The sequence below is a fragment of the Carcharodon carcharias genome, chromosome 17 (assembly GCF_017639515.1).
Source record: "Carcharodon carcharias isolate sCarCar2 chromosome 17, sCarCar2.pri, whole genome shotgun sequence".
NCBI classification, from domain to species: domain Eukaryota; kingdom Metazoa; phylum Chordata; class Chondrichthyes; order Lamniformes; family Lamnidae; genus Carcharodon; species Carcharodon carcharias.
In genome coordinates this window covers 30,485,785-30,609,854 of record NC_054483.1, presented here as the reverse complement: position 1 = coordinate 30,609,854, position 124,070 = coordinate 30,485,785, and the positions used below count along the sequence as shown (strand labels likewise).

General features: G+C 45.3%; 1 protein-coding gene across 1 annotated transcript; it reads left to right on the top strand.

Moving 5' to 3' along the window:
• The first annotated feature begins 3,139 nt into the window (after positions 1–3,139).
• On the top strand, positions 3,140–112,403 carry LOC121289624 (calcium-activated potassium channel subunit alpha-1-like). Its single transcript, XM_041209255.1, has 25 exons — positions 3,140–3,288; positions 3,857–3,947; positions 4,817–4,928; positions 17,289–17,364; positions 18,878–18,953; positions 19,829–19,999; positions 22,840–22,931; positions 24,747–24,857; positions 25,804–25,909; positions 27,174–27,256; positions 37,825–37,894; positions 38,763–38,918; positions 40,789–40,898; positions 44,926–44,994; positions 51,147–51,233; positions 53,224–53,300; positions 56,817–56,901; positions 71,033–71,126; positions 84,890–85,114; positions 86,604–86,805; positions 101,943–102,038; positions 103,082–103,212; positions 104,224–104,418; positions 108,042–108,148; positions 111,344–112,403. The coding sequence occupies exons 1-25, from the start codon at positions 3,140–3,142 to the stop codon at positions 112,401–112,403; spliced, it is 3,831 nt and encodes a 1,276-aa protein (XP_041065189.1).
• Positions 112,404–124,070: the final 11,667 nt, after the last annotated feature.

Here is a 124,070-nt window from a genome sequence, read left to right as displayed (position 1 = left end):
ACTTATCACACACATGCACTTACACACACACTCACTCACACACACACTCACACACACACACATACACACTCATACACACACACTCACACACACTCATACACACACACTCATACACACACACTCACACACACTCATACACACACACACTCACATACACTAACACACACGCACCCACTAACACACACTTATCACACACACTTATCACACACTAACACACACTCACACACACACTCACTCAGACACACACTCACTCAGACACACACACTCATACCCACGCACTCACACACACTAATACACACACACTCACACACGCTCATACACACACACACTAACATACACACAAACATACACTCACACACACTAAGAAACACATGCACAATTATCACACACATACTTACACACACTTATCACACACTAACACACACACACACACTCACTCACACACACACTCATACACACACACACTCACACACAATCATACAACATACACTCACACACACTAACACACACACAAACACACACTCACACATACTAACACACACTTATCACGCACACACTTACACACACACACACACACACAAACACACACACACACACACAAACACACACACTCATACACAGACACACTTACACACATACACACACTCAATCACACACACAAACATACACTCATACAGATGCTCTCACACACATTCTCACACACACACACTATCACACTCACACACGCACCACACACACACACACACAAACACACACTCACGCACACAGTCACACACAAACACTCACACACACACTATCACACTACACACACAGTCACACAGTCACACACACACACTCACACACACAAACATACACTCATACAGATGCTCTCACACACACTCTCACACACACACACACTATCACACTCACACTTGCACCACACACACACACACACAAACACACACTCACGCACACAGTCACACACAAACACTCACACACACACTATCACACTACACACACAGTCACACAGTCACACACACACACTCACACACTAACACACACAGAAACACACACTCACACACACTCACACATACCTATCACACACACTAACTCACACAAACACTTACACACTTACACACACACTCTCATACACACACACGCACAAACACATACTCACATACACTTACACACACACACACAAACACACACTCATACACACACATTTACTCACACATACACACACACTCAATCACACACACAAACACAGTCACACAGACACTCTCACACACACACACTCTCACACTCACACACGCACCACACACACAAAAATACACTCACACACACTTACACACATACTCACTCACACACACTCTCACACATACACTCTCACTCACAAACGCATCACACACACAAACACACACACACACAAACACTCACACACACTATCACACACACACACACCACACACACACAGTCTCACACACACACACATTCACACACACATACACACACTCTCACACACACACTCTCACACTCACAAACACACCACACAAACTCACACACACACAAACACACACTCACTAACTCACACACACACTCACAAACACATACTGACACACACTTACACACACACAAACACACACACTCATACACACACACACTTACTCATACACATACACACACACTCAATCACGCACACAAACATACTCACACAGACACTCTCACACACACAGACACACGCACACTGTCTCACACACACACTCACACATACTCTCACACTCAAACACACACCACACACACACAAACACACACTTACACACACTCACACTCACGCTCACACACACACAAACACACACTCGCACACAGGCACACACAGTCACTCACACACACACTCTCACACACACACACACTCACACACACTAACACACACACAAACACACACTCACATACACTAACACACACTCATCACACACACATACACTCTTTTTAACACACACAAAAACACACACACACACACTTATCACACACACACTTACTCACACACACACTTACTCACACACACACACACACTCACTCACACACTCATACACACACACACACTCACACACAAACACACACACACTCATACACACACACTCTCATACACACACACACAAACACATACTCACACACACACAAACACACACACACACAAACACACAGTCACACACACACTTATCACACACACACTTACACACACACACTTACATACACACACACACACACACACTCATATACACACTCTCATATACACACACAAACACATACTCACACACACACACGCAAACACACACACACACACAAACACATACTCACACACACAGTCACACACACACACTCACTCACACACACAAACACACTCACTCACACACACACTCTCACAGACACACACACACACACACACACAGAAACACACACACAAACACACTTTCTCACACACACACTCACACACACACGCTCTCACACACACACACCACACACAACAGTCACATGCACAGTCACACAGTCACACACACTAAAACACACAAAAACACCCTCACACACACTAACACACACTTATCACACACATGCACTCTTACTCACACACACACACACACACTAACACACACACTCTTAATCACACACAGAAACATACACACACAAACACACACAAACAAACACACACACACATTCACACACACTTACACAGAAACACACAAACACTCATACACACACAGACACACACACAAACACACACAAACACACACACACTCACTCACACACACAAACACACACACACTCTCACACACACAGTCGCACACATACACACACAAACTCTCACACACACACACAAACACACACTCCCATACGCTTACACACACTCTCACATACACACACTCACAGTCACACACAGTCACTCATATACACACTCACTCTCACACACTCACACTCACACACACACACACACTTACTCACATACATACACACTCTCACACACACACTCACACACACTCTCAGACACACACACACTAACACACAGTTGGATTGGATATTCCCTCAAACAGCACTGACGTTCCTACCATGTGAAGGCTGCAGTGTCAGGACAAGGTGCCAAACATTTGTCCAACTCCTGCCATAATAGATGGCTGCAGTACAAGCTTTCCAATTCATTGCATTCAAACGAAAGGTTCCCATCTCACCACCCATTTCAGAGCACTGCTCGAAGGACAAAATGAATGTGCTCAGTTACCAGCCGGAGGGACACCTGCTGGACTCAGGTAGCCAGCTCCTGTTGGAAATGGATGTCTCTATTTTAATGAGGCCCCGTTGACAGCTTTAGGAGCCCAATATCATTTTGGAATCAGTTGGCTGCAAAGCAGTGCAGGTGGACCAAACAGGAAGTGGCCAGTTTGGCATCAGTTAGTGAAGGCCAGAAGTGGCTCTCTTGCCTGATTCCTTGGGGAATTTTAAACTTTCCTCAACTTAAAGCCCTTGTTCTTGGGTGCACAGCTTAAACATTCCAAGGCCAAAATATGATGCTTTGTTGGCCCACCCATCCTGATCTTCACTGCTGCCTTTAAGATGACACCATATGAACCAACTTCCTAAATGGGCTTTGCCCTGGCAGTTAGGAACAGGAAATACTCTCAAATTCTCCTCCCCCTTTTTAAGAAACTAACAAATCCTCACTCCCGTGGCAAGGAAGCTGAGATCAAGAGCTTGCGATGTAGCTGTACGCTTCGTGTAACTCTCCTTGGTGCAGGGAAAAGGGGGATTCCCCTCCTTAGGGGAGAAGGGAGTGGGTTTCTGAGGGAGATCCATGATCTGATGAATTGAATTTACTGTTCCCTTTCTACAGGAGTAATGAAAACATCCAAGTGGCTTTGAACAGTCTACAAACAGTTGATCTGTGCTTTAACGTGTTCTTTTTATTTTACTTCGGACTGCGTGTAAGTAATTTTCTTTTGTTGAATTTCTAGTGTAAATTGGTCTCATTTCACTGCACTTCTGCCTCTGAAAGGAAAGACTCACATTTCTACACAGTAGTGCCTTTCTCCATCTCAGGATGCTCCAAAGCACCTGAGAGCAATAAAGTCTCTTCTGAAGTGTAGTCAATGTTGTAATGTAGGAAACATGGCAGCCAATTTCTACACAGGAAGATCCCACAATAAGCAATCCGACAATCTGCTTCATTGACGTTGGTGGAGGGATAATAGTATTGGCCAGTGCAACAGGGGGAACTCATTTTTTTTTCAAATAATGCCATGGACCTTTTGTGCCCGGGTAAGAGAGCAGACAGAACTGCAGTTTAATGCCTCATTTAAAGGCAGTACCTCTGACAACACAGCACTCCCTCAGTACTGCACTGAGAGAGTCAATTTTGATTTTTATGCTCTAGTCTGCAGTGGGACTTGACCCCACAACATTTGAACCCAGAGGTGAGAGGGCTGGCCATTGAGTCATGGCTGACGCACACACTTCTAAATCCCACTCAGGGAGTATAAAGTCCAGGTTGACCTTCCCAGTGTACCAGTGGCTCAATTGTAAAATTCTCACCCTTGATTTCAATTTCCTTCATAACCTCACCCCTTCCCTACCTCCTCCAGCCCTCCAACTTTCTGAAATACCTTGGCTCTGCCACTGTGTCCCCGGTTTTCATCACTCAGGCATTGTCAGCCGCCTCTGGACCCTAAGCAAAGGTGTAGGCGGGGGTGGGCATGGGCATTAATGTACATTCCTTCCCCTAATTACTGGAGAAGTGTGAGTTGTGAGGAGACCAGGGCCTGAAGCTGACCTGCATCTTCTATCTACTCAACAGTTCGTCGCAGCTGAAGACAAGCTTCGGTTCTGGTATGAGCTCAGCTCCATTGTAGACTTCTTCACCATCCCTCCAGTTATCGTCTCACTCTATTTCCACAAGGACTGTATTGGTGAGTGTGCAAATGGCATTATTGCTTCCCTTTTGCTAACTCTCTTCTTGGGCAGTCAACATCATATTTAAAATATCTGAGTTGTCTTCTCTGCAGCAAAACATCTCCCAGCGACTTCCTGACACCGAGGATTGTTGCTACAAACTTAGATAAACTTTGGTGGGATATTCTGCAATCTCTAGCATCTTGCTGTGGACATGCTGGGAATTCTGCAAAGCAGGCCTGGAGTGGTGAAGCGGATTGCTGCCATCTTCTCCTTATTTTGTGACATTCCTGGAGGCTCGATGGTCTGCTCAGTATTTGGATTGTCATAGCAACATCACGCTCCCCTCTTCTGATTGGAGCCATTGGCGGCACAGGTATTATGCCATGTGGTAAGACCTCCTAGCATACCGACCACTGGAGGTGCTGACCCTACCAGGCAGCTGTCATAGCAACCGGGGTGGCAAGGCCGCAGGTCTCAAGCTGACATCTCCCACCACAGCAAATTCTGAAAGGAAGTTCAATAAATCTGGTCAGTTGTGCGTTTAGCATCACAAACTGTTAGATGGTTTCTGCGGGAGTTGGGGGGCGGGGGGGGGGAGGTTGCTGTAGTCACTGGACCAGTAATCCACAGGCCAAGGCTAATGCTCTGGGGACACGAGGTCACAGCCTGCCACAGCAGCTGAGGGGCTCATAGCTCTGGGATAAGAAGCAAGTCTTGGCAATAGTGACATGAAACCATTTTCAGTTGTCGTTGTGACCCATCTAGTTCACTAATGCCCTTTAGGGAAGGAAATCTGCTATCCTTAACTGGTCTGGCCTACGTGTGACTCCAGATCCACAGCAATGTAGTTGACTCTTAACTGCCCTCTGAAATTGCCCAGCAAGCCAACCAGCTGTATCACACCACTATGAAGTCTAAAGGGAACGAAACTGAACGGACCACCCCGCATTGATCTAGGCACCGGAAACAACGGCAATCTCAGCCCTGTCGATCCTGTAAAGTCCTCCTTACTAGCTCGTGCCAAAATTGGGAGAGCTGTTCCACAGACTAGACAAAGAACAGCCTTACATAGTCACACTCACAGAATCATATCCCAGACACCACCATCATCATCCCTGGCTATGTCCTGTCCCACCAGCAGGACAAACCCACAGAAGTGGCGGCACAGTGGTATACAGTTGCAAGGGAGTTGCCCTGGGAATTGTTTAAAGTTCATTCCTGAGATGTGGGTGTCACTGGCTGGGCCAGCATTTATTGCCCATACATAATTGCCCTTGAGAAGGTGGTGGTGAGGCTGGCTTCTTGAACCACTGCAGTCCACGGTGCTGTTAGGGAGGGAGTTCCAGGATTTTGACCCAGCGACAGTGAAGGAACGGCGATATATTTCCAAGCTGGGATGGTGTGTGACTTGGAGGGGAACTTCCAGGTGGTGGTGTCCCCATCTATCTGCTGCCCTGGTCCTTCTAGGTGGTAGTGATCGTGGGTTTGGAAGGTGGTGTCGAAGGAGCCTTGGTGAATTCCAGCACTGCCTCTTGTAGATGGTACACACTGCTGGCACTGTGCGTCGGTGGTGGAGGGAGTGAATGTTTGTGGATGGGCTGCCAGTCAAGTGGGCTGCTTTGTCCAGAATCGTTGTTGTTTCCGGTGCCTAGACCAATGCAGGGTGATCCGCCTGGTTTTGTTCCTTTAGACTTCGTAGAGGTGTGATACAGCTGGTTGGCTTGCTAGGCAATTTCAGAGGGCAGTTAAGAGTCAACTACATTGCTGTGGATCTGGGGTCACACGTAGGCCAGACCAGGTAAGGACGGCAGATTTCCTTCCCTAAAGGGCATTTGTGAACCAGATGGGTCGCTACGATAACCGAAAATGGTTTCATGTCACTATTACCGAGATTGGGGCAAAACCTTTACCTCGGCAGGTGGGCGGGTACCCAATCCGCTCGAGCTTAAAATGACACGTGTTGACGTTGGGCGAGGGTCCCAACATCAACATGCAATATTTCAGTCGGTGGGCGCATGTGCGTCTGCCAATGATTAATAGGCCTGTTAAGGCCATTAAATAATCAATGAACTTACCTTTTTCGTTGCCTGTCCAACCTTATGGTTGACGGGCAGGTGAAAAGGCCAAGTGGCTTTTGCACTTCTTAGGAAAGCTCATCCACGCTGGGTGAGCCTTAATTGGCCCGCCAGCGTGAAATCACCTTCCGGCCTGGTTGGTGGGGGTCAGTCAGCTATCCAACCACCCCCACCAAGCCCACCCGACAAGGGCTAAATTCTGCCCTTGCTTTTTATCCCAGAGTTATGAATTGAACTTAAAGCCCCCCAGCTGCCATGGCAGGATGTGAACTCGTGTCCCCAGAGCATTAGCCTTGGCCTGTGGATTACTGGTCCAGTAACTACACCACCCTCCCCCCCCCACTCCCCCAACTCCCGCAGAAACCATCCAACAGTTTCTGTTGCTTCTTGAGTGTTGTGGGAGCTGCACTCATCCAGGCAAGTGGGGAGTATTCCATCACACTCCTGACTTGTGCCTTGTAGATGGTGGACAGGCTGTGGGGAGTCAGGAGGTGAGTTAGTCATCGCAGGTTTCCCAGCCTCTGTCCTGCTCTTGCAACCACAGTATTTATATGGCTAGTCCAGTTCAGTTTCTGGTCAACGGTAACCCCCAGGATGTTGACAGTGGGGGATTCAGCAATGGTAATGTCATTGAACATCAAGAGGCAAGGGTTAGATTTTCTCTTGTTCGAGTTGGTCATTCCTTGGCATTTGTGTGGTGCGAATGTTACTTGCCATTTGTCATCCCAAGCCTGGATATTGTCCAGGGTCTTGCTGCATTTGGACGTGGGCTGCTTCAGTATCTGAGGAGTCGCGAATGATGCTGAACATTGTGCAATCATCAGCGAACATCCCCACTTCTCACCTTACGATGGAAGGAAGGTCATTGATGAAGCAGCTGAAGATGGTTGGGCCCCAGGACACTACCCTGAGGAACTCCTGCAGTGATTTCCTGGAGCTGAGATGATTGACTTCTAACAACCACAATCATCTTCCTTTGTGCTAGGTATGACTCCAACCAGTGGAGACGTTTCCCCCTGATTCCCATTGACTCCAGTTTTTCTAGGGCTCCTTGATACCACACTCGGTCAAATGCTGCCTTGATGTCAAGGGCAGTCACTCTCACCTCACCTCGGGAGTTCAGCTCTTCTGTCCATGTTTGTAATGAGGTCAGGAGCTGAGTGGCCCTGGCGGCACCCAAACTGAGCAAGTGCCGCTTGATAGCACTATTGCTGACCCCTTCATGACCTTACTGATGTTTGAGAGTAGACTGATGGGGCGATAGTTGGCTGGGTTGAATTTGTCCTGCTTTTTGAGTACAGGACACCCGTGGGAAATTTTCCACATAGCCGGGTGAGTGCCAGTGTTGGAGCTGTACTGGAACAGCTTGGCTAAGGTGCAGCAATTTCTGGAGTCCTCAACATTGAATCTGGACCCCATGAATCACATGGCATCAGGTCAAACATGGGCAAGGAAACCTCCTGCTGATTATCACGTACCACCCTCCCTCAGCTGATGAATCAGTGCTCCTCCATGTTGAACATCACTTGGAGGAAGCACTGAGGGTGGCAAGGGCGCAGAGAGCACTCTGGGGGACTTCAATGTCCATCACCAAGAGTGGCTCAGTAACACCACTACTGACCGAGCTGGCCGAGTCCTAAATGACATAGCTGCTAGACTGGGTCTGCGGCAGGTGGTGAGGGAACCAATAAGAGGGAAAAACATACTTGACCTCATCCTCACCAATCTGCCTGCTGCAGATGCATCTGTCCATGACAGTATCGGTAGGAGTGACCACTACACAGTCCTTGCGAAGACGAAGTCCCACCTTCACATTTAGGATAAACTCCATCATGTTGCATGGCACTACCACCGTGCTAAGTGGGATAGATTTTGAACAGATAGAGCAACTTAAAACAGGACAAAAATGAGGCATTGTGGGCCATCAACATCAGCAGTATTGTGTATAACCATCATCTGTAAACTCACGGCCCCACATATCCTCCACCCTACCATTGCCACCAAGCTGGGGAGATCAACCCTGGTTCAATGAAGAGTGCAGGAGGGCATGCCAGGAGTAGCACCAGGTGTACCTAAAAATGAAGTGTCAATCTGCTGAAGCTACAACACAGGAATAATTATATTCCAAACAGCGGAAGCAGCATGCAATAGACAGAGTTAAGCAATCCCACAACCTACGGATCAGATCTAAGCAGTCCTGCCACATCCAGTTGTAAATGGTGGTGGACAATTAAACAACTCATTGGAGGAGGAGGCTCCACAAATATCCCCATCCTCAATGATGGGGAGCCCAGCACATCAGTGTAAAAGACAAGGCTGAAGCATTTCAAGAATCTTCAGCCAGAAGTGCTGAGTTGATGATCCATCTCAGCCTCTTCCTGAGATTCCCAACATCACAGATTCCAACAATATTCTTGGAGACTTGTGCTCCAGAACTAGCTGCGCTGTTTGAACAAGCTTGCCTAGCCAAGCTGTTCCAGTACAACTACAATACTGGTATTTACCCGGTATGCCCTGTCCACAACAAGCTGGACAAATCCAACCCGGCCAATTACTGCCCCATCAGTCTACTCCCCATCATCAGCAAAGTGTGAATGGTTGGAATCATACCTAGCACAAAGAAAAATAGTTGTGGTTGTTGGAGGTCAATCATCTCAGTCCCAGAATATCACTGAAGGAGTTAGTCAGGGTAGTGTCCTTGGCCCAACCATCTTCAGCTGCTTCGTCAATGACTTCCCTCCATCATCAGGCCAGAAGTGAGGAGGTTCGCTGATGATTGCACAATGTTCAGCACCATTCACGACTCCTCAGAAACTGAAGCAGTCCGTGTCCATAGGAATAAAGACCTGGACAACATTCAGGCTTGGGCTGACAAGTGGCAAGCAACATTCATGTCACCCAGTTGCCTAAGTGCCAGGCAATGACTATCTCCAATAAGAGAGCATCTAGCCATCTTCCCAACAGCATCACCATTGCTGAATCTCCCATTATCATTATGATCCCAACTGATATTAATACTGGGCAAGTCAAATCCCAGAGTGAAACTTGGCTTGATAAATCCTAACTTTTCGTTTAGAAATCGTGAAGGTAAGTCACCTTCCCCGATAATCTTATGCCCCGTTGTTAATCAAGATTCTATTTAGCTCTGCCTTAGAAATATTCAAAGACCCTGTTTCCACTGCCTTTTGAGGAAGAGAATTCCAAAGATTCCTGACCATCTGAGAGAAAACATTTCACCTCATATCTGTCTTAAAAAAGCAACCCCTTATTTTTAATGACTGACCCCTAGTTCTAGATTCTCCCACAAGAGGAAACATCCTCTCCACATCCACCCTGTCAAGACCCCTCAGGATCTTAAAGGTTTCAATCATGTCGCCTCTTACTCTTCTAAACTCCAGTGGATTCTGGACAGCCTAGTCTGTCCAACCTTTCCTCATAAAACAACCTGCCTATTCCAGGTATTAGTCTGGTAAACCTTCTTTGAACTGCTTCCAATGTATTTATATCTTTCCTTAAATAAGGAGACCAGTACTGAACGCAATACTCCAGATGTGGTCTCACCAGTGTCTGTGCAACTGAAGCATAACCTCCCTACTTTCTATTCAATTCCCCTTACAATAAACAAAAATATTCTTTTAGCTTTTCTAATTACTTACTGTGCCTGCATACCAGCCTTTTGTGATTCATGCACGAGGACACCCAGATCCCTCTGCATCTCCGAGTTCTCACATTTAAATAATATGCTTTTTTTTTATTCTTCCTGCCAAAATGGACAATTTTACATTTGCCCACGTTATACTCCATTTGCCAAGATCTTTACCCACTCACTTATCCTATCTATATTTCTTTGTAGCCTCCTTACATCCTCTTCACAGCTTATTTTCCTAACTATCTTTGTGTCATCAGCAAATTTCGCAACCAAACCTTCGGTCCCTTCATCCAAGTCATTTATATAAATTGTAAAAAGTTGAGACCCCAGCCCTGATCCCTGTGGCAACCATTCGTCATATCCTGCCAACCAGAAAAAGATCCATTTATGCCAACTCTCTGTTTCCTGTTAGCTAGCCAATTTTCAATGCATGCCAATATGTTACCCCCTACACCATGAACTTTTATTTCCCACAATAACATTTGATGCGGCACCTTATCAAACACCTTCTGGGAATCTAAGTACAGAACATCCACTGGTTCCCTTTAATCCACTGCAAATGTGACTCATTCAAAGAAATCCAATAAATTGGTTAAACATGATTTCCCTTTCACAAAATCATGTTGACTCTGCCTGATTACCTTGAACTTATCCAAGTGCCCTGCTTGTTAACTTCTTTAATAATAGCTTCTAACATTTCCCCTATTACAGATGTTAAGCTAACTGACTCATAGTTTCCCACTCTCTGTCTCCCTCTTTTTTTGAATAAAGGAGTTACATTCACTATTTTCCAATATAATGGGACCTTCCCCAAATCTAGAGAATTTTGGAAAATCTAAACCAACACATCAACTATTAGCCACATCTTTTAAGACCCTCCTAGGAGAAGTCCATCTTGAGGATTTGCCAGCCCACAGCTCCAATAATTTGCTAATTACCATTTCCCTGGTGATTGTAATTTTCCCGAGTTCCTCCCTCCATTCCAATTTCTCTATACTGAAGACTGATTCAAAATACCTGTTCAATTCATCTGCCATCTCCTTATTTTCCATTATTAACTCCCCAGGCTCACTCTCTATAGGACAAATGCTCACTTTGTTCAATCTTTTCTTATTTAAATATCTGTAAAAACTCTTACTATTCATCTTTATGTTTCATGCTAGCTCTCTCTCGAACTTTATTTTTTCCTGTCCTTATTAATCTTTTTGTCACTCCTTGCTGTTCTTTATCTTCCGTCCAATCTTCTGACCTGCCATCATTCTGCGCAATTATATGCTTTTTCTTTAAGTTTGATACTGGCTTTAACTTTTTAGATAACTATGGATGGTGGGTGCTCCCCTTGCAATTTTTTTTCTCATTCAAATGTATCTTATCTATGTATTCTGAAATATCCCTTTAAATGTTTGCCACTGCATCTCTGTTGATCTATCCCTTAACCTCATTTGCAAGTTCACTTTAGTTAGCTCTGCTTTTATACCCTCATAATTGTCCTTATTTAAGTTTAAAACACTGGTCTTGGACCCATTCTTCTCGCCCTCAAACTGAATGTAAAATTCAATCATATTATTATTGCTGCTACCTAGAAGCACCTTAACTATGAGGTCATTGATTAATCCTACATTGTTGCACAATACCAACTCTAGCATAGCTTGCTGTCTGGTTGGCTCCAGAATGTGCTCTTCTAAGAAACTATCCTGAAAACATTCTTTAAACTCCTCTTCTAGGCTATCTTTGCCCCTCTGATTTTTCCAATCTATATGTATATTTAAAATCCTCCATGATTATTGCTGTATCTTTCCGACAAACCTCCCTTATCTCTTCCTATATACTCTGTCCTACCTTGTAATTATAATTAAGGGGCCTGTACACCGCTCCCACAAGTGACGTCTTGCCTTTATCATTTCTCATCTCTACCCAAACCGTTTCTACAACATGGTTTCCTGATCATAGGTCATCCTTCTCTAATGTGTTAATACTATTATTAATTAACAGAGCCATATTTCCCTCCACATTTTCTGAGCTTCCTGTCCTTCCTAAATGTCATGTACCCTTCAATATTCAGGTCCCAATCTATCAGGGCTCAGTAATGGCTATCAGATTGAACTTATTTATTTCTATTTGCGCTATCAGTTCATCTGTTTTTCTTCGAATGCCACATGCATTCAGATACAGAAGCATTAGTTTTGTCATTTCCAAATTTGTTTATTTATTTTAACTCCCTCTCCACTTCCCCTGTTATGTGGCTTGCGAGGACATTGGCCCCAGCATGGTTCAATTAATTTCTGTAATCTTATTTGTCCTCTGTCAATTTGCATGTGGCTCAGGTAATAATACAGAAATTGTTACCTTTGAGGTTCTGCTTCTTAATTTGGTGCTTAGCTTCCCATACTGATAATGCATAACCGCTTTCCTTAATTTGGTGCTTAGCTTCCCATACTGATAATGCATACCCGCTTTCCTTGTTCTGCCAATGTTGTTGGTACCCACATGGACCACGACAACTAGATGCTCCATCTCCCACTGTAAATTCCTCTCCAGCCCTGATCAAATGTCCCAAATCCTGGCACCGGGCAGACAACACAGCCTTCTGGACTCTTGCTCTATGCTGCAGAGAACAGTGTCAATCCCCCTCACTATACTGTCCCCGATGACCACAACATTCCTTTTTGCTCTCCCCACTTGAATGGCTTCCTGTACCACATTGCCATAGTTAGTCAGCTCATCCACTCTGCAGCCCTCACTCCCATCCAAACAAGTGAGAGAACCTCAAACCTGTTGGACAATAGCACAGGCTCAAACTCCTGGCCTCTGGGTCCCCTTATGTGTCTCATTCACAGTCACTGCCTCCTTTCCCTGGCCACCTTCCAAATCAGAACACCCGATCCTAAGGGGTGTGACCACCACCTGGTACAAAGTGTCCTGGTAACTCTCCCCCTCTCTGATGTGATACAGTGTCTGCAGCTTAGCCTCCAGCTCAATGACTGAGCCGAAGCTCCTTAAGGTGCAGACACGTTTGCCCTGGATCACACTGACATACTGGAGCTCCCACAGGCTGCAGCCATTGGCACATCACCTGTCCTGCCATATTTATGCATTTGAATTAACTACTTAATTATTATATTCAATTACTTATTTTCTTATATGTATTTTATTAATCTTGCCACAAATGCCTGTAGTATTTGAAACCTTAGGAATAGAAAGATGTTAACCACTTACCAGATACTCACCAAACAGCTAGCTTCTTCCCCTGTAGTAGAGCAAGAAGCAATTCCTGCAGGTTAAAAATGTTAGAAAAAGCAAAGGAGCACCTCCATCGCCTCCTCACCAATTTCCCTCAACTCACCAAACTCGTAGAACTTCACTGAGGTTGCACTCTGTTCAGGTCAAACTCTCAATACAAACACAAGAAGATGCTTCAAATTCAGTGTTCCCTTACCCCAGAAATATCTTTACAGACACATGAACCAATGAAGAGTTACCACGAGCTTGACACTAAGACTTGCAAATGGTTTTTTTCCAGTGAATTCCTGAGCATTCACTCGATGCTTTTCATCCAACTTGTATCTTTCCCCAAGACACCCAAAAATCTCTCTCTAAACTCATTATTTCTTTACTGCAGAGAGAACACAGTCTCCAGGAGCACCTCTACTGAACTGATCACTTTACTGAGTTCTATAACTGACTATTCAGTTATTTGCTATCCCAATAGCCTTGTAGTTTTACTGATGTATGTAAATGCATTGGAAGCAATTCAGAGAAGGTTAAAGTGGCTAATACCTGGAATAAGTAGGTTGTCTTATGAGGACAGATTGGACAGGTTCGGCTTGTATCCGCTGGAGTTTAGAAGAGTAAGAGGTGACTTAATTGAAACCTTTAAGATCCTGAGGGGTCTTCACAGGGTGGATGTGGAGAGGATTTTTCCCCTTGTGGGAGAATCTAGGACTAGGAGTCACAGTTTAAAAATAAGGGGTCACTCATTTAAGGCATAGATGAGGAGAATTTATTTCTCTCAAAGGCTTGCGAGTCTTTGGAACTCTCTTCCTCAAAAAGGCAATGGAAGCAGAGGCTTTGAATATTTTTAAGGCAGAGGTAGATAGCTTCTTGATAAGCAAGGGGGTGAAAGGTTATCGGAATAGGCAGGAATGTGAAATTGAGGTTACAATCAGATCAGCTACGATTTTATTGAATGGAGGTGCAGGCTCGAGGGGCTGAGTGGCCACCTCCTGCTCTTAGTACATATGTTTATGTTTACTTCCCAAAGAAATCAAAATCCTTGTCTTCTTCTTCTTCTGACACATACTGAACACTCTATGATTGATGCAACCAAAGCAGATTCCATGGATTTCTGAACAACCCACCCAGACATTTGTCACATTGTAAGCCAACAATCTCACTGAAATTTGGTCTTTCTCACGAGGGTTTCCAATCTCCACATTTGAAGACTTGCCTTGGAATTCCCACTTGGGCAGCTTCAACAATGGCTTACCTCACAGGGTTTCAATCTTCCGAGATTCCTTTCTCCTGGATTTTCAAGCATCATCTTCCAAGCACAATTTCAGGTCTTTGGTCGTGCCAAGCAGAACACCACTGCTCCAAAGGGGTACCTTTGTCACAACAACTGGCAGCACAGAATCACCGACCTTTGGCTGCCTTCTCAAATCTTCAGGGCTCCTCTCAATCCCACGCCATGTCCAAGTATGCTCCTTGCAGCTCTCTCTTTAACTCAGAGCCTATTTCTCTGCTCCATTGTTTTACTTCACTCAATGGGACCTATTTATGTCCCCTGTCTTTATCTTTTAACTGGGACTTGTTGGGACTTCTCCCTGTCCCCTTCCTGTGTCCTGCTCCCTGGGACACCAACAAGGTAATGTCACTCGGTATCAGGTCAGCCGGCCTGCCTCTTTGCACTGTTTTCTCTTTTCCATTCTGCGCAAGGGTGTAGGGCCGGTCCCCGAGATGAAGACCGAAGAAAAACTCGATTTGCTCATGTCGGCCATTTCCCAGCTGGCTCATGCACAGGAGGCCCGAGGTTTGTCGGGAACTGGAGTGAACTAAAGAAGGTGAGTTTAGATTTCATCATATTATCAACATTCTGGGGGTTACCATTGACCAGAAACTGAACTGGACTAGCCATTTAAATAGCGTGGCTGCAAGAGCAGGTCAGAGGCTAGGAATCTTGCGGCAATTAACTCATCTCCTGACTCCCCAAAGCCTGTCCACCATCTACAAGTCACAAGTCAGGAGTGTGATGGAATACTCCCCACTTGCCTGGATGAGTGCAGCTCTCACAACACTCAAGAAGCTCGACACCATCCAGGACAAAGCAGCCCTGCTTGATTGGCACCACATCCACAAACTTTCACTTCCTCCACCATTGATGCACAGTGGCAGCAGTGTGTACCATCTACAAGATGCATTGCAGGAACTCACCAAGGCTCCTTAGACAGCACGACCACTACCACCTGGAAGGACAAGGGCAGCAGATAGATGGGAACACCACCACCTGGAAGTTCCCCTCCAAGCCACACACCTTCCTGACTTTGAAATATATTGCTTTTCCCTCACTGTCACTGGGTTTCAATCCTGGAATTCCATTTCTAACAGCACTGTGGGTGTACCTACAGCACATGGACTGCAGCAGTTCAAGAAGGCAGCTCACCACCACCTTCTCAAATAAATACTGGCCCAGTCAGCGAAGTCCACATCCCATGAACATATTAAAAAAATGTTTCTACCGAGGTTCTGAACCATCTAATTTTGCGCAGGATCCCACCCAACCAGATCAACCCAGGATCCCATCCAACCAGATCACCCCAGGATCCCACCTAACCAGTTCGCCATAGGATCCCACCCAACCAGATTTGGCCTTCATAGTGAGGGGATTCGAGCACAGGAGCAGGGATGTCTTGTTGCAATTATACAGGGCCTTGGTGAGACCACACTTGGAATATTGTGTGCAATTTTGGTCTCCTTATCTGAGGAAGGATGTTCTTGCTATAGGGGAAGTGCAGAAAAGGTTTATCAGACTGATTCCTGGGATGGCGGGACTGACATATGGATTATATTCGCTGGAGTTCAGAAGAACGAGGGGGGATCTCATAGAAACCTATAAAATTCTAAGAGGACTAGACAGGGTAGATGCAGGAAGGATGTTCCCAATGGTGGGGGAGTCCAGAACCAGGGGTCACAGTCTGAGGATATGGGTAGACCATTTATGACTGAGATGAGGAGAAATGTCTTCACCCAGAGAGTGGTGAGCCTGTGGAATTCGTTACCACAGAAAGTAGTTGAGGCCAAAACATTGTATGTTTTCAAGAAGGTGTTCGAAAGAGCTCTTGGGGCAAAAGGATCAAAGGATATGGAGAGAAAGCGGGAGCAGGCTATTGAGTTGGATGATCAGCCATGATCATATTGAATGGCGGAGCAGGCTCGAGGGGCCGAATGGCATACTCCTGCTCCTAGTTTCTGTGTTTCTACAAACCAGTATCCCACTCAACCAGATCACCCAGGATCCTACCCCACCAGATTAGCCCAGGCTGCCATCCAATGAGCTTTACCCTGACTGGCACCTCAACCTTCGAAACACAAGGGAAACCTGGCAGGCATATATGAGCATATTGAGGTGATTTTTTTTTTGTTTTTGTTTCCAGGCTTGAGGTTCATGAGGTCTCTCCGCCTGTTGCAATTGCCTGAAATACTGCAATATTTAAGGATCCTGAAGAGAAAGTAAGTTATGCTGTGACTGGTCAAGTTGATGCAATCAGCTTTGTAAAGTGATGCCATCCACAGAGTGGTTTGCCAGAGGATGTCGAGTGCTGATCACAGGTACATCATGAAGAGTTCTTACTTTGTCTTTACAGCCACTTTTCATGGTGGCCCAAGAGGGCTGACTGACTGCTCGCTCGAGATCTCCACATGCCAAATCTTTTCTTAAAGGGGCTGGAATACAAAGGGAAGGAAATAATACCCTGAGCAGACCACATATCTGGGCACTACCCCTCAGGCAGGATATATAATTGGAGGGGGTGTAGCGCAGATTCACCAGAATGAATCTGGGGCTTGGGAGTGTAACGGAATGCGGACCGGTTGCAATGCCCAGACTTGTTTTCCCTGCAGTAAAGGAAATACAGAGGTATCTGCTTGTGGTGTTTTAACACATTGAAAGGATTCAGTAGAATAGCTAGAGTGGATTGATTTCTTCCAGTGATGGAGTCAAGAACGTGGGGGCACAATTTTAAAATAAGAGCTAGGCCATTCTGGAGGAAAATCAGGAAGCGCTTCTTCACAAAGCTGGGAGAGGAACTCTGGAACTCTCTTCCTCCATAAGGCTGTAAGTCAACTGGAGCTTGCAAGTCTGAGATTGATGGATGTTTACTGGGTGACGGTGTTAAGCAAGGTGGATAAATGAAGCTCAGGTACCGGTCAGACATGAATGCGTGAACAAAATTCCAATTTGACATCTAAAAGATGGCACAGCATTCTCTCAGCCAAGATTATATTGTTGGAATGGGGTTTAAACTTCTGACCTTCCAACCCAGAGGCAAGAGTGATATCCAATGAGCCAAACTGTGTGCAGCTCTGGAACCCGCTTTTTGGAAGGATATGATTGCACTAGAGAGAATGCAGAGGAGATTTACCAGGATGTTGCCTGGGCTGGAGAGTTTTAGTTATGAGGAGAGATTGGATAGACTGGGGTTATTTTCCCTGGAGCAGAGGAGATTGAGGGGGGGACATGATTGAGGTGTATAAAATTATGAGGGGCATAGATAGGGTAGACAGGAAGAAACTTTTCTCCTTGGTGGAGCGATCATTAACTAGGGGGCATTGATTTAAGGTAAGGGGCAGGAGGTTTAGAGGGGATATGAGGAAGAATTTTTTCACCCAGATGGTGGTGGGAATCTGGAACTCACTACCTGAAAGGGTGGTAGAGGCAGAAACCCTCATAACACTTAGGAAGTATTTGGATGTGCATGGCATACAAGGCTATGGGTCTAGTGCTGGAAAATGGGATTAGAATAGTTAGGTACTTGTTTGACTGGCACAGACTCAATGGGCTGAAGGGCCTTTTTCTGTGCTGTAGACCTCTATGGCTCTATGACAAACCAGCTTTGGTTCAAGTTTTAAATCTTGGGTATTCTGGAGGAGAAAGGGAGACATCTGACAGAGTAAGCAGACAAGAATAATGCCATATTTCTGCTACACACCAGCCCAACTTATTTTTCAATCTTTAATTTTGCAGTACAAAAATCAAATTGGCAAGTTTGCTGTCTGTGTTTCTGGGCACGTGGTTTACAGCTGCTGGTTTCATACACACGGTAAGTTCATAGCATGTTCTTTACTGCCTCCAACTAAAGTGCATCTAGTCATTTTAACATGAGTTTTGTGCCCTATGGGTTTTTGGGAACAAGACTTTCCTTATTAAAAGCAGCAAAAGCACTTTGTGTTTAAATGTAGAAAGAGGTTCAGTGATGCTTACAGTCATGAGGAAATTAGATTCTCAGCCAAAGAAGGAGAGATTAGGAAACTGTTACCAAACAACTCGTCAAAGAGATTGCTTTTAGGAATAGATCTTAAAGGAGGAGAGAGTGAGAGGTGAAGAAGCTTAATAAAGGAATTCCAGAGCATGTTGCCGAGGCTGCCAGTGGTGAGACCATAGGAACTGGAGTTTCTGAAGTTTCTGGGATCAGAGATTTTTGGGCGGGTTGGTGGATGGGATAGGCTGTTGGACTGGAGTAAGGCCATGAAGGATTTGAACACAAGACATTGGGGGAGCGCTGGCCAGTGAAGTGGGATGATGAATGAGTGGGCTAGGTGTAGGGTATGATTTGGCAGCAATGGAAACTCTTCAAGCACTTGCAGTTTATTCAGTAGCTTTGTGCTGCTCAGGAAGACTGTAGGTTTGATTCTATACTTTCCACTTTCTATGACAATAAGCCCATGCTCAGCCTGTGCACCATTTAAACTGGCTGCTTGGACTGGTGGACTGAGTGTTGTAGTTAACAGAGGAATAGTGAGGAAGGAGGACATTTTAAAAGACCTGACAATGTTGTGAACAATCTTATTTGCTTCCAAGACTGCACCTTTGTTATAACAGTTCTGTTATGGTAATCTTTCACCTGGGCCCATCAGAGTTCAGTGAAGAAACTCCTTGCATGACTGTGTCATTAATTGTCACATTCTCTGTTTTTAGATTGAAAATTCAGGAGATCCCTGGTTAGAAACACATAATGGACAAACCTTAACCTATTGGCAGTGCGTCTATTTACTTATGGTCACCATGTCAACTGTTGGATATGGTGACTTAACTGCCAGGACCACTGTTGGCCAGGTCTTCATGGTATTCTTTATCATCTTGGGCTTGGTAAATTCATTGCTTTATTTTATTCTGTCTGTCAATGTCTTTATAGGGTAGGTTATCTTCTTCCCTCCCACATCTCATTTGCGCCTTTTGAATCCAGCACTGATTAATGGGAACCATAGTCTCCTTCCTGCCCAAGGGAGCAACTGTCACTAAAGTTGGCACCACATTATCCTTAGTTAGCCTCCTCATGCCTCTTCCCCTCTCAGTTTCGCACCCTTTCCAGTCACTACCCCCCAGCATTGCTGTTCCCTCCTTCTTGCCTGCAGGCAGTTACCATGTGAAATGACACCTTTCCAAACCTAGGCAAGATTGATGACCAGTTTAAGTCAATCTTGTCCACTTTCAGACTTCACTTTGTCCGATGGATGGAAGGGGCCAACTTTGTCCGGGTGCCTTCCTAATGGGAAAGCCTCACCTGTGCACCATGGTCATTGGGTACCACAGCCGCTATTTTGCATATTTTGATGTTGCTATACACTATGAAGGTGTTACATCCTTTAACTTTGTGAGATATTATTGGGGAAGGTTGATTCAATGCATATTTACATTGAATAAGGTATCTAGTTGAGAGATCCAGACCTAACAACCTGCCTGTTCCTTGGGTATTTTTTGGATACTATGGAGCCTACAAAGGTGCCAATACAGTGGGCACGCATGATGATGTGGCAGATGATATGTGCCAGGCAGACCAAATCCATGAGGGAAACTTGGTCACGCTATCACAATGGTTTTGCAATTTGTATTTATTATAAGATGTGTGCACTGAATTCAGAAGTAATAAGTCTACCAAGGCCTTTAGGGATTTTAAAAATTAAATTGAAATATTTATTAACAAAATAAAAGATGTCAAACACATGCATAAGACTACAATTACTATTATAATAACTCCTAAAATTCCCAATTAACCTGATTCCCAGTTACACTCTGTTTAAGGCAATGGTGCACAATAGATTTTAGATTTAAAACAAACTCAGCAAGTTAACACAACACCCTCGATGGTGGAATTCCAAATGGCTTTCCCCTTATTTCAGTTCCATTAGATGGCAGACTCATGCACAAATGCTGGAGGCTTCATTAAGGTTATTTCACACACTCCTGTTAGATCTCACATGGCTTTCTCACACATAACCTTTAATTTTCCTTTATATATGTTTCTCTCTTTTTAATATGTAAATTGTCCCATATGTCTTTGAAGCTGTATCTTTCTCACAATATAAAAACTTTCATGGTGCCAATATTGCCAGTAACCTTTGTGAAAAATAAACACATTCCTTAGCCTTGCTTATCTGGCTAGTTGTAACAGACAAAGATCCCTTTGAAATCCAAATATCCTTTAATTTATCTAAAAATGCAAATTCCCTTCACAGCTTACATGCTAAGCCATGTTTACTCATTAGCATGTCAAGCACCTATCTTCTTTTGATGATTTAAAGCTTGCAGTCTGCTTGAGTAAATAATGTATTAAATCACATGCAGACCCAATTATACTTATCCCCATAAACCTACTTCACAATAAACCAGAAAAATATTATGGAACAACTATGTTAGCTTCATGACACACATTACCGGCCAGAAGTGCGCCAAGTAGTAAATATTTTTTAAATGATCAATTCATTTCTGTAGGACTGAAATTTGAAAATATTTTTATTCCATTCACATTCATGTTACATTCAGGCACTTTCAAAATGTTATTTCAGTGTTTGGAGTCTTAAAAGTACTGTTTAAGAAGGCTGGACTGAAGATGTGAATAACTGATGATGTGTTGTATTTGGATAAGATAGCTGGACTGGGCAGGTACATTTAAAGTCAAGGGAAATCTGTTCCAGTGTGGGGCCAGCAATCCTTCCACAACCCATTGTGGATTTTTGGAGGTCCCACTGCTTCACTCGGCTGGGTACTAATCTCACCCAGTATGCTACAGCATTCAAGTCAGGCGCTCCGCTCAAAGTGCAGCCAGGAAGGGTAAGAGTGGTCCTCCTAAGCGGGTCATTCCTCCCTTCTCCTTCCCCAATCACTAATTCTCTGCTCCTTTCTGCCTCTGGCCACCAGATCCCCCATTCTCCCTGTCTGCTGTTCACTCCACCAAACTGCACACTGCTCCCCTCCCCAAGTCACTGACCAATGCACCATTCTCGGCCAAACCTAGTGATTGCACTCCCCTGCGGGAGAAACGTCTTTATCCAAAGAGCGATGAGAAAGTGGATAAATAGCACAGATGCCTTTCAGGGGAAGTTAGATAAATACAGAAGGAGGAAAAGGGTATGTGGTTATGTGCTGTTAGACTGTGAAGAAAAGAGATGGGAGGAGGCTCGTGTGGAATAGAATCACCAGCATTGACCTGCTGGTTTGAACGGCCTGATCTTGTGCTGTAGGCTCAATGTAATCTGAATGTTGAATTATGAATTCAAGTCTCACTCGAGAAACTGGAGCATAAAAAACTCGACCAACATGCCTGTGTAATACTGAGAGAATTGCTCTGTCGGAGGTGCTGGGGAGCAGTTATCCCTGGTGTCCGGGCCAACGCTTATCCCTGAATGAACACAACAAAACAGATTATCTGGTCATTATTGTGTTGCTATTTGTGGAAGCTTGTGTGCACATTGGCTGCTAAGTTTCTTGCATTACAACAGTGAATATACTTCAGAACTACTTTCTTGGCAGTAGAGTGCTTTGGGATCTCCTTCGGCCGAGAAAGGCACTATAGAAATGTAAGTCTTTCTTTAATTCTCTGAAAAATGCTCATGATAATACTCTGGTTTATATGTGGCAAAGTCAAAGAAATGGTTGTCGGTTTTGAAGTGAAAGTGTGTTAACATTTGAAAACTTGTTAACTCTGACAGGCCTTGTTTGCAAGTCATGTCCCTGAGATTATAGAAATTATTGGGAGCCATCGGAAATACACTGGTAGTTACAGACGATTCATGGGGAAAAAGTGAGTATTCTCCATCTCTTTCTCCAATCACTTTCCCACTGGGGTAGGTTCTCTGATTAATATTTGCCAGATATCTCAGCAAACTTTCTGTGAGTCATTGAGATCAGGATGGATCTTAGGGAGGGCCCAGGGTCTCAGTGCCATTGGACCACTGGGAAAACAGAGGGCAGAATTTTGCCCTTGATGGGCGGGCGGGCCCCATCGGGCCCCATCGGGCATCTGATCGCCGCCACCGAAATGGGCCCCGCCGCCATTTTGAATGGGCGGGCCAATCAAGGCCCACCTAGCGGGCTGACCGATGGGGAGCGCTATGCACTCCCTGTGCAGAGTTGGGGGGGGGGGGAGGGAGGGATTCCCCAACTGTCAGAGTGCGCACTTTCACGCATGCGCACGATAGAGCGCACAGCTCCCTGAGACTAAGTGCAGCCTCAGGGAGAGCGCTGACAGTGTTTGAAAGTTTAAAAATAGAAAAATAAAAAAATTATTAACATGTCTCCCTCCTCTGACAATGCCACACGAGATGGGACATGTTAGTAAATATCACAGAAACTTTATTAAAGATATTTAAAACCGACATGGAAACTCATCCCGCCGGTGGATGAGCTTTCATGCCTTTTCTCCTTCCCGATGAGGCTCTTGGCCTGCCCGCCAGCCTTAAGGTTGGACGGACAGGGTCTTTGATTGTTTTCACTACCCTGTCAATGGCCAATTGAGGCCATTGACAGGTCGGCGGGTGCACAGCTGATTGCGCTGCGCCCCCGCCTTCCTGAAGATTTAAATGGGGCAGGATGATGTCGGGGGTCCCCCCCCCACCCAATGTCATCCCACGTCGGAGAGCAGACCCCTCCCCCCCCCCCCAACTCGCCGACGGAAAAATTCTGCCCAGAAGGTCAGTCAGGACTCCTGCTCCTGCTGACTGTCCAAGGATTCCTGCCGGTCAGTGTGTGTCCAGACGAGGAAGGTGTGACCCAGCATGACCAAACTTTTCACATAGGATGTCACACAGGCAAAAGTCTGGATCAAACTTGCATCTGATTGGCTGAGATTTTGTACACCTAAACCAATGGCAAATCACAACTGAGAATAGGAGAAGTTGCCACTGGAAGGTCAGAGGTGAGTGGCACTCGTTGAAAGTTGTTAAACAATTAGCATTAACACAAGGGACTCAAATTTCCTCACCCTTTTGCTCAGACTCTTGTTTCTCAAACCACCACTTCAACTATCTCCACGACAAGTTTCCCCCAGTCGACAGTTGCAAGCCTTGACTGGGACTAGGTACAAACTCAGCACAACTGACAGAATGAGGGAACTGATTTTGGGTTTTTTTTTCAGGACGACTTGCTTCTCTCTGCCCTGAACATGCACTGGGACACCATTGGTGGGTGGATGGGAACCACAGCAGAGGGTGAAGGGATTGGGAGAGGAGGGGGCGAGAAAAGCAGATGTAAGACAAGGCCTAGTTATATCTCATGCCCCGATCGGCCAATCCTCTAAATTAAAATTGCAAATGAAAACAGGGCCTATTCTCCACCAACTTTTTCTTTCCTGAATCAAGAACCCTCATGTCCTCCCTTGTACAGCCAGGGACTGTTGTGGCCATTCCCTATGCCATGCTCTTTTGCCCCCCAGTGAATTGATTCAGAGTTTCCCCAAGCCACTCCGTGTAGCGTCTCCAAGGGCAAGTGAGGACAAGAGTTACCACCCCCAATGACAGATTCCCAAGGAAGAAAGGAGAGACCTACCTCCCACAGCTTGACTGCAAGGAGATTTATTCGGGTTCTGGAGCTTTTGACCTTTGTGTGTGATCTGTTGCAGATATATCATAGTCTGCGGTCATATTACTCTGAATAGTCTCCATGATTTCCTGAAGGATTTTACTTGCAAAGAAAGAGAGGAAATTTCAACAGACATTGTAGTTATGGAGAAGTAAGTTCTGAGTGCTGAAAACTGGCACCTTTCCCATTGTCCTCGCAGGATCTGAAATATATTTTAGCAATTAGTATTGCTGGCAAAGATGAGAAACATTGCCCATCCCTAGTTACCTTGTGTGTGATACACTGTGGACTTAAGATCATAAAAACTTAAGAAAAAGGAGCAGGATTGGGCCATTCAGCCCCTCAAGCCTGCTCTGCCAGTCAATATGACCATGTTGACCTGGGCCTTAACTCCACTTTTCCACTTGATCTCCATAACCCTTGACTTAGAGGGAAGTTAAGAGTCAACCATGTTGGCCGGGACCCAGATGGAGTACAGATGACAGAGGGCATTAGTGACTTAATAAACCGGTAGCATAAGAATACAGCAACTGGAATTTAATTTTGAGCTGCTGTAGCTCATGCTATGTAATAGGAAAGGTGTCCTTGTGGTTATAGAACTGAACCAACAGCCCAAGCCTCACCTTGTTCTAAAAAAAACCACGGTAATCTACCACCTAGAAGGAAGAGGGCAGCAGGAGCGTGGGAACACCACTGCCTGTAAGTTGCCCTTCAAATCACACACCATCCAGACTTGGAAATATATTACCATTACTTCATCATTGCTGGGTCAAAATCCTAGAGCTGCCTTCCTAACAGCACTGTGTGCACCAGGGTCGATAGGGATCCCATTGTAGAAGCACTGCTGTGCTGGTGTAGATTTCAAACTCACCTCTGGACGTGAACTGGGCTTGAACAGATCCTGGTGGATTGACACTGGTTATGGAGACCAACTAATTTTCACTTCAGTCGATTTGTAACAAAATGGCAGCTGCTGCTGCCTCCCCCTGTATTCGAGGACTGAGCAAAGAAAGCGGGAATCATGTAAATAACAATCTAATCTTGATTTTACAGGAAGTTTCGTCTCAATTAACACTGTATGCAATGCTTACTTCCAGCATAAAACCTGGCCTTGAGCTTCAGGCCCTGTTCAAACGTCACACAACTCAGATGGAGTTTTTCCAAGGATCAGTACTCAACCCCAGTGATCTGGACAGGGTTCGGGTAAGAACATTAAGATATTGCTCGTGTTGAGTTTGTCATACGGAGGCCTAAATACATTCAATTGCCACTCCTCTAGTTTATTTGGGTTCATTCCTCCATGAAAATGGTGGGCCCATGAATGGCAGATGACATTCCCCTGACCTGCTCTCATGACTGCAACAGAATCTTGGTTAGTGAGCAAGCATCTCGCAGGCTTCAGGTGGAAATGACATAGTTGAGGAAACCAACACCTGTTGTTGTCTTGTCTACTGGCAATTCCACAGACCGTTGCCTAAGCCTTGCGGTTGGCCATATTCTTTTTGAGATCCAACACCTTTAACCCAATAATTTGTAGAATGAGGGTGTTCAGCCACACTGACTTTGCAGTTGTCCTTTTGTCGAGAAGTCACTTTGAAAGTAACTGGACAGTCTCCTGACCTTTCCCAGCAACAAGGAATGTTGAAGCTCAAATGTGCCAAGCTTTTCACAATCACAGATAACGGCAGATAAGCTGGTATCAGTTTCATAGCCCCAGGGCTCAAATCATGAGGGCTATTGGAGAATCTGCAATCCTTTGCATAATGCAGCTCCTGAGTAATGTACTTTAGGGTCAACCAAGGCCGATACACTTTGAAAACTATCTCTTCTCAGTCAAGATTAGCCGTACGTATCAGAACCTCCAATGTCCAGGCCGCATTTGCCAAGAGACAATCTTCCTGTCAAGGAATTTACAACAAGATCCCCTGATCTTTGACTCAGTTGCAACCAATATGACTGTTTAGGTGGGCTCTCTGACCCAGCCTATTCCTCTTGGTGAGTCCATTAAGTCCATATGAACGTACAAAATCGATGGGCAGCAAAAGAGCAGCTTGTCCTCAAAGCCTGTCCCATGCCTCGTGATGGCTGGACCCTCATGTTCAGACACTTCCTCAAGAGGGATTTACTGCGTGTGAACAGGAGTAGTGTTTTGAAATCAGGGCTCTTCACAGAATTTGTCGCAGCAAGATAATTATTAGTATTTTAGTTTATGTCGAAAAGGTGTGTTACATCCACTTGCCAGCTAAGCCTTTTTGTTTCCGATTGGTCTGTCAGATGGATCCGAGCAATGCAATCATTTATTTTGATTTCAAATAACTTGTTAAGGGGATAATTCTTAAAGATACACCTCCTTGAAGCAAACGAGAGGAAATTATGAAGATTTCCAAGCAGTGGCAGGAAGCAAAGAGTTCCTTCAATATATATTTGCCGTTCAACATGAATAAAGTCCTTCTTATTCTCACTGCAGCCGGACAATGCAGATGCCTGTTTGATTTTGGCAGACAAAAACTGCCTGAACCCTGAAGCAGAAGATTCTGCAAATATCATGAGGTAGGAACCTGGTGTAGGAAGGTGGATTAAGTTGCATTTACATAGAAACCTGACCTTGTGAGCACATCAGCTGAAGGCACTGACTGACTCAGCAGTCATTCTCTATCACACTGATCAGTGGGATCATTATCTTGTTAAGGAAGTTAGTTGAGGAAGTTATCTTGACCAAGGCACCAGGGAGAACTCCCCTGTTCTTCTTTGAAATGGTGCCACAGAATCTTTTACACCTGCCTGAGCAGACAGGGTCACAGTTTTAACATCTCAACCTAAAGACGGCACTTCTGACAGAACAGCACCCCCCCTGTACTGCTGTCATGCTGACCTTTGATGTAACATACCTGCTTTTTCATGCACATATTTATATATTAAATGTTTTAACTGTTTCCTTAATTATGGATCTGTTTAATATTTCTGTTTATTAAACTAGGGATATCAATGCTAATCATGTAAATCATTTCCAAAACAATGGCACCCATGGTCAGGGTAGTGTCTTAGTCCCAACCATCTTCAGCTGCTTCATCAATGAGCTTCCTTCCATCATAAGGTCAAAAGTGGGAATGTTCACTGATGATTGAACAATGTTCAGCACCATTCATGATTCATCAGATACTGAAGCAGTCCATGTCCAAATGCAGCAAGACCTGGACAATATCCAGGCTTGGGCTGACAACTGGCAAGTAACATTCACGCCACGCAAGTGCCAGGCAATGACCATCTTCAACAAGAGAGAATCCAACCATCGCCCCTTGACATTCAATGGCACTATCAGCACTGAATCCCTCATTATTAACATACTAGGGGTTATCATTGACCAGAAACGGAACTGGTCTAGCCACAAACATACTGTGGCTACAAGAGCGGGTCAGAGGCTAGGAATCCTGCAGTGAGTAACTTACTTCCTGACTCCCCAAAGCCTATCCACCATCTACAAGGCACAAGTCAGAAGTGTGATGGAATACTCCCCACTTGCCTGGATGAGTGAGCTCCAACAATACTCAAAAGCTTGATACCATCCAGGACAAAGCAGCCCGCTTGATTGGCACCCCATCTACAAACATTCACTCCCTCCACCACCGACGCACAGTAGCAGCAGTGTGTACCATCTACAAGATGCACTGGAGGAACTCACCAAGGCTCCTTAGTCAGCATATGCCAAACCCATGACCACTACAATCTAGAAGGACCAGAGCAGCCAACACATGGGAACACCACCACCTGGAAGTTCCCCTCCAAGCCACTCACCATCCTGACTTGGAAATATTTAGCTGTTCCTTCACTGTTGCTGGGTCAAAATCCTGGAACTCTCTCCCTAACAGCACTGTGGGTGTACCTGCGCCACGTGGACTACAGTGGTTCAAGAAGGCAGCTTACCCCCACCTTCTCAAGGGCAATTAGGGCTAGGCAATAAATGCTGGGCCACTTCAGCTAAGCCCACATCCCTTGAATGAATAAAAAGAAATCCTGAGCATTCTCAGCTCCTGTATCGGAATGATGTAGATTGATGATCACACAGAAATGAATATTTTGCTCATCCTGCCATGGGGTACTGTGAATACACCATGATTTCTAACTGCCTTGTCAATGATTAGTTCTGGCTCTGACAATCACCTCTGAGTCAGAAGATCATGGGTTCAAGCCCCACTCCAGAGACCGCAGCACATAATACAGGCTCATGTTCCCAGTGTTGCACTGTTGGAAGTGCCACCTTTTGGGTAAGGCATTAAACTGAGGCTCCATCTGCTCTCTCAGGACATGTAAACAATCCCACAGTATTATTGTAAAAAACAGCCATGGGAGATTTCCTTGGCCAATATGTTTCCTTCAACAACCATCAATAAAACAGATTTCCTGGTCATTATCACATTGCTGTTTTAGGAGCTTGTTGTGCAGAAATTGATTGCTATGTTTCCTACATTATAACATTGCCTATATTTCAAAGAGCTCTTCAGTGGCTGTGAAGTGCTTTTCAGCCTTCTGAGCTGTTGAAAGGTACTGTAGAAATGTAAGTTTTCACTTTTCTCTCTGTCAGCTACAACTACGCCCGAAAAGCAACGCCTTCCTTAGGACCAAAGTCACCATTCTGGTTCCCAGGGCAACCTTTCTAAGATAGATTGGTCAGTCAGAGGTGAATTAGATTTGGACCCATCAGGTCAATTGTAACCAGATTGATCAAGTGTGCTGGGTGTGAGTCCAGACTGATCTTCTGCAACCTGAATGGATTCTGCTAAGATCATCGAGCTGAAGGAACTATGAGTTCAAGTCCCAAGACAGGGATAATTGTGAAATTTAACCTCGAGCTAAAATATTTTTTCCCCTCAAATAATATCATTCATTATCAGCTTATGCAAAAATATTTGAAAAATTAATACATGACAAATGGCCATTCCATCCTTCAAAGCTGATAAATCTCCCATCAAAATCCATCCCTCAAGTCCTCAAATTTCTTGTGGAAACCCATCCCTCTATTTCCCTAACTCTCCCATAGAATCCCATCCCTCAAGTTCCCAAATTCTCCCATCAAAACCTACCCTTCTGTCCCCCTAACTCTCCCATCACAACCCATCCCTTTACTCCCCTAACTCTTGCATCAAAACCCATAACTCAATTTTTCGTATTCAGTTTGAGGGAGAGAAGAGTGGGTCTAAAATTAGTGTTTTGAACTTAAATAAGGGCAATTATGAGGGTATCAAGGCAGAGTTGGCTAAAGTGAACTGAAAAATTAGGTTAAGGGATAGTCAGTAGATATGCAATAGGGGACTTTGAAGGAGATATTTTGTAACACTCAACAAAGGTACATTCCAGTGAGAAACAAAGACTCTTGGGGAAGGACATACCATCCATGGCTAACTAAGGAATTTAAAGATGGAAACAAATTGAAAGAAAAAGTCTATAGTTCCACAAAGATTAGTAGCAGGTTAGAAGGTTGGACAGAATATAGAAATAGCAAAGAATGGCTAAAAAAAAAGGAGGAAGTAATTGGAGTGTGAGAGAAAGCTAGCTAGAAATATAAAAGATAGTCAGAGTTTCTACAGGTATTTAGAAAGAAACAAAATAAGTAAAGTGAGCGTTGGTGCTCTACAGAGTGAGTCTGGAGAACTAATAATGAAAAATAAGGAGATGGTGGATGAATTGACAAGATATTTTGCATCTTTCTTCACTGTAGAGAATACAAATAACATCCCAGAAATAAGTGTGCACCAAGAGGTGAAAGGGAGGGAGGAACTTGGAGCAATTATAAACACTGGGGAAAGAGTACTGAGAAACATTAAAACATAGGAAATAGGAGCAGGAGTAGGTCATTCAGCCCTTCAAGCCTGCTCCGTCATTCAATATGATCACAGCTGATCATCTATCTCAACGCCATACTCCTGTGCTCTCCCCATACCCCTTGATGCCTTTAGAGACCAGAAATCTATTTCCTTCCTAAATATATTCAATGACTTGGCTTTTACAGCCTTGTGTGGTAGAGAATTCCATAGGTTCACCACCATCTGAGTGAAGAAGTTTCTAAATGGTCTACCCTGTATCCTGAGACTGTGACTCCTTGTTCTAGACCCCGCAGCCAGAGGAAATATCACCCCTGCATCCAGTCTGTCCAGCCCTGCCAGAATTTTATAAATTTCAATGAGATCTCTTCTCATTCTTCTAAACTCCAGTGAACACAGGCCTAGTCGGCCCAATCTCTCCTCATATGACAATCACAACTAAAAGCTGACAAGCCCCCAGGTCTTGATGGACTTTATCCTGGGGTCCAAAAAGAAGTGGCTGGTGAGATAGTAGATGCACGTGTTTTAATTTTCCAAAATTCCCTAGATTCTGGAAAGGTCCCATCAGATTGGAAATGGATGTCAGTCCTCTATTCAGGATAGGAGGGAGACAGAAAGCAGGAAATTTCAGGCCAATTAGTTTTATACCTGTCATAGGCAAAATGCTGGAATGTATTACAAAGGAGGTTATAGCGGGCCACTTAGAATATCTCAGTGCAATCAGGCAGAGTCAACATGGTTTTGTGAAAGGGAAATTGTGTTTGACTAATTTATTAGAGTTCTTTGAGGAAGTAAAACGCGTCATGGGTAAAGGGAAACCTGTGAATGTGCTGTATTTAGATTCCCAGAAGGCATTTGACAAGATGCCACATCAAAGGTTACTAAGCAAAATAAGAGCTCAAGTGTAGGGGGTAACATATTAACATGGATAGAGGATTGGTTAGCTAAAAGGAAACAGAGAGTAGGCATAAATGGGTCATTTTTGGGTTGGGAAGCTGTAACGAGTGGAGTGCCATGGGGATCAGTGCTGGGGCCTCAAATATTTACAATCTACCTCAATGATTTGGATGGCGGGACCAAATATATGGTTGCTAAATTTGCTGATGACACAAAGATAGGTAGGAAAGTAAATTGTGAAGAGGACACAAGGAGTCTGCAAAGGGACATAGATGGGTTAAGCGAGTGAGTAAAACTTTGGCAGGTGGGGTATACTGTGGGAAAATGTGAATTTGTCCTCTTTGGCAGGAAGAATAAGAAAGCAGCAAATATTTAAATGGTGAGAGATGTCAGAACTCTGAGGAACGAAGGGATCTGGGTGTCCTGGTACATGAATCACAAAAAAATATGTGGGTACAGCAAATGCTTAGGAAGGCAAATGGAATGTTTTTTATTCCAAGGAGAATGGAATACAAAAGTAGGAATGTTTTTGTTATAGTTGTACAAGGCATTGATGAGACCATATCTAGAGTACTCTATGCAGTTTTGGTCTCCTTATTTAAGAGAGGACATAATTGCATTATAAGTAGTTCAGAGAAGGTTCACTTGACTGATTCCTAGGATGAGGGGGTTATCTTACCGGGAAAGGTTGGACAGGTTGGGCCTGTAACCATTGGAGTTTAGAAAAATGAGAGGTCATCTTATTAAAACATACAAGATCCTGAGGGGGCTTGACAGGATTGACGCTGACAGATGTTCCCCATTATGGAAGAGACTAGAGCTCAGGGGACTTGGTTCATAAAAAAGGAGTCTCCAATTTAAGGAGGAGATGAGGACAAATTTCTTCTCTTGGGTGGGGGGGGCGGGGTGGGTCTTGAGTCAGTGGCACTCTCTTTCCCGGAGAATAGATAAGGCAGGATCATTGAATATTTTTAAGGCTGTGTTCAATAGATTCTTGATTGACAAGGGAGTAAAAGAGTGAAGGGGGTGAGGACAGAGCCAAGCTTCTGGCACCATAAGCAGCCTGTCTGTACAGGAGGGGAAGAAGAGAGGAAGAGCAATGGTAATAGGGGATTCTATAGTCAGGGGAACAGATAGGTGCTACTGTGGCCATCAACGTGACTCCAGAATGGTGTGTTGCCTCCCTGGTGCCAGGGTCTAGGATGTCACTGAACGGCTGCAGGACATCCTGAAGGGGGAGGGTGATAAGGTAGAGGTCATGGTACCTGTTGGTCTCAATGATATAGGTAGAAAGAGGGATGAAGTCTTGCAACAAGAATTCAGGGAGTTAGGCAGTAGACTAAAAAGCAAGACCTCTCGGGTTGTAATCTCTGGATTACTCCCAGTGCCACGTGCTAGCAAGCTCAGAAATAGGAGAATAGCACAGATGAATACGTGGCTTAAAAGTTGGTGTAGGAGGGAGGGTTTCAGATTCTTGGATCACTGGGACCATTTCTGGGGAAGGTGGGACCTCTACAAGCAGGAGGGTCTACATCTGAACCAGAGCGGGACTAACATCCTTGCGGGCGGGTTTGCTAGTGCTGTTGGGAGGAGTTTAAATTAAATCAGCAGGGGGAGGGGACACAGAATGTTAGCAGGATAGGGACACATCAGAATACAGTAAAACAACCAAGTCAGAGGGAGTACAGCTGCAATAAGCTTCAAGGGAGTAAGGCAAGGCTGGATGGCCTCTACTTTAATGCCAGGAGTATTACAGGTAAAACAGATGAGTTAAGGGTAAAGATTGACAAGTAGAATTGTGATATAGTAGCCACCACTGAGATGTGGTTGAGGGAGGAGCAGGATTGGCAGCTCAACATCCCGGGATATAGAATCTTCAGGTGAGACAGGGGAGCAGGTAAAAGAGGAGGAGGTGTTGCATTATTAGTTAAGGATTCAGTTACTGCTGTAAGGAGAGATGATATCTTGGAGGGGGCATCGAAGGAAGCTTTGTGGGTAGAGCTTAGGAATAAAAAAAGGGGCGGACACATTGTTAGATGTTTATTATAGACCCCCAGATAGTCAGCGGGAAATTGAGAAGCAAATTTGTGCACAATTTGTGGAGGTGGAAACAATAACAATAGGGTCATTATATTAGGTGATTTCAAGTTTCGCAACATTAATTGGGATAGCCATAGTGTTAAGGGCTTGGATGGAGTGGATTTCTTGAAATGTGTACAGGAGAACTTTTTAGGTCAATATGTAGAGGGCCCAATAAGGGACGGTGCATTGCTAGACCTAATTCTGGGGAATGAAGCCGGACAAGTGGCTGAGGTGGTTGTGGGGGAGCATTTTAGTGATAGCGACCATAACATGGTACAATTTAAGCTTGTTATGGACAAAGAAATAGACAAGTTGCATAAAAATGTTTTGGATTCGGGGAGAGTGGATTTTGGTAAAATAAGGCAAGATGGCAAGATCTGGCCAAGGTAGAGTGGGAACAGCTACTTGTGGGGAAATCTATAGAGGAACAGTGGGGGGCATTCAAAAAGGAAATGGGGAGGGTACAGGCTCAACATATTCTCTCTAGGATGATAGGAAGGAGTAACAAGCCCAGAGAACCTTGGATGACCAGGGATATTCAAGATGAGAAGGAAAAGAGAAGCTTTTAGCAGGTACAAGGGAAGCAAATCAGTGGAGGCATTCGTGGAGTACAGAAAGTGCAGGGTGGATCTTAAGAAAGCAATTAGGAGAGCAAAGAGGGGATATGAGAAAGCTCTGGCTGGTAAAAGTAGGGAAAATCCCAAAATATTCTATAAGTATATCAATGAGATGAGGATAACCAGGGAAAGAGTAGGGCCCATAAGGGACCAAGGGGGCAATCTATGGGTGGAGCCAGAGGACATCGGTAGAGTATTGAATGAATACTTCACATCCGTCTTCACCCAAGAGAATGAGGATGAAGGTATCGAAACTCGGGGAGAGAGAGACTGTGAGGTTCTTGAGCAAATTGATATAGGGAGTGACAAGGTATTGGAGGTGTTGGCAGGCTTAAAAGTGGACAAATCTCCAGGTCCGATTTATGTCCTAGACTGCTGAGGGAGACAAGGGAGGAGATCGCAGGGGCTCTGACCTGAATTTTTAATTCCTCTTTGGCCACGGGGGAGGTGCCAGAGGGCTGGAGAACAGCAAATGGGGTACCGCTATTTAAGAAAGGTTGTAGAGATAAGCCAGGGAACTACAGGCCAGTGAGTCTTATGTCAGTGGTAGGGAAACTATTGGAGATAATTCTGAAGGAGAGAATCTATCTCCACTTGGAGAGGCAAGGTTTGTTCAAGGATAGTCAGCATGGCTTTGTCAGAGGAAGGTCATGCCTAACAAATTTGACTGAATTTTTTGAGGAGGTGACCAGGTGTGTAGATGAGGGTAGTGCAGTTGATGTGGTTTATATGGATTTCAGCAAAGCCTTTGACAAGGTCCCACATGGGAGACCTTTAAAGATGGCAAATGCACATGGGACACAGGGTAATTTGATATGATGTCACTCCCATATGCAAAATTGGCTTAGTTGTAGGAGACAGAGGGTGATGACAGAAGGATGTTTTAGTGACTGGAAGCCAGTGTCCAGTGGCGTACCACAGGGATCTGTGCTCGGTCCCCTATTATTTGTCATTTATATAAACTACATAGATGACTACGTGTGGGGTAGGATTAGTAAATTTGTGGATGACACAAAGATTGGCTGGGTGGTTAACAGTGAGATTGAGTGTCTTGGGCTACATGAAGATATAGACGGGATGGTCAGATGAGCAGATAAGTGGCAGATGGAATTTAACCCTGAAAAGTGTGAGGTGATATACTTTGGAAGGAGTAGTTTGACAAGGAAGTATTCAATGAATGGCATGACACTAGGAAGTTCTGAGGAACAAAGGGACCTTGGCGTGTGTGTCCATAGATCTCTGAAGGCGGAGGGGCATGTTAGTGGGATGGTGAAAAAGGCATATGGACACTTGGCTTTATCAATCGAAGTATAGGTTACAAAAGTAGGGAGGTCATGTTGGAGTTGTATGGAACCTTGGTGAGGCCATAGCTGGAGTACTGTGTGCAGTTCTGGTCGCCATATTATAAGAAGGATGTGATTGCACTGGAGGGGGTGCAGAGGAGATTCACCAGGATGTTGCCTGGGATGAAACTTTTAAGTTATGAAGAGAGGTTGAATAGACTTGGGTCGTTTTTGTTGGAGCAGAGAACACTGAGGGGGCGACCTGATCGAGGTGAACAAGATTATGAGGGGCATGGACAGGGTGGTTAGGGAGCAGCTGTTCCCCTTAGTTGAAGGGTCAGTCACGAGGGGGCATAAGTTCAAGGTGAGGGGCAGGAGGTTTGGGGGGATGTGAGGAAAAACTTTTTTACCCAGAGGGTGGTGACGGTCTGGAATGTACTGCCTGGGAGGGTGGTGGAGGCGGGTTGCCTCACATCCTTTAAAAAGTACCTGGATGAGCACTTGGCACGTCATAACATTCAAGGCTATGGGCCAAGTGCTGGTAAATGGGATTAGGTAGGTAGGTCAGGTGTTGCAGACTCGATGGGCCGAAGGGCCTCTTCTGCACTGTGTGATTCTGTGAAAGTAGAGTCGAGGCCACAATCAGACCAGTCATGATGTTGAATGGTGGAGCAAGCTTCAGTGGCAGAATGGTCTACCCCTGTTGCTCATTCATGTATTTGTATTTTCATAAATTTCCTGACTCTCCTATTGATGCCCATCCCTCTACTCCTCTAACTCTTCCATCAAAACCCATCTTTTGATTCCCCAAGTTCTCCCATTGATGCCCATCCCTCTACTCCTCTAACTCTCCCCATCAAAACCCATTCCTTTATTCACCGAATTCTCCCATTGATGTCCGTCCCTCTACTCCTCTAACTCTCCCATCAAAATCCATCCCTTTATTCCCCGACTCTCCTATTGATGCCCATCCCTCTACTCCTCTAACTCTTCCATCAAAACCCATCTTTTTATCCCCAAATTCTCCCATTGATGCCAATCCCTCTACTCCTCTAACTCTCCCATCAAAATCCATCCCTTTATTCCCTGAACTCTCCCATTGATGCCCATTCCCCCAGTCCCCGAACTCTCCCATTGATGCTCATTCCCCCAGTCCCTGAACACTCCCATTGATGCCCATTCTCCCAGTCCCTGAACTCTCCCATTGATGCCCATTCCCCCGTCCCCAAACACGCCCATTGATGCCCATTCCTCAGTCCCCGAATTCTCCCATTGATGCCCATTCCCCTAGTTCCCGAACTTTCCCATTGATGTCCATTCCCCCAGTCCCTGAACTCTCATGTTTATGCCCATTCCTCAGTCCCTGAACTCTCATGTTTATGCCCATTCCTCAGTCCCTGAACTCTCCCATTGATGCCTGTTCCCCAGTCCTCGATCTCTCCTGATGCCCACCCCCTACTCCCCAAACTCTCTAATTGTTGCCCATTCCTCAGTCCCCAAACACTCCCATTGATGCCCATTCCCCCAGTCCCTGAACTCTCCCATTGATGCCCATTCCCCCAGTCCCTGAACTCTCCCATTGATGCCCATTCCCCCAGTCCCTGAACTCTCCCATTGATGCCCATTCCCCCAGTCCCTGAACACTTCCATTGATGCTCATTCCCCCAGTCCCTGAACTCTCCCATTGATGCCCATTCCCCCAGTCCCTGAACTCTCCCATTGATGCCCATTCCCCCAGTCCCTGAACACTTCCATTGATGCTCATTCCCCCAGTCCCTGAACTCTCCCATTGATGCCCATTCCCCCAGTCCCCGAACTCTCCCATTGATGCCCATTCCCCCAGTCCCCGAACTCTCCCATTGATGCCCATTCCCCCAGTCCCCGAACTCTTCCATTGATGGCCATTCCCCCAGTCCCCGAACTCTCCCATTGATGGCCATTCCCCCAGTCCCCGAACTTTCCCATTGATGGCTATTCCCCCAGTCCCCGAACTCTCCCATTGATGCCCGTTCCCCAGTCCCCGATCTCTCCCGCTGATGCCCACCCCCCTATTCCCCGAACTCTCCAGTTGTTGCCCATTCCCCCAGTCCCTGAACTCTCCAGTTGTTGCCCATTCCCCTAGTCCCCAAACTCGCCCGTTGATGCCCATCCCTTAGTCCCTGAACTCTCTCGTTCACTCCCATCCCCTTAGTCAATGAACTTTCCATTGGATGCCCATCCCACATTCTCCTAACTTTCACTAAAGCACATCTCTTTCACACGCTGTAGTTATTTCCAACAGAACAAGAGCTCCAATCTTTCAATCCGCAATGCTGATGGGAACTGTCCCCTTGGTAAATGTGCAATTACCCCCTTGTGTCAGGACTCTCACACATCTTCGTCTTTAAATACTTATAACACTTTACTTTTATTTCTGGTTGTAGGGCAATTGCTATCAAGCAGTACTGGCCTGAAATAAGAGTGATTGCACAGGTACTGCAATACCATAGCAAGGTAAGTCAGGTCTTTGCTGGAGGCTTTAGGGGTCTATTCCAGTTACTCAATCCCATTGTTTCACATCCTATGAACTGAGAATTTGTTTCTGGGAAAAGGGAAAGGTCAGTAATCCCTTCCCATTCTGTCCTATTTTGCTAAATTACCCCCAACTTCATCCTTAAACAGTGGTTCAGTAAGGAGCACTCTAGCTTCTAAGGCATGGACTCATGACCCACTCCCAGACACTTGAGACTTGAGGGTTTTACAATCCCACTGCCAATACTAAGGGAATGTTAATTTATTGCAGGTGCTGACTTTTGAGGGTAAAACCGAGGCCCTCTCTGGTACCTGCAAACAATCCATCAGCACTCTTTCAAACAAATGTAGGGAATTTCTCCCCAGACAATGTTTATCCCTCAATCCACATCACCAAAACTGATTATTCTGGTCCTTAATCAAACTGCTGTTTGTGGAATCTTGCTGTGCGCAAGTAGGCTGGTCCAATTTTATGTCGTGCAATAGTGACAGCACATTAAAAATCCTTCAATGGTTTTGGTATGTACTGAATTCACAAAAGGTTCTTTATAAGTGCCAAATTTATATTTCTCAATTCTCACCTATTCACCTTCTCACCATATCACTTGATCCCATTGATCTGCCCTCTTTCCAAGTTCCTCAATCCCACCTACACACTTTCCCACCATTACTCTCAGTCCCACCAACCCACCTCCTCCCCACATCTCTCAATCTCGCCTACTCGTCTTCTCACAATGTCCTTCAATCCCACCTTCTAACCATAACCCTCCAACCCATCTCACCACCTTCTCTGAGTGCTACAGAAATGCACATTGTCCTTGTTGAGTCATTGAGGTGTGTGCTATGACAGGCCTACCTGCAGAACCTCCCAAGTTGGGACATGAAGAAGAGGGATAGTGTGATCTGCTTGTCGGAGTTGAAGATGGGTTTTATTGCGCAGAACTGCATCGTCCCAGGTTTCTCCACGCTGCTAGCCAACCTCTTTATCAAGAAGTCCCAACTGGAGGTAAGGAAGAATTGCGGGTAGGTGCTCAATCTAATCTTCCCCTGTCGAGGCAGTAAGATTTCTAGGGGTAGCTGAGCTGTATGAACAAGGCTGCAGGGACAATCCCCATGATGCACTGAGTTATACCAGGACAGGTCGACCCAGGGGAGTGGTGAGAGGAAGGGAAATAATCACTCAAGCTGTCTGCTGGTGCAACAAACACCAGCTGGAAATGAGTGCGTGTGGATATTGAGACAGGGCAGTTTATCCTGCACAACTAGGTATATTACACACTGAAGTCAATGGGAATCAGGGGGAAAACTCTCTGCTACTTGGATTCATACCTAGCACAAAGGAAGATGGTTGTGGTTGTTGGAGGTCAGTCATCTCAGCTCCAGGACATCACTGCAGGAGTTCCTCAGGGTAGTGTCCTCAGCCCAACCATCTTCAGCTGCTTCATCAATAACCTTCCTTCCATCATAAGGTCAGAAGTGGGGATGTTCACTGATGATTGCACAATGTTCAGCACCATTCGCGACTCCTCAGATACTGAAGCAGTCCATGTCCAAATGCAGCAAGACCTGGACAATATCCAGGCTTGGGCTGATGAGTGGCAAGTAACATTTGCACCACACAAGTGCCAGGCAATGACCATCTACATTAGGGGAGAATCTAACCATCACACCTTCACATTCAGTGGCATTACCATCGCTGAATCCCCCACTATCAACATCCTGGGGGTTACCATTGGCCAGAAACTGAACTGGACTAGCCATATAAATACTATGGCAACAAGAGCAGGTCAGAGCCTAGGAATCATGCGGTGAGTAACTCATCTCCTGACTCCCCAAAGCCTGTCCACCATCTACAAGGCACAAGCCAAGAGTGTGATGGAATCCTCACTGCTTGCCTGGATAAGTGCAGCTCCAACAACACTCAAGAAGCTTGACACCATCCAGGACAAAGCAGCCCGCTTGATTGGCACCACATCCACAAATATTCTCTCCCTCCACCACTGACTCACAGTAGCAGCAATGTGTACCATCTACAAGGTGCACTGGAGGAATTCACCAAGGCTCCTTTGACAGCACCTTCCAAACCCACGACCACTACCATCTAGAAGGACAAGGACAGCAGATACATGGGAACAGCATTATGTGTAAGTTCCCCTTTAAGTCACTCAGCATCCTGACTTGGAAATATATCGCTGTTCCTTCACTGTTGCTGGGTCAAAATCCTGGAACTCCTTTCCCAACAGCACTGTGGGTGTACCTACACCACATGGACTGCAGAGATTCACAACCATCTTCTCAAGGACCATCAGGGATGAGTATGAATGACAGCCTTGCTAGTGACAATCACATCCCATAAAAGGAAGGATAGAAAAAAACTAACATTCAGAATAGGCAGGCAGGAAAACAGCAGCGGATCTATCAAGCCTGCCACCACATTCACAATGGTTTTGGAGTATTCCAATAAGACACTTCTTACTTTACCCTCTCTGCAGCCATTCCATCCCCGAGAGAGAAATAACACAGAGAACATCCCAAGGTCAGTAGAAGGGGAAAGAATCTGCAACATTCCCCTTCAATCACCAACTGATATTGGTGGAGAGATGAGCCCTTACTGCAGACATCAACTTAACTTCTGCAAAGTTATCTAGAAAAGCCAAAAACCAGCTGTCAGGAGTGATTCTGCTTCGAAAGCAGGAGCGATAGTGACAGGTTTTAGCTGGGAATATTTCTTTCCACTAAAGATAGGATTTACAGTGAGAATACCAGTTCGGGAATTCACTCTAAAGATGAGGAAACAACATTTTTTTTTCCATCCTGAACTTTTCTTAACCTTCTTGATTTTTCCCGTTCTTGATGAATGCTTTTCCCATTTGCAGCATAAAACCGGAACTTGGCTTGACATCTACAAAGAGGGACTCAGCCAGGAGATTTACACCGAGTTTCTGTCTGAAAGTTTCATAGGCATGTCCTTTCATTCTGTGTGCGAGTGAGTGACTTCCCACCGTTGATGATGGTGTAGCATGTATGGCCTTGGGGGAATGGGAGGGAGGTGGGGGGGAATGGGCTGCAGCCAATGTCCCCCAAATTAATGACCCAAAGAACTTGGTGACATTCGCTCCCAATGTGCTACACTATGCCTCTTGTGCTGCCATTAATAACCCCCTCTCATTGCAGACAGCATGAGCTAAGAGTGGCATTGCTCTGGAATCCATGTTTTAAGCTCATGCGTTTTCTCCCATTTTTTATGTTTGCACTGTAAATTCCTGTGGCTGCATTTTGAATGGAAACAGTCTATCGAAACATGTCAGGCTGCACTTGGCATTGCAGCACCTCTGCCGGCGTGCGGGTAAAGTCACAACGTTGCATGTTAACATAGGCTGTTCCCAGCACCGACAGGGACATGTCCAGGAGTCAGGTTTCACAAAATGTCTGGTAGATGCTTTCCTGGGAGCTCAAACTGGGTTACAGGAGTGAAGAGCTGATTCTGCTCCTGACCTGAGTAGGATTAGTGGATAGTTGGATTTAAACTGCATCCCAGAAATGTAAGCCCACCAAGCGGGCTAAAACTCTTAGTGCAATGCAGAGGGAGTGCTGCATTGTTTAAAGCACTGTTTTTTGGATGAGATGTTAAACTGAAGCCCTTCTGTCCTCTCAGGTGAATGTAAAAGGCAGTCCAGGAAGAAGATCAGGGAAGTCTGATGATGACCATGAAACCATTGTTGTAAAAATCCCTCTGGTTCACACTGTCCTTTGGGGAAGGAAATCTGCTGTCCTTACCCGGTCTGGCCTCCATGTGACTCCAGACCCACAGCAATGTGGTTCACTCTTAAATGCCCTCTGAACAAGGGCAATTAGGGATGGGAAATAAATGCTGGCCTAGCCAGTGATGCCCACATCCCAAGAACGAATTTTTAAAAAACGATGCCATAGCCAAAAATTATTCCTCAACAAACATCAGTAAAAATGTTATCTGATCACTATGCTGTTTGTGGGAGCTTGCTGTGTGCAAATTGGCTGCTGTGATTCCTACATTTCACTGGCTATACTTCAAAAGTACCACACTGGCTGTAAAGTGCTTTGGGCATTCTGAGGTTATGAATGGTACCAGATAAATGCAAGTTCCTGATGCTCATTTTCCTGTTTCTGAGGGGCTGGTGGACAGGGGATAGTGCCCCAAAACACGAGTCAGGCACTCATCTGTTTCAACTCCTTCCCCTTCACTCTCCAGAGACCACACTGACCAATCAGAGCTTCTGCCGCACTGAGAACAGCCAAGCACACCAGAAACATCAGGATATCTGTTAAGTCCACAGTTCAAATGTACCCATTGCAGAACTGGTGATGTTTGCTGTAAAACTATTGATGTAGCATCCCGGATTGATACATTCCAGGGATAAGGCTACCCTAAATTGCACTGACCACCCTTGCTGTACAAACCTAGGCTCAAAATTAAGGTCAATTTGTCATGACTTCAGATTCCTGCCAATTCTGCCAACTTTGCATTCCTGGACAGGTGCAATACAGCAAAAAGACTGGTAGTGGTGCTGCTGGCTTGGTTATAGATTCCTGGTCAAACACTGCCACTCAGAGGCACCGAGCAGAACAGCAAGAACAACTTGTATTTATCTTGCACTTTAAAATGTCTCAAGGTGCTTTCACAGGAGTATTAAAATCAGGGACAGTTAGGCCCTGATGGGTGAGCGCAGAGATCTCAGAAGATTGTGGGACTGAAGGAGGTTACTGAGATAGAAGGGGAGAGGCCCTGGAGGGATTTGAAAACAAGGACGTGACTTTTAAAATCGAGGCATTGCTTACCCTGAGCCAATATGCGCTAGTGACTAAAATGTATGGCATGAATGGGAATTTGGTGCAAATTAGGATGTGGGCAGCAGAATATTGGACGAGTTCAAGTTTACGGAGGGTAGAATGTGGGAGATCAGCCAAGAGTGCTTTGGAATAGTAAAGTCTGAAGTTAACAGAGCCATGGATGATGGTTTCAGCAGCTGAGCTGAGACAGGGGTGAAGATGGGTGATGTTACAGAGGTAGAAATAGGCAGTCTTAGTGAAATATATGGTTGGGAGCTGATCTCAGAGTAGAGCTTCAAAAAGACATTGACACATTGGTGGAGTGGGCAGATAGGTGGCAGATGAAACTCAATGTGGAGAAGTGTGAGGTAATTCACTTTGGTATAAAGAACATGGAGACAGTAGAAAATAAAGGATACTATTCTAAAGGATGTACAGCAGCAGAGAGACCTGGGTGTATACGTACATAAGTCACTAAAGGTGGCAGGACAGGTAGGGAGAGCTGTTACTAAAGCATATGGTATCCTAGGCTTCATTAATAGGGACATAGAGTGCAAGAGCAGGGAGGTTATGATGAGCTTATATAAGACATGGTTAGAACTCAGCTGGAGTATTGTGTACAGTTCTGGGCACCACACTTTAGGAAAGATGTGGAGAGAGTGCAGGAGAGGTTTACGAGAATGGTTCCAGGGATTAGACACTTTAGTTTTGAGGAAAGGTTGGAGAAGTTGGGACTGTTTTCCTTGGAAAGGAGAAGCTGAGAGGTGACTTGATGGAAGTTATCAAAAGCATGAGGATTTCTGGACGGAGTAGATAGGGAGAAACTGTTCCCACTGGTAAACGGATCGAGAACCAGAGGGCACAGTTTTAAAATGTTTTTCAACAGAAGCAAATGCGAGGTGAGAAAAAACGTTTTCACACAGCGAGTAGTTAGGGTTTGGAATGCACTACTTGGAAGTGTGGTAGAGACAGGTTCCATTGAGGCATTCAAGAGGCCGTTGAATGATTATTTAAATAGAAACAACATGCAGGGTTACGGGGAAAAGGCAGGAGATTGGCACGAAGTTAAGAGGCTCAGAGAGCCGGTGCAGACACGATGGGCTGAATGGCCTCCTTCTACACCACAACAATTCTGCGATTCTGTAAAATATGACACTAAGCTTGAGAACAAATGAGTGCAGGTGATGTCACATCCTGACTGTCGCCAAGGAAAGAGATGGGGTCAGTAGCTAGGAAATGGGAGTTAGGAGTTCTGCAGCTTCTTTGCAACCCTGCTCACAGAACCAGGAGGAAACCATTCAGCCCATCCAGCTTGATGCAGAATTAGGAGGAGGTCATTCAGTCTCTTGAGATGGTTAGATAGGAGTAGGTGGAGGCCATTTTGAGCCTTTTTCATAGGAACAGGGACAGGCAATTCAGCCTCTCGAATATGCTATGTGGGAACAGGAGAAGGCCATTCAGCCCCTCAGGCATGTTATATAGGAACAGGAGCAGACCATTTAGCTTCTCAAACCTGTGGCAGAGGAATAGGAGGAGACTCTTCAACCCATCGAACCTGTTAGGCAGCAACAGGAGTAGATCATTGAACCCCTCCATCCAGCTTTGCTAATCAATGAAACTATGGCTGACCTGTACTTAACTCCATTTACCTGCCCGTGATCTACATCCCTTGACATCCTTAGGCCACAAAAAATCCATTTATCACAGACAGCAATTGAGCCCCAGCATCCACAGAGGAGGACAGTAGGGCAAGGAGAGTGGGGGAGAGAGGAAGGGTGGAAGGGGTCACGGGAGTGGGAAGCAAATGCATTCATTTTAAAACACCCATTTTCTTATTCCCATCTCCATTGATCACCATTTCCCAAAGATTCGCTTTGGAGCGGAATTTGGAGAAATACTTGAAGGGTAGACAGGGATAGGGTGATGGGGAAAGGCAAAGGGAGTGGGATGAGTTGGATATCTCGCTTAAAGAGCCAGTACAGGGACAATGGACCAATGGTCTCCTGTGTTCCATGGTAAGTACTCAGATATAGTGATAAGAGCAAAGGGAGTGAAAATGACTAACATATGTGATCTGTTGTAATACACTGAAATGAGAAGTTGTAAAACAGAAATATCTTTGGGAAAGGATTTTTTGAAGGATATTCAATGACTGCGATAATTCACCCTGTGGTACTTTCCATTTCTGTCCATCCACTTGTTTCTAGGTTGTGCTACATTCGGTTGAAACTCCTATTGATAGCTATTCAGTACAGGACTAGTACAGATGAAATCAGGTAACTTTTCCCTCCATTCATTTCTTTTTACTCATTCTCAGGACGTGACATCATCTACACTCATAGCCCAGCCTCTGTTGCCTTTGAAAAGGTGGAGGTGAGACACCTTCTTGAATCACTAGAGTCCACCCTGATATAGGTACACCCACAGTGCTGTCAGGGAGTTCCAGAATTTTGACCCAATGACATTGAAGGAATGGCAATATAGTTCCAAGTCAGCAATGTTGTGAATATCTAGTTCATAATTTATATGTTTCAGAATATAACTTTTAAGTTGGAGTTTAAAGCGTTAAATGTAAATTAAGGTGGCATCTGATTGAGAGACTGATAAGCAATCGGGAACTAAATGCAGTTCAGACAAGCCTGGGTTGATTACACTAAAAAGGTAACCTGTGTTTGTCCTGCAAGGTCAGAGTTGATACTGAAAAAAAAGGTTGAGCAAGAATGATCCACCTCTAAGCTGGTAATGGAGCCAGCGAGTCTGGAGAGAAGGCAAACACACCTGTTAGAAATATAGATTATTCATATGGGTTACAAAATCAAAGAGTTGTGTTGAAGGTAAAGTAATTAACTGACATTTCTGTCTGAGGATATCCCAAAGCATGCTATGTTGTAGTTGAGATAGTGATTCAGTGTGGAGTCCTGGTTAGAAAGTTATTTTGTTTTACATGTGTGTTTGCTGACAGAAGCAAGCAGTTCAGTTTGAGATCAGACAGAGGTAGTTGCAGATTTGGTTTTGTGTAGTCTGAAACTCACTGAGCAGGAAACCCAAAGGAAATGAATGTTAGTCAGTTAGGACTGCACTTCAAGCACAGAAAATATTAACTTCATTGTTCACCACGTGGAATGCGGGTGGGGCTTGATCTCATTTTGGATTTCATGAGAGAAATCTGCTGGAAGATCTGCTCTATCCTGCAGCTGGTGGAAGGAATTGACAGTCATCTTCTACCAGAAAGCATTCAGCTTGATTGGAAGGCTTAGAAAGAGATGTACAGAAGATGTGGGAGCAGACTGGAAAAAAACAGTTTACGTATATCCAAAGCCAGGATAAAGACCTGAAGAGACCACAGTCATGAGGTTTGTAAAGAAAAATTAGAGGATTACTGAGCCAGAATCTAATAGAAGAATACCGATGCAATCTGTACATTGAAGAATAGCTGGAATACTAAGGGCAATTAAAGTGAATTCCAGAATGCTGTGGTATACCTTTGGGTTGGTCCCAGGAAAAGTGAATATTCAAGATTTCATAAGGTAAGGGAACTCTTGGGCAGAGTAAACAGTAAAGTGATTTTATAGCATAAGTCTTTAAAAACTATAGGATTAAGTTAGTTGTGCTTACTTTGTTTAATTCTTTACAATATACAATAAAGCTTGTTTTTGCTTAAAAAAGAGAAATCTTGTGGCATAGTTCTGTTGGTTATTTGCTGGGTATTGATATTTCTTCTGTAAACATAATAAGTCCCTAACAGGATCGAAACAGGATTGTGAGTGAGTTGGAAGACTTGAAGGTGGTGGTGTTCCCATGTGCCTGCTGCCCTTGTCCTTGTAGATGGTAGAGGTCACGGGTTTGGAAGGTGCTGGTGGAGGAGACTTGGCAAGTGACTGCAAAGCACCTTGCAGATGATACACTGCTGCTACTATGTCTCAGAGTGGAGGGAGTGAATTTTTAAGGTGTTGGTTGGGGTATCACTTAAGTGGACTGCTTTGTCTAGGATGGTGTCAAGCTTGAGTACTTTTGGAGTTGCACTCATCCAGGCAAGAGTCCTCCCATTTCTAAATTGGAGGCTCCATCTTTAACATCGATTGAAGATGGGAGAAGTAGGTTCTTATCACTCAGTGCGGGCATCAAGAACATGGCCTATTACGTTAAAGGCACTATATAAATATAAGTTGTTGTGTGTGTCTGTACATGAGTGTGTTGGTGTAGGTGTATCAGTAAGTCAATGTGTGTATGCCAGTGTAGGTGTGTCAGTTTGTGCATATGTTAAGGCCAGGCAGCGGCATACTGGTAATGTCTCCAGACTAGTAATCCAGAAGCCCAGGTTAATGCTCTGAGGGCATGGGTTTGAAACCTACTGCAGCAGCTGGTATAATTTAAAACAAAAACAGAATTACCTGGAAAAACTCAGCAGGTCTGGCAGCATCGGCGGGAAAGAGAAGAGTTGATGTTTCGAGTCCTCATGACCCTTCAACAGAACTTGAGTGAATCCAAGAAAGGGGTGAAATATAAGCTGGTTTAAGGTGTTGGGGGTGTGGGGGGGGGGGGGTGGTGGGGGGTTGGTAGGGGGCAGTTTGAGGGGTGGGGGGAGAGAAGTGGAGGGGGTTGGTGTGATTGTAGGGACAAACAAGCAGTGATAGAAGCAGATCATCAAAAGATGTCACAGACAACAGAACAAAAGAACACATAGGTGTTAAAGTTGGTGATATTATCTAAACGAATGTGCTAATTAAGAATGGATGGTAGGGCACTCAAGGTATAGCTCTAGTGGGGGTGGGGGGAGCATAAAAGATTTAAAAATATTTTAAAATAATGGAAATAGGTGGGAAAAGAAAAATCTATATAATTTATTGGAAAAAACAAAAGGAAGGGGGAAGAAACAGAAAGGGGGTGGGGATGGAGGAGGGAGCTCAAGACCTAAAGTTGTTGAATTCAATATTCAGTCCAGAAGGCTGTAAAGTGCCTAGTCGGAAGATGAGGTGTTGTTCCTCCAGTTTGCGTTGGCTTCACTGGAACAATGCAGCAGGCCAAGGACAGACATGTGGGCAAGAGAGCAGGGTGGAGTGTTAAAATGGCAAGCGACAGGGAGGTTTGGGTCATTCTTGTGGATAGACCGTAGGTGTTCTGCAAAGCGGTCGCCCAGTTTACGTTTGGTCTCTCCAATGTAGAGGAGACCACATTGGGAGCAACGAATGCAGTGGACTAAGTTGGGGGAAATGCAAGTGAAATGCTGCTTCACTTGAAAGGAGTGTTTGGGCCCTTGGACGGTGAGGAGAGAGGAAGTGAAGGGGCAGGGTTTACATTTTTTTCGTGGGCATGGGGTGGTGCCATAGGAGGGGGTTGAGGAGTAGGGGGTGATGGAGGAGTGGACCAGGGTGTCCCGGAGGGATTGATCCCTACGGAATGCCGATGGGGGGGGGTGAAGGGAAGATGTGTTTGGTGGTGGCATCATGCTGGAGTTGGCGGAAATGGCGGAGGATGATCCTTTGAATGCGGAGGCTGGTGGGGTGATAAGTGAGGACAAGGGGGACCCTATCATGTTTCTGGGAGGGAGGAGAAGGTGTGAGGGTGGATGCGCGGGAGATGGGCCGGACACGGTTGAGGGCCCTGTCAACGACCGTGGGTGGAAAACCTCGGTTAAGGAAGAAGGAGGACATGTCAGAGGAACTGATTTTGAAGGTAGCATCATTGGAACAGATGCGACGGAGGCGAAGGAACTGAGAGAATGGGATGGAGTCCTTACAGGAAGCGGGGTGTGAGGAGCTGTAGTCGAGGTAGCTGTGGGAGTCGGTAGGTTTGTAATGGATATTGGTGGACAGTCTATCACCAGAGATAATTTAAATTCAGTTAATAAATCTGGAATTAAAAAGTTAGTCTTTGGAATAGTGACTATGAAAATATTGTTGTGAAAACCCACCTGGTTCACTAATGTCCTTCATGGAAGGAAGTCTGCTGTCCTTACCTGGTCTGGTCTACATGTGACTCCAGACCCACAGCAATGTGCTTGAGTCTTAAATGCCCTCTGAAATGGCCGAGCAAGCCACTCAGCCATATTAAACTGCTACAAAGTCTACGAAAAGGAATGAAACCAGGAAGATCACCCAGCATCAACCGAGGCACCAGAGACGACAATGGTAAACTCAGTTCTGTCAGCCCCGCAAAGTCCCCCTTACTAACATCTGGAGGCGAGTGCCAAAATTGGAAGAGCTGTCTCACAGACTAGTCAAGCGTAGTCATCCTCATGAATCATATCTTACAGATAATGTCCCAGATGCCACCATCACCATCGCTGGGTATGTATGTCCTGTCCCACTGGCAGGACAGACCCAGCAGATGTAGTGACACAGTGGTATACAGTCCTGGGAGTCCTCAACATCGACTCTGGACCCCATGAAGCCTCATGCCATCAGATCAAGCATGGGCAAGGAAACCTCCTGCTGATCACTGTGCACCACACCCCACCCTCCCCGCCCTCAGCTGAGGGATCAGTGCTCCTCCATGTTGAACATCACTTGGAGGAAGCACTGAGGGTGGTAAGGGCGCAGGGAGCACTCTGGGTGGGGGACTTCAATGTCCATCACCAAGAGTGGCTCGGTAGCACCAATACTCACGGAGCTGGCTGAGTCCTAAAGGACGTGGATGTTCAACTGAGTCTGCGGCAGATGGTGAAGGAACCTACAGGAGGGAAAAACCATACTTGACCTCATTCTCACCAACCTGTATGCCTCAGATGCACCTGTCCATGACAGTATTGGTAGGAGTGACCACTACACAGTCCTTGTGAAGATGAAGTCTCACCTTCACATTGAGGATGTGTGGCACTACCACCATGCTAAATGGGATAGATTTCAAACTGATCTAGCAACTCAAGACTGGACATCCATGAAGTGCTGTGGGTCATCAGCAGAATTGTACTCAAACACAATCTGTAATCTTATGGCCCAGCATATGCCCCACTCTACCATTACTATCAAGCCGAGGGATCAACTCTGGTTCAACCAGAGACAAAAGAGCTGAACTCCCAATGTGAGGTGAGAGTGACTGCCCTTGGCCTCAAGGCAGCATTTGACCGAGTATGGCATCAAGGAGCCCTAGCAAAACTGGTGTCAGTGGGAATCAGGGGAAAGCGCTCCACTGGTTGGAGTCATACCTAGCACAAAGGAAGGTGGTTGTGGTTGTTGGAAATCAATCATCTCAGTCCCAGGAGTTCCTCAGGGTAGTGTCATAGGCCCAACCATCTTCAGCTGCTTCATCAATGACCTTCCTTCCGCCATAAGGTCAGAAGTGGGGATGTTCGCTGATGATTGCACAATGTTCAGCACCATTTGCAACTACTCAGATACCAAAGCAGTCCATGTCCAAATGCAGCAAGACCTGGACAATATGCAAGCTTGGGCTGATAAGTGACAAGTAACATTCGTGCCACACAAGTGTCAGGCAATGACCATCTCCAACAAGAGAAAATCTAACCATCGACCCTTGTAATGCTATTCAATGGCATTACCATTGCTGAATGCTCCCCTATCAACCTCCTGGGGGTTACCATTGACCAGAAACTGAACTGGACTAGCCATTTAAATACTGTGGCTACAAAAGCAGGTCAGAGGCTGAGAATCCTGCAGTAACTCACCTCTTGACTCACCAAAGCCTGTCCACCATTTACAAGGCACAAGTCAGGAGTGTGATGGAATACTCCCCACTTGCCTGGATGAGTGCAGCTCCCACAACACTCAAGAATCTTGACACCATCCAGGACAAAGCAATCGCTTGATTGGCACCATATCCACAAACATTCACTCCCTCCACTACCGACGCACAGTAGCAGGAGTGTGTACCATCGACAAGATACACTGCAGGAACTCACCAAGGCTCTTTCAACAGCACCTTTCAAACCCACGACCTCCACCACCTAATAGGACATGGGAATCAGACACATGGGAACACCACCACCTGGAAGATCCCCTCCAAGCCACACACCATCCTGACTTGGAAATATATCGGCCGTTCCTTCACTGTCGCTGGGTCAAAATCCTGGAACTCCCTCCATAACAGCACTGTGGGTGTACCTACACCACATGGACTGCAGCGGTTCAAGAAGGCAGCTCACCACCCCCTTCTCAAGGGGCAATTGGGGATGGGCAATAAATGGTGACTCAGCCAGCGATGCCCCTTTCCTGTGAAAAAGAATAAAAAATAAATTGTTTGCTGATACAGAGCTGACATAGGTAATTTTTTGCGAATTGTCCTGATGACGAAAGACTTTGGCAAAATATGTCTCTTTTTTCAGCAAAGAATAAACAGTTGTTTGTATGTCAGTGTGGTCATGTCTATCTCTCTCTGTGTGGAAATGTTTTATTTGTATCTGAAGTTTAGTACAAGGCTGTACTAACTAACCCTCTTCGTTCTTTAATGTTTCCCCTGTTTCCATTTCCAGTATATTGATCAACCCAGACTCCAGTTTTCTGATTCAGGAACATACACTCGGATTCTTCATCGCCAAGAAACGTAGCCTTGTACAGAGGTAATTTCTACCACAACTGGAGCAGGTTGCCCTGAGTGACACAGTGGGACAAGTTCAGCTGAAGTGTGACATGTAAAGTGTGAGAGGAAATATTTATGATGCTTTCAGGAAGTGCATTCCAGCTGCGAGCCTTTTAACATGTTATGTACAAACCATTGGAAAATTAATTCTCTTTGATATATTTCAGGTGCCCAGTGGGATAAACCTAGGCCAGTGGCTGCACTGCCTGTACTTGGCCTAAGTTTATCCCAAGATTAAAACATTGTAACAGTGTACCCACAAAGAACGGGAAAGCAATGGGATAGCGGCATTGTCACTGGACTATTAATGCAGAGACCCAGGGGTAATGCTCTAGGGACTGGGGTACAAATCCAACCATGACAGATTCAATTGAAAAAGATGGTGACCATGAAACCATTGTCGATTGTTGTAAAAACCCATCTGGTTCATGAATGCCCTTTAGGGGATAGAAGGATAGGGAAGGAAATAGACATCCATACCTGGTCTGGCCTACATGTGACTCCAGACCCACAGCAATGTGGTTGACTCATAACTGCCCTCTTAACAAAGGCAATGAGGGATAGGCAATAAATGTGGCCTAGCCAGTGACGCTTACATCCAATAAATACATTTTAAACAACACTTACCCAGTGCAGCGCTCCCTCAGTACTGACCCTCCGACAGTGCAGCGCTCCCTCAGTACTGACCCTCCGACAATGCAGCGCTCCCTCAGTACTGACCCTCCGACAGTGCAGCGCCTCCTCAGTACTGACCCTCCGACAGTGCAGCGCTCCCTCAGTACTGACCCTCCGACAGTGCAGCGCTCCCTCAGTACTGACCCTCCGACAGTGCAGTACTGATCGTACTGACAGTTTTGGTCTCCCTACCTAAGAAAGGTTATACTTGCCATAGAGGGAGTGCAGCAAAGTTTCACTAGGCTGATACTGGGGATGGCAGGACTGTTGTATGAGAAGAGCTTGGTTCGACTGAGTCTGTACTCACTCGAGTTTAGAAGAATGAGAGGGGATCTGATTGAAACGTATAAAATTCTAACAAGGCCAGACAGACTAGATTCAGGGAGGATGATTCCCCTGGTTGGGGAGTCTAGAACCAGGGGCCACAGTCTCAGGATACAGGGCAGGCCGGTTAGGACTGAGATAAGGAAAACTTTCTTCACTCAGAGGGTGGTCAACCTGTGGAATTCTCTCCCACAGAAGGCAGTGAAGGCCAGGTCACTGAGTATATTCAAGAAAGAAATTAATAATATTTTGGATATTAGGGGTATCAAGGGTACAGAGAGAAAGAGGGAGTATGGTGTTGAGATAGAGGATCAACCATGATCATATTGAATGGAGGAGCAGACTCGAAGGACCGACTGGCCTAATCCTGCTCCTAGTTTCTATGTTTCTAACCCTTCAACAGTCCATTGTTTCCTAGTACTGACCCTCTGACAGTGCAGCACTCCCTCAGCACTGACCCTCCAACAGTAAAGTGCTCCCTCAGCACTAATCCTCCAACAGTGCAGCACTTCCTCAGTACTGACACTCTGACAATGCAGCACTCCCCCAGTACTGACCCACCGACAGTGCAGCAATCTCTCAGTGCTTACCCTCCAACAGTAAAGTGCTCCCTCAGTGCTGAACCTCTGACAGTGCAGCACTCTGTCAATACTGACTTGGCGAGAGTAAAACGATGCCTCGGTACTGAGCATCCAACAGTGCAGCGTTCCATCACAACTGCACCGAGTTTCAGCCTAGAGAGTAACTGCTGAAGTCTCTGGAGTAATCCTATGATCTTCTAACCCAGAGCTGTGAATGCTACCATTGATCCTCAGTCTCGCTAATGCCTGTGTGGAAAGTGCTGTCCAGGGGAAGGTCTATCAAACACACTAGTCACTTGCCCATCTCCTCTTGTCGCGGCTTTTTTGGCTGTCCAGTGGCTTTTGAAGAGGTAACCAATGGCTTGACATGTTGCTTTTTTGCCCCCACAGGGCAAACGTTTACTGCAATGAATGTCACAATGATATTATTGACCAGAGGCGGATCAAGAAGTGTGCATGCAAAAGAAGTGAGTGTCTGTCCGTGCCTTTCACCACTTTGGAAGGTTCCAAAGCCCTTCACAGCCAATAAAACACTTATGGAAGTGTAGTTGCTATTGAAATATAGGAAACTTGACAGCCAATAGGTGCATAGCAAGATCCCACAAAAAAGCATTGCCCAAAAAATCAGCTTTTAATTCAATGAGAGGTAAGTATTGGCCAGAATAACTGGATGATCTTCCCTGCCCATTTTCAAAATAATCCTATGGGATGTCCACTTGAGAGGAGAGGCCTTCATTTAACTCCCCATCTGGATGGTGTGAATGTACAAGGGCTGTACAGCGTCACGGATGGCGTGAATGTTGAAGGGCTGTACAGTGTCATGGATGGTGTGTATGTACAAGGGCTGTACAATATCACAGATGGTGTGTAGGTACAAGGGCTGTACAGTGTCACGGATGGTGTGAATGTTGAAGGGCTGTACAATGTCACGGATGGTGTGTATGTACAAGGGCTGTACAGTGTCACGGATGGTGTGAATGTTGAAGGGCTGTACAGTGTCACGGATGGTGTGAATGTTGAAGGGCTGTACAGTGTCATGGATGGTATGAATGTACAAGGGCTGTACAGTGTCACGGATGGTGTGTATGTACAAGGGCTGTATAGTGTCACGGATGGTGTAAATGTTGAAGGGCTGTACAATATCACAGATGGTGTGTATGTACAAGGGCTGTACAGTGTCATGGATGGTGTGAATGTACAAGGGCTGTACAGCGTCACGGATGGTGTGAATGTACAAGGGCTGTACAGCGTCGCGGATGGTGTGAATGTACAAGGGCTGTACAGCGTCGCGGATGGTGTGTATGTACAAGGGCTGTACAATATCACAGATGGTGTGTATGTACAAGGGCTGTACAATATCACAGATGGTGTGTATGTACAAGGGCTGTACAATATCACGGATGGTGTGAATGTACAAGGGCTGTACAATATCACAGATGATGTGTATGTACAAGGGCTGTACAGTGTCACGGATGGTGTGAATGTACAAGGTCTAACCCAGGCTTGTTGAACCTGCGGCCCACAGGTACTGTGTCAGTCCTTTCTCACCGGCCTGTGGACCTCATGTGGGGTAAGCAAATGGCGGTAAGTACATTTGACAATTCTGCGAGTTTCTGCTCCTCCAATCACAGGCCGGTTCTCTCCCGCGTTTGTTGATGGGATCAAAAGTGAGCCTATCAGCAGTTAAGGTGGGAGAGAGCCACTCTCTGATTGGAGGAGCAGCTTCATTCAGTTTGAGGCCTGAAAAGTGGCATGACAACAGCAGAGAGTCTGTTGTGGAGAGAGGGAGGTTTCAGGAAGCGGGGAGAGAGAGAGAGAGCAACTGCTGAGTTGGGGGAGAGATAACTACCGAGTGGGGAGAGAGGGACTACTGAGTGGGGAGAGAAGGACTACTGTATGGGGAGAGAGTGACTACTGATTGGAGTGAGAGAGGGACTGCTGTATGGGGGGAGAGTGACTACCGAGTGGGGTGAGAGAGGGACTGCTGGTGGGGTAGAGTGGCTGCTGGTGGGGGAGAGTAGCTGCTGATATAAGAGGGTGGCTGCTGGTGTGGGGGGCTAAGAGTGGCTGCTGGTGAGGTGGGGATTTCTGGAGCATTGGAGTGCTGCTTTGGGCTGCATTGGAGTGCTTAAGTTGGAGTTTGGTGGGGCAGGGACTTTTAAAGGTTAATTTCTATCCAAAGTCAAATCTTCCTTCAATTTAGCAACTAATGAAAAGTTGTTCTTTAGGTTGGGAGTAGGTGAGTTTTAGTCCAGCTTTAAAACAGAGGTTATACAGGCTCTGCTTGCAGCTGCAGCTAGTGAATATGATAATTGGTTTAAACAGGTTTTCAGAAGCTAGCTTCAGACAGCATAAAAGCAGACCGTCTTACAGTGCTGCTTTTGTCTGCACTGGAGTTCTCCTTTGGGTTGCATTACAGTGATAAAGTTGGAGTTTGATGAGAGAGGGAGTTCAGTGAAGAGGGGAGGAGGTGATTGTTTCATTTTCTACCTTTCAACCCCTTGCTTATCAAAAATCTATCTAACTCTGCCTTAAAAATATTAAAAGGCTCTGCTTCCACTGCCTTCTGAGGAAGAGAGTTCCAAAGACTTACTACCCTCTGAGAGAAAACGTTTCTCCTCATCTCTGGTTTAAATGGGCTACAGATTATTTTAAACAATGGCCCCTAGTACTAAGAAACATCCTCTCCACATTGATCCGGTGAAGAATTCTCTGGATCTTATATGTTTCAACCAAGTTGCCTCTTCCTCTGCTAAACTCCAGCAGATACAAGCCTAGTCTGTCCACGCTTTCTTCATAAGACAACCTGCCCAATCCAGGTATTATTTTAGTAGTAGAACCAGAAAATGCTGGAAAAACTCAGCAGGTCTGACAGCATCTGTGGAGAGAGAAACACATTATTTTAAAATTATTTTTAGATTATTTTAGTAAACCTTTTCTGAACTGCTTCCAACGCATTTATGTCCTTGCTTAAATAAGGAGACCAATACTGTACACAGTACTCCAGATGTGGTCTCATCAATGCCCTGTACAACTGAAGCATAACCTCCCCACTTTTGTAATCAATTCCCCTCACAATAAATGATAACATTCATTTAGCTTTCCTAATGTCCTGCTGTACCTGCATACCAACCTTTTGTGATTCAAACTGTAGGATCCCTAGATCAGAGCTCTGATGAACATCTGGAGGCAAGTGGATGGAAAGATTCCCGTGGAATCGGGGACACTGGATTCCGTTATATCCTTGCTGCTGAATGACTTATCTCAGCCCAGCACCTCTTGACAGTGAGCTCCCAAAGCACAGAAACCCCACATCTGCTGAGTGTTGGATTAGGTGTTGTCAGGGGAGCTTTCCTCCTTATCTAACCCTGAGCTGCACCTGTCCTGGGAGCAGGGTTGGGGGGGGTGGGGGTGCAGGGGAGTGGGTGCAGGGAATTCGGTGCCCCCTAAAATCCAGCCCCTGCTCCGAACGAGGTCATCATTTTCAGATACCTGAGCATCTTTGTGCCCTGAGGGACTGATGTGCTATGAGGGATGAGGCTCAGTCTGTCCTGTTTGCTGATGTTAAAAATCCCACTGCACTATGTGAAGAGGAGGAGGAGGAGATCTGTTTCAACTAAAAGGGTGATCTAGCTATCGTCGCAATGCCGATTGTGGGATCCTGCCATGCACAAATAGCTGTTGCTGCTGTCTTACACTCAAAACTTTAGGAAAGGTTCCAGAACCTTCTGGTGACTTCCAGACTCATTCAAATTGGGAACTGATTATGCAATAGGAGGTAATGGTTTTGTAACTTCTGATCTGCAGAGGGATTAAGCTATAAACAATGGATCTCCAAGTCTGGAATAAATTCAGAGGGACACAGAATCCCACCTTGCATTGAAAGGAGAGTTCCAAACAATGGAGATATGTAGGTTCTGTTCCTGATTCTTGGGTTTTCAGTTGGCTTTGTGATTCTCTTCACTGTTTCTATTCCTTTCTAGCACAAGACACTGAGAAGCTACGTTACTCTTTGATCAGAACCCAGTCACTGGGTGTGCTGCTAAAGCAGGACACATCACTGGAGAAGTAAGTCACTCACCCATCCTCACAATCTAAAGCTGTAGCATGAACACTGTCATCCATCCTATAACCTTTCCGACTCACATTAATCCACCTGCACCCTCTTCACCACCACTTTCCCTCCACCTCCCATAAACAGAGGTTGTCATGATTGAGTGTGGGTACCTGAAGACCAATTTTCACAAGCACCAGCTCACACTTTCTGACAGCAACCATAACAAAGCAAAAACAATCGCCAAGGCACTCAAACAAAAATATTCTCTCCCCTCTGTCCCCTCTGTTTAATTATTGGTGTGTTGACTTTCAGTGAGCTTACCCATGGAGAACCAGTGCCAAGTTTCATAGGCATGTGAGGCAGGGTTAAAGGGCAAAGGGCGGAGAATTCAACTAAGACAATATTAATCCACCAAGCTGGATTCAGACATCCTGTGCTTAATTTTCAAAATTATTTTGATTTGAGATTATTGAGAGGCAAATCGTAAAACTTGGAACAACTTAGGGAGCAGTGTTGGTCGGATTGTAGGAATGATTGTGGTTGAGACTGAGGAGAGACCACAGGCTGGAGGGTTTAGCTATAGTGTGATGTTTACATAGGCAGTTTCCATTTTAAATGGCTCACAGCAATTTAGATTAGAGAGTTGAAAGGTGTCATATTTTTATGATGTAACTATCCCCTGTGGCACATGTGAAACTGGAGATTTAACAAATATTGCCCCCTATTATAGTTACAAAGGTGAGCAGAGGTTCCCCTGGCCGCCATTTTCTGTGTGACTGCCTAAAATAGGTGTGGTCTCCTTCTTGGAAAATTTTGCCCATTTACGCAGTCAGCAGGAAACAAGCACTGACACGAGTGTCGGCCTGGAGTGGGGACTTCTGACGGAGACCTGACAGTTCTTCCCACTGAGCTAGGACTGATACAGAATACTGTCTTCTAAAATGTTCTGTTATGTTTTCAAATTAAAAAGTGGGTTTTATAGCACTCTTTATTCATCCTCAAGAACTGTGAGGCCCATAATTTGCCTAAATGCTGACGTGGAGAGTAGAAATACTTCATATTGAATCTGCTTATTGTTTAGTCGTCAGCTCCCAGTGCAGACAGCAGTCCTGCCACAATCTATTGTAAACAGTATTTTTCATGACAAGCTTACAATGGGTTTGATGTCAAATATCCCTAACTAATAGAATTTACAACGGGCGCCTGCCAGCGATGACAGATTATTTGGAACACATTCAGGGAGGCTTAAAAACACTTCATCAGAAACAGAAACAAACAAAACATAGCTTGGAAAAGAGACTCAACTACCTCTTCCCTTACCCTCCACTCCAATCCTATTCTGTCTCCAGCTTCCTGCTTCCCTCCCCCTCCACTCCAATCCTATTCCATCTCCAGCTTCCTGCTTCTCCCCCCCGCCAACTCCAATTCTATTCCTCCTCCCCTTCCCCTCATTCCTGGTCCTATTCCTCCTCCCGTCCCGCCTCCTCCTCCCAGCTACTCCAAACCTATTCCCCTTCCCCTCCAGCCTCTCCCTCCCCTCCCCTTCCCCATCCCTCTCGTACCCTAACTCTTATTGAAGTCTGCCCCTTAGTCCTCGAACAGTGAATTCAGCTTGATCTAAAATTACGAGTGTGAAAGGTTAATAGGAAACTGAGACATGGATGCCGAACCTGCTCCTTGAGGATGGAAGGTATCCTCAGGGTGCAACACTTCCTATCACCTTCTTCTCCTTTTGGCTTCTCCCATTTTACTTGAATTGCCACAATGCTGGTTGATCATCCTTCTCCATCCTAACCTGTCAGTCACCATTCTTCTTCCAATCCCACTGCATTTAACTCTCTTGCCATCGCATCCTTCTGCCTGATCTTTGGCCTTTCTCTTCTCCTTCTTCCTGGCAGTTCCATCTCCAGCACTCGTTTCACTACATTTCCTCTCTCTCCAAATGGATAACCCTACCACTTCAATCTCTTTTTCATGACTTTATTTGATGCTTCCACAGTCTTCACTGACTCCCTGATGTACTAGTTCCTGATCCTGCGCTTTCTTGTCACTGACTTGGAAATATTTCTCTGTTCCTTCACTGTCACTGGGTCACAATCCTGGAACTCCCTCCCTAACAGCACTGTGGGTGTACCTACACCACATGGATTGCAGTGGTTCAAGAAGGCAGCTCACCATCACCTTCTCAAGGGCAACTAGGAATGGGCAATGAATGCTGGCCCAGCCAGCGACCCCCACATCCTGTGAATGAATTAAAAAAATCTCCACATATCCATTTCAGCATCCAACTTATTCATATCCATTCTTGATGTTGTCCAATATTCTGCATTATATAGCAAGGCTGGTCGCACATCTGTCTTGTAGATTCTTCCTTTCAGTGTCAACAATACTTCTTGATCACGTAACACTCCACTGCACTTCTTCCAATTACCCCAACTAGAATGAATCTGTTTCTTAATTTCCATTCTCACACTTTCATCTTCAGCTGCCACTGACCTCAGGTATCTGAAACTCCCCACTTTCTTCAAGTCTTCACCTGTAATCTTCACACCTTTACTCTGATCCTCTTGTCCGGCTCAACCTAACAGTCCATAAATTGGGTCTTTGGTCTACTGATCTTCATACATCAGTCTTCCAGTGTTTTTCTCCAGTTCTCCAAATACTCAATCATGCTCTCATCATCCCTACCACAGAGCTCAATGTTATCTGCAAACATCATTGACCATGACATTTCCATCTCACTTGCTCAGTTAGAACATCTATGACAATCAGGAAGAGGAAGGGGCTCAGTGTCAATCTATGGTGCAATCCAACTTTGAAAGTCTCCCTCGCCCCACTGCCACTGCTTCTTACTCTTGTCTGGCACTCCTTGTACCTATCCTGTAATAGGGAACTCCATGAATTATAACACATCTCCATACTTCCTCCATAGGTACCCAGCCATAACCCTTCTCTAGGGTGATGAATACAATCCTTATGTTGCACTGGGCTTCCCAATATTTCTCCAGCACGTGTCTCAAAACAAAAAAAGATATCAGTGGTTCTTCTTCCAGGTATGAATCTGAATTGCCCTTCATGGATCTCAGCCAGTCCCTCTCCTTTGCCTCATTCTCATTCCTTATAGTACTGTCTAGATTTCTTCCAGGTTGCTAGAAGCCACTCCTTGATTTGCAGCTACACCTCTTTATTCGTGGCTTTTCTTCATTCAGAGCCAGTTAAAGTATTGGCCCCACCTTTCTTTGATTTCATCCTCTTTCACTAAAGGTTACTCCACCTGCATCATTGATTGTACACATATTTTGGACACTTATTGTGAACCTATTTCTAGCAGTTGCTATTCTGAAGATACCTTTCTGTCCCTCTTTGATATCCAGACTTTCATATATTTCTTCCATGGCCACACTTTCTACCATACTGGTCCTATTGTCACCCAACCCCACCCAGAGGTTAAAATGTGTCTGGCATCTCTCTGAGTACTAAACCCTGCATAGGGACAGGATGAGGCCATTCAGCCCCTCAAGCCTGCTTCACCATTCAGTCAGATCATGGTTGATCTGTATCTCAACTGCCTTTACCCACCTTTGCTTTATGTTTCAAGATACCCTTAGGTAACAAAAATCTATTCATTTGAGTCTTTAAAGCCCCAGTTGACTTGTAGCATCCACAGATTTTTGTTGGGGTGGGGGTGGGGTCTGGTTGTGGGGAGAGAGTTCCTAGTTTTCACTACCCTTGAGTGTTTCCTGACATCATCCCTGAACAGACTAGATCTAATTTTGGGGTTATGTTCCCTTGTTCTGGACTTTCTGCCCCCTGCGCTGAGGAAATAGTTTTTACCCCTTGAATTTCTTTATCATTTTACACAACTCACTTACATTCCCCACCTTCTGAAGCTAAGGAAATAGTAGCCTCGTAACCTTTTTGTCCCAGTATCATTCTGGTGACTTTGTGCTGCTCTTCCTCCAAGGCCAATATATCCTTGGTGATATATTGCTTGCCTACCTCCCGGGAGTTGACCATTGACCATTCCCAATTAGGCCTCATCCCTTAAAGCTAGTTGGAAGACGCTGCAATTGTAGCTGATTTATTGCTCAATATGAAGTTCGAAGCTCTGAAAAATGAGAATCACTTGACTTACTAAATACAAATAACTCATCAGTGAAAGATGAGCAGGCATGTTTTTTTTTAAATAGGCGAGTGAGTTATGAAGGCTATTTGTTTCAGGAGGAAGTTCAAGGCTCATTCTTTCCTCATAAGTTTCCCCACCAGTAGAGTGCTTTTAACTTTCTCACATGGAGGAAATGGTGAAACGGGAAATTAGTCTCCTCTCAGAGAACCAGAGATTAGAACCATGTGAAACCATCTGTCAATCTGCATGAACATTCAAACCTTACTTTTCTGAATGGCCTCCCACAGCATTACACTCTGACAATTGAAGCCAAGTATAGCCATCAGGTGAAGTCGGGTCAGAGATCGTGGGACATAACTGAGCCTAGATGCTCAGATGCAATCCTGTCTCCATGAAGTGAGACACCCTGTCCTTATTTTTGAATAATAGTCTGATTTACATAGAATTGACAGCAGAGAAACAGGCCATTCGGCCAGACTGGTCCATGCTGGTGTTTTAACGCTCCATTCAAGCCTCTTCCCAACCTCTTTCATCTCACCCGATCAATGTATCCTTCCATTCCTTTCCACCTCATATGTTTATCTAGCTTCTCTTAAATGCATTGATGTGTTTCACCTGGACTATACTCCCTATGGTAGTGAGTACTCACTGGATAAACAAGTTTCTCCTGAATTCCTGATTGGATTATTAGTGACTATCTTTTATTTATGGCCTCCAGTCTCCCCCACAAGTGGAAACATCTTTTCTACCTCTAACCTTTTGAACTCTTGCATATTTTTAAAGACCTCAGTCAGGTCACCCTCAGTCTTCTCTTATCGAGAGAAAACTGCCCAAGGCTGTCCAACGTTGATTTTATTTGTTACTAAATAGTAAAACTCGCAGCAATTTTGGAAGCAGAATTGGTTGGAGAAGAGGCATAGAAACTCGGGAGCTGTAAGGATGCATAAGTGAGGCACCATGCCCCGCTACTCACAGAAGAGCATGATTGCAGTGTGACACGTTTACATTTAAAATTATCATTATAAAAGTGGCACAATTAAAAGAAGTGCATGCAGATATACCGTTTTCAATAAATAATGTGCATTTTGAAAGCATATTTCACAGCCTCAATATTTTCCAATGAGACTTCACAGCCAGTTAAGTGTTTTTGAAGAACAGTCACTTCCAGATTGTAGGAAAATTTGTGAGCCAATTTGTGTTTAGCAAGGTACCACAAACAGCATGGATGATGAATGTTTCTTGCGTGTTGTAAGAACAATCTTGGCCAGGACCTCTTGCTTCTCTTTCTTCCAGGAAGGCAGCAGGAACTTTTATATCGAGCTGAGAGGGAAGACTTGGCCTTTGGTTGATGTCTCATCTAAAAGACAGTACCTCAGGCAGTGCAGCACTTCCTCGGGACCAACAGCTGATATATTATTGAATGAAAGAGAGAGATGACGGGAGATTCCATGGATATGGCGGGGTCCTGCACTCTGACTGTTCGCTGATCGGGACATTGCTGGGGGCAATATTCAGATGGCAGCTGTGGGTCAGTGGGTAGACTCTTGCCTCTAAATCAGAAGATAGTGGGTTCAAGTCCAATAGAGGGGCTACTGCATTGTTGAAGATTCTGTGTTGCAGACGAAATGTTAAACCAGTCCTGTGTGCCTTCAAAAGAGCCTAAAACATCTACAGGACTATTTCAAAGAAAAGCACAACGGTTCCCCACAGCCTCCTGCTCAATATTTATCTCTCTCCCGACATCACTAACAAACTGTTGATCTAGTCATTATCCCCTTGCTGTTTGTGGGGCTTTACTGTAAGCTATTTGGCTGCTGCATTTCCTACATGATAACACTTAAAAAGTACCTCATTGGTTGTGAAATACTGCAGCGTCCTTAGGTTGTGAAAGACACTGTATAAATGTAAGTCTTAGTTTGTGTGGAACAGGGCAGGAAAGGGCAGAAAAAGATGCGTCTCAGTTTCTGTCTCAATAAATCATAAGAGGAGTCCACGGTGCAGCCTTCCAAAAAATAGACAGGAGACAGAGCAAATCGCATTTAGTAACCGATTGCTGCCTTAAACATGTAACATTATTGCTTGTGGTATTTCATTTACTTGGATTGACACTTTGATAAATATCTCTATAGCTGATACCATAACTTGCTCCAGGGGTCATTATTATTAAGATCTGTCACCAAGAAGTGTCTGAGCGATGACTCAGTAAAAAGATTAGGAGTACAAAATAAATCATCCATCGGCATTCATTGCCTTCTATGGTTTGCATCCCAGGAACCCCTTGAAGCACTTCTCTGTGGTGTTATAGTTTCATGTCTTCAGATAATCGAGCATAAAAGAAGGAAGGGGAGATGGGGGGAAAGGATGTTGAGTTTTCAACTAGCGGATGCCCTGGGGTAATCTGACTGCCAAGGATCAGCATCAGAACTGGACTTCACAGCAAGAGTGCTTTTCTTGCTGACATTAACCCGTGAGGCACGTTTAGGGGTGGGGGAGACTGAATACAACTCCTGGTGTTTGGCGAATGCTGGGGGATGTACCCCAGCCAGATTAATTTACTCAGATGTACTACACAGGTTGGGTGAACTATATTTTTCAGGGTGCATGGTACTTTAAAGTCTGACAAGTGGTCATCTGGCCAGGTGTGAGTGAGAAAGAACAATTGTTCTTCTACATACAAATCTACCATATCCCAATGTCACAAAACACTCTACAGCCAATGAAATACTTTACCGTGTAGTGTCTGCTGTAATGTAGGAAATACGGCAGCCCCAATGTATGCACAGCAAGATCCCACAGACAACAAGTGAGTTAAACAGCCAGCAAAATCTCGTTCTGCTTGAGGCATGAATATTGACCAGGACACTGGGGAGAATGCTCCTGATCTTTGAACTCATGTACATGGGATTTGAGAGGGAAAATGGGTTCAACATGTATTCCAAAGATGGCACCTCCAACAGCATAGCGCTCCCTTCGTCTTGCATTGGACTGGATTGGAGAATCATAGAAGAGTTGAGCATGGAAGGAGGCCATTCAGCCCATTAACTCTGTGCTTGCTCTTTAAAAGAGGAAACAGTTTCATTATCCATCATGATTTTAAACACCTTTATTAAATCTCTTTTTCAGTCTTGTCTGAACAAGCCCAGCTTCTCCATCATCTCCTCAAGCCTGTTCAGCCATTCAGTTACATCATGACCCCACCTGCAATCCCTTTGCACTATAGTCAGACAGAGACCTTGATGGATATTGTAGAAGTGCCAATTGGGAAGCAATTCTCTACTGGCTATAGAGATGACCGCTGATGATATGAACAGGTCTGTGCTGGCCTGATTTAGCCTGACTCTTGACCTTTGTCTGCACATTAGGTAAGCACAGGCATTTCTACCTTTAGTGGATGCAAGATCCCAAGTCCCAGCCTCAGCTTACTGAAAAAGATAGGTTTCCATGAATTGTGAACCTGGGAAATCAGCCCATTCAGGTGAATGATTTTCCACGGACTCTTATCGACTTCAGCACACGGAGCACCAACTGCAAAACAGGCTATTGCAGTTAATAGTAGGTTCTTGAACCAGGATCACGCTCCCCCTGGCATATAGAAAACTAGGAAGAGATTCCCCCTTTTAACATCTTAAGCACATTGAGAAGATCACCCCTCAATCTCCCACAACTGATGAGCTACTGACATATACTGCCAGCCATCTCCTGAGAACAGAAAAGGATTTGAATCACAGAATCCTACAGTACAGAAGGAGGGAACTCAGCCTCAGGCATCATGTCTGTGCCAGCTCTTTGAAAGAGCTGTCCACCTCATCCTGTTTCTTTGCTCTTGGCCTTCTGGCCTTTATTTATCACTGGATTTATTTTCTTCAGTCCCATGATGCAAGGCAGAAAAGAGTCTTCAACTCAGGAATGGTGGGCCAGGTCAGGAGTGTTTGTGTTTGTAACAAACTTGGTAGAAAGGGCAGCCGGCCAACAGTTCGAGTGATGAAGTGCTCTTGCACAAAGTGTATTTCAGATGTTCCGTTCACTCCAATTCTTGGCGTGGCAGCCAGTTTCCTCCATTCTGACAGCTGCTCTGTAAATGTTACTGGAGCCTTTCAGAACAGGATGTTTGTTGATTGATTTGTTATACTGCAAATCACTCAAGAACTTTGATAAGACAAATCTGCTCGCCACTTTAATGTTTGATTATAGGCAGCCATTGATCACTGGCTGAAGTATTAGCAGCTGATACACTCGATTCCATAATTTTTCTCTCCCCCTTGCTGCTTTGCATTGATTTTCCATCAACCTGACTGGATCAGACAACAGATGAAGTTCATTAAAACTTTAATCATTGATGACTAGCAATGCTCTGATATCAGCTTCCTGGCTCGGCAGATCACCATTCCATATTACAGTTCAAATCCTTCCACGGTCTCACCCCTTTTGATCTCTATAGACTCTTCCAGCCTTGCAACCTTCTGAGATCTCTCCTCCTTTAACTTTCTGTGCTTTGGGGAGAACAACCCCAGCTTCTCTAGTCTCCCCGAGTAACTGAAGACCCTCATCCCTGGGACCGTTCCAGTAAATCTCCTCTGCACCTTCACCAAGGCCTTGACATTTCTAAACTTTGGTGTCTGAAATTAGACACAATACTATAACTGAGGCCTCAGCAGTGATTTCCTTACTTCCTTACACAACTTCCTTACTTTTGTACCCTAGATCTCTGTTCGATACAATTTTAGCAGCTTTATCAACTTATCCCTCAAAAATTTTGGATACTGCTATAGTTTGTACTTCATAGGATGCCAGAAGCAAGTAAAACTGATCAGACCAGAGAAACTGAAAGCCTGGTCAGAGCTCCAGGCCATCAAACAGTCACACAGCTTGATGATGAGCAATGGCCCATTGCTCACACACTGGATTTATTTCTATTGCTGGCACTCACTGAAGGGAAAGGTTTGAACAGCCTGACTCGAGCTGTTTCACAGGCCACAGCCTTAATTTAATTAAGCAATGGGAAAGTGATGGGCCCAAAGCCAGTTCTGTGGAACAGAGCTTGTCAGAATCCCTCTCGAGCCCCCTCATAGCAAAAAAAAGAATTAATAATGTTAAAAACAGAAATGCTTCTCAATCCTTCAAAGGGCAGAAGGTCGTCTATAAATCTGGTTGAGGCATTTATGGGGCAAGGCGAAGTTCAGCATCAAATAAAAGCCCTGCTTGCTTGGGCTTGAGAGGCTTTTGAATAAGTAGCTGCACAAGGGCTTGGAGTGGAGCAGAATCTCCTTCTAATTAGTTGTTCTGTACACGTCAGATGCATGCACTTTGAAAATATTTCTTTGCCTCATTTAAGCTGCGGCTGTATCTCAATCATTGCTGTTTGTTATCGGGCAGGAGTAACACTTGGCTCTGTTTTGTCAACTGGGAAAATATAAACTTGTCATAATAGAGAGTTTGTGCCAAAAATAGCCATTTCACGAGGTGGGAAAACAAACGCCAGCAGTGATTGGCTCTTGAAGGTCAAACTGACCTGATTGTGAACTCAATTCAGTCCTGAGATTGCAGGTTGTTGATCATTTGCTGTAGGACTGACATGGAAAGAGGGGAGGAGGGAACTGGCATCAGTCTCAGCGAAGGTGCAGTTCGCTGAGTGTTGTAGAACTGGAGGAGGTGACAGAGGTAGCTCTCTGAAATAATCTGTATTTCTCTACCTTTGCTCTGGAGCATCCCTGATTTCCTTCATCCCCCCAGTTGTGCCCATGTCTTCACCTGCCTGGGGCCTGAACTCTGGAATATCCTGCCTAATTCTGTCCACTTCTCTACCTCTCTTCCATCGTGGGGCGAGCAAAAAGGGAAGCTGTGGTGGTACAGTATAGTGAGGAGGATTGGTGCTGTTCTCTGCAGCAAAGAGCAGGAGTCCAGACGGTTGTATTGCCTGCCCGGTACCAGGGCTCAGGACAAATGCTCAGAGCTGGAGGAGGAGGAGCTTGGCACCAAATTAAGAAGCAGACCCTCAAAGGTAATAATCTCTGGATTATTACCTGAGCCACGTCCAAACTGGCATAGGGAAAGTAAGGTTGAATGCATGACTCAAAGGCTGGTGTGGCCAGAAATGGGTTCCAGTTCATGGGGCACCAGTGCCATTACTGGGGAAAGCGGGTACTGTACTGTTGGGATGGTCCACACCTGAACCATGTTGGGACCAGTGATCTAGTGAGCCCCAGAACTAGGGAAGTAGAGAGGGTTTTAAACAAAATAGTGTGGGCAAGGGATCAAATTTGGGAATATGTGGTAAATGAGTGGAGACAAGGCAAGAGAGAAAGGTATTAATTTGGGAAACAGACCGTGACAGGAAGGGACAGAGAGTACAAATCTAAGAGTAAATTGGCAGATCAGGCAAGGGGTTACAACAAAATCATGAAATGACAAAACTAAAGGCTCTGTATCTGAATGCAACATAACATTCAAAACAAAACAGATGAACTGATAGCGTAAATAGAAATAAATAAGTACAATCTGATAACCATTATGGAGACATGGCTGCAGGATGACATAGATCAGAACCTTAATATTGAAGGGTACGTGATACTTAGGAAGGACAGGAAGCTAGGAAAAGGTGGCGGGGTAGCTCTGTTAATTAATGATGGTATTAGCATAATAGAGATTGAAGATCTAAGATCAGAAAACCAGGATATAGAAGCAGGTGGATAGAGATGAGAAATGATAAAGTCACTTGCAGGAGTGGTTTACAGGCCCCCTAACAGTAACTACATGGTAGGACGGGGTATAAAGGGAGAAATAATAGGAGCTTGTCAGAAAGGTACAGTGATAATCATGGGAGAGTTCAATCTACATTCAGAAGAAAAATCAGATGGGCAAGGGTAGCCCAGATGAGGAGTTCAAAGAATATTTTTGAGATAGTTTCTTAGAAGAGGCTGCCTGGAGCCAACCAGAGAGCAGGCTATACTAGAGCTGGTATTGTGCAACGAGGTAGGATTAATTAATGACCTCATGGTGAAGGCGCTCCTAGGTAACAGCGATCATAATATGAATGAATTTTACATTCAGTTGGAGGGAGAGAAGAGTGGCCTAAGACTGGTATTTTAAACTTAAATAAGGGCAATTATGAGGGCATGAAATCAGAGCTAGCTAAGGTCAACTGGCAAATTAGGTTAAAGGATAGGTCAATGGAGATGCACTGGCAGACATTTCAGGGGATAGTTCAAGATACACAGAATAGATACATTCCAATGCGAATGAAAAATTCCAAGGGAAGGACCCACCATCCTTGTTTAACTAAAAAAGTTAAAGATAGGACCAGCTCACCACCACCTTCTCAAGGGTAGGATGGGCAAAAAAATGCTGGCCTAGCCAGCGACACCCACGTCCCATGAATGATTAAAAAAACTTATAGGAAAAGTATATAAATGAGCTAATGTGGGTGGCAGGTCAGAAGATTGGACAAAATTTTAAAAACAGCAAAGAATGACTAAAAGATTAATGAGGAGGGAAAAATTAGAGTAAGAGAAAGCTAGGTAGTAATATTAAACCAGATAATAAGAGTTTCTATAGATATTTCAAAAAGAAAAATGTTAACAAGGTGGTCCTATAGAAAGTGAGTCTGGGGAATTAATAATGGAAAATAAGGAGATGGCAGATTAACTGAACAGGTATTTTGCATCAGTCGTCACTATAGAGGATACAAGTGACATCCCTGAAATAGCTGTAAATCAGGAACTGGAAGGGAGGGAGGAACTCAAGAAAATTACAAATTACATATTAAATTAGAGCGACGGAGATTGAGGGGCGACTTGATAGAAGTTTACAAAATTATGAGTGGCATGGACAGAGTAGATAGTCAGAAGCTTTTTCCCAGGGTGGAAGAATCAATTACTAGGGGGCATAGATTTAAGGTGAGAGGAGAAAACTATAGAGGAGATGTGCAGGGCAAGTTTTTTATGCAGAGGGTAGTGAGTGTCTGGAATTCGCTGCCAGAGGAGATGGTGGAAGCAGGTACGATAGTGGTGTTTAAGAGGCAGCTTGACGAATACATGAATAGGATGGGAATAGAGGGATACGAACCCCAGAAGTGAAAAATGTTTTAGTTGACGGGCAATATGATCGGCGCAGGCTTGGAGGGCCGAAGGGTCTGTTCCTGTGCTGTACTTTTCTTTGTTCTTTGTACAGCAGGTAATTGGTACTTTGCAAATTGTTGGAGCTGCAGGCTGACAAGTTCCCAGGTCCTGACTGACTTCATCCTAGAAGTGGATACTGAGATAGTTGATGCATTGGTTTTAATTTTCCAAAATTCCCTGGATTCGGGGAAGGTTCTATTAGTTTGGAAAATAGCTAATGTAACTCCTTTATTCAAAAAGGGGATAAGACAGAAAGCGGCCCAGGCCAGTTAGCTTAACATCTGTCACAGGGAAAAGTAGAAAATATTATTAAAGATGCTATAGCAGGGCACTTAGAAAAATTCAAGTTAATCAGGCAGATTCAAGATGGTTTTGTGAAAGGGAAATCATGTTTGACCAATTTAATGAAGTTTTTTGAAGAAGTAACGTACGTTGCGGATAAAGGGGAACCAGTAGATGTACTGTACTTGATTTCCAGAAGGCATTTGATAAGATGCCACATCAAAGGTTATTGTGGAAAATAAAAACTCATGGTGTAGGAGGTAACAAATTAGCATGGATAAAAGATTAGCTAACTAACAGGAAACAGCGAGTAGGCATAAATGGGTCATTTTCTGGTTGGCAAGATGCAATGAGTGGTGTGCCACAGGGATAGGTGCTGGGGCCTCAACTTTTTACAATTTATATAAATGACTTAGATGAAGGGACCAAAGATATGGTTGCTAAATTTGCTGATGATGCAAGGATAGGTAGGAGAGTAAGTTGTGAAGAGGACATAAGAAGGCCACAAAGGGATATAGATATTTTCAGTGAATGGACAAAGATTTAGCAAATGGAGTATAATATGTGAAATTGCCCATTTTGGCAGGAAGAATAAGAATGAAGTATATTATCTAAATGGTGTGAGATTGCAGAGCTCTGAGATGCAGTGGATTCTGGGTATCCTAGTGCATGAATAACAAAAGGTGAAGCTGCAGGTACAGGAGACAATTAGGAAAGCTAATAGAATGTTATCGTTTATTGTGAGGGAATTGAATACAAAAGTAGGGAGGTTATGCTTCAGTTAAACAGGATATTGGTGAGGCCATATCTGGTGTACTGAGTACAGTATTGGTCTTCTTCATTAAGGAAAGATGTAAATGCATTGGAAACAGTTCAGAGAAGGTTTACTTGACTAATATCTTGAATGGGCAGGTTGTCTTTTGAGGAAAGGTTGGGTAGGCTAGTGTATTGGACAGGAGGGGGGTTCTTATGGATCATTTTAAATGCAGTGAGCAACCCTGTCAGGTTATCTCACAATTCTGCATTAAGATGGGTGGGTATGGGATCCAATCTGGTTGGGATCCCTCTGCTGTCAGTCAGGTAGTAGCCTCCATATCTTTTGGAACACTACTGCTCTCTGGTGGATGGTCGGCTCTTGCTGTACTGCCTGGTGGCTTTTCAACTAAGTGAGGCATCACACTCACTCTTTCTGGGCTAATTTGGGAACTTTCCTGGTCCCCATTTAAATTCACCATAAAGCTTCCAGCCAGACCTATCAATGGCTTCTCAGGCTGTGCCTTTGGATTTGGAGGGGTGCTCTCCTAACTTGTTCCATGTATCCTGGAATATCACTGCCCTCTCACATGGAGGTGCAGCTCCAGCAACACTCCCTGGTGGCTTTTTGACTGGGGGAGGCATTTCACTTCCTATCTCCTCATCGGTTTGGGAAATCCCTTTGTCCCTATTTAGTATCAGAAAGGAGGTTTCTGCCAGCTATTCTCACGGCAATTTCTTAACCTTTGTCTTTCCTGGTTTAATAACTTGCTCTAGGACTCCTCAGGTTTACTTTGGGAATATTCTGTGGGGCTGAATCAAGGGATAAATCTCATTTTATTTTGATTTTGCTTTTTTTATTTTCAGGGATGGAGCAATGACAAATAAAGAGAAAGTGAAATTGGATTCGACTGGCATGTTCCACTGGTGCCCACCAAAGGGCATCAATCAAGTAACACTGGTGGGTACTCTGATTTGGGCTGGCGGCTGTTATTGAAAAAGCCGGAATATCGGGGTGTGTATTCCTGATGGAGTTTCTCCCAGGTGTTTGGCTTCAATGCCAGGGTGGTGAATCCTCCCCCATAGTTACAAGCAACAGGTCTCTCATTCTCACTGCTCCATTAACTTATAGATCCTTGGCGTGGCACATGATCTTAGAATATAGACCCCTCATGAAACAATGTTCCTTCTCCCTTTGGTAAAGAATTACATTGAATTTATAGCACAGAAATAAGTCATTCAGCCGAACTAGTCTATGCCAGTGTTTGTACACCATACCCTGTCACCATATCCTTCCCTTTTCCTCATGTGTTTATCTAACTTCCCCTTAAAAAGCCTCTATGTTATTTGCCCCAACCACTCCCTGTAATAGTGAATTCTCTATTCTCTGGGGAAGGAAATTTCTCCTACATCCCCTATTAGGTTGATTAGTGACTATCCTATATTCATGACCTCTGGTTTTGGACTTCTCCACAAATGTAACCCCCCTGTTCAAGAAGGAGGGAGGGAGAGACCGAAATCATGAAACTATAGGCCAGTTAGCCTAAAATCTGTCAAAGGGAAATTGCTAGAATGCATTATTAAGAACATTATGGCAGGAGGGAAGGCAGTGTTGTCTTGGGATTGTTGCTGGACTAGTAATCCAGAGGCCTAGGGTAGTTCTCTGGGAACCCGGGTTTGAATCCATCACAGCAGATGGTGGAATTTGAACTCAATAAAAATCAGGAATTAAAAGTCTAATGACGACCATTGTTGATTGTCGTAAAAACCTGTCTGGTTCACTAATGCCCTTCAGGGAAGGAAATCTGCCATCCTTACCCGATCTGGCCTACATGTGACTCCAGACCCATGGCACCCACTCTTAACTGCCCACTAAAATGGCCTAGCAAGCCCCTCAGTTGTATCAATCTGCAAAAAAGTGCTGTCCCACCGTCAGGATGGAACCAGCAGCACAGTGGTATGTAGTATAGAGTCCCGAGGGAGTCCTCAACATTGACTTCAGACCCCATGAAGTCTCATGGTATCAGGTCAAACATGGGCAAGGAAACCATGTACTGTCCCCCTCAGCTGATGAATCAGCGCTCCTCCATGTTGAACAACACTTGGAGGAAGCTCTGAGGGTGGCAAGGGCACAGAATGTTCTCTGGGTGGGGGACTTCAATGTCCATCATCAAGAGTGGCTCAGTAGCACCACTACTAACCAAGCTGGCCGAGCCTTAAAGGACATAGCTGCTAGACTGGGTCTGCAGCAGGTGGTGAGGGAATGAACAAGAGGGAAAAACATACTTGACCTCATCCTCACCAACCTGCCTGCTGCAGATGCATTTGTCCATGACAGTATCGGTAGGAGTAACCACTGCACAGTCCTTATGGAGATGACGTCCTATCTTCACATCGTGTTGTGTGGCACTACTACCATACTAAATAGGATAGATTTTGAACAGATCTGGTAACTCAAGATTGGGCATCTATGAGGTACTGTGGGCCATCAGCAGCAGCAGAATTGTACTTGAACACAATCTGTAACCTCATGGACTGGCATATCCCTCACTCTACCATTACCATCAAGCCAGGGGATCAATGAAGAGTGCAGGAGGGCATGTCAGGAGGAGCACCAGGGACACCTAAAAATGAGGTGTCAATTTGGTGAAGCAATAACACAAGACTACTCGTGTGCCAAACAGCATAAGCAGCAAGTGATAGACAGGGCTAAGCGATCCCACAACCAACGGATCAGATCTAAGCTCTGCAGTCCTGCCACACCCAGTCATGAATGGTGGTGGACAATTAAACAACTCACTTGAGGAGGAGGCTCCACAAATAGCCCCATCCTCAATGATGGGGGAGCCCAGCACATCAGTGCAAAAGATAAAGATGAAGCATTCGCAACAATCTTCAGCCAGAAGTGCGAAGTGGATGATCCAGCTTGGCCTCCTCTGGAAGTCCCCAGCATCACAGATGCCAGTCTTCAGCCAATTCGATTCATGTGATATCAAGAAATGGCTGAAGGCACAGGATAATGCAAAGGCTATGGGCCTGACAATATTCCAGCAATGGTAATGAGGATTTTAACTCCAGAACCTGCTGCATCCCTAGCCAAGCTGTTCCAGTACAGCTACAGCACTGGCATCTACCCAGCTATGTGGAAAATTGCCCAGGTATGACCTGTACACAAAAAGCAGGACTAATCCAATCTGGCCAATTACCGCCCCATCAGTCTACTCTGGATTATCAATAATGGAAGGGGTCATCAACAGTGCTATCGAGCGGCACTTGCTTAGCAATAACCTGCTCACTGACGCTCAGTTTGGGTTCTGCCAGGGCCACTCAGCTCCTGACCTCATTACAGCCTTGGTTCAAGCATGGACAAAAGAGCTGAACTCCCAAAGTGAGGTGAGAGTGACGGCCCTTGACATCAAGGCAGCTTTTCACCAAGTGTGGCATCAAGGAGCCCTAGCAAAACTGGAGTCAATGGGAATCAGAGAAAAACTCTGCTAGTTGGAGTCATACCTAGCACAAAGGAAGATGGTTGTGGTTATTGGAGGTCAGTCATCTCAGTTTCAAGACATCACTGCAGGAGTTCCTTGGGGTAGTGTCCTCAGCCTAACTATCTTTAACTGCTTCATCAATGACCTTCCTTCCATCATAAGGTCAGAAGTGGGGGTGCTCGCTGATGATTGCACAATGTTCAGCACTATTTGTGACTCCTCATACTGAAGCAGTCCATGTCCAAATGCAGCAAGACCTGGATAATATCCAGGCTTGAGCTGACAAGTAACAAGTAATGTTCATGTCACACAAGTGCCAGGCAATGACCACCTCCAACAAGAGAGATTATAACCATCGCCCCTTGACATTCAGCGGCATTCCCATTGCTGAATCCCCCATTATCAATATCCTGGGGATTACCATTGACCAGAAACTGAACTGGACTGGCCATATAAATACTGTGACTACAAGAGCAGGTCAGAGGCTGTGAATTCTGCGATGAGTAACTCTCCTCCTGACTCCCCAAAGCCTGTCCACCATCTACAAGGCACAAGTCAGGAGTGTGATGGAATACTCCCCACTTGCCTGGATGAGCGTAGCTCCAACAACACCCAAGAAGCTTGACACCATCCAGGATAAAGCAGCCTGCTTGATTGGCATCACATCCACAAACATTCACTCCCTCCATCACTGATGCACCGTGACAGCAGTGTGTACCATCTGCAAGATGCATGGCAGGAACTCAACAAGCCTCAGTAGACTGCACCTTGCACACCCACAACCGCTACCACCTAGAAGGACAAGGGCAGCAGACACATGGGAACACCACCGCCTGGAAGTTCCCCTCCAAGCCACTTGCCATCCTGACTTGGAAATATATCACCATTCCGGGGTCAAAATCCTGGAACTCCCTCCGTAACAGCACAGCGGGTGCACCTGCACCACGTGGACTGCAGTGGCTCAAGGAAACATGCCTGCCGACAATTAAGAGGCCTATTAAAGCCCTTAAGCTGGTAATTAAGTTGAATTTTTTGCTGCCCGTCAACCTTACGGTTGGCAGGCGGGCAAATAGGCCAAGCGGCCTTTGCAGTTTTAGTGAAACCTCATCCAAGGGTGGGATGAAGCTTCCAACAGTGAATAAAAAAAACAGTAAAAATTTTTTAAACTCATTTTTAACATGTCCCTGTTCATGTGACAGAGTCACATGTGGGGAGATGTTTCCCTTGTTTTTCAAATCTTCATTTTGAATTTTTAAATCCTTCAGCTTCCTGAGGCAGCTCTGTGCCTTCAGCGAGCTTTCAATGAGTGCACCCCCCCACCTCATGCGCAGATTTCAGCGCTCCGTTCTTCCTGTCCCCAGCCCAGCAGCACTGAGGCTCTCAACACACTCTCAGCAGGTGTTTCACGCTGGCTGGCCGTTAATTGACCAGCCAGAATGAAGTTGTGGTCGGGGCCTGATCCGCTTTTCAGCTGTTTCCAGGCACCCCCCACCCCCCACTGCTTCCGCCCGACGATGGGAAAATCCTCCCCAGGGTAAAATCAGAGGGTTAGTTTATTTTACACACACTCAAAACATGGGGAGGGGGTGTCACTATGTAACCCTGGTACATTCACACAATGAGAAAGGGATAAGGGAAAGAAAGAGATATTGGGCAAAGACTAAAGGCAAAAAAAAAAAAAAAAATTCTTGTCCAGATTTCATGAGTCCAGAATCCAGTCAGTCAATGTCCAATAAAGGTTCTTTCAGTTGGCTTTGTCTGGGAGAAGGTCCTAGCCTTTTCCTAGGAACTCAGTTGAAGGCTGAGAAATAGATTTACTATGTAGGCAAAATGCAGGATTCTGTCTGGAGACAAGGCTGTGAAAGGGACAGAGATCAGAGGCAGGCTGCTATAGTCTGGTGTCCCGTTATCTCTTCTGAGGTCAAACAGTAACTGAAGGTGGAACCAAAAAGCTGTATAATTAAAGCAATTCAAACAGTTCAGGTCTCAGTCATGTGACAGGGCGGGTTTCAGATTGAGCCATTCAGCTAACGAAGCCCTTTTGTTCAAACTAATTGTACTTTGAGCAGGTAACTGTGGAACCATTAGCATAGATGAGTAATCACAAATAGCTTTGTCCAGAGCTGGCTGATGTCGACGTCTCGCCTACTAGCTCTTTGTGTTGGTTTGGCTGGAACGTTCAGACAATACAAGTCACATTCCAGGAGGTTGATGAGCTCACATTTGTCTATTGGAATTGCTCTGAATTTTACAGAACTACCAGCCTGTGACTAGTGGCCATTTTACTAGGCTAGCAATTGCCAATTTAAAAAAAGAATTTAAACAAGAGAATATGGAAGAGAAACAAATTCCTTTTAGACTTTTTTCTTCATGCTTTCTCACCTGACAGACCATATCTGGAGCACTGTGTACACTTTTGGTCTCCTTGTTTGAAAAAATTATATCATTGCATTAGAAGCAGTACAGAGAAGGTTCACTTGACTCATTTGTGGGATGAAGGGCTTATCTTATGAAGAAAGGCTGAACAGGTTGGGCCTATACCCTTTGGAGTTTAAAAGAATGAGATGATCTTATTAAAACATATAAGACCTGAGAGGGCGGATACCAGGAGGTTGTTTCCTCTTGTGGGGGTGACTAGAACTAGAGGACATAGTTTAAGAATAAGCGATCTCCCTTTTACGGTGTGGGTAAGGAGAATTTTTTTCTCTCTGATGGTTGTTTGTGGAATCCTCTTCTACACAAAGCAGTGGAGATTGGGTCATTGAATTTATTCAAGGCTGAGTTAGATAGATTTTTGATAGACAAGGGAGTCAAGGGTTATGGCGGGTGGCAGACAAGAAAATGGAGTTAAGACCACAACCAGATCAGCCATGATGGTATCGAATGGCGAAACAGACTCCAGCGGCTGAATTGCCTACTCCTGCTCCTAAGTCCTATGTTCCTAAATGGAAACTTCTTACAAATGACCATCTGAACAATGACAGATAGATAAAGACTTCTCTTGTCAATCTGGCCTGTTCCATTGAGCCTTCGTGCCTTGTACATCACCGTACAGTATTTGTAACCACCCCACCTCACACAAAAGTCACCTGATCACAGTCACAAGAACAGCTCAACTCTCACTTGAATGAATTCAGTGAACTGGTGTCCACCACATGAACTGTCATCCTGTTTCAAAGATCCACTGTTCTCGGGAAAAAGAATCAAAGAACATTTACAGCACAGAAGGAGGCCATTCAGCCCATTAAGCCCATGCCGGCTCGCTGCAAGAGCAATTCAGCTCATCCCACGCGCTCACCCTTTCTACATGGAACTGTAATTTTTTGTCCCTTCAGGTGTTTAGCAAATTCCCTTTTAAATACCACAATTTGATCTCCCTTTACCATCCTTTTGGTGGTGCATTCTAGATTGTAAAATATCTTTTCCCTCAAGTTGCATTCAATTCTTTTGTCAATCGGTGTCCTTCTGCCATCTAGCCAAGATCTGGCTTTTCAAAATTTAAAATTGTGATCCCATGCTCTGCCCTAACTTATTTAATTGAAATGAACTGTCAACGGGAATAAAATTGTTCTGATTGGTCAGGGACTGTTAATATTTAAAGAGAAATTCAAATACCCAGAAATTAATGAACAGTACTAAGCTACAAGATTCCATAACAAAAACAGAATTACCTGGAAAAACTCAGCAGGTCTGGCAGCATCGGCGGAGAAGAAAAGAGTTGACGTTTCGAGTCCTCATGACCCTTCGACAGAACTTGCGTTCGAGTCCAAGAAAGAGTTGAAATATAAGCTGGTTTAAGGTGTGTGTGTGGGGGGCGGAGAGATAGAGAGACAAAGAGGTGGGGGGGGGGTGTGGTTGTAGGGACAAACAGGCAGTGATAGAAGCAGATCATCAAAAGATGTCAACGACAATAGTACAATAGAACACATAGGTGTTAAAATTAAAGTTGGTGATATTATCTAAACGAATGTGCTAATTAAGAATGGATGGTAGGGCACTCAAGGTATAACTCTAGTGGGGGTTTTTTTTTATATAATGGAAATAGGTGGGAAAAGGAAAATCTTTATAATTTATTGGAAAAAAAAGGGAAGGGGGAAACAGAAAGGGGGTGGGGATGGGGGAGGGAGCTTACGACCTAAAGTTGTTGAATTCAATATTCAGTCTGGAAGGCTGTAAAGTCCCTAGTCGGAAGATGAGGTGTTGTTCCTCCAGTTTGCGTTGGGCTTCACTGGAACAATGCAGCAAGCCAAGGACAGACATGTGGGCAAGAGAGCAGGGTGGAGTTGAAATGGCAAGCGACAGGGAGGTTTGGGTCATTCTTGCGGACAGACCGCAGGTGTTCTGCAAAGCGGTCGCCCAGTTTACGTTTGGTCTCTCCAATGTAGAGGAGACCACATTGGGAGCAACGAATGCAGTAGACTAAGTTGGGGGAAATGCAAGTGAAATGCTGCTTCACTTGAAAGGAGTGTTTGGGTCCTTGGACGGTGAGGAGAGAGGAAGTGAAGGGGCAGGTGTTGCATCTTTTGCGTGGGCATGGGGTGGTGCCATAGGAGGGGGTTGAGGAGTAGGGGGTGATGGAGGAGTGGACCAGGGTGTCCCGGAGGGAGCGATCCCTACGGAATGCCGATAAGGGGGGTGAAGGGAAGATGTGTTTGGTGGTGGCATCATTGCTGGAGTTGGCGGAAATGGCGGAGGATGATCCTTTGAATGCGGAGGCTGGTGGGGTGATAAGTGAGGACAAGGGGGACCCTATCATGTTTCTGGGAGGGAGGAGAAGGCGTGAGGGCGGATGCACGGGAGATGGGCCGGACACGGTTGAGGGCCCTGTCAACGACCGTGGGTGGAAAACCTCGGTTAAGGAAGAAGGAGGACATGTCAGAGGAACTGTTTTTGAATGTAGCATCATCAGAACAGATGCGACGGAGGTGAAGGAACTGAGAGAATGGGATGGAGTCCTTACAGGAAGCGGGGTGTGAGGAGCTGTAGTCGAGATAGCTGTGGGAGTCGGTGGGTTTGTAATGGATATTGGTGGACAGTCTATCACCAGAGATTGAGACAGAGAGGTCAAGGAAGGGAAGGGAAGTGTCAGAGATGGACCACGTGAAAATGATGGAGGGGTGGAGATTGGAAGCAAAATTAATAAATTTTTCCAAGTCCTGACGAGAGCATGAAGCGGCACCGAAGTAATCATCGATGTACCGGAGAAAGAGTTGTGGAAGGGGGCCGGAGTAGGACTGCAACAAGGAATGTTCCACATACCCCATAAAGAGACAGGCATAGCTGGGACCCATGCGGGTACCCATAGCCACACCTTTTATTTGGAGGAAGTGAGAGGAGTTGAAGGAGAAATTGTTCAGTGTGAGAACAAGTTCAGCCAGACGGAGGAGAGTAGTGGTGGATGGGGATTGTTCGGGCCTCTGTTCGAGGAAGAAGCTAAGGGCCCTCAGACCATCCTGGTGGGGGATGGAGGTGTAGAGGGATTGGACGTCCATGGTGAAGAGGAAGCGGTTGGGGCCAGGGAACTGGAAATTGTTGATGTGACGTAAGGTGTCAGAGGAATCACGGATGTAGGTGGGAAGGGACTGGACAAGGGGAGAGAGAAGGGAGTCAAGATAATGAGAAATGAGTTCTGTGGGGCAGGAACAAGCTGAGACGATCGGTCTACCGGGGCAGTTCTGTTTGTGGATTTTGGGTAGGAGATAGAAGCGGGCCGTCCGAGGTTGGGAGACTATCAGGTTGGAAGCTGTGGGAGGGAGATCCCCAGAAGAGATGAGGTCAGTGACAGTCCTGGAAACAATGGCTTGATGTTCAGTGGTGGGGTCATGGTCCAGGGAGAGGTAGGAGGAAGTGTCTGCGAGTTGACGCTCAGCCTCCGCGAGGTAGAGGTCAGTGCGCCAGACAACAACAGCACCACCCTTGTCAGCGGGTTTGATGACAATGTCAGGGTTGGACCTGAGAGAATGGAGTGCAGTAAGTTCAGAGAGAGACAGGTTAGAATGGGTGAGAGGAGCAGAGAAATTGAGACGACTAATGTCGCGCCGACAGTTCTCAATAAAAAGATCAAGAGAAGGTAAGAATCCAGAGGGAGGGGTCCAGGTGGAGGGAGAATATTGGAGATGGGTAAATGGATCCGTTGAACTGGGAGAGGACTCCTGCCCAAAGAAGTGAGCCCGGAGACGAGGACGGCGGAAGAAGAGTTCAGCATCATGCCGAGCCCGAAATTCATTGAGGTGAGGGCGTAAGGGTATGAAACTAAGTCCTTTGCTGAGCACTGAACGTTCAGCATCGGAGAGGGGAAGGTCAGGGGGTATAGTGAATACACGGCTGGGGTTGGGATTGGAAGAAAGGGTGGGGACGGAGGAACAGGCAGGGGTGGAGGGTCCTAGATGGGTGTTGGTGTCAATGAGTTGTTGCAGCTTGCGTTCCTTAGCACTTGAGAGAAAGAGAAAAAGTTTCTTGTTGAGGCGTCGGATGAGCCGAAGGATAAAATGAAACTGGGGGCACGCGCAGCTTTGAAAAAGGGTGCGGCGGTGCTGCTGGAGGGAGAGGTCGAGTGTGTTCATATGGCGGCGCATGGCACTGAGTGTGGATTTCAGAATGTGACGGGAACAGCAGTCCGAGAAACGTTTTATGTCCCGGAGATACCTGTAATCCTGGGTGGGTTCGAAACATGAGGGGTGGAATTTCAGTTGAAATCCACGTGGGGTAAGTCGGAGACGGAGACAGTCACTGAGAAAGGAGATATGGCTGTGAAAGCGGGTTTTAGTAAACACCTTGTCAAACACTAGGAGGGAAATGGAAAGCAAGGAAGTTGAGCAAGACAACAGAGAGATATGGAAATCTTGTCGCAGAGAGGAACAGAACTTCTTCAAGGAGGTAGGCATTTCTTGAAGAGCAGTGGCAGTCAATTAAACACAGAGATAAAAACAAAAAAACTGCGGATGCTGGAAATCCAAAACAAAAACAGAATTACCTGGAAAAACTCAGCAGGTCTGGCAGCATCGGCGGAGAAGAAAAGAGTTGACGTTTCGAGTCCTCATGACCCTTCGACAGAACTTGCGTTCGAGTCCAAGAAAGAGTTGAAATATAAGCTGGTTTAAGGTGTGTGTGTGGGGGGCGGAGAGATAGAGAGACAAAGAGGTGGAGGGGGGGGGTGTGGTTGTAGGGACAAACAAGCAGTGATAGAAGCAGATCATCAAAAGATGTCAACGACAATAGTACAATAGAACACATAGGTGTTAAAATTAAAGTTGGTGATATTATCTAAACGAATGTGCTAATTAAGAATGGATGGTAGGGCACTCAAGGTATAGCTCTAGTGTGGTTTTTTTTTATATAATGGAAATAGGTGGGAAAAGGAAAATCTTTATAATTTATTGGAAAAAAAAGGGAAGGGGGAAACAGAAAGGGGGTGGGGATGGGGGAGGGAGCTTACGACCTAAAGTTGTTGAATTCAATATTCAGTCCGGAAGGCTGTAAAGTCCCTAGTCGGAAGATGAGGTGTTGTTCCTCCAGTTTGCGTTGGGCTTCACTGGAACAATGCAGCAAGCCAAGGACAGACATGTGGGCAAGAGAGCAGGGTGGAGTGTTGAAATGGCAAGCGACAGGGAGGTTTGGGTCATTCTTGCGGACTGACCGCAGGTGTTCTGCAAAGCGGTCGCCCAGTTTACGTTTGGTCTCTCCAATGTAGAGGAGACCACATTGGGAGCAACGAATGCAGTAGACTAAGTTGGGGAAATGCAAGTGAAATGCTGCTTCACTTGAAAGGAGTGTTTGGGTCCTTGGACGGTGAGGAGAGAGGAAGTGAAGGGGCAGGTGTTGCATCTTTTGCGTGGGCATGGGGTGGTGCCATAGGAGGGGGTTGAGGAGTAGGGGGTGATGGAGGAGTGGACCAGGGTGTCCCGGAGGGAGCGATCCCTACGGAATGCCGATAAGGGGGGTGAAGGGAAGATGTGTTTGGTGGTGGCATCATGCTGGAGTTGGCGGAAATGGCGGAGGATGATCCTTTGAATGCGGAGGCTGGTGGGGTGATAAGTGAGGACAAGGGGGACCCTATCATGTTTCTGGGAGGGAGGAGAAGGCGTGAGGGCGGATGCGCGGGAGATGGGCCGGACACGGTTGAGGGCCCTGTCAACGACCGTGGGTGGAAAACCTCGGTTAAGGAAGAAGGAGGACATGTCAGGGGAACTGTTTTTGAATGTAGCATCATCGGAACAGATGCGACGGAGGCGAAGGAACTGAGAGAATGGGATGGAGTCCTTACAGGAAGCGGGGTGTGAGGAGCTGTAGTCGAGATAGCTGTGGGAGTCGGTGGGTTTGTAATGGATATTGGTGGACAGTCTATCACCAGAGATTGAGATAGAGAGGTCAAGGAAGGGAAGGGAAGTGTCAGAGATGGACCACGTGAAAATGATGGAGGGGTGGAGATTGGAAGCAAAATTAATAAATTTTTCCAAGTCCTGACGAGAGCATGAAGCGGCACCGAAGTAATCATCGATGTACCGGAGAAAGAGTTGTGGAAGGGGGCCGGAGTAGGACTGCAACAAGGAATGTTCCACATACCCCATAAAGAGACAGGCATAGCTGGGGCCCATGCAGGTACCCATAGCCACACCTTTTATTTGGAGGAAGTGAGAGGAGTTGAAGGAGAAATTGTTCAGCGTGAGAACAAGTTCAGCCAGACGGAGGAGAGTAGTGGTGGATGGGGATTGTTCGGGCCTCTGTTCGAGGAAGAAGCTAAGGGCCCTCAGACCATCCTGGTGGGGGATGGAGGTGTAGAGGGATTGGACGTTCCATGCTTTCCAAAAAAACAAACTTTATTGTTTTTTAAGAAGTAAACAAAACAAACGCTATAGGTTATGACTTTGCACTGTGTTTTACTCCTTACTTCCCCAAAGTCTTTTCCAAAAGACATACCAATCTTAAAGTTATTTACTTCCATAGGGGCCATCCAAAACTATGCCACAGTCCTATGCTAATTACTTTAATTCTCCTCAGCTCCAGCTATTCTCAGAGGTAAGACTTTCATTTATGATTTCTTAACTGCAGATCCCTCAGTCCCTTTTTCTGGTTGCCTTCTCAATACTTCCAAGCGGATCTGCTGGTTGCTTTCTTTTGCCACAAGACTCTGTGAAGATCACTGTAGATTTTTCCAGTAGCCGCAAGCTAGAACAAATTTCCAGTTTCTGTTCCCTCAAGAAATCCAATCTGGGATTAAGCCTCACCCACCTTCAGTGCAACTAATGATGAAGTTAGCATTTCTCTGCTTCTATGATAGGCCTAACTAACCGTTATTTACTTTGGCTATCTTCTCTTTGCAAGTTGCAAACTGCACACCCCCAGGTCCAAGATACAACTAAAACTCTCAGCAACCTCTCAATAAATTGGAACCAGAGGATCTCCCTAAACTCCACCAATCACCTCGATGAAGTAGCATGCTCTAGGCTGTCCTCAAACAAATTATCCCTCATTTACAACTTCTTCTTCTACCTGAAGAAATAAATAGATTTTACAACTTTTGATGGTTCATTGAATGCTTTAAAATTAATTTAGCTCAAACTCCCAAGACAAAAGATCTCTCTGAATTACCCATACTAAAACGATTGCAGATGCCATGTCTCCACCAAAAGGCTCAAAAATAGGTCACTCATTGTTTCAGTTTCTCCACCTGCCTTCTACTCTGACCTTTTAATCAACCTGGCCCAAGCTTTTGATAAACATGAACCATTCTTTGAATTCTAATTAACTCAGGCTTATTGAGTTGCATTTACATATAATGTTTACCAGTTTTAAATCAGGTTTTCCCCAGTTCTCTATGGTTAGAACTTTAATTCCGAAAACTGAAAGTTACATTTGAAAACATATAAATTATGAACCAAGTATTCCTGACACGGTTCTCTTCGGTATCTTATAAATCTCAATATGGTCAGTTTGAAATTTACATTCCTCTAAAGTATGGAGTCCCAACTCTTCTAGCCTATACTTTTTACTGGGAGTTAGTCTTGTGGCTGTGCTCAGCACGCTTTGCAAAGCTTCAATATCACCCAGCGTGAGAGGAGACCAAACTGGACACAATATTCCAGGTCAGACCTGACCAACTCCAAAAGCAAAAAGACCGCGTATGCTGGAAATCTGAAATAAAAATAGAAAATGCTTGAAATACTCGGCAACCCTATTAGCAGATGTTCTGATGAAGCTTCATCTACTGGAAACGTTAATTCTATTTCTCTATCCACAGATGCTGCCTGACTGTATTTCCAGTATTTTCGTTTTTTATTTAAGGCCTTGTACAGGATGGTGAGTGACTTGGAGGGGAACTCCCAGGTGGTGGTGTTCCCCTGCAGCAGTTCAAGAAGGCAGCTCCTCACCACCTTCTCAAGGGCAACTAGGGATGGGCAATAAATGCTGGCCCAGCCAGCGAGGCCCACATCCTGTAAATACATTTTTAAAAAGGGCAAGCAGCATGCAATGGGGACCAAAGCTTTCCTACAAGCAATGGATCAGATCCAAGCTGTGCAGTCCTGCCACATCCAGTTATGAACAGTGGTGGACAATTAAACAACTAACTGGAGGAGGAGGAGGTTCCACGAGCCGCCCTGTCCTCAATGATGGGGGATCCCAGCATGTTAGTGCAAAACTAACATGAAGTGTCAGCTAGAAGTGCCAAGTGGATAATATATCTTGGCCTCCTCCTGAAGTCTCCAGCATCACAAAGGGCAGTCTTCCAGCCAATTTGATTCACTCTGCATAATATCAAGAAATGGCAGAGTGCACTGGGTATAGGTAGGGCTATGGGTCCTGACAGCATCCTGGCTATAAAACTGAAGTCTTGTGCTTCTGAACTAGTTGTGCTCCTAGTCATGTTGTTCCAGTGCAGGTACAATTCAGGCATCCACAAAGTGGCAAATTACCAGGTTTGTCCTTTCCACAAAAAGCAGGAGAAATTCAATCGGACTGATTTCTGCCTCATCACTCTGTTCTGAACAATAACCTGCGCACTGATGCTCAGTTCAAATTCTGCTAGGACCACACAGCTCCAGGCCTCATGACAGCCTTGGTCCAACCATGGACAGAACAGGGAAAAATGGACTGAATATCCTCCTCCACTTTTCTGTGTATCAGATTTGAGGGACTCAATGGCTTTCCCTTGTTCCCTTACATTGCCATGCTAGGTTTGATCCCGATTGCAATAATCAGGCATCAAAATGCTGTGCTTTCCAATTTTCTTTTCTCCCAGAATCGTGCGATGGCATCTAGACTGCAGCTGTCCAGACACGTGATCGTCTGCATCTTCAGTGATGTGCAGTGCCCTGGGATAGGCCTGCGCAACTTTGTCATGCCTCTGCGAGCGAGCAGCTTCTCCTACGATGAACTCAAGTCCATTGTGTTTGTGGGATCCCTGGAGTACATAAACCAGGAGTGGTCGACCATCAGCAATTTCCCCAAGGTCTTCATTCTGCCGGTAGGTACCGCAGCAAGAGATACGATTAATCCACGGCAGGCCGATAGATGTGGAGTGTTATTCGCAAACACAGGGAGATTGGATGCTGCATGAAATGCAGCCTTCGGATGGCCATATATCATCCTCGAGTCAGAAGATCAGGGTTCAAGACCCACTCTAGGACTTGAGCTGATCATTTAGGTTGACACTCCAATACAGTGAGAATTTGTATTTACATCTCATCTTGCACAACCTCAGGATGTCCCATAGTGTTTTACAATCAGTGAAGTACGACTGGAGTGAAGTCACTGCTGCAAAAAAGAAAATGCAGCAGACATTTACTGCACAGCAAAGCTTCGACAAACAGCAATGTGACAACTGACCAGATAACCTATTTTTTTGTTAACCAACGGTGCCATGAGATGTTTAATATCTATCTGAGAGGATGAACGGGCATCAATTTATCATCTCATTCAAAAGATGGCAACTTTGACAGGTCAGAACTCCCTCAGTATGACCCTCCAACAGTGCACCGCTCCCTCAGCACTGACCCTTCGACAGTGCGACATTCCCTCAGTACTGAACCTCTGGCAGTGCAGCACTCCCTCAGTCATGACCCTCCAACAGTGCAGCACTCCCTCAGTCATGACCCTCCGACAGTGCAGCGCTCCCTCATTACTGACTCTTCAACAGTGCAGCACGCCCTCAGTACTGACACTCTAATACTCCTATGCTTTATCAATACTGACATCCGATAGTCAGCACTCCCACAGTACTGACCCTCCAACAGTGCAGCACTCCCTCAGCATTGACCCTCTGACAGTGGAGCACTCTCTCAGTACTGACCCTCCGGCAGTGCAGCATATCCTCAGTACTGATCCTCTGACAGTGCGGCACTCCCTCAGTATTGACCCTCCAACAGTGTAGCGCTTTCTCAGTACTGACCCTCTGACAGTGCAGCACTCCCTCAGTACTGACCCTCTGACAGTGCAGCACTCCCTCAGTACTGACCCTCTGACAGTGCAGCACTCCCTCAGTACTGACCCTCCAACAGTGCAGCACTCCCTCAGTACTGACCCCGACAGTACAGCACTCCCTCAATACTGACCCTCTGACAGTGCAGCAGTGAGTTCTCCACGCTATCCTTGCCAATTTTGATCCCTCAGCCAACATCACTGAAAGAAAGCAAGTGATCTGGTTATTACCACATTGCCATCTGTGAGATCTTGCTGTGTGCAAATTGGCTGCCAGGTTTGCTACATTACAGTAGCTAACTACACTTCCAAAGATAGTACCTGATTGGCTCCAAGGTACTTTGGCATGTGCTGTGTTGTGAAAGTTTCTGTATAAGTGTAAATCCTCCTTTCTCTCCCTGTCCCACTTTCTCTCTTGGTCTGGCTCCATTGGCTGTTCATCTTCAGCAGGGGCATTGTTAGTGTGTTAGAGAATTTGCGGAGAGTTGTGTCAAGGTAAATTATGGTGCATAATTAACTCTTGGTGTTTGGTGCAGGGATCACCGTTATGTCGCGCCGATTTAAAAGCAGTCAGCATCGGCTCCTGTGACATGACTGTTATCGTCTCATCGAATCGGACCAAATTTCAGGAGAAGGCTCTGGAGGACAAGGAGTGTATCTTGGCCACACTCAACCTCAAGGCACTGGTTTTTGAAGAAGCCATGGATTCCAACAATCTGACCTCAGTAATTTTTCCGGGTACATTCTCTTACTGGCTCAACAGATAAAGGAATTTTATAAGGAGTTCACTCGGGTGCTTGGACAAGGTTTGAAATTAAATTGGGAGGGAGATGGGCACCAAACTATAGACATTGAAAAGAGGAATAAAGTATATAAAGTGCAAGTGTTGAACAGTACTAGAGAAGGAAATAGTCCCATTTCAGATAGCAACAGATGAAGAAGGACTACAAGGAATGCAAAGACAGGTTTAGATAGCACAAAGTGTGCTGAAAAAGGATGGTGAGTTCCAAGCACAAACAGTTGAATAAAAATGATGGAAAAGTAGCTAAAAATGGTGAGGACTGGGCTCTTCATATTTAAGGATACAAAGCGGTTAGACCAGTTGGGGAAGGAAGAAAGTGAAATGGGGTGGCAGTACTGATTAGGGCAAAGATTGTTGTGTTGAAAAAGGAGGATGTCCTTGAGGGGCAAGAACAGAATCCATTTAGTTCGAGTTGAGTACCCAAAAAGGGTTTGAGCACATGGATGGGAATATTCCCCAGGCTTTCAAATAGTGAGAGAGAGAAAGAGGAACAAATCTGCAGGAAAAATCACAAAGGTGCACAAACTCTCCAGTAGTGATATCAGGGGATTTTAATGTGTTAGAGTAAAGGGTAAGGAGGGGGTAAAGCTTCTGAAATGTGTTCAGGAGAACTTCCTTTATAGGACTTTTTCAGTGCAACTAGAAAGGAGGCATCGCTTTATCAGCTGCTGGGAAATGAGGAAGGCCAAGTGCCAGTGGGGCAACACTTGGTTAAGAGTGATCATTGTATCAAAAGGTTTGGTTTTGTAAGGGACAAGAGCAAGGAAAAACCTCAATAAAACGTAAGTTGTGAAGAGGACATAAGGATGCCACAAAAAGATATATATATAGGTTAAGTGAATGGGCAAAGATCTGGCAAATGCAGTATAATGTGGGAAAATGTAAAATTGCCCATTTTGGCAGGAAGAATGAAAAAGAAGCATATTATTTAAATGGTGGGAGATTGCCAAGCTCTGAGATGCAGAGGGATCTGGGTGTCCTAATGCGTGAATCACAAAATGTCAGTATGCTGGTACAACAGGTAATTAGGAAAGGTCATAGGATGTTATCATTTATTGTGAGGGGAATTGAATACAAAAGTAGCAAGATTATGCTTCAGTTGTACAGGGCATTGTTGAGACTACATCTGGAGTACCGTGTACAGTATTGGTCTCCTTATTTAAGGAAGGATGTAAGTGAGTTGGAAGCAGTTCGGAGAAGGTTTACTAGACTAATACCTGGAAGGGACAGGTTGTCTTCTGAGGAAAGGCTGGACAGGCAAGGCTTGTGCCCGCTGGAGATTAGTAGGGTAAGAGGCGACTTGATTGAAACATCTAAGATCCTGAGGGGTCTTGACAGGGTGGGTATGAAAAGGATGTTTCCTCTTGTGGGAGAATCTAGAGCTAGGGGTCATTGTTTAAAAATAAGGGGTCGGCCATTTAAGACAGAGGTGAGGAGAAATTTTTTCTCTCGGAGGGTAGTTAGTCTTTGGAGCTCTGTTCCTCAAAAGGTGGTGGAAGCAAAGTTCTTGTTTATTTTTAAGGCGGAGATGGATAGATCCTTGATAAGCAAGGGGGTAACAGCTCACATCACTGGGATGACAGGGGATCCAGCTAGGCTGAAGTGGAAGTAAAGACTGACAGGGAAATTAACAGAACAATGGGTGATTTTTTAAGGAGATGTTTCAGGTACAGGCTCGGGATGTTCCAGCAAAGGTGAAAGGTGGGGGAATCGAAACCAGAGCTCCATGGATGATGAAGGAGGGAGAGGGTATGATGAAATAAAAACAGATGCTGTATGGTGCAGGTGAATTCTTCAAGCCCACACCAGGCCAAATACAATAAGTTAAGAAGGGAAGTGAGGAGGAAAATAAGACTGGCAAAGAAAGAATATGAGAATAGAACAGTAGTTAATTTAAAAGGGCACTCAGAAATCTTCCTTCGGCATGGAAGCAGTAAGCGGTTAATAAGAGGTGTTGTGGGGGCCTGTTAGGGGCAAAGAGGGTGATATTTGCTTAGATGTGCAGAGCAAGAATAGAATATTTAGTGAGTATCTTGTATCGGTGTTTGCAAAATGGTATAGGTAATGGCCAGGGTGAAAATTGATATGCAGGATGCACTGGAAAGGCTGGCTATGCTTGGAGTTGATCAGTCACCTGGTCTCAAGGCTTGCATCACAGGTTGCCAAAGGAAATGGGGGTGGGAATAATAGGAGGACTTGTCATAATCTTTTAATCTTCCTTAGATATATAGGAAATGCCAAAGGACGTGAGTGGCAAATGTGACACCATTATTCAAGAGTAAAGCGATCCCTGATAACTACAGGCCGGTTTGTTTAAAATTAATGGTGGGTAAAGTTTCAGAAACAATAATCAGAGAGAAAATCAAGATGGACTTGGAGAGGTTTGAGTTAATTCAGGAGAGTCAGCATGGATTTATCAAAGACAGGTCACGCTTGACTTATCCAATTGAAATTTTTTGATGAAGTAACAGAGAAGGTTGTTGCAGGGAGTGTAATGAATGTTTTCGATGTGGATTTCAAGAAAGATTTTGACGAGGTCTCACATAAAAAGCTGGAATCCAATTAACAAAATTGAGGCTCATGGAATAGGAGAGTCAATGTCAGCTTGGATAAAGAATTGGCTTAAGGGCAGAAAACAGCAAATCGTGGCAAATGGTTACTTTTCAGACTGGAGGATGGCAGATAGTGATGTTCCCGACTGGTCAGTGAGAGGACCACCATTTTTTATTGGAATAGAGTAAAATTTTAAAATTTGCCTCTGGTATCAAACTTGGAGGTGTGGCAAACAGTGAGAATGATATCAATCGACTACGACAGGACATGGATAGGTTAGCAGGATGGGCAGACAAGTGGCAGATGGGAATTTCATACAGAGAAGTGTGAGGTGATGCATTTTGGCTAAAGGAAAAGGTAGAGGCAATCCAGACTCATGGGCAACATTTTACAGCCCCCTCCCGCTGGCGGGATTTTCCGATCCTGCTGAAGTCAATGGACTTTTGAACGTCTCACCACCCCACTGTTATGGGGGTCATAAGATTCCACCGCACGAGTGTGCAGGGGGACCTGGGGGCTCATGTGCAGCAGGATGTTTTAAAAAGAAATAGGGAATCTTCCGCATCATTAAATACGATAAAGATAGACCTGAACTTGCACTCTTGTGTCGAGTGCACAGAGTTGGGAAAATTCCCAGATCCATGAACCTGACTTTTGTAAAAGTGTCCCGGAGCTTCCAATTTTCAGCCCTGGGGTGGTGTGGGGTCTCATTGGAGTCGTGGGCGGTGACCCTGGAAGTCGTGTGGAGGCGGAGACAGACCCAGCTTGGGTTGGCGACTTGGTCAGGTTTAAAAAGCAGTCCCTTAGGTAGGTCCTTTCATGAGCACGGAAGCCGATGGTTCAAGGTCCATGCATCGACGGAGCCATCACTGAGCAAACAGGCGAGTGCACACTCTCTAAATGTTGTCCTATTGGCTCCTGACCCTAGAAAGGATGGCCCATCATGGGCTTCCCGTGGGAGGAATTGTGGCTGTTGCTGCCTCTGCACATTGCACTGAAAGAGTATACTGAACCACTGAAAGTATTGAGTGGCTTCACAAGACACAGCCATGGAAATGGCAGCATCTTGTCACCATTATGCCCTAAAGATATTTTGCAGCAACATAGATATTATTCCTCAATGAATGTATGATGAGCAGTGCCACAGTCGTTAGCCCATCCACTTGCCCTCTTGCCACCTATCTATCAGGAAGTGGCCAAACAGGTGATCCTTCACCAAGTCCCTCACAGCTGCACTGGCATGGCACAACAATGTGACTAAGAGGGAGTTAACCAGGAGGGTAGTTAGTAGGCGGGAGAACGGCATGCTATTTGGGAGTGACAGCCTCAACATCCATGGCACCATACATTTGTGCAGAGCCATGTCCACCCCCACCTCTCAACAGCACTCAGTGATGATATGGAGAGAATGTTTAGCACATGGAAGCGCACAAGTGTGATTGAGGGCACTGTAAGATAATGCATAGCTCACGGCCCGTCTCCTTTTATATTCATATTGCCAGAATGTCACACAGAGGCAATTGAGGTGAAGGAGTGGGTCTGCTGCAATGCCAGGGTTCAGTGAGCAGGACCTACAGGTTTTAGTGGGGGAGGTGCAGAAGAGAAGGCAAATCTTTACCCTGCTGGTCAGCATAACCCTCCCGCCACAATGAGAAAGGTATGGGTGGAAATATTCGCTCTATAAGCACAGTGAGAGAACACAGACGATCCTTGATACAATGCCGCAAAGGATTCCACAACTTGCTGAGTTCCAGTAAGGTGAGCTGTTTGGCACACGCACACAGAGATCCAAGTGAAAGGTCACATGCGTATGCTGCAGCTGAGTTGTGAGACCTGTCACGTATCTCTGCTGGAGCAGTGAAATTCTGTGTCCAAGCTACTCATTGAGGTGCACACAGTGCAGATGTGAATGAGCAGTGTGGTGCACAGACACATTAAGAGAATTCTTCCAGCATGCATTACATATCAGGTTAACATAAAATCATGTTGTCTTTCCAGTATAAGAAGGCCCAAAAGGCCAGGGAGATGGCCCAGACTGGGGTTGGCTTAGCGAGGCTGCAGACAATTCATTCCGTTGAGCAGACATGCCATGGACATAGCCAGGGTGCCTGTCCAGTTGGCTGTCTGGCAATGTGAGGGCGAATTGCCCATAGCAGGTGATAAGGGTGTTGGTAAATGCACTGTAGAACAGAGTGGTAATGTTGGAGAAAATGCTGTCAGTTCACTGAGCACAAGGGGATGTTGGCAAGAGGGGGAATATAAGGATGAGTTTGCATCATAAGGGCAATGCGAGCATGGTTAAAGGCAATAGTGTGGATTAGAGCCTGCTTTCACAATTCCTTTAGTAGCTCATAAAGGTGCCAGCTCTGCTTTCTCACCCACGCTGAGCCAGCTCATCCCTTGGGCATCAGGCGGAAGAAGAGATATCCGAGGAGGCAGCATCACATCAGACCAGCACACACTCCACCAACTCAGATATACGGATATTGGAGGGCTGTAGCATGTGTAGAGTTGATGGCACAGGGTGAAGGGCAGCACACCAGAGTACGGGAGGAGGTGTTAGAGTCAGAGACACCTGTGCACAGTCTCCCTCGGAGGAGGGTGGAAAGTCACGATGATGCTCCAGTAGGCAGGAACATGGACCCTCAGGAGTTGCCTTTTGGGGCAGAGTTTTTGGACAATCAAATGCAGATGTGAGGACATCTGGTGGAGTTCCCTGAGGCAATGCGAGCTCATGTACTCACGTAGCTCACATGAGTGCAGGAGTCCACCGCCATAATGAGCTCCACATTGTCCCAGGGGCTCAGCCGCATAAGCTCCGACCATCAGAGGTTGGCAACTCTCATGGAGAGACACATGCAGCAGCACTCGGAGTGGATGCATGAGCAGTGCATCAGCACGAAACGGGTGCACGGCTAACTCAGTTTCCTGGCTCAGTCAGCTCAGAGCATGACTGCTGACATCCACAGGATACATGAGGAGCTGTGTAGCCTGAACAGGACTGTTGACTGTGGGCACAGGATTGCTGGAATGGACGACTGCTGCACACCAGCAGCCAACTCCATCAGTCTCACCTGGATGCCAACCTAGGCCACTGTGGAGATAACTGAAGAGGGTGAAGCCACGAAGAGCTCCTCAGCAGCCTAATCTCCTTCCACCTCCCCAGCCCCTCCATCAGAGCCCTCATCTGCTGCACAGATGCCAGTGACTGTGGCTGCCCATTCAGAGATGCAGAGGTCGCAGTCTGAAGGAGATCTCCAATGGATGCCTCCATGAAGAGGCTGGCCACTGGGCTCCTCATTGCCATATAGAACAAGAAGTGAGCAGACTGCCTCCAGCTCCTCTGAGGCATCGTAGGAGAGTGGGTGAGTGGGTTTACCATGGTTACACTTCTCACATTATTCATATCACAATTAAGCACTTTTTGAATATGTGTACGTGCACTCTTAGGTGTCTCAGTGTGTGTTTGTACAATACAAATCTCAGTGAGAATGCTAACATTATGAAGGATATTCTTACCAGTGACACTAAAGACATCATGCTGAGGTCACCTCACACTGAGGTCATAGCTGGAGCAAAGCTGTGACCATATTTGTGAGACAGTCAAAGGCTTCCTCCTTTTCTGGTCTTTCACATAAGGTAGTAGGGAACAAAGGGTCAAGAACTGAGATGCTCTTTAGATCATTCACTGTCCATCCATGCTTGACTTTCAGGGAGGCTGAATGATCAGACTCAACTAGCAGAGTGAGTTCATCAGATGCATTTCAAGCATGAGTGCTGGGTGCAACCCAGTCATCTGTTTGTCAGTGTTATACAGTGACAGAAGTTTAGGTAACACAAGTCGAGATGCTATCATGGGGAGATGGTGGCGCAGTTGTAATGTCACTGAAGTAATAATCCAGAGGGCAAGGATAATTGCTCTGGGGACATGGGTTCAATTCCCATCACGACAGCTGGTGGAACTTGAATCTGATTAACAAATCTGCGATATAAGGTTAGTCTTATCATCGATTGTCGTAAAAACCCATCCCTGTCCTTCAGGGAAGGGAATCTGCCATCCTTACCTGGTCTGGCCCACATGTGACTGCAGACCCACAGCAATGTGGTTGACTCTTTACTGTCCTCTGAAACGTTCAGTTCAAGGGCAATTAGGGATGGACAACAAATACTGGCTTTGCCAGCGACGGCTACATCCCGTGAAGATTGCTCGTCGGCTGTCCCCGTTATTATAGATACCTTTGCATTCCAAGTGGCAGAGGCTGTGGTGTAAGAGAGCTGAGGTTAGTGGGAGCAATGCATGTAGCATATATTGCCCACTCCTGAAACTGGGTGAATGGTGGATGTGCAAAGTCGTTCAAAGAGCACATCTTGCACAGCTGTAGCCTCACCTGTGCAATTTGCATTCTCTGCATGTATGTTGGCAAATACAATCATGTAAGCAGGTATTGGGTGTGAAGTCATAATTCCTACTGGCACACTTGGCATTGTGGGCATGGTTTGAGCAGGCACAGGGTGACGGTTTTGTTGCCTCCTTGACAGCCATTGCTGGTAATGTGAAGGGTCCATGTTGTGAAGCACTTCTCATGCTGTGTGTTTCCAATATGTTGAGGCCAATGGTTATGATGGTGATGGCTTCAGCCTTCTTTATGTAACTGAGTCAAACTCATTGATATTGCTTTCCTCTCTTGTTTGCAATGGGCAATTCCCGAGTGGCTTCCATGTAAAAGGTTCATAATGTGGAAGGTGCTCACCAAGGAATGACTGATGACAAGCAGTAGATCTAAAAACCCTAGGTTTCTACTAGAGCACATGTGGCAATAAGCCCCTCCCGCATAGAATCAGCCCCGGCTACATGATCATGCCTCTCACCTGCTCTGTCATTGCTGCCCTCCTCATCCTCCTCTGTGTCAGATTCCTGGGAATGGACAGAGGCATCCTCTACCTCAACTTCCTTATCATCCTCCTCTGCAGATGTTGGAGTTCTCACTGTGGCATCTTCCTCTTCCAATTGTAGGCTCCTCCACTGCACAATGTCGTGCAGCATACAGTCTACCTCTACAATTCAGGATACCCTTACAGGGGGATACTGCAGAGCACCATCTGTAGGGCAGTTTGACAGTGCCAATAGTCTGCTCTATTGTGCTCTGTGTGACCACATGGTTGCTCTTGTATTTACGTTTGGGCTCAGTTTTCAGCCACCAAAAGGAGGCCATTAGCCAACTCCTTGGCCTGAATTTTATCCTTGGTGGGGGGGCACAATCGGTGGGCCTGTGACCCGTCGGGAAACGGCCCACCTGCGATTGGCCCACCCAGCGTAAAACGCTTCTCCCATTGGTCAGGAAGGGGCAGGCAGGGGTGGGGGTCTGTCGGCCGCTGGGTCCAATGGTAACCCAGCAGCTGGTTTAAAAGCAGCACAGGCAGCTCCTTGAAGGCTTCTAGGGAAGAACATATCTTCTGCATTGTGAACACAGAAGTTATGGCATCATGTGTGGCTGGAAACGCCAGGCAGGTCAGGTGGTCACTTGGCCCCCCCAGTTTTCGGATAAGTGCCTCGGGGTCCTCCTGGAGGAGGTAGCTGCCAGGAGGGACACCCTTGCCCCCAGAGATAGAAGGAGGAGGCCACTGCACCTAACAAGAAGAGCTTGGGAGGAGGTGGTAGCACAGGTCACCCCCCCACCAAGGCCTTGGAGCTCAGAGGTGTTAGAGTCTGAGTGCCAATTTCAATGACGCCGGAGCTGGCCAAAGGGGTGTGCCCTGGCTGCTTGGACTGAGTGCCTTGCGGCTCGAGGGCCATGACTCGAGCTGATCTTTGGCAACTTAGCTGAAGGAGCTTTGGATCAAGGCATCACTATTGTTCCTGCCTCCCTGAAGGATACAGAGGTCTGCCTCCACACCCTCAGCATTGTCCTCACAGTGCTCCTCTTCTGACTTACTACTGGATTCATCCTCTGTGGCCTGTGCAGCTGCATCAAGATCCTCTTCCTCCAGTGGGTCTCTCTTGCCAGTGCCAGATTGTGGAGATTGCAGCACACGACCACGATCAGTGACAATCATTCTGGGGGCTATTGTAGTGCTCCCCCTGAACCATCCAGGCATCAGAAGCGCATCTTCAGGAGATCTATGGTCCTCTCTATCACTGCCCTTGTGGAGCATAGGTCCTACTATAATGCTGCTCTGCCTCTGTTCTTGGGTGGCAGAGAAGCGTCATAAGCTGCCTTCTGAGGGGATAGCCCTTGTCACCCAGCAGCCATCCAGCCAGCTGGGCTAGAGCACTGAAGAGCCTCGGCACCTGGGAGTGTCTGAGGATGTATGCATCATGGAAGCTGCGAGGGTACCTTGCACAGACTTGCAAAATCAGCATCCTGAGATCACACACTATCCGCACATTCATGGAGTGGAAGCCCTTCCTGTTGATGAAGGCACCCGGCTCAACTGTTGGTGCCTTGATGGCCACACGTTTACAGTCTATTGCACCCAGGAGAGGAGCACTGTGAGGAGAACCCAGCAATGGCGGCAAAGCCTCTGGCTCACTCAGCCTGGCTGGCCTCGTCTATACGTAATGAATAAATGTGATTACCCGCCTGAACAGAGCCTCTGTCACCAGCTGGATGCAACTGTGGACAGCTGATTGGGAGACTGCTCACAGATCCCGCACTGAGCCCTGGAAAGAGCCAGAAGCATAGAGGTTGAAGGCCGCTGCGACCTTCAGAGCCACTGGCATGGGGTGTCCACCCACACACCACACAGTCGGAGGTCACAGTCTCCCTGGAGAGGTGGCGCCTCCCTCGGCATTGCATCTCGGACAAAATGCGCTAGCCGCATCGCCATCTGCAAATCCTGGAAGCAGGATAGTGGCATCTTCTGCGACCCCTTCTGCCTTGGAATACCTGCTGGCCCTGAGCCCCTTGTGCCTGCGTCTCTCCTCCCACAGGGCCCTCCCCTGGAAGCTGCATTGGGACATCTGAAGCTCAGAACTGAGATGAAGCTGCCAAGTGCCAATAAGCAACCAGCAGCAAACTATCCCCTAAACTCCTCACTCCTCACACTGGCGATGCTGCTGACCCTTTTTATCCTGCCCTTGGATGAGGTTTTGCAAAATGTGGGCTGCCCGCCTGCCTGTCTTGCCCGTGCGACGAGCGTGAAATCTCCCGGGCAACATAAAACCGGGTTCAGCTGGGCTCTTAATGCCCTTAAGTGGCTTCTTAATTCATGGTGGGTGTGCGGCTCCAACTCCCCTGCACATCGGCCAACCTGAAGATTGCACGCGTGCAGGATGACATTGGGATGCTCACCCGATGTATTCCCACGCTATTTTACGCCCAATCGGGATGGGCGCTTGCCCACCCGCGAGGCATAAAATTCTGCCCCTTTAGTGAACCCCTTGTCCCCCAGAAGCCAATCTGGGATTTGCGATGGTGAATGAGAAAACTGAGGGAGCTGGGAACTCCTCGGTATGAAGGAGTCATCGCAGCCACCTAAGAATCTTGCATATATTGAAGGAGAATCTTGTTGCAGTCACAAACTACCTGGACATTGAGGGAGTGGAAGGGTTTTCATTGTCAAGCGAAGATGTGGGGCCCTTATGGTGACATGGATACAATCGATCACCCCCTGCATGTGAGGGAAACCTGCTAATCGTGCAAAAGCCATGGCTCTCTGTGTCTGAAACAGCAAATCATTGGGGAAATTAATGCTTCAGTTACTGCCTTGATGCAGTTGTGTGAGGAAGGCTGAGATATTCCAGGTAGGCTCTCCGCTGAGCTCTGGAAAAAGCCTGATGCAGGAAAATTAGAGCCACGGTAACCTTTAAAGGCACTGACAGGGCATGAGGATCGACAGACTGTAATTTGAGACCTACCTGGTCTGACATGCACAAGGTGTACTTCCCACTCCTGGCTGATGAAAATCAGACCTGACTGCAAGCAGCTGCAGTTTTATGGACAGCTGCCTCCATGAAATGTGCAATGTCCAAATTCCAACCCATCCCCATTTCCCCCCGCCTGCAAAAATGGTAAGAGCCATGTTCAAGGCCGGGATCTCCTCCTTCGGGTCTCCGGCACCATTTCGTTGCGATGGAGATGTTCTCCGTCTGTGTGAAAACTCAGGCCATCGAGTGAAACAGCAGGAAAATTGTGCCTAGTTTTCACAAAGCTCTAGTTCAGCCACAAACTAACAATGGGTCTAGTTCTGCTCACCAACCTTTAGGAAGGAAGTGAGGTTCCTTGGTGGGGTGCAGTGGAGATTTACCAGAATGGTTCCAAAGATGGGGGATTTTTGTTACACATTTAGGTTGGAGAAGCTGGGGTTGTTCCCAATGCAGCAGAGGAGACTGAGGGGAGATTCAGGGTGCACAAAATTAGGATAGGTTTACATAAGAGAGGCAAGGAAAAGCTGTTAGCTCATCACAAAAGGATGGCAGGGCACGGATTTAGGGTTTTGGTCAAGGGAAGCAAGGAAAATGTAAGGAAGAATTTTTTTAAGCAGTGAGCGGTAATGACCTGGGACTTGGGGCCTACACGTGTGGTGGGAGCAGTGGTGATCAATGATTCAACAGGAAATTGGATAGTGACTTGAGGTAAATAAACTTGAGGGGGCGAATGAGCTGGAATGAGAGAATGGGACTGACTGGATTATTCGATAGGGAGAAAACATGGATTTGATGGGCTGGATGGCTTTAATGAGTTGATGATCCTACGACTCTACGAGTTTTCTAGGAACAGGAGGAGGCAGTTTAGTCCCTCCATTCAGTTAGATGATGGCTGATCTGCATCCGAGGCTGAGAACTAGTCAGGAACACCGTCAACTCAAAGTGCCAGATCCTCATATCGAAGGGCAGGAGGTGGGGAGGAGGGAGGGTGGCTGAAGCTGAGTGAAGAAGCAAACAAAGCTCATTAACAATTACGTACACAGGCATGAAAATGTTGGGTGAAATCTATTCCAACAGGGCTTCAGGTGTGCACTGCTACATGATCAAGAAGTGAAGGCTCTAATTGAAATGCGCATTGGTTTTCTTGTCCGTAAATCAGGCTCTATGGTCTTAATTAGTGACTTGTCTTATCTCTGTTTCTCTTGTACAAACCAGAAGAGCGGAGTGGAATAACAGACACCAAAACATGAATTAACATGCACTACAACTGACAGCCACTGGAAGTGTGCCAACTCAGAAATAAGGCAGTGATAACTCGGTTAATTAGGAAGCAATCCTTTGGTGTTAATGTCCGCTCACAGACTAGACTGTGGGCTGCAGTTGTGGCTTTCTCAAGGGTTTTAAATTTCCCCTTCCAAACCAAACGTCAGACATTCAAACCGCAGGTTCATGTGTTCATCTTGGTCAATTGGGCAGTGCTTTCAATTTGACATGGAAGGTCATGAGTTTGAGTCCCATCCCCAAGTTTCACGTCAGCACACAACCAATGCTGAGACTTGCAAAGCAGCATTGAGGGAGCACTGCAGCATCGGAGGGTCAGTACAGAAAGAGTGCTAGACTGTTAGCGGGTCAGCACTGTGTAAGTGATCCATTGTCGGAGGGTCAGTACTGAGGGAGTGCTGCACTGTCAGGGAGTCAATACTGAGGGAGTGCTGCACTGTCGGAGGGTCAGTACTGAGGAAGTGCTGCACTGTCGGACGGTCAGTACTGATGGAGTGCTGCACTGTTGGAGGGGCAGTACTGAGGGAGTGCTTCACTGTTGGAGGGTCAGTACTAAGGGAGTGCTGCACTGTTGGAGGGTCAGTACTAAGGGAGTGCTGCACTGTCAGAGGGTCAGTACTGAGGGACTGCTGCACTGTCAGAGCGGCAGTACTGAGGGAGTACTGCACTGTCGGAGGGTCAGTACTGAGGGAGTACTGCACTGTTGGATAGTCAGTACTGAGGGAGTGCTGCACTGTCAGAGCGGCAGTACTGAGGGAGTACTGCACTGTTGGAGGGTCAGTACTGAGGGAGTACTGCACTGTCGGAGAGTCAGTACTGAGGGAGTGCTGCATTGTAGGTGCACTGCCAACTCCAAGGCTCATTCCACGCCAGGCCATTTTCCCATATGTGAGATGGGGGAGGGTGGGGGGGTGGGTGTGGTGGTCTGGCTCCCCTTCTGCAACCAATGGATCAGATCTAAACTCTGCAGTCCTTCCACATCCTGTCGTGAATGGTGGTGGGCAATTAAACAATTCACTGGAGGAGGAGGTTCCACAAGTATCCCCATCCTCAATGATGGGAGAGCCCAGCACATCAGTGCAAAAGACAAGGCTGAAGCATTTGCTACAATCTTCAGCCAGAAGTGCCGAGTGGATGATCCATCTCGGCCTCCTCTGGAAGTCCCCAGCATCACAGCTGCCAGTCCTCAGCCAATGTGACAAACTCCAAGTGATATCAAGAAATGGCTGAAGTTACTGGATAGTGCAAAGGCTATGGGTCCTGACAATATTCTAGCAATAGTACTGAAGACTTGTGCTCCAGAACTTGCCACGCCCCTAGCCAAGCTGTTCCAGTACAGCTACAACACTGGCATCTACCCAGCTATGTGGAAAACTGCCCAGTTGTGTCCTGTACACAAAAAGCTGGACAAATCCAACCCGGCCAATTACCACCCAATCAGTCTACTCTCCATCATCAGTAAAATAATGGAAGGGGGTCATCAACAGTGCTATCAAGCAGCACTGGCTTAGCAATAACCTGCTCACTGACACTCAGTTTGGGTTCTGCCAGGGGCACTCAGCTCCTGACATCATTAAACTCTTGGTCCAAACATGAACAAAGGAGCTAAACTCCTGAGAGGAAGTGAGAGTGACTGCCCTTGTCATCAGGGCTGCATTTGACTGAGAGCAAGAAGCCCTAGCAGAACTGGAGTCAATGGAAATCAAGAGGAAAACTCTCCACTGGTTGGAGTCATACCTAGCACCAAGGGAGATGGTTGTGGTTGTTGGAGGTCAGTCATCTCAGCTCCTGGACATCACTGCAGGAGTTCCAACCATCTTCAGCTGCTTCATCAATGACCTTCCTTCCATCATAAGGTCAGAAGTGAGAATGTTCACTGATGATTGCACAATGTTCAGCACCATTCGTGACTCCTCAGATACTGAAGCAGTTTGTGTCCAAATGCAGCAAGACCTGGACAATATCCAGGCTTAGGATGACAAGTGGCAAGTAACATTCACGCCACACATGTGCCAGGCAATGACTCTCTTCAAGAAGAGAGAATCTAATCATCGCCCCTTGACGTTCAATGGCATTCCCATTGCTTAATTCCCCACTATCAATATCCTGGGTGTTACCATTGACCAGAAACTGAACTGGACTAGCCATATAAATTTTATGGCTACAAGTGCAGGTCAGAGGCTAGGAATCCTGCAGCGAGTAACTCACCTCCTGACTCCCCAAAGCCTGTCCATCATCTACAAGGCACAAGTCAGAAGTGTGATGGAAAACTCTCCACTTGCCTGGATGAGTGCAGCTCCCACAACACTCAAGAAGCTCGACACTATCCAGGACGCTTGATTGGCACCCCACCCACAAACATTCACTCCCTCCACCACTGATGCAGATTAGCAACAGTGTATACCATCTGCAAGATGCACAGCAGGAACTCACCAAGCCTCCTTAGGCAGCACCTTCCAACCTATGACCACTACCATCTTGGAGTACAAGGGCAGCAGACATATGGGAACATCACCACCCGGAACTTCCCCTCCAAGTCACTCACCATCCTGACTTGGAAATATATCGCCGTTCCTTCACTGTCGCTGGGTCAAAATCCTGGGACTCCCTCCCTAATAGCACTGTGGGTGTACCTACACCAGATGGACTGCAGCGGTTCAAGAAGGCAGCTCACCACCACCTTCTCTAGGGCTGCACAATAAATGCTGGCCCAGCCAGCGATGCCCACACCCCGTGAACAAATGTTTTTAAAAGGGCGCAAATAGCCAATGAGGCACTTAAAGACCTATTGTCGAAGGCTGACTGCAACTTTCAGTTGGTGGTGAGGATGATGGTGAACAGTACAGCTACCTGGAGGCATATTAGGGATCCAGTACTCTTAGCAGGCTTAAAGACCCTCAATGCCTGCCTGGGTTCAGCCTGAGTAGGCAGCCATGTGGAATAGATCTCCTCGATGCAAAGGCCTTTTTTCATTTTAGATTTTGAAAAATTTAAGGGCACGTGTTTCAATTTTAGCTCCCTCTCCCTCGGTAATATGCCAAGGCATCCCACTGCTGCTTCCAAGCTGGAGGGCTTCCAATAGGTCCTTCAGCTTCCAGAGACTGCCAGTTATCTTCAATTGGATAGCTAGCCTGTCCTTTGACCAATAATCTGCCCATTCGGTGAATGACTGTTCCTCACACAGTGTGGGCTCCTGATTCCCTTTTGACTCTGATGTTGGGGCCTCTGAAGCACAAAGGGAAATTCTTACCCCTGCTACCGGTTGGTGAGCAGCACTGGTCCCTGCATAGGCGGTTTTACCAGGATATATCTTAAATACAAGGTTACTAGAAGCTGTTGAATTTTAACCCATCACAAATGCTTTACTTACAGTGGCTATTTGTCTTCTAGGAAATGAGCTGCATCCTGTGGATTTTATGCTCTTCGGGAACAAGCACTACTATCGAACTCCCATCATCACTGCACTTGGTAAAAGATTGTGTTTTTTGGGAATCCTTAACCTGTTTTTTCCCTTTCATGGGATGTAGGCGTCACTGCTAAGGCCAGCATTTGTTGCTCATCTCTAATTGCCCTCTAAAGTAACTTGCTGGGGCATTTCAGAGGGTAATTAAGAGTCAGCCACATTGCTGTGGACTGGAGTCACAAGTAGGCCAGGACAGGGAAGGACAACAGATTTCTTTCCCTAAAGGGCATTTGTGAACCAGGTAGATTTAACAACTGATGATATGACGAGCTTTCATTTTAACAACAATAGATGATAGCTAGCCTGAGTAATTTGAACATGACAGCTTTATACTTCAGCTTTATTAACTGATTTTAAATTCCACCAGCTGCCATGGTAGGATTTGAACCAAGTCCCTGAGTATGAGCCTGGGCCACCGGATTACTTGTCCAGTGATATGATCACTACACCACCATCCACCCCTATTTAAAGTTCCAGAATGTACTCTGAATTTCTCTTCAGCAGTCAGACTGTAGTCACTCTCCAATAATCTGTGGCTTCAATTCAGAGTGGACTTTGAAAACCCAAAGTATTCTGAAACAATAGTAAAACAATGGTGTGGGCTGTGTAGTCTTGGCTGTGGCTCTGGGGGGTAATACTCTCGTACCTCTCGCACTCCAGAGACTTGAGCACGTAATCTATGCTAACGTTAACTGAGGAGTACTGAGCAGTACTGAGGGAGTGCTGCACTGTCATAGGTTTCATCGTTCATCAGAGGGGACGTTGGAACAAGGGCCCATCTGCCCCCTCGGGTGGATGTAAAAGATCCTGTAGCCATTATTTTGAAGACGAGCAGGGAGTTGCCCTGGTGGTCTAGGGCTAATATTTGTTCCTCAATCAACATCACTAAAATAGATTACCTGATCACTTCTCTCATAATTCTGTTGCCACGTTTCCACAATGGCAAAAGTGACTAGACTTCCTTTATTTCCTTCTATTTCTTCAAATGATTCTATCCTGGCTGCAAACACTGCTTTTGGCCCTCTCTCAGCTCCCTTTTTAATTACAGTTCACGATTCCAATGTCCACTTTTTGGACCAGGAGGACCGCGATGATCCGGATACGGACCTTATCCTCACACAGCCATATGCCAGTGGATGTGTGTTTGTGTCCAATATTTTGAATTCCTTGATGTGCACCGTAAGTTAAACAGATATTACTTTACTTTTCAGCCCATTGAAATCTTAGTGGAGATCAAGCTGGTAGAATAAGTGTCTCAGTGACCAGATTGAAATGAAGTCAGGCTGTTCTGGATTTGAAGGTCCCAATAGCTCTCATTGTATTAATGAGAAAGCAAATAGAAAATCTGAATGGGGTTGGTCACTTCCACATAAATGAGAAAGAGGTATAATTGGACCAAGAGAGTGGTATTTATCCAGAGGAAATAAAAGAGGTGAGGGATGAGATTTGTGAGGTGCAGAGGGATGTCAATGAATGCCTACAAGGTCCTAGGAGATGGGAAATATTTTTCAGAGGTAGCATTGGAGACCTGGTAGTTTGGCTCTGTTGTAGCCAAGTAACATGACGGGCTTGGTTTTCAGGGGTCATCTAACAACAACTTGCATTAAACAGCATCTTTAATCTGGTAAAACGTCGTGGGTGCAAACAAAATTTAATATCAAGCCATATATGGAGGCATTAGAACAGGTAACCATAAGTTTGATCAAATAGGGAAGCTGAAGTAGCATCTTAAAGGAGGAGAGAGCGAGAGATAGTGAAGCAGAGGGATTTAGGGAAGAAATGCCAGAGCTCATAGCCCAGGCAGCTGAAGGCACGGCCACCAATGTGAGAGTGATTAAAATTGGGAATGCTCAAGAGGCCAGGACTGGAGGAATGCAAAGACATTGGAAGAGTTTAGGACCGAGGGGATTACAAAGATAGAAAGGGGTGAGGCCATGGGGAGATTTGAACAAAAAGAGAATTTTAAAACCAATGTATTGCTGGACTGGGAACCAACGTAGGCCAGAGAGAACAGGGGTGATTGGTGAATGGGGCTTGGTACAAGTAATAGCAGAGTTTTCAATGAGTTGAAGCTGGCCAGGAGAGCATTGGAATTGTCATACTTCATGATATATAAGCAAGTTTTCACCCAATTTCACAGGTGATTGTTTCAAACCTAGCCTAAAGAACGTTCTTGCTCTCCCTCTCCAGACGTATTTCAATGACAACATCCTGATGCTGATACGCACCTTGGTGACGGGGGGCGGGTCCCCAGAACTCGAGGAACAGTTGGCTGATGAGGATGCCCTGAGGGGTAGCATCCATGCCCAGGGCAAATCGGAGCAGCGAAACCGGTGCAAGCTGGCACGAATCACTCTGTGTGACGAGCGCTTTTCAGAGTTTGCGGTAGGTGAACTGACATGGTAGTGCTTCGTGGCAAGGGATCGAGGCTTCACTTGCTGGCTTCACTGCCATTCACTCACTGCCACTTTTCATTTGTGTCGGTTTGAAAAGATGATATCATGGCCCTCAACCTGTCCAGGGTGCTGTGATTACCTGTCTCTAGCGCTGGGTCAGAAGGATCAAACTCGTCTCACCTGGTACCGCAAGGTAGCAGCATCAAGGTGCCCATTCAGCAGAACTATCACAGTGATGGCAAAAAAATTCATAGAGTTTACTGTATCCAAATCAATCAACATCAGTGATTTGGATGAAGGGAATGAATGTATGGTCGCTAAATTTGCCCATGACACCAAGATAGGTAAGAAAGCTAAGTTGTCAAGAGGAGGTAGAGGAGCCTGTAAAGGGATAGAGACAGATTCAGTGAGTGGATAAAAATTTGGCAGATGGAATATAATGTGGGAAAATGTGATCTGACCACTTTGGCAGGAAGAATAGATAAGGAGTACACTATTTAATTTTTTTTTCTATTTGTCCATGGGATGTGAGCATTGCTGGCTAGGCCAGCATTTATTGTCCATCCCTAATTGCCCTTGAGAAGCGAGAGTGAACTGCCTTCTTGAACCGCTGCACTCCATGTGGTGTAGGTATCTAGAGAGATTGCATAACTCAGTGGTACAGAGGGATTTAGGTGTCCTGGTACATGAATCACAAAATGTTAGTATGCAGGTACAGCAAGTGATTAAACAGGCAAATGGGATGTTGGCGTTTATTGCAAGAGGAATGGAATGTAATCCAGACAAAATTCAATAACATTATCCTGATACTGATACACACCCCAGAGAAAGGGAGAAAATATGGGAGCTTGTCAGAAAGGTACGATATTAATCTTGGAGGATTTTAATCTACATATGGACTGGAAAAATCAAAGTGGCAAAGGTAGATTAGATGAGGAGCTCATAAAGAGTTTCAGGTTAGTTTCTTAGAACAGCATTTTCTGGAGCCAACTAGATAGCAGGCTATATTAGAGCTGATATTGTACAATGAGATAGGATTAATTAATGACCTCATTGTGAAGACGCCCCTTAGTTGTAGCGAACATAATATGATTGAATTTTACATTCAGTTTCAGGGAGAGAAGAGTGGGTCCAAGACTAGTATTTTAAACTTAAATAAGGACAATTATGTGGGAATGAAAGCAGAGCTAACTAAAGTGAACTGGCAAATTAAAATAAGGAATAGGTCAATTGAGATGCAGTAGCAGACATTTAAAGGGATTTTTCCGAATACACAGAAAAGGTACATTCGAATGAGAAAGAAAAGTTAATGAAAAATGCCAAAGAAAAGGCATATAATTGCACAAGAATGAGTGGCAGGTCAGAATATAGAAAAAAAAGAATGAGTAAAAGATTAATAAGGAAGGAAAAATTAGAGTATGAGAGAAAACTAGCTAGAAATATAAAACCAGGTGGTAAGAGTTTCCATAGATATTTTAAAAAGAAAAGAGTCAACAAAGTGAGCATTGGTCCTATAGAAAGTGAGTCTGGGGAATTAATAATAGAAAATAAGGAGATATCAGATGAATTGAACAGGTATTTTGCATCAGTCTTCACTATAGAGGATACAAGCAACATCCCAGAAATAGCTGGAGTGATCCTGAGCAAATTGTTAGAGTTGCGGGCTGACAAGTTCCCAGGTCCTGATGGGCTTCATCCTAGGGTCTTAAGTGGCCAGAGAGATAGCTGATGCATTAGTTTTAAGTTTCCAAACTTCCCTAGATTCGGAGAAGGTTTAATTAGATTGGAAAATAGCAAATGTAGCTCCTTTATTGTAAACGGGAGACAGAAAGTGGGAAACTACTGGCTAATTAGCTTATCATCTGTCATAGGGAAAATGTTCAAATCTATTATTAAAGATATTATAATAAGGCAGAGTCAACAGGGCTTTGTAAAAGGGAAATCTCAGAGGGTCATTCATCTGTGGAATTCTCTTTCCTAGAAAGCAGTGGAGGCTGGGTCATTGAAGTTATTCAAGGCTGAGGCAGATTTTGATAGACAAGGGAGTCAAGGGTTATGGGGGGCAGATGGCAAAGTGGAACTAAGACCACAGCGGGATCAGTCATGAACTTACTGAATGGTGGAGCAGACTCAAAGGGCTGAATGGCCTACACCTGCTCTTAAGTCCCATGTCTATAAACAGGTTAATCCATTCAACTGGCCCATGCTGATGTTTATGCTTCACATGAGCCTCCTCCATTCTACTCCATCTCCCCCTATCAACATATCCCTTTATTCCTTTCTCCCTCCTCTGTTTATCTAACTCCCTTGTAATGTGGTTGTGACATCCAAATTCTCACTACTCTCTGGAAAAATAAATTTCTCCTCAATTCCTGATTGGGTTTATTGGTGACTGGGGTCTTCTTTACCCCATCAAACCCTTTCACAATTCTATCAGGTCACCCTTCAGGCTTATCTTTTCTAGATTGTAGTATCTAGTTCCATTTGCAAATTCCTCAGATCATGAAAGAGTCTGTGCTCTCATACAGCAAAACCGGAACATCATTCAGGCTGAGGCTGACATGTGGCAAGTGATATTCCTGCCACACAAACACAATCTTCAAGAAGAGAGAGTCTAACCACCTCCCCTTGGCATTCAGTGGTGTTACCATCACTGAGTCTCCTACATTCAACATCCTATAGCTGGGGGAGGGGGGGTGGGGAGGGGTGCATGGAGTGCCATTGACCAGAAACTTAACTGGGTAAGGTACATAAATACTGTGGATACAAGAACAGGCCAGAGGCTAGATATTCTGCAGCAAGTAACTTAGCCTGCCTGAAAGGATGGTGGAGTCAGAAACTCTCGTAACATTTAAGAAGTATTTAGATATTCGCTTGCATTTCCATAGCCTCCAGGGCTATGGGCCAAGCACTGGAAAATGGGATTAGTGTAGTCAGATCTTTGACTGGTGTGAACATGATGGGCTGAATGGCCTCATTCGGTGCTGTAGACGTCATTGAGTCTTTCAGCCATCTCCAAGTCACAAGTGTGACCAAAAACCAAGGAGGAAAAATAAATTTGTTCCAAAATTTATATATGGCAGAGGTCTGCTGGGAGAGGTGTCATTGTGAGGATGGACGTACAAAGGAACTAGTGGCGGAAATGTGGGGGTGGGGCAGTTAGAGGAAGGAAAGCTCCAGAAATACATTCAACTCGAATTGGCAAAACTAGCAACTGGACTTTGGCAAAAAAACTTGTCTTCACGAGCAGCTGGGCTGCTTAGAGCTGCAGTCACCTCCTGAGTACTTTGTTCCTGGTTTATGTTAAACTTACAGATTTCAAATGGAACAGCTATTGAGGTGGCATGATGGGTCTGTGGGGGAGGGGGTTGACTGTAGTTGATGCAGCATTGTGGGTTGTGAGAGACAATATCATTACCTAAGGAGAATGAAAAATCAGTCTAAGGGGATTCTATTCTCAAATGTACACCTTTCAATGCTGTGAGAACACGATCTCCACAAGATGACTCCGTTTACCCGGGTCATGACATGAATAATACCCTGTCCTATCCGCTTTACTCATGCAACCTCAGGAGTTTGTTTCTTCTGTGACAGATCTCTCTATTTTACTAGGATCGAGGAACGTATGGGGATCTGTTCTGCAAAGCTTTGAACGTGTATGGGATACTTTGCTTTGGGGTATTTCGATTGCAAGATCCAATCAAGCAATCAAAGAAGCGGTAATACTCCCTAATATTGTGCACTGTTGATGCTGTTTACACAATGACAACCATCGCATTTTAATGGCCAGAATAAATTTGCTAACACCTACCATACTTGCTACCATAGGAACAAAAAGAGGCCACTGAGTCACTTGAGCTTGTTCCACTATTCAATCAGAGGCTGACTTGCATCATAATTCCATCTACACATCATATTTAATCCCCTTACCCAACAATTGAAATTTTCAGTCGACCCCAATCTTAACAGCTTTTTGTGGGAGAATTCCAGATTTCCAAGAAATGTTTCCTGATATCATTCCTGATTGGCCTAACTCTAACTTTAAGGTTACTCTCGCTTCTTTTGGACTCCCCGCAAGCCCCTCCACTAGACAAAATAAATTATCTCCATTTACTTGATCAAATCATTTAATCATCTTGAACAACGAAATTAGATTATCCCTTAAACTATACTCAAGGCAATAGAAAATTAGTTTATGCAAACTATTCTCGCGACTTAACTTTTTACCCTGCATCATTCTGGTGAATCCATTCTGCACCCTCTCTCAGGTCAACATATCCTTCCTGAGGTGTGGAACCCAGAACTGAAAACAGCACTGTCAGCTTAACTCAGTGGGTCGTGCTCTGGCTCATAAGCTCATGGGTTACAAGTCCCATTCCAAGGACCTGAGAACTTGGGCTGACCAGTGCAGTGCTCTGGATATGGTTTTTGGATAAGACATTGATGCAATTAAGGCTCCATCTATTGGTTCAGTTGGACCCCGTGGCTCTATTGGAAGAGGAACAGGCAGTTGTTAGATAATTAAACACGTATACAGAAATCAGCAGAATAATATGGCATTTTGGGATGGAAGGCCATTTAGGACTGAGATGAGAAGGAATTTCTTCACTCAGAGGATGATAAATCTTTAGAATTCTCTACACCTGAGGGCTACGGAAGTTCAGTCATTGACTATGTTCAGGACAGAAATCGACAGATTTCTACAGAGGAAAGACATCAAGGGATACCTTGCTGGGAGGGTGGTGGAGACAGGTTGCCTCACATCCTTTAAAAAGTACCTGGATGAGCACTTGGCACGTCATAACATTCAAGGCTATGGGCCAAGTGCTGGTAAATGGGATTAGGTTGGTAGGTCAGGTGTTTCTCACATGGGCTTGATGGGCTGAAGGGTCTCTTCTGCACTTTGTGATTTTGTGATATGGGGATAGTGGGAGATAATGACATTGAAGCAGAAGATCTGCCATGATTGAGTCAAATGGCAGAGCTGGTTCCTGCTCCTATTTCCCATGTACTACATTCCTCTGTTCTCATGTGCTTGGAAACATTCCTCCCTCACCAACACCACCACCAAAAACAGAATAGCTTGTCATTCACCCCTGGTCACACACAGAATTGTCTGCTGTGTGGATACACAATTATAGCTGGGATTGGCCAAGAGAAGAAATGAGAACTCTGCATTTCTCTTGCACCTTGAACATCCCAGAATGCTTCACAGCTAAACCAATGTGTCATCATCATTTTAAAATAGAAGTCACGGCAGCCAATTATACATAGCAATAAACATAAAATAATGATCTGATAATTATTTCTTTGGTGATGTTTGTTGAGGGATAAAAGTTGGCCAGGACTTGCACAGAAAAGTAATGTTAGGGAATCTTTTTATGTCCTAGCAAGAAGGAAGACAGAGTTTTAGTGTATGGTCTCACCTGAAAGCTAACAGCTCATAGCACTGGTTTAGTACCTTTAACATAGGGAAACATCCCAAAGTTCTGCATAGAGGTTGTAATGTTAAAAATAAAAATGGATATCAAGCCAAAGAAGAAGTAAAAATAGAAAATTTTGGAAAAGCTCAGCAGGTCTAGCAGCATCCTTGGAGGAAGAAACAGAGCTAATGTTTCGAATCCATATACATCTTCTTCAGAGCTAAAGAGAAGTAGAAATGGGATGGATGTTCTACTGTTTAAGGGGGGTGTAGCAGGTGGAGCGAGATGGTAGGTCAGGGGTAGGTGTGAGCTAAGGAGGGATTGACAAAGGTGTATGGACACAAGACAAAGGGAGTGTTAACAGTAGTGGTGAAGACTAAGGTAGGTGTTGATAGTGGCATAAAGGTAAGATAACAGAATGTTAACAGCAGAAGGGTCAGTGCTCTGTGAAAGCACAACAGAGAAACAAGTGGTAGGAGGCCCTGTGGGGGGATTGGGGAAAAAAGATTAAAAAAAAAACAAAAAAAAAATTTAAAAGTTAAAATTAACTAAAATTGGATTAAAAAGGGGGTGGGGATGGAGGAGAGAGTTCATGGTCTGAAGTTGTTGAACTCAATATTCAGTCCGGAAGGCTGTAAAGTGCCTAGTCGGAAGATGAGGTGCTGTTCCTCCAGGTTGCGTTGAGCTTCACTGGAACATTGCAGCAGGCCAAGGACAGTCTGCTGGGACAGTCCTGTTTGTGGATTTTGGGAAGGAGGTAGAAGCGGGCTGTGCATTGTTGGGTGACTATGAGGTTGGAAGCTGTGGAGGGAAGATCTAAAGAGGAGATGAGGTCAGTGTCAGTCCTGGAAACAATGGCTTGATGTTTGGTGGTGGGGTCATGGTCCAGGGGGAGGTAGGAGGAAGTATCTGTGAGTTGATGCTCAGCCTCTGCGAGGTAGAGGTCAGTGCGCCAGAAAACAACAGCACCACCCTTGTCAGTGGGATTGATGACAATGTCAGGGTTGGACCTGAGAGAACGGAGTACAGCAAGTTCAGAAGGAGATAGATTAGATTGGTGAGAGGAGCAGAGAAATTGAGATGGCCGATGTCACGCCGACAGTTCTCAATGAAAAGATCAAGAGCAGTTAAGAGGCCAGATGGAAGGGTTCAGGTAGAGAGAGAATATTGGAGGTGGGTTAAAGGATCTGTTGAACGCCAAAAAAGATGCTTGGAGGGGCAACCAAAAGCTTGGTCCAAAGGGGAATGTTTTGAGATAGTACTTCTGGCTTCATCAATGTGTGCATTCTTTATAAGGACAGTAGGAGCAGGTTCAGTAGCAACTTTCAAAAGAGAATTGGATAAATTATTTAAATGGAAACAAATGCTGGACTATAGGGAAGGAGTACGGGATTGGGACTAATTGTATCGCCCTACCAGGAGTCATTGGGCCGAATGGCCTCATGTTGTACTTTACTGATTCTAAGTCACTCTTGTTTTCCTCTCCTTCAGATTTGTTATCACAAATCCCTCCCCTTTATTTGAACTTAATGTGACAGACTTCATCATGTGCACTGTGCCCTTCTATGACACACAAACCATGGCTACCTCCACCTATTGTCAGAAGAATTTTTCATCCAAGTTCATCCCATTGCACACATTGACCAGGCGAACATCCATGAGGTTTACAAAAGTTCGACAGGGCACTTACGACTTGCCAAGTGAGTTAAGACCAATGAAGGATGAGAAGAGATTAAGTGACGATAAACAAATGTTGAACTTAGGTAAATTTCCTGAAGAAGGCTTACTGGCTTCGACCAAAAGTAAGCTGAAAAACTTAGAACATACTAAGCTTGACCAGTGGAAGGAAATTCTGAAAACTGGTGATTGGCGTAAGCATTCAAAGGATTTAAGAAAATCTACTGACATCACAATGTCTGTACAATCAATGGAATTGGAAAAATCTAGTGGAGAAGCCTCAGCCAGACAATCAAGGGAAGGTCTGGAACTTAGTAGAGAAATTGTAGCCAGTGAGTCAAAGGAAGAGTCAAAATCTGGTGAAGAAACTGTAGCTAGACCAACAAAGGAAGAGACAAAATCTGGTGAAGAAACCATTGCTGAACAATCAAAAGAAGAGCCAAAATCTGGTGAAGAAATTGTAGCTATACCACCAAAGGAAGAGCCAAAATCTGGTGAAGAAACTGTAGCCAGACCACCAAAGGAAGAGTCAAAATCTGGTGAAGAAACTGTAGCCAGACCACCAAAGGAAGAGTCAAAATCTGGTGAAGAAACTGTAGCTAGACCACCAAAAGAAGAGTCAAAATCTGGTGAAGAAACTGTAGCTAGACCACCAAAGGAAGAGTCAAAATCTGGTGAAGAAACTGTAGCTAGACCACCAAAGGAAGACTCAAAATCTGGTGAAGAAACTGTAGCTAGACCACCAAAGGAAGACTCAAAATCTGGTGAAGAAACTGTAGCTAGACCACCAAAGGAAGAGTCAAAATCCGGTGAAGAAACTGTAGCTAGACCACCAAAGGAAGAGTCAAAATCTGGTGGAGTTGGTACTGAATGAAATTTTCATGGTAATGTGGGTTCGGCGGCAGATATATTATGACCATTTTTGTATATCTCTGCTAGTTATCAATAAAGTTCTGATAATACGATTTTACTCATTTCACTCTTTGACTTGATTGCTCCTTCCACTCGAAATGAGACTGGGAACCACAGCACTTTTCAAGCAGTCATCTGTCATCGACTTTTTGCAAAGATCGGGCGTAGGTGGGAAAGGGTTGTGAGGCAAGACAGTTATGAAGAGTATGCATCTGAGGGAGATGCCATATTGACATGGAATAAGAAATGTAAATAGAACCCCTTTAACAACAGCTCGGAGAATAAGCCAAACGATATTATCCTTTCCCTTGAGTAGAACCATAAACCCACTGCCTCTTCCTCGTCTTCTGCCTCTGACTGATACCTCCAGTTTTCTTTATTACCATTTTTATCCTGTGGTCCAGGTTCAGTGGATCCACTATCACATCTCTCTTGTATCGTTCACCTATGTCACTTAGAAACTCCACTTAATTAATAAGCAAGCTCACCCAAGAATTTCATAAAGATTGTCATCACACCATATGTCCTTACTTCCCTTGATTGAGAGTCATTATGATGTGATGAATGGTGAGAGGACCAAACAATATTGGTACCTCACATAATATGATGGAACAGGTTTGAATTTAATGTTGTATTACATGTGGAAATAAACTTATTAACAGTTTTGGATTTTACCAAAACTACCCAGCTTGCTTTAAGCTAAAACTCTAATTCTGCTATCACCTGCTGTCTTACAAGTGTGTCAGAATAATGTTCTCAACTGGTAGCATCTCCTCCAAAAGGGGTTTCACCTACATGGAGGCTGCCAACTCTGGCTGGATGTATTGCTAAAGGTTTCATCACATGATCTCCAATCTAAAAGTGCTAGCACCATCTCATACCCATGCCACCTTCCTGCCCTGAGCTGAACCCAACTATCAGTCTATGCTTGAGACTGCTCACCTTCCCCAAACTGATTGTGAAGCAAACTGACTTTTCACTCTCTGATTTGATCATTTTTTTGATGGATTTGACTAAGGAGACATGGAGAGATGTTTACACATGTGGGAGAGGCAACACTAGGTGCTGTAACTATAAGTCTATCCCCAATAAATCCAGTAGGGAATTCAGGAGAAACTTCTTTACCCATGAGAACATGTGGAGCAGTTGAGGTGGATTGTATAGATGCATTTTACGAGAAGCTGGATAAACATATGAGAGAGGAAGGAACAGAAAGCTATGCTGATACAATGAAATGAAGAGGGGGCAGGAGGAAGCTCTTGTGGCGTATAAATCCATTGGATCGAAAGGTTTGTTTAATGTGGAATGTTTGGTGTAATTCTGTGCATAATTATTCACAATTACATTAGCAAACTCTGATGCGGTTAGGGAAGAAAATTACAAAAGACAGGACTGGATCAAGTGAAGCATATCAGGGCATCACATAAAGAAGAGGGGCCAAAATATCTGCCTTGCTTGGAGAGCCTCGAATGACTACTCAGTCCATTAGTGCCTTTCAAAAAAAGCTGAAAGAGCAGGTGGCCAGAGGCTAAGAGGCTGATTTAAAGGGGACAGAAACCCAAGGTCAATCCATCTACAGGCAAATGAAAGAAGGAATTTATATATCAACTTACACAACCTCAAGATGTCCCAAAGGGATTTACAACAAATTAAATTCTTTTCAAGTGTTATAATATAGGAGACCTGGGAGCAATTCTGTGCACTGCAAGATCCAACAAACAAACAACGTGATAATGCATAGAAAATAAATCTTTCAGTGACGCAGGTGAGGGATTGGCCAGGCCACTGGACAAAACTCCTCTGCTCTTCTTCCAATATTGACTTGACACAGGGCTATGGAGACAGAGCAGTGCAGTGGGATTCCTTTAGGATTGACACAGGGCTATGGAGAGAGAGCAGTGCAGTGGGATGAGTTTAGGATTGACACAGGGCTATGGAGAGAGACCAGTGCAGTGGAATGAGTTTAGGATTGACACAGGGCTATGGAGAGAGACCAGTGCAGTGGAATGAGTTTAGGATTGACACAGGGCTATGGAGAGAGCAGTGCAGTGGGATTAGTTTAGCATTGACACAGGGCTATGGAGAGAGACCAGTGCAGTGGAATGAGTTTAGGATTGGCACAGGGCTATGGAGAGAGAGCAGAGCAGTGGGATGAGTTTAGGATTGACACAGGGCTATGGAGAGAGAGCAGTGTAGTGGGATGAGTTTAGGATTGACACAGGGCTATGGAGAGAGACCAGTGCAGTGGGATGAGTTTAGGATTGACACAGGGCTGTGGGGAGAGAGCCATGTGGTCACATTGCACTGTCAATGACACGATGGGCCAATTGGTCCAACCCTTCGCTGTAAATGTCTGGTGTTCAACCAGGAAAAGGTATTATTTTTCCCACTTCCTTTTCACCTGGTCTATGTTCATCTAAGTTTAAAGTAAGTGGGAGAGTTTCTCTGTTTTTGGTCTCAATAGAAGAATCATAAAATACACACTTGCAAGAAATGTATTTGGGATTTTACTGTCAATAAAAGCAAAGCCAGTGAAACTTGGCAAGAAACCGACAATCTACCATCAGTGTTTTGCTCTCATGAGAAATCATGTTCTGTTCTGAACAAATTGTCACTGAGTAAAGGAAAAGTGAACTGTTCTGAGCAGGTTTAAAACTGAGAGCCGGACATGGGAGATATTTGAATAAAGGATTGTCTGTGGCCTGGATTGTCTCCTGGGTGGGATGATAGTGAACAAGTTGAGCAGATAACAGAATTTCAGAATGAGCAAGTTCTTTGGTGATAATATCACACACTATATTCTTTAGAAAGTTAACCTGCCATCCTTAATCAGTCCGAGGCTATACAAAACCAGCTGTCCTCTGAAGCAGCTGAGCAAGTTGCTGAAGTGTCTCAGAACAAATCAAACAGATCAAGTCGGAGGTACACCACCACCCTCTCCAGGAAACTTAGACGGGACAATAAGTGCTGGCCTTGTACTCCAGGAATGAATAATAAAAGAACATATTTGTCCAAAATGGGTAACAGAATTCTTTAAGCTTCCAGCCTTTCTTCCTCTGAATTCTGATTAGCATTTTTATTTATTCGTTCATGGGATGTGGCATTGCTGCATTTATTGCCCATCCTTAAATGCTCTTGTTCAGAGGGCATTGATGTGGGTCTGGACAAGATTTCCTTTCCTAAAGGACATCAGTGAACCAGATGGGTTTTTATGACAATCATTTCATGATCAGATTTTTAATTCCAGATTTTTATTGAATTCAAGTTCCATCATCTGCCATGGCAGGATTTGATCCCAGGCCCCCATTACCCTGATTACCACTCCAGGAACAATACCACTACACCTAAACTTGCATTTAAACTTGCTGCCAAAGAAATGTTGCAGGACCATGAGGTAGAATGGGAGAGTGGAGAGAATTGGATACATGAAAAAACTAGCACAGACACAATAGGTTGAATGGCCTCCTTCTGTTCTGTAAGATCCTTCGATTCGATGACTGGCTTTACGATTTAAACAGATGGAGCAGAGGAATTACATGAAACAGCGTGATAGAAACATGAATAATATTAAACCTGCGTGTTTGAATTCTGTCTAATTTTGGCCAGATAAAATTAAATTTAAATTAATTTGCTGCAATTGCTCGCCTTTCAAATTTTCTCTCTTTACAAATTCCTTGAAAGTGCACTGGATAAGTCAGGCAGCAGCAAAGAGTTTGGCTCTGGCAAGTTGTTGCTGTCATTGTGATTCTGGGCCCTCTGCATTTCAGAGTACAAACACCTCAATGTGGTGTTTAATCTGAAAATCTTAGGCTCATGCTGCAGGCTAAAGCTTCAGAGACAAGAGTTGTAAATAAAAAACACCAGGAGCACATCTGGATGCAATATTAGTCAGACGCTTGCTCACAGTCAAGTATACCTGATACCTCACAGCTGGCGATAGCTCACATACAATACAGGCATACGATGTGAGAAATGGCAATGGCACTGAGCTAGCAACTAAGGACCTTAAGTTCAAATCCTGCCCTGACAAGCTCAATCAGTTAAGTTCCTGAGAAAATACAAATGGAGAAATTATGATGTTATTAGGGATGGACAATAAAATTGCTGGTCAAGCCAATGATGCCCACATTCCTTGAAAGAATTAAAAAAATGTATAATCCTGCATAAAGATCCTTTTTTTCTCGACCCCTCAACCACAGAAATGACTTACGTTGGCTCCTGTCTGGGAATGCCTCCAATTCTGGCCTTGTGCACATCCACAATTTTAACTGCCCCACCATTGGCGGCCATGCCTTCAACTTGCTGGCTCCTAAGCTCTGGAATTCCTGCCCTAAACCTCTCCACCCTTCCGCCTCTCTTTCTCCCTGTAAAGCATTCCTAAAAACTAACCTCTTTGACCAATCTTTTGGACACTTGTCTTAATATCTCCTATGTGCATCAGTGTCAGATTTTGTTTGATCACACTCCCATGAAGGGGTGCTTTACTGTGCTAAAGCCAGTATATAAATACAAATTGTTGTCTTTGAAGCAATCTGTGTCTCTCTGGAACTCTTTACCCTATAAGGCTGTGGATGCTGGGGTGCACTTGGAGGTTTCAAGACTGAGATCAATGAATTTTTGCTGGGTAAAGTTATTAAGAGGTAAGGAAAAAAGGTGGTTAAATGCAGCTGAGGTGCAGGTAAGCCATGATCCATCTGAATGGCAGGGCAGGTTTGAGAGGCTGAATGGCCCCATTCTTTCAGGATATTAAATACTCCTATCACATCATCCCTAAACTGCGATGTTCTCAGGAGAAAACCTCGGGTCATCAAGTCTTTCTTTACATTTGCACTTCCTTAAATGAGAGAACATCCCAGTGAATCTGTTCAGTACCCCTTACAATTGTAGAATAGTATATCATATAAAACAAACCATTTGACTCATCGAGTCCATATCAGCTCTTTCACACAGCAATTCAATTATTCCCTATTCACAATGTCCTTCCTATAGTTTGGAGCCCAACAGTGCAATCTCACACCTTCCCCTGCAGGTTAAGTAGTCTTTTCTGTGGCACTGTCATTATTTTAGTACCTTCTTGGAGATCAGTGTGAAGTAATGGAAGGATTCTGGGCCTGATTTACGCTGCTGGGCCACAAGATGATCATTCCTTCAACAGGCCATAACCGATACAGAGGTTAATCCTACAAAGTGAGAGAGTTTCACAGGCTCCCACCACGAACATGTCCTCACCCAATCAACACAGGAATCCCCATCTTATCAATGTTCCTTTGTAATGTCCTTATGTCTTCGAAAGAATGAATTATATTTTGGCATCATCTGCAACTTTGGACACCGCTCCCTCATTGATGAATAGTGATCTGAAGTTGTCCCAGGACAGAACTTGTGGCTCACTATGAACCACCCTGAGAAACTCCCACTCTCCATTTCTTAATTTTTAACCAATTTACTATGCTCCTCCTCCACCCCCTCAGCCAGTTCCATGCCCTGTAATCGTTCATGTGGGACCCTGTCATCGGCTCTCTTGGAGTCAATCTGCATGTTATACAGTGTATTTCCCGCTACAACTTTGTCCTGGGTGAGAACACTGTGCACACAGTTATAATGCCTGCCTTAAAGCTGATACAGGTGGGCAAATGGGTGAACAAGATCAGAAAAGAGCCACCATCAGCTGAAATCTCCCTCACAGTTTCCTGGGGGCCTTAGTAATTTTCTGTCCCAGGATTCCAAGGTGTATCCCATGGGACCCTGGCACTTTGTCTACCCCCAGCCAAAGTAAAGTGTACCACACAGTTCACGGTCTTTATCCTTTCATGGGACATGGGCAACACTTGCAGGACCAGCATTTGTTTCCCATCCCCAATTGACCTTGAACTGTGTGGCTTAGCTTGCCAGGTCATTTCAAAGGGCAGTTATGAGTCAACCAGATTGATGTGGGTCAGGAGTCACAGGGAGGCCCAACTGGGTAAGGATGGCAAATTTCCATCCCTCAAGAGCATCAGTGAGCTAGTCAATGATAGTTGTCCTGTCAACATTACTGACACTAGCTTTATAGTCCAGACTTATTAATTGAATTCAAATTCCACAGCAGCCATGGAGGGATTTGAACTCATGCCTCCAGAGCATTAGCCTGGATCTCTGGATTACTTGTCCACTGACGCCACCATTACGCCACCATCTCCCCTGAATTGGCTCAATAAATCTCCAATATCCTTCTCTTCAGTAAAGACCCATTTATTGTACTCGGGAAATTCCTCTGCCATTGGTGGTCAGCCTCTTAAATTGACAGAGGGGGAGGCAAGGAAAAGCTTTTTATGCAGAGAGTTAGGATTGCACTGTCTAAAAGGGTGCTGGAAGCAGGTTCAAAAGTAAACTGGAATAATATTTGAAAAGAAACAAATTGCAGGGATATGGGGAGCGAGGCTTATTGGATAACTTTCTCGAAGAGCCAACAATGGGCCGAATGGCCTCCTTTCGAGCTGTGCAATATTATTTGATGAAAACGGTCCATAATTTGAGGTCTGAAATATTTGGCTTCCTATCCTGCCTTTAATCAGAAAGCCAGTAATCTGCCAAGAGCACTGAGGGCCTCTAAGCAATGAATAGGAGGTTGAAGTCACCTCCGGCGGCCCTCTGATATATTTGAGTTCTACCCAATACTCAGAGCTTACAAGGCAAGTTATTCAGGTCATCAGCTTTTGGCTCTAGTGTCGACTTATGTAGTTGACTCTTAATGGCCCCCCGACGAGGTGTCACTCAAGGCTTCAAAGATGAATGTCCACCACCCCCACCTTCTCAAAGACAATTAGGGATGGGAAACAAATGCTGGCCTCACTAGCAATGTCCACATCCTAAAAAATAATAATAAACATAAAAAAATGTGCCCTCATTCTGGTTTGGATGTACATCAGATTGGCTCTGATGCCTCCCCAGTTGAATAGCCCTATCTTTGCACATGGTCCCTTGGACACCTGTGTCTGGAGGGAGGGAGAGGGCTGTGAAGCTGGATGGGGGTGGAATTTGGAAAGGATTAGAAATCTGCAGGCGGACTACTTGGAATTCGAATTCTGATCCTTTTCTTAAAATAAAGTAACAGGAATAAGTTTCCTTCCGGTTTGCATAACATGGAAAAGTTGACATCTTGACAGGATAATTAGTGATAAGTGGGAACAGAAGGCAGGAACAGGACGATCAATGACTCACACACTCAGCTTTGGAAAGCTATCCGGTATTATCACAATTTCAAACTTCAAACGCCACTCCATCCCTCCAATGTCTTGTGCTCTCTGGCCCCAGTTCCTGCCTAATAAACATTGGAGCTTAGTTACGGCTGATACCCTCCCTTGACATTGCCAGCATCTGAGTTAGACAGACCTGCAAATCTATCCTGACTTTCAAGTGAACCCTCATGTAAACCGTGATAGACTCCTCCCACATTTCACTAAAATTTGGCTTAATTACTCGGTAGCTGCGCTTGGAGATTTTCCAGCAAGCAACTAATTCTCAAAAACCACCACCTCCTTTGCAAGTTAATCCCCTCCAGATAACCAAATCTGGCAATTACACTGATGATTTCAAGAGTTACTTATTCGTTGAGTTAAAAAATGAGATTTCGAGTTTGTAAAGCCAAACCGAAATTCCCTGGCAGCCAATCATTTATCATTTGAAGTAAGATGAATTGAAAAGTGCTTGAGGTGTTCCAATATTGTTTTTCTTCTCTCTCTATTAGCTCGTTAATAAGAGCAGAAAGAACTTTAATGATTGATTGGGTTGTGTTTGTTGTGTAGTGCAATATCTGATCCACTTTGCTGCCAAATAATTAACACCAGCTAATGACTCACACACAGAGGAACTGTATCTCATTAGCTGTGGCTCAGCATGAGCACTGTCCCAAGTCAGAGGTTATAGGTTCAAGCCCCACTCCAGAGCCTTGAGCCCATAATGGAGTACTGAGGGAGCACTGCTCTTCAGGATGGGGGTAGTACTGAGGGAGCACTGCTCTTCAGGATGGGGGGTAGTATTGAGGGAGCACTGCTCTTCAGGATGGGGGTAGTATTGAGGGAGCACTGCACTGAAGGAGGGGGGTAGTATTGAGGGAGCACTGCTCTTCAGGATGGGGGTAGTATTGAGGGAGCACTGCACTGAAGGAGGGGGGTAGTATTGAGGGAGCACTGCTCTTCAGGATGGGGGTAGTATTGAGGGAGCACTGCTCTTCAGGATGGGGGTAGTATTGAGGGAGCACTGCTCTTCAGGATGGGGGTAGTATTGAGGGAGCACTGCACTGAAGGAGGGGGTTAGCATTGAGGGAGCACTGCTCTTCAGGATGGGGGTAGTATTGAGGGAGCACTGCTCTTCAGGATGGGGGTAGTATTGAGGGAGCACTGCTCTTCAGGATGGGGGGTAGTATTGAGGGAGCACTGCTCTTCAGGATGGGGATAGTATTGAGGGAGCACTGCACTGAAGGAGGGGGTTAGCATTGAAAGGAGCGTTGCATTGTCAGAGGGGTTAGTCATAGAGTCATACAGCCACAGAAACAGGCCCTTCAGCCCATCATGTCTATGCCGGCTATCAAGCACCTATCTATTCTAATCCCATTTTCCAGCACTTGGCCCATAGCCCTGTATGCTATGGCATTTCAAGTGCTCATCTAAATACTTCTTAAATGTTGTAAGGGTTCCTACCTCTACCTGAGGGAGAGTCCTGAGGGAACACTGCACCTTTGAAGGTGGGTACTATTGAGGCAGCAATGCACAGTTGGAGGGTCCATTGTTTGGTTGAGATGTTAAATCAAGGCCCTTTCAGGTGGATATAAAGCTCCACAGGCATTATTGGAAGAGCAGGGAAGTTCTCCCCTGTGTCCTGGTCAATATTTATCATTCAACCTAAACAATATTCAGTGCTGTCTTTTGGCATCTTGCTGTGCATGCAATAGCTGTGCTTTTGCCCTCGTAGCAGTTCCATGCCTTTAATTCATTGCTTGTGAGGCACTCTGACATGTTCTCGAGACTCTACATCAATACAAGTCTTTGTTTCGAAAATTTATGAGACAGGAGATTTCAAAACCTTGTCAGTCTAATCAGAAAAGCTGCGTTCTTCGTGAACTTTTGTTGAATGAAATCCAAAAGCTTCAGTAATGTGATTGACTAGTAATAGTTTACTGCCTTTATAGGATTAAAACATAATCTTTATTCGGTACTTACTCACTGGGATGTAGAAATGACAGAAAGACACAAAATAAATCCCAGGATGTCCAACATCACCTGTACAATAAGCAGAGAGGATTATACCAAGTAGCCTGCACGTATGGTTGTGAAAGAAGCCCTTCACAGAGTTTTCACATCTGCATTCAGCTCACTAGCCTACAGTAAACACCCTCTCTCACATGCTTGCACTTGCCCTGGCCTCTTAAAAGCTGTCAGCTAACCCACAGCCACAGCTTTGTCAATCCACAGGCTCTGTTGATAGAGGCTGTCTCCAGAACAGGCAGCTTGGCGAGGCAGTCATTGTGTTTGTGCTGAAAGGGAGCCTGCCTCTGGCAACACTCTCAGCTGGTGAGGTGGGCGAAGGCAGGCTAACACAGAGGGTAGAGAATTCATTCCCACACCTGGGGGTGGCGTTGGAGAGCAGAAGCAGAGAGAGAGAGAGAGGGAGAGAAAGTGCAGTAGGAAAGGAGGAGGCAACACTCCTTGCTGTAGGTGTGCTCCACAAGAAGAATTTGCATTTATAGAGCACCTCCCAAGACTTCAGGAAGTCCCAAATCGCTTTATAACCAATGAGTTACTTTGAAGTGTAGTTGCTGCAATGTTGGCTGTCCATTTCTGCACAGCAAGCTCCCACAAACAGCAATGTGGTATATAACCAGATCATCTGTTTTTTTGGGGACTCAGAGGTTAATGTGCCACTAAATGAATTAAGTTAACAATAATGCACAACTTCTCTCAGCTCAACCATGATCAAGGCTCAAAATATTCTGCTCAACCATCACCAAAACCTTGGCACCAAACCAGCTGTCCACCCTGCCTGCCAGATTCCTGGTGGGCGTAAGATTAGCCTCCAAACCATGTGTTCCTTTTTTCTGAAGAGCGCTGGGATGATCATAAACAGATACTGATGTTAACTTTTTAACAAAGCAGATGTAAAAGAATCTGTGAAACTACTCAGAGAAGAGTTCACCCTGATGTCCTGAGTAACACTTATCCCTCAACCAACACCACTAACATAGATTATCCAGTCATGATCACGTAGCTGTTAATGGGATCTTGCTATGCGTAAATATGCTGCCTCACGTGTTTGTAATAGTCACCAGACTTCCAAAAGTAGCTAATTGGCTGTAAAGAGCTATTGGACGTCCTGAGTCACTATAGAAATGCAAGTTCTTCTCGTTTCCAAGTTACTGTAACCCATAGCAACCTGTTCTTGTACCACTTCAATTTCAGAAGTTGCAATGCTGAAATGGTGAGGGGAGCTGGAGACCCCTTTGATAAGCATGTGCTCCATTTGCTGAAAGTTTATTTTTCTGCCAATTTGTCTTTGTGCAACAGGATATTTGATGTACTGTGTACATAATAAAAGAGAGGTTTCACTTTGGTGCAAAAAGAGGTGCTGACAGAGCTGCATCAGAAGGTTTCAAAGACCAACATTAAGCATTTATGGTTTCACTTTGTTGTGTTATGCCTGCTAAACAACACTCACCCTTCTGTCAATTCAGCTTCCTAAGCTTGTGCGAGGCAGAGTGCTGACAGATATCTATGGCTTTTGACATTTGTACAATTGAGGTGTATATTTGAACTGATTGCATTTAGAGGCAAAACAATACATAATAAGAATCCTTCACGAGAAAGTCAATCCTGTCTCTATGTGTAGGGTTTCCACTGAGGTTCAGCAACACTCCAAGGTTGTCCTGGTGTGTCCGAGAATGAAGGGTTCATCTGCTGTGAGCAATTAGGAGAATTAAAGAAGTGTGCTTTTTCGCATTTCTTTGAGACTCATTTATTCATGATAACAATACTGGAGATGGCTGTTTGGCCAGGTTGGAACAGTGGCGGTGGGGAAGGGGGGGTGGGGGGTGGAGGGGGGGGTGGGGGGGGGAGGGGGTAGGTGGGGGGATGTGGGGGTGGAAGTTGAGGTGGGAGATCATGATTCAGCCTTTATCATGCTCAAATCACCATCATACTGGAGAGTTGACTCTAATCTTAGCTGTGAGACTTAGCACCTTGTAGGAACACAGTCACTGGCTAAACTTGCTGAGTCATCAGAAAAACAAACGTGAAGAGAACAGAAGGTCTTGTCTTTATCAATCTGCTCTCTGGCACTGAGTTGCATGGAATGTGGTCAATAATCTGCCACTCTGTAATTACCTGTTGATCTGCTATATGGAGGCTGTCCCGTCACACAGCCAGTAGAAGATGTGCGGAGGTACAAACAATGCAGATTGAGTCAGTCAGAGCCCTGAGGTGCCTTTCTAAAATGAGGTCACAGACTTCGAATGCGATTGCTGGCCTGATATCTGCGTGCCGGAGTCTGCAAGTCTGCTGCAACAGTTGATAAGCCTCACAACAAAAGCTCTACACTCTGATCGATGAAAGTGGCACCACACATCAGTCACCAAGCAAACGGAGTTGAAACATTCACC

What these genes read in the sequence shown, in the direction of transcription:
- LOC121289624 (XM_041209255.1), top strand. Translation starts at nt 3,140, where the DNA reads ATGGCTGCAGTACAAGCTTTCCAATTCATTGCATTCAAACGAAAGGTT. An exon ending in TTTCCACAAGGACTGTATTG is followed by an intron (nt 4,929 to 17,288) that starts GTGAGTGTGCAA and finishes TTTTGTTTCCAG; the next exon opens with GCTTGAGGTTCATGAGGTCT. An exon ending in AAACGTAGCCTTGTACAGAG is followed by an intron (nt 51,234 to 53,223) that starts GTAATTTCTACC and finishes TTGCCCCCACAG; the next exon opens with GGCAAACGTTTACTGCAATG.